This window comes from Zingiber officinale, chromosome 5A (genome assembly GCF_018446385.1).
Source record: "Zingiber officinale cultivar Zhangliang chromosome 5A, Zo_v1.1, whole genome shotgun sequence".
Classification (NCBI taxonomy): domain Eukaryota; kingdom Viridiplantae; phylum Streptophyta; class Magnoliopsida; order Zingiberales; family Zingiberaceae; genus Zingiber; species Zingiber officinale.
Genome location: NC_055994.1, coordinates 88,614,465 through 88,758,643, shown reverse-complemented (window position 1 = coordinate 88,758,643; position 144,179 = coordinate 88,614,465). Strand labels below are relative to the sequence as shown.

Genomic DNA, 144,179 nt, shown 5'->3' with positions numbered 1-144,179 from the left:
TAAGTATTCACCACCTCGATCTGATCGAAGTACCTTAATACTCTTGCCAAGCTGGTTTTGTACTTCATTCTTGAATTCTTTGAACTTTTCAAAGGATTCAGACTTATGTGTCATCAAGTACACATAACCGTATCTACTGAAATCATCAGTAAATGTGATGAAGTACCTATAACCGCCTCTAGCAGCAACATTGAAAGGGCTACATACATCACTATGTATGAGTCCTAACAAATCAGTTGCTCTCTCGCTATGCCCACTAAAGGGCGTCTTGGTCATCTTGCCTCGTAGGCATGACTCGCATATCTCATATGATTCTAAATCAAATGAGTCCAGTAAAGCATCCTTATGGAGCTGGGATAAGTGCTTGTCATTTATATGAGCTAAGCGACAGTGCCAGAGGTAGGTTTGGTTCATGTCATTTGACTTGAACCTCTTGGTACTAATGTTATAGATAGGGCTCTCAAGGTCTAGAATATAGAGTCCGTTTATTAGTGGTGCACTACAATAGAACATATCTTTTAAATAAACAGAACAACATTTGTCTTTTATTATAAAAGAGTATCCTTTCTTGTCTAAACAAGAAACTGAAACTATGTTCTTAGTAAGAGCAGGCACATAACAACAATTATCTAAATTTAGTACAAGCCCAGAGGGCAGAGATAGCTGATAAGTTCCTACAGCAACAGCAGCAACCCGTGCTCCATTGCCTACTCGTAGGTCCACCTCGCCCTTTGCCAATGCTATGCTATTTCTCAGCGCATATCAAGACAAATGTGAGAAGCACATCCAGATCTAATACCCATGATGTAGAAATAGATAGATTGACTTCTATAACATATATACCTGAAGTGGAAGTCTCACTTCGCTTCTTCTTAAGATCTTCCAAGTATACCTTGCAGTTCCTCTTCCAGTGCCCGGTCTGACCGCAGTGGAAGCAAGTAGCATCTTTGGCGACCCCTCCTTTAGGCTTCAGTGCCTTGCCTTTGCCCTTGGCTTGTGACTTTCCTTTGCCTTTGGGCTTGCCTTTGCCCTTATGCTTCTGGACCATCAGAATGGGCTTAACCTTCTTAAGGTTAATCTCAGCAGTTCGTAACATACTAAGTAGCTCGGGCAGTGGCTTGTCAATCTCGTTCATGTTATAGTTCAGAACGAATTGACTATAGCTATCCGGCAAGGATTGCAAGATTAAGTCAGTGGCCAGCTCTTGGCCAAGTGGGAACCCCAGTCTTTGTAGGTTCTCTATGTACCCAATCATCTTGAGTACATAAGGACCTCGCATGAGATTGACATCCCATCGAATGAATCGGTTTTAGATCTCAAATCTCTCATGCCTCGCTTGTCCCTGATATAGTTGGCGAAGATGCTCAACCATATCGTAAGCGCCCATCAACTCATGTTGCTTCTGAAGCTCTGAGTTCATGGTCGCGAGCATTAGACAGGACACATCTAATGCGTCGTCTTGATGCTTCTTGTAAGCATCTTTGTCGGCTCGCGGGGCATTGGCAGGAGGAGCCTCCGGAATGGGCTGCTCCAGAACGTACAGTTTACGTTCCTGGGTGAGAACTATTCTCAGGTTCCTGTACCAGTCCAGGAAGTTTGCTCCGTTGAGCTTGTCCTTCTCAAGGACAGATCGCAGGGAGAAGGAATTCGTGTTTGACGTCATGGTTATCTACAACAGAAAATTTGCAGAAATAAATATCATATTCTTTAAAAATCATTTAATTAGGCCTTTAATTAAATGATGCTCCCACTGAATTCTATAATTCTTGTGGGACAAGATCCACATCATACTAACCCTTGAGTTAGCTTTGGCTAATACGCCCAAGGCTTAGTATGATCGGTAGATAACGATTACCAATTACATCTCTATGCAACTCTTGTTTATAAAATCAATATCCGCATTTATATTAAAACTCGAGTTAGCTTTGGCTAATACGCCCGAGAGTTAATATAGATGTGATTTTGACCTATCATTCCAACTATTGGAAGAATGCCTATAGTTGACTCGATCCAACCGAGTAACTAGGAATACTCAATCTAATTGAGTTTGTATTCACCCATGCGTTGATAGGCGGGACCAAGATTGTCCCTCCATACCCTACCAAGATAATATGTATTGCTCTGCTTTGGCAGATTCAACAATACATGTGATCGAGGTAGTGATAGGTATCACGGCACGGTTAGGCATTTAGAGTTGGTTCGATCGAGATCTAATCTAATCGAAAATGGATGCATCTTGTGCACGACTTAGATCTAATCTAATCGCAAGGGTGCATCATGTGCACGACTTAGATCTAATCTAATCGTAAGACACTAATTAATTAACTACTTATTAAATATGCATCATGTAACAACCACCCTTTCTTACTACTACTCTCTAAGGGAGATTGTTACCTAACTATAACTTCCCTCCTAGTGGCACTGACTCTATAATTAGAGTCAGGTAGATTTTATCACAGTTCAGAGGGATTCCCACCGAAAAATTCGGCAGAGTCTCCCCTGTACCGGTGACCAAATCCACAATACATAAAAGATATACACAGCCACATGCGGCTGGATCACAATATTCTTCACAACCATGCATTAATAAATCATATTCTAATCAAAAACTAAACTAGCAATAAGAATTAAACTCAAAACTCTCAGAACAAAGCATAACAAGCTACAATGCACTTCAAACTCAAGCATAAACTCATGATTTCATAATGGAAATAAGGAAAATGAACTAGACATAAACTCTAAATGAATAAGTCTTGCTAGTCCCCTCTGGATCCCTCCATAGTTCAGCCACCACACACATCCATCATCACCACCACCCTGTCGCCTCCCTTCATATCTTAGCTTTTCCTTTATCTGCAGTAGGAGGAAAGAAAACAAGATCTATAAGCGAAAACGCTTAGTAAGTACTAATCTATCTCACAAAACTCGAAATGCATAAATGAAATGCATAAGTGCTGAAACTGAAATAATAAAGCTATCTGCATGTGCTCATGGTATACAGAAAATGAACGGAATACAAATCATACTCAGTATCAAGCAGGATAACAAGAAACTAACAATGTAAACTTAGAATCAAAGAAACTAACCATTCTTATTTATTCTAAGCTTGGAACTTATTTCATTTCTTGTATCCTTGTGTTAGAAATTAATCTTTTAATTTCTATCTTTTACTTTCTTCTTCTTTCTTTCTTCCTTCTTACTTAACTTTTCTTTTCTTTCTTCCTTCTTACTTAACTTTTCTTTTCTTTGGTTTTCTTTTCTTGGGTTTTCTTTTCTTGGGTTTTCTTTTCTTGGGCCCAGGCTTAGTACCATCTCATGCGCGTTCCCTAATAGGTTGGGGTTGCGAGCCACCAATCCTAAAAGAGCAGACCTCGGTCTACCAGGGCCAAGACCTCGGAAATGGTCACCTGGATTTGTTTAACGACAAGCTCTTGGATGTCGGGTACTAGCCTCTTGCTTTACTTACTTGTTATCTCTTTTTAACTAGACTTTAGTCTTTTTCTTGACTCATACTTCTCATACTCTTTTATTAGAGTTTATTAGAGTCCTGTAAATGTATTTAACAGGTATAAGATTACAATTAACTAAGCATGCTATATACAAATACACTAGGGAAATCAGTTTGAACCCTCTAGCATGTTATAAACCAAATCAAGGAGAGTGACTTTGAACTTACTAATCATGTCATATAATAGAGCAAAGGAAGGTGATTTTAGGCTTTCTAAACATGCTGTAAGAATAGTTTTAACTACTAGGCATGCAATGGAATCAAGTTAAGCATACTGTGAAGATCAAGCTGTGAAAGTTAAACACATTCAACTACTGCTCCTGCTTAAATCTATAGCAAAGAAATAGTACATGAAGTCCGATCATGCATGTTCAATAGCAAAGGGAAAAACTAAACAATACCACTCAAGTTTTACTAATAGAAAAATTAGCAATCTGCTCATTGGAATAAAACTCTACTGCTGTGAAAAGAAGTTTTCATGCCCGGTTGCTGGAAATAAACAAGTTTAGGGCTGCATATCAAAAGAATACCACTCCTACTTAGTAACCCAGCAAGAAGAAGAGTCTAAAGCTGATCTGAAATCTAGGGGCTATTCTTGTTCGGATCTTAGCAAGAAATCTGCAGCTGAAATGCTAAACTAAGCCACGAAAGTATCTAACTAATTCATGCTCATTGCTTGGCAACAAAACTAAACTCCAAGAATACATATACACAATCCGGAAATGGCATCTCCACAAAGCATGGAAGAATTGAAGAATTCAACCTACCTAGCACTACACGGCACATAACATCTCATGTTCATTGTGACAGCAAGGAGAGAAAATTGAGCAACGACACTAACCATGGCAATTCTACACAACCAGGAACAAAACTTAAGAAATCTCCTCCTTCTATTTCCCCAACCCTTCTCTTACGGCAGTATCATCAAACAAAAACCCCAATCTCTTCTCAAAGAGCTCACGGCAGAAATCAAAAGACTTCAAAATCCATACAACTTCAATTCCGAAAGCAAAAAAAATCGAAGCAAAACTCGAAACAACTCCTACCGCAGGTGAGTAGTACTTACCCTTGATTGCTTGGACTTACAACCGAGAAGAAAGATTGCTAGGGTTTCGGGAAAAGCTTGAGATCTCGGTGATCCTTTTGTGCCCGCGTGCTCCCCTCGACAATACGACCCTAAGGAGGTGAAGAAAACCCCTCGGAAAGCTTTGGCCGGCCGCCGGAGGAAGAGCCCTAAGCCGGCTTTCTTCGTTTCCGCCGCGAGAGGAGAAGAACCGCGCCGTCGCGAGGGAGAAGGGGAGAAACAAATTTCGCGAGAAATTGTTTTGGGTTTTGGAAAATCAAAACCTAAGTACCTTTAATATATAAGGGTTTTATTCCAAACTATACTATATCCTTATTTAACTCTATTTGAGATTAACATAAATCTCTTATCCCAGCTGGTCAAGCCGGTTTGGCTTGGTTTGGTCCGACCCAAGGTCGCGGGTTCGAACCTCTTCTCCAACACTTTTTGCTTAAACTTCTTTGGTTTTGCAAAAATACTAAACGACCTCCAAAAATTACGTAAAAATACTCTAAAAATTCCTAAAAAATCTCTAGAATATTTTAACAGTATTTTCAAACATTTTTATGGACGTTTGAAACTCAGAATAGGGAAAATTAGGTCGTTACAATCCCCCATACCTTATAAACAGTTCGTCCTCGAACTTAGAATAGCTCTGGATACTTCTGTCTCATACTGTCCTCCCGCTCCCAAGTGATTTCCTCGTGCTTCTGGTTCTGCCAGACGACCTTCACTAGTGGTACTTCTTTATTTCTCAATCTCTTGACCGCTCTGTCCACTATCTGTGTAGGTCTGCTCTCATAACTAAGATCCTCTTGGATCTGCACTGACTGAGGCTGAATCACTTGGCTCGGGTCATGGAGACACTTCTTTAGCATAGAGACATGAAACACATTGTGTATTGCTGACATGTCTTGTGGTAAGTCCAGCCTGTAAGCTACTTTCCCAATCCTCTCTATGATCAGGTAAGGTCCTACATAGCGAGGACTTAATTTGCCCTTCTTGCCAAATCTCATCACTCCCTTCATAGGAGCGACCTTGAGGAAAACTGAATCTCCTACTTAGAATTCCAATGGCCTACGGCGTGTGTCAGCATAACTCTTCTGTCTGCTCTGGGCAGTCTCAATTCTCTGTCTGATTTTCTGGATTGCTTGAGTAGTCTCATCTATCACCTCTGTCTGAATGCCCAACTCTGCTTCTATCTCTTTTCTCTCTCCTGCTTCTTGCCAGCATATGGGTGATCTGCATTTCCTGCCATATTGTGCTTCATAAGGTGTCATCTTGATGGTGGCCTGATAGCTATTGTTGTAAGCGAATTCAGCTAAGCGCAAATACTTGCACCAACTTCCTTTGAAATCTAGCGCACAAGCTCTGAGCATGTCTTCTAAAATCTGATTCACTCGCTCTGTCTGTCCATCAGTCTGTGGATGGAAAGCTGTGCTGAACTTGAGTTTGGTGCCTAGTGCATTCTGGACGCACTCCCAAAAGTGTGAGGTGAAACGCCCATCTCTATCAGAAATGATAGATTTAGGAACCCCATGAAGTCTGACTACCTCTTTAACATATAGCTGGGCCAACTGCTCTATGGAGTGGGACACCTTGATGGTTAGGAAGTGAGCAGACTTGGTCAATCGGTCTACTATTACCCATATCGCATCATATCCACTGGTGGTTCTTGGAAGACCTGTTATGAAGTCCATGGAAATGTCTTCCCATTTCCATTCTGGTATTGGAAGAGGCTGAAGAACTCCTCCTGGTCTCTGGTGTTCTGCTTTGACTCTCTGGCATGTCAAGCAGGTACTGACATACTTAGCTACATCTCTTTTGAGTCCTGACCACCAAAACCTCTGTTTCACATCTTGGTACATCTTGGAAGAACCAGGATGCATGGAATATGGTGTTGTGAGCTTCCTCTAAGATCTTCTTTCTCGCCTCATCATTGGGCACGCAAATGCGACTCCCGATAAAGAATTCACCGTTACTCTAAACTCGAAATGCTTTCTTTGTATCCCCGCTGATCTTCCGGATATCCGGATCTTCACTTTGCTTTCTCTGTATCTCCACAAGCAATGTGGACTCTAAGGTCAATGCAGAGAGTCCTTCGATAATTTCAAGTCCAAAATCGACAACTCCAGTGGCATGGCTAGTGATGACAAAGACATCGGTGATGCACTAGATTTTCTGCCGAGTGCATCCGCCACTTTGTTAGCTTTGCCTCGGTGGTAGAGAATTTCACAATGTAATCTTTGACCAATTCCAGCCACCTACGCTCATGTTTAAGTCCTTCGAGTGAAGAAGTACTTAAGACTCAATGATCTGTGAAAATTCTACACTGGACTCCATACAAATAATGTCGCCAGAGTTTAAGTGCAAAAACTACAGCTGCCAGCTCGAGATCATGAGTAGGGTAGTTCTTCTCATAGTCTTTGAGTTGTCTGGAAGCATAAGCTATGACCTTTCCTTCTTGCATGAGTACAGCTCCTAAACCTATCTTGGAAGCATCGCTGTAGATGTCGAAACTCTTGTCGCTCTGTGGAACAGTCAGGAGCACCGATCGTCTCTTCTTTAGCTCTTGGAAGCTCTGCTCACATTTATCTGACCATTCGAATCTCTTGTTCTTTCTGGTGAAGGCTGTTAGCGGAGAAGCTATCCTAGAAAAATCCTCCACGAACTTCCTGTAGTACCCTGCTAGACCAAGGAAGCTTCTGATCTCTCTGACGTTCTTGGGTCTACTCCAGTTGTTGACCGCTTCCACTTTAGCTGGATCCACCTGAATGCCTTCCTTAGAAATTGTGTGACCTAAAAACGCCACCTGATTTAACCAGAACTCGCACTTGGAGAATTTAGCATAAAGCTGCTTCTGCTGAAGAGTCCGCAAGTGCGTGTCATGCTCCTCTGGGGTCCTTGAATAGACCAGAATGTCATCGATGAATACAATGACAAATTTGTCAAGATATTCTCTGAACACTCTGTTCATTAGGTCCATGAAGACCGCAGGTGCATTGGTCACTCCAAATGGCATAACTACAAACTCGTAGTGTCCATATCTGGTTCTGAATGCCGTTCTGGGTATATCTCTTTCTTTCACCTTCAGCTGATGGTACCCAGAGCGCAAGTCTATCTTTGAGAACACCGTCGCTCCTCTTAACTGATCAAATAAGTCATCGATCCTGGGAAGAGGGTACTTGTTCTTGATTGTCGCTTGATTCAAAGCTCTGTAGTCTATGCACATCCGCATTGTCCCATCTTTCTTCTTGACAAACAACACAGGAGCTCCCCAAGGTGAGTGACTAGGGCGAATGAAGCCTTTGTCCAGTAACTCCTGTAGTTGCTCTTGTAACTCCTTCAGCTCTGCTGGAGACATGCGATACGGAGCTTTCGAAATTGGACCGGTTCCAGGAACCAATTCAATCTCAAATTCCACCTCTCTGTTGGGAGGTAGTCCAGGTAGCTCTTCTGGAAATACTTCTGGATACTCGCATACTACCCGGACCTCCTCCTGCTTGGGTCCCTTCTGCTCTGCTGCCTTTACTATGTATGCAAGAAAGCCTGCACACCCTTTGGTTAACATCTGGTGTGCTGCTAGAGATGAGAGGAGCTTCTGGGTCTTCTTCCTTGGCACTCCTGTGAACTCAAAAGTTGACTCACCTTCTAGACTAAAAATTACTTTCTTTCTGCGGCAGTCCACTGAGGCACTGTACTTGCTGAGGAAATCCATACCAAAAATGATATCGAAATCCTGCATGGAGAGGACTATTAGATTTACATATAGCTCTCGGTCTGCAATTCTAACCAGTACAGCTCGAAGCCACTGATTAGATTCCATGACTTCCCCAGAAGGTAGGGTTGTCAGGAACTTGGAGTTCATACTTTCTGTAGGTACTTGTAAACTACTTGCAAAAGGTATCGATACAAAAGAATGGGTCGCCCCAGTGTCAAATAGTACAGTAGCTATGTGCTGGAAAATAACTACTTGACCTGTTACGACCGTGGAGGCACTAGCAGCTTCTTCTTTGGTGAGGGAGAATACTCTGGCACCATCAAAGGCTGGGACTGGTGGGGCTTCTAACCTTCCTTGACTGATATAGGGTCCCTCCAATGCTGCTCCCATGTGGTGCAACTGTGCAGGTTGGCCTCCATATTGCAATGGTTGTGGCTGAGGTGCTTTGAATTTATTAGGACACTCTTTAGCCATGTGTCCTTCCCGACCACATGAGTAACATCTACCCAAAAGGCAGGCTCCTGGGTGTGTTCTCCCACATTTGGGACGGGAGGAACTTGGTCCGCTTGTTTGCCGGTCCTCCTTCGCCACCTCCGTGTTCCACCGCCTTTTACCTTTGCCTTCCAGCTCGCTTACTTGACCGACTCGCTTCCTTGCCTTGTCCTCCGCCTTCACCGGCTTATGTTGTGCTCAGTGCCTTGATGTTGTTCATGTAATGTTCAGCAATTAATGCTTCTCGATCAATTCTTCGCCATGGGCGATGAGCTCCACCGCCACATTCTGCTATCGTGGTCTCGATTCGAGCATCACCGACTCGCCCTTCTCACTCACTAGCTCGACAGACGAGCTAACTGTGAACTTCTTGGCCGCTTCCTCCACCGATGTGTCACCTTGCTTGAACTCTATAAACTCCTCGTAGTGCTTGTTGGTGATCCGCAGTGAAAGAACTCTTCATAAAACTCGACTGAAAATCAGCCCACTCATCCGATCACCTGCTCTCTTGGTCTTTATCCTCTCCCACCACATACGAGCATCTCCAGACAGGCAGAAGAGGCGCACTTGACCTTCTCGACTTCGCCAGCCAAGAAGCTCCATAGTGCTCTCTAGTGTTTTAAATCTAGCTTGACTTGCTTATCACCCGGAAGGGCCCTCCCCATTGTGGCTCCAATTTGCTCACGTCCCCAACTGACTTAACCTTCTTCTCGACCAGGTCCCGACTTGAGGAGGAGGAGGAATCGCTCATTTATTGTCACTTGATACACTTCCTCTATCAATTTGCCTCGAGCCGAGCAACCACTGATAGTAATTAGGTTGGGCTTTCGGCAGTCGTTCTTCAGGTTCCTCAGTGTGAGTAGCACGGGACGTCCTCTTCTTGCCATCTAATTATGAAAGGTAACGGCTTGATATCTTACTTTAACCCTTCTAATCATACTTAAATATGAATAAATAAAAGGAAACTAAATCTTCTATCTTACTTTAGTACTAAAAAGGAAAGTACTCTATACTGCAGTAAAAATAAGGAAAGCAGAAATAAGAAAGGAATTAAATACTTTCTTACTTGGAGACGGCGAGGATGATGCTGATGTGTGTGTGATGCTGGAGAATGGAACACTGCTCTGATACCAACTGTAAGGAGATTGTTACCTAACTATAACTTCCTCCTAGTGGCACCGACTCTATAATTAGAGTCGTAGATTTTATCACAGTTCAGAGGGATTCCCACCGAAAATTCGGCAGAGTCTCCCCTGCACCGGTGACCAAATCCACAATACATAAAAGATATACACAGCCACATGCGGCTGGATCACAATATTCTTCACAACCACGCATTAATAAATCATATTCTAATCAAAAACTAAACTAGCAATAAGAATTAAACTCAAAACTCTCAGAACAAAGCATAACAAGCTACAATGCACTTCAAACTCAAGCATAAACTCATGATTTCATAATGGAAATAAGGAAAATGAACTAGACATAAACTCTAAATGAATAAGTCTTGCTAGTCCCCTCTGGATCCCTCCATAGTTCAGCCACCACACACATCCATCATCACCACCACCCTATCGCCTCCCTTCATATCTTAGCTTTTCCTTTATCTGCAGTAGGAGGAAAGAAAACAAGATCTATAAGCGAAAACGCTTAGTAAGTACTAATCTATCTCACAAAACTCGAAATGCATAAATGAAATGCATAAGTGCTGAAACTGAAATAATAAAGCTATCTGCATGTGCTCATGGTATACAGAAAATGAACGGAATACAAATCATACTCAGTATCAAGCAGGATAACAAGAAACTAACAATGTAAACTTAGAATCAAAGAAACTAACCATTCTTATTTATTCTAAGCTTGGAACTTATTTCATTTCTTGTATCCTTGTGTTAGAAATTAATCTTTTAATTTCTATCTTTTACTTTCTTCTTCTTTCTTTCTTCCTTCTTACTTAACTTTTCTTTTCTTTCTTCCTTCTTACTTAACTTTTCTTTTCTTTGGTTTTCTTTTCTTGGGTTTTCTTTTCTTGGGCCCAGGCTTAGTACCATCTCATGCGCGTTCCCTAATAGGTTGGGGTTGCGAGCTACCAATCCTAAAAGAGCAGACCTCGGTCTACCAGGGCCAAGACCTCGGAAATGGTCACCTGGATTTGTTTAACGACAAGCTCTTGGATGTCGGGTACTAGCCTCTTGCTTTACTTACTTGTTATCTCTTTTTAACTAGACTTTAGTCTTTTTCTTGACTCATACTTCTCATACTCTTTTATTAGAGTTTATTAGAGTCCTGTAAATGTATTTAACAGGTATAAGATTACAATTAACTAAGCATGCTATATACAAATACACTAGGGAAATCAGTTTGAACCCTCTAGCATGTTATAAACCAAATCAAGGAGAGTGACTTTGAACTTACTAATCATGCCATATAATAGAGCAAAGGAAGGTGATTTTAGGCTTTCTAAACATGCTGTAAGAATAGTTTTAACTACTAGGCATGCAATGGAATCAAGTTAAGCATACTGTGAAGATCAAGCTGTGAAAGTTAAACACATTCAACTACTGCTCCTGCTTAAATCTATAGCAAAGAAATAGTACATGAAGTCCGATCATGCATGTTCAATAGCAAAGGGAAAACTAAACAATACCACTCAAGTTTTACTAATAGAAAAATTAGCAATCTGCTCATTGGAATAAAACTCTACTGCTGTGAAAAGAAGTTTTCATGCCCGGTTGCTGGAAATAAACAAGTTTAGGGCTGCATATCAAAAGAATACCACTCCTACTTAGTAACCCAGCAAGAAGAAGAGTCTAAAGCTGATCTGAAATCTAGGGGCTATTCTTGTTCGGATCTTAGCAAGAAATCTGCAGCTGAAATGCTAAACTAAGCCACGAAAGTATCTAACTAATTCATGCTCATTGCTTGGCAATAAAACTAAACTCCAAGAATACATATACACAATCCGGAAATGGCATCTCCACAAAGCATGGAAGAATTGAAGAATTCAACCTACCTAGCACTACACGGCACATAACATCTCATGTTCATTGTGACAGCAAGGAGAGAAAATTGAGCAACGACACTAACCATGGCAATTCCACACAACCAGGAACAAAACTTAAGAAATCTCCTCCTTCTATTTCCCCAACCCTTCTCTTACGGCAGTATCATCAAACAAAAACCCCAATCCCTTCTCAAAGAGCTCACGGCAGAAATCAAAAGACTTCAAAATCCATACAACTTCAATTCCGAAAGCAAAAAAAATCGAAGCAAAACTCGAAACAACTCCTACCGCAGGTGAGTAGTACTTACCCTTGATTGCTTGGACTTACAACCGAGAAGAAAGATTGCTAGGGTTTCGGGAAAAGCTTGAGATCTCGGTGATCCTTTTGTGCCCGCGTGCTCCCCTCGACAATACGACCCTAAGGAGGTGAAGAAAACCCCTCGGAAAGCTTTGGCCGGCCGCCGGAGGAAGAGCCCTAAGCCGGCTTTCTTCGTTTCCGCCGCGAGAGGAGAAGAACCGCGCCGTCGCGAGGGAGAAGGGGAGAAACAAATTTCGCGAGAAATTGTTTTGGGTTTTGGAAAATCAAAACCTAATTACCTTTAATATATAAGGGTTTTATTCCAAACTATACTATATCCTTATTTAACTCTATTTGAGATTAACATAAATCTCTTATCCCAGCTGGTCAAGCCGGTTTGGCTTGGTTTGGTCCGACCCGAGGTCGCGGGTTCGAACCTCTTCTCCAACACTTTTTGCTTAAACTTCTTTGGTTTTGCAAAAATACTAAACGACCTCCAAAAATTACGTAAAAATACTCTAAAAATTCCTAAAAATCTCTAGAATATTTTAACAGTATTTTCAAACATTTTTATGGACGTTTGAAACTCAGAATAGGGAAAATTGGGTCGTTACACATCACATACACAAGCAATTAATTAATCTATTTGTGATTTAGTCATGGCCCTACTACGATCTTCTCAAGCCAATGAGAAGATCGATTGGTCAACCTAGGGTTAACAGCTTCCTCAAGCTCCTCCCTTTGACCACCTTGTGTTGCTCGTGCCCGTCTCGGAACTCCGTCTCGTGTGGACCCTCCACCGCTCCAATTTGTACATTACAATTTGAAACTCGAGTTACATTCGAGTCTAAATCTAATTTACAACAAGAAAATAAGAGAAGGCACGACGCGCAGGTCGCGAATATAATACAACACTCGCAAACACATAACGGCACGCAGGCCGTATTATGAATTACAACACAACCAATCATATTGGGTTTTTGGGCCATGACTATCACAAAATTTATATATAATTCAAAATTATATATTTTCATAATTTTCTATAATTTTAAAATTAATTTTAAAAATTTTTACGAGTAAAATTTCCCGGCGGTCCCGTTTAGCGGTTTCAAGCAATCGCTGAACGGATCCCTGGGGCCCAGGGGCAGCGCCCTACCCGCGATCTAACCATCGCGAGGGTTCCTTTGCGATCCAACAGCTTGAACCCACTGTCCCAAAACGATTTGGGCCGAGACATTGCCGCTTCGGAAAAATCCTGCGGGTTCGCTTTAGCGATTTCGGTGCAACCGCTGAGCAAATCCTTGCGGGTTAGGGCAAGACCCTACCCACGATCTAATCATCGTGAGTTGCTCCTTTGCGATCTAATGGCACCCGACCCCGCTGTCCCAAACGGATTTGGGGCAAAACGAAGCCGTTTAAAAGAAAACTTTCCGGTAGCCGAAGCCTACAAGTGCCGAGACACTTGTGCTTCGCTTCTACGGAAAAAACTCAATTTTTACAGAAAATCACAGAAGGTATATTTTTCATAAAAATACAAACGAACTCGTACAAGTCTTTGAACCTGGCTCTGATACCACTGTTGGGTTCGTCGGGCCGCGAAAACCGCTTTTTCGCGTCGCGGAAACCCCGAGTCACCCAAAGCCATGGATCTCGTGCAAAGATTCGTAAACAAAACTTTTCGAAAAACTTTTTCTTGTACGAGTTTGTATGAACTTTAGATCTACACTAGATGAGAGTTATACCTTCGAAGCGAAGCCCTTCGCGTTCCCGCTCGTCCAAGAAGTTGCCGGATCTCTAGACCGTCAAGTGTCGGTCCTCTAGAAGTATCCACACGAACAATTCTTGATGGAGAAAACCTAAACAAAGGTGTGCTAGCACCTTGATAGGTCACGGCAAGGAAGAGGAGTGAGAGCAAGGAGAGAACCCCAAGGAAGAAGGAGTTACCCCACTTGAATGAAAAATCAATTCCCACACAAAAACAAAGTGGCCGGCCACTTTCAAAAACCCACAAATTAATTGCATTAATTACAATTAATATGAAACCATTAAGAGAGTGGCTTTGTAACTTCCATGAGGTGGCACCCATGATGATGTGGAACATCATTATTGGTCCACCTAATGCCAACTCACCAATGAGGTGGCAAAAGGTCAAGTCAAAATTGACCTTTGGTCTTCCTTCTCAAGTCAAGTCAAACTTGACTCAATCTCTACCATGGTTGATCTAATCTAACCATTTGATTCGAGCCAACTTAATATAATGAATCTAATTCATTAAATTAAATTGATTCAATGAGTCAAAATCTAAATTAGACTCATTTAACACATGAATCAACTTGAGTCGAACTCAAGTTAGCCCAATTAGGATTACTCTTAATCCAATTTGATTCATCAAATGAATCTAATCCTCTTGGTTCATCATATGAACCTAATCTCCACCTAATTGTCCTAAGTGTGTGACCCTATAGGTTCTTGTAACGTTGGCAATGCCCTAAACCCATTTAGGAGCATAAGTAATGAGCGGTATCTAGCAACACATCATTACTACCCAAGTTACAAGAATGTCGAGATCCGACATCACCTTGTGACTACTAATTGTGACTCCTCACAATATATGACATTGTCCTTCTCTCCTAGACATCTAGATTGATCAATATGAGGCATAGACCGTGTCATCCTCTAATCAATCTAAATCTTGAACTCCAAGTAGACTCACTCGATCAAATGAGCTCAACATCTAATGTTGACTCATTTGGGCATGGCCATGCACTTAGTGGTCTCACTCTATCAAGAATACCGATGTCGCTCCCATCATATGGGAGGGATAGATTCCATCTACATCACTCACATCCCTCCGCATAATTTGTTACATACCCAGTAATCGCCTTTATAGTCCACCCAGTTACGGGTGACGTTTGACGAAACTAAAGTACATAACTCCTTATGTAGGGATCCATGGTGACTTCAGGTCTAAGGACTAATAGTCATACTAATAGCCACATGAGAAAGTATATGACACTCATATAACGATCCATGATACTTTCTCATGGCGGGTCATTCAGTATACATTCTCTAATGCATACCCATGTGTCAGCTTGATATCTCTATATCCATGACTTGTGAGATCAAGTCATCGAGCTGACCTACATGCTAGTCTTATTGTATTAACATTGTCCCTGAATGCTAATACTCGACTAGGAATGATTTAGAGTAGTGTTCCCTATATCATCTCACTATCGATTCAACTAATCGATTGATATAGGTATGAACCTTCTACTTAAGGACGCTATTATACTTAGTCTATTTGGCACTAATATAAATAAGTATAATAACCAAACAAAAGCCTTTATTAATATACAAGAATATGATATACATGAGTCCATATAATTATCAAATGATTGGCTCTAGGGCTCTAACTAACACTCCAGTCCTATAAGCATAAAGACCTTGGTCTTACAAGGGCCCAGACCTCGGAATTGGTCACCTGGATTTGTTTAACGACAACCTCCACTACAAAAAAACATAACTTTGGGGACAAAAGTTTGGAACGAAAATAATTCATCCCAAAATTGGGACAAATTTAGGGTCAAAAATAAATTTCGACCCAAATAACCAACAAAACTTACAACAAACAAAATTCGTTTCAAGTTTGCAACATAAAAAAATTCGTTGCTAAATTCGTCCCCAAATCTGGAACGAATTAAAAATTTATCCCAAATTTAGGGACAAATCCTGGATTCGTCCCAGATTTGGGAACGAATCGAGAATTCGTCCCAAATTTTGGGACGAATCCAGGATTTGTCCCAAATTCTGGGACGAATCCAGGATTCGTCCCAAAACTGAAAATATTTTTAAATAAATAAAATCAAACACCTAAAGCCTAAATATGAACCTAGAGACATCGGAATTTGATGAAACAAGTTTCTATGTGTCCGTATCATTGAGCTGATCCTAAATACGTCATCATCCATAATTTTTAATTAATATTTTTAGTGATTTGAATTTTTAACACCCAATTAGGTCAAATTGGGATTAAAAAAATTCAAAAATATATATATTTGGTAAAAAATATTTTCATTGATAGATTTACGATCAAGATAATGATACGAGCACATAGAAACTTGTTTCATCAAATTCCGATGTCTCTAGGTCCGTATTTAAGGCGTCCAATTTTGTTTTTTATTTTATAATAAATAAATTTTTGGGACGAATCTCTAGATTCGTCCCAAAATTTGGGATGAATCTAGAGATTCGTCCCAAACTTTGGGACGAATTCCTGGATTCGTCCCAGAATTTGGGACGAATCCAGGATTCGTCCCAAAACTAAAAATAATTTTAAATAAATAAAACCAAACACCTAAGGCCTAAATATGGACCTACAGACATCGGAATTTGATGAAACAAGTTTCTATACGTCTGTATCGTTGAGCTGATCATAAATACGTCATCATCCATATTTTTTAATTAATATTTTCAGTGATTTGAATTTTTAACACCCAATTAGGTCAAATTGGGATTAAAAAATTCCAAAAATATATATATTTGGTAAAAAATAATTTTATTGATAGATTTACAATCAGAATAATGATACGAGCACATAGAAACTTGTTTCATCAAATTCCAATGTCTCTAGGTCCGTATTTAAGGCGTCCAATTTTGTTTTTTTATTTTTTAATAAATAAATTTTTGGGACAAATACAGAGATTCGTCCCAAACTTTGGGACGAATTCCTGGATTCGTCCCAAAATTTGGGACGAATTCAGGATTCGTCCCAAAACTGAAAATAATTTTAAATAAATAAAATCAAACACCTAAGGCCTAAATATGGACGTAGAGACATCGGAATTTGATGAAACAAGTTTCTATGCGTCCGTATCGTTGAGCTGATCGTAAATATGTCATCATCCATAATTTTTAATTAATATTTTCAACGATTTGAATTTTTAACACCCAATTAGGTCAAATTGGGATTAAAAAATTCCAAAATATATATATTTGGTAAAAAAATTTTTTTTGATAGATTTACGATCAGGATAATGATACGAGCACATAGAAACTTGTTTCATCAAATTTCGATGTCTCTAGGTTCGTATTTAAGGCATCCAATTTTATTTTTTTATTTTTTAATAAATAAAATTTTGGGACAAATTCCTGGATTCGTCCCAAATTTGGGACGAATTCAGGATTCGTCCCAAAACTGAAAATAATTTTAAATAAATAAAATCAAACACCTAAGGCCTAAATATGGACCTAGAGACATCGGAATTTGATGAAACAAGTTTCTATGCATCCGTATTGTTGAGCTGATCCTAAATACGTCATCATCCATAATTTTTAATTAATATTTTCAATGATTTGATTTTTTAACACCCAATTAGGTCAAATTGGGATTAAAAAATTCTAAAAATAAATATATTTGGTAAAAAATAGTTTTATTGATAGATTTACGATCAGGATAATGATACGAGCACATAGAAACTTGTTTCATCAAATTCTGATATCTCTAGGTATATATTTTTTAAAACATATATAGGTTGATACTAACAAAAAAGGTGTTTGTATTGAACGGTTGTAAATTAGTGTCCGAAAGCTTAAATATGGACGTAGAGACATCGGAATTTGATGAAATAAGTTTCTATGCGTCCGTATCGTTGAGCTGATCGTAAATACGTCATCATCCATAATTTTAATTAATATTTTCAGTGATTTGAATTTTTAACACCCAATTAGGTTAAATTAGGATTAAAAAATTCCAAAAATATATATATTTGGTAAAAAATATTTTTATTGATAGATTTACGATCAGGATAATGATACGAGCACATAGAAACTTGTTTCATCAAATTCCGATGTCTCTAGGTTCGTATTTAAGGCGTCCAATTTTGTTTTTTTTTTATTTTTTAATAAATAAAATTTTGGGACGAATCTCTAGATTCGTCCCAAAATTTGGGACGAATCCAGAGATTTGTCCCAAACTTTGGGATGAATTCCTGGATTCGTCCCAAAATTTGGGACGACTTCAGCATTCGTCCCAAAACTGAAAATAATTTTAAATAAATAAAATCAAACACCTAAGGCCTAAATATGGACCTAGAGACATCGGAATTTGATGAAACAAGTTTCTATGCCTCCGTATTGTTGAGCTGATCCTAAATAAGTCATCATCCATAATTTTTAATTAATATTTTCAGTGATTTGAATTTTTAACACCCAATTAGGTCAAATTGGGATTAAAAAATTCTAAAAATAAATATATTTGGTAAAAAATATTTTTATTGATAGATTTACGATCAGGATAATGATACGAGCATATAGAAACTTGTTTCATCAAATTCCGATGTCTCTAGGTATATATTTTTTAAAACATATATAGGTCGATACTAACAAAAAATGTGTTTGTAGTAAACGGTTGTAAATTAGTGTCCGAAAGTTTAAATATGGACGTAGAGACATCAGAATTTGATGAAACAAGTTTCTATGATCAGGATAGATTTATGATCAGGATAATGATACGAGCACATAGAAACTTGTTTCATCAAATTCTGATGTCTCTAGGTATATATTTTTTAAAACATATATAGGTTGATACTAACAAAAAAGGTGTTTGTAGTGAACGGTTGTAAATTAGTGTCCGAAAGCTTAAATATGGACCTAGAGACATCGAAATTTGATGAAACAAGTTTCTATGCGTCTGTATCATTGAGCTGATCGTAATACGTCATCATCCATAATTTTTAATTAATATTTTCAGCGATTTGAATTTTTAACACCCAATTAGGTTAAATTGGGATTAAAAAACTCCAAAAATATATATATTTGGTAAAAAATATTTTTATTGATAGATTTACGATCAGGATAATGATACGAGCACATAGAAACTTGTTTCATCAAATTCTGATGTCTCTAGGTCCGTATTTAAGGCGTCCAATTTTATTTTTTTATTTTTTAATAAATAAAATTTTGGGACGAATCTAGAGATTCGTCCCAAAACTGAAAATAATTTTAAATAAATAAAATTAAACACCTAAGACCTAAATATGGACCTAGAGACTTCGAAATTTGATGAAACAAGTTTCTATGCGTCTGTATCATTGAGCTGATCGTAATACGTCATCATCCATAATTTTTAATTAATATTTTCAGCGATTTGAATTTTTAACACCCAATTAGGTCAAATTGGGATTAAAAAACTCCAAAAATATATATATTTGGTAAAAAATATTTTTATTGATAGATTTACGATCAGGATAATGATACGAGCACATAGAAACTTGTTTCATCAAATTCTGATGTCTCTAGGTCCGTATTTAAGGCGTCCAATTTTATTTTTTTATTTTTTAATAAATAAAATTTTGGGACGAATCCAGAGATTCGTCCCAAAATTGAAAATAATTTTAAATAAATAAAATTAAACACCTAAGACCTAAATATGAACCTAGAGATATCGGAATTTGATGAAACAAGTTTCTATGCGTCTGTATCGTTGAGCTAATCCTAAATACGTCATTATCCATACTTTTTAATTAATATTTTTAGTGATTTGAATTTTTAACACCCAATTAGGTCAAATTGGGATTAAAAAATTTCAAATATATATATATTTGGTAAAAAATATTTTTATTGATAGATTTACAATCAGGATAATGATACGAGCACATAGAAACTTGTTTCATCAAATTCTGATGTCTCCAGGTCCGTATTTAAGTCGTCCAATTTTATTTTTTTATTTTTTTATAAATAAAATTTTGGGACGAATCTCTGGATTCATCCCAAACTTTGGGACGAATCCAATTTTATTTACTTATTTTTTAATAAATAAATTTGGGACGAATCCAGGATTCGTCCCAAAACTGAAAATAATTTTAAATAAATAAAATCAAACACCTAAGGCCTAAATATGGACCTAGAGACATCGGAATTTGATGAAACAAGTTTCTATACATCCGTATCATTGAGCTGATCCTAAATACGTCATCATCCATAATTTTTAATTAATATTTTCAGTGATTTGAATTTTTAACACCCAATTAGGTCAAATTGGGATTAAAAAATTCTAAAAATAAATATATTTGGTAAAAAATATTTTCATTGATAGATTTATGATCAGGATAATGATACAAGCACATAGAAACTTGTTTCATCAAATTCCGATGTCTCTAGGTATATATTTTTTAAAACATATATAGGTTGATACTAACATAAAAGGTGTTTGTAGTGAACGGTTGTAAATTAGTGTCTGAAAGTTTAAATATGGACGTAGAGACATCAGAATTTGATTAAACAAGTTTCTATGCGTCCGTATCGTTGAGCTGATCGTAAATACGTCATAGCCATAATTTTTAATTAATATTTTCAGCGATTTGAATTTTTAACACCCAATTAGGTCAAACTGGGATTAAAAAAATTCTAAATATATATATATTTGGTAAAAAATATTTTTATTGATAGATTTACGATCAGGATAATGATACGAGCACATAGAAACTTGTTTCATCAAATTCCGATGTCTCTAGGTTCGTATTTAAGGCGTCCAATTTTGTTTTTTTATTTTTTAATAAATAAAATTTTGGGACGAATCCAGAGATTCGTCCCAAACTTTGGGACGAATTCCTGGATTCGTCCAAAAATTTGGGACGAATTCAGGATTCGTCCCAAAACTGAAAATAATTTTAAATAAATAAAATCAAACACCTAAGGCCTAAATATGGACCTAGAGACATCGGAATTTGATGAAACAAGTTTCTATGGGTCTGTATCATTGAGCTGATCCTAAATACGTCATTATACATAATTTTTAATTAATATTTTTAGTGATTTGAAATTTTAACTCCCAATTAGGTCAATTTGGGATTAAAAAATTCCAAAAATATATATATTTGGTAAAAAATATTTTTATTGATAGATTTACCATCAGGATAATGATACGAGCACATAGAAACTTGTTTCATCAAATTCCGATGTCTCTAGGTCCGTATTTATTCCTTTTGATTTTGTTCCTCTTTTATTTAAAAAAAAATAAATTCTGGGACAAATTTCTGAATTCGTCCCAGATTTTGGGATGAATCCAGTATTTGTCCCAAAATTTGGGACGAATCCATGGATTCGTCCCAATTTTAGGGATGAAATTGGGAACAAAAAATGTTTGTTCCTAAAAACCCTAGATCTAACCATCTACCCGATTCTTTTTCCCTTCCCTCATTTCTTTCCTCTCTCCCCCGTTCCCCTTCCTAGCTGCGATTTCCAGGATTTCGGCCGCATCTCCGACCGGCGACGGCGTGATCTCTGACTATCGGCGGTGGAAGGTTTTCGTTTGGTAAGCCCTCTGCTCTCTGCTCTCTCTCTGTCGGCGTCGCAACAGCATCGGCCCCCCGCCGCCGCCGCGCCGCCTCCACTCGGCATAAAAGCCCCCGGGTAGGCAAGCGAGGCGACGAAGACCGTAAAGGAGAGTCTTTTCATGCTCAAAATCCAATTTTAGCAGCTATATACGCCGATAGTCATATGATTTGTGATGTTTATCTATGTTGATATTATATCGTTGATGACCTTTATACATATTGATTAAATTTAAGTTTAAAATTTATCTTAATTGATAATGTTATTTGATTTTGTCGTGATCTCAGTGTAGTTGAAGGCAACTGTATTTGTCGACCTCTTTTCGGTATTCTTAAGTTCATTATTATGCATTTAATAATTTGTATATAAAGTTAGCTTTAAATAATTAATTATATTATAGTTGATTAATTGCGTTCCTTCTTTTTGATTAGCTGTTGTTTTTGTTTTGTCTTCAATGATAAGATTTATCTATAGTAACTTTTAATAATGTTTAACTGAATAGTTGAATTCAGGTAAAATGCAGAATGAGCGAAGTTGGATGTATAACAAAAATTTGCCTAATCGTCAGGGGTTAACTCCTGAGTTTATCACTGGACTGAGGCAATTTTTAAATTTTGCATCTACTCAAATTATGTATATGGATGACAAGAAGATAAGGTGCGCGTGTAGAAAATGTCACAATGGAAAATTTTTACCTACCGATAAAGTTGAAGAACATCTTTGTAGATTTGGTTTTACTCCGAATTATTATAATTGGACAAGTCATGGCGAACCGTTCATATCTGATGAGGATTATGGACGGAATTTTCAAGCCTCTGCTAGTGGGGATCAGAGTTATTATAAACAATTCAATCCATATCAGAGGATGGTAATTGATGCAAGTTGTCAGAATTATATTCCCGAGACGCTTGGTGCAAGTTCTAGTTTTCCTCCAACAAGTGAACAAATGTTTGCCACTAATACATTGCCGTTGGAGGAGCCTGATGTACCAGGTCTGGATGAAATATATTACAAATTTCAAGAAGTATTGAGTGCTGCAAATGAACCATTATATTCCGGTTGTGACAGTCAGACTAAATTATCTCTCACATCCAGATTATTAAATATAAAGGCAGATCATAATATGTCACAAGATTGTTTTAATGATATTGTTCAAGCGTTTGACGATACATTGCCACGTGATCACAATTTGCCTCTTGATTTTTATAGTATGAAAAAACTGGTGAAAGATTTAGGTCTTCCAGTTGAAAGAATTGATGTTTGCAGAGATGGTTGTATGTTATATTGGGGAGATGATGCAGATGTAGAGGTTTGTAAATTCTGTAATCAAGATAGGTATAAGACAACCAGAAGGAGTCAACAACGACGTAAAGCACACAGCCAGTTGTTTTATTTACCTTTAACTCCTAGGTTACAAAGATTGTATGCATCAAAGGCAACTGCGGAACACATGACTTGACATGCAACTCATCAAACAGAAGAGGGTTTAATGTGTCATCCATCAGATGCAGATGCGTGGAAAAATTTTGATAGAACATATCCAGATTTTGCAAAGGAGACTAGAAATATTAGATTATGTCTTTGTGCTGATGGATTTGCTCTGTTTGGTAAATCAGGAAGAAATTATTCTTGTTGGCCAGTTATCTTAAGGCCGTATAATCTTCCACCTGGGATGTGCATGAAAACACCTTATATGTTTTTAACATTGGTTGTACCAGGTCCGCAAAATCCAAAGAAGTTAATAGATATTTATATGCAACCTCTGATAGCAGAACTTAAACAACTATGGGATGAAGGTGTTCCTACATACGATGTTCATTCTAACCAGATGTTTATACTGAAGGCTGCTCTTCTTTGGACCATAAATGACTTTCCAGCTTATGGTATGCTATCAGGTTGGAGTACTGGGATCTTGGGATGCCCAATATGTATGGAGAGATCAAAGTCATTCAGATTGAAACACGGAAAGAAACCAAGTTATTTTGATTGTCATAGGCAATTCTTACCCACAAATCATAAGTTCAGAAAGAATAAAGATGAATTCACAAAAAATAGGATCGAAAGAACACTTCCGCCATTGAGATTGACAGGTCAAGATATTTGGTACAGAGTGCATCACTTTCCCTCTGTTATTGAACAACCATATGGTACAACATATGAATATGGGAGTACACATAAATGGACTAAACGAAGTATATTTTGGGATTTACCGTATTGGTTTAGTCATTTGATACATCATAATCTCGATGTAATGCATATTGAGAAGAATGTTTTTGATAATCTGATAAATACTATGATGGATATCACTGGAAAAACAAAAGACAATCTCAATGCAAGAAAAGATATGCGACTCATATGTAAAAGACCCACTCTTGATGTTGATGAAAATAGTAGAGGACCAAAGCCAAAGGCAATTTATACATTAAATAAGGATCAAAGACGTGTCCTATGTGAATGGTTGAAATCTTTGAAATTTCCAGATGGGTATGTCTCTAATCTTGGAAGATGTGTCGATATGAAAGAATGGAAGTTAATCGGTATGAAAAGTCATGATTGTCATATCATAATGCAAAGACTGATTCCTATTGCTTTTAAGGAACTCTTACCACAATTTGTTTGGGGAGCGATTACGGAGTTAAGTATTTTCCTACATGATATTTGCTCAACAGTTTTGAGACGTTCACACATGGAGAAGTTAGAGAGAGATATTCCAATTATTTTGTGCAATTTGGAAAGGATATTTCCACCCTCTTTTTTTGACTCCATGGAGCATCTTTTGATTCACTTGCCATATGAGGCCAAAGTTGGAGGACCCGTCCATTTTCGGTGGATGTATCCATTTGAAAGGTAGAGTGTCTTATTTGTATAATTCGACTATTTGAATGCAAAAAAAAAAAATACTTCTACTCCTGGATCATTTATATATATATATTTAATATAATTTTATATATCTTCAACAGATTCTTATATCATTTGAAGAAAAAGGTGAAAAATAAAGCACGAGTTGAAGCCTCTATTGTTAATGCATACATTGTGGAGGAAGTCACCACTTTTGCATCATATTATTTTAAACCTCATGTTCAATGCAAAAGGTGAAGAGCGGGCAGAAATGATGAGGGTCCTATTGATCCAAATGTTACCTCATTTTCAATTTTTAACTACCTTGGTCGACCAAGTGGACCATGTAAACAAAGATACTTAACTGGTAAAAAATGGCGGGCAGCCCAAACATATATTTTACTAAATTGTCCAGAAGTATCATCATATTATGAGTAAGTATATATTTTTATTTTTATTTTTTTATTTTTTTCAATTGTTTGTGTAACAATATGTTTTTTTGAGTAGGATATTTACCAACTTATATTCTGAATTATCGACACAAGAGTTCGATCGATTTTGTGAAGAAGAATTTGCTGCATGGTTCAAATCATATGTAAGTAAAAAATCTATATTTTGTTGATACATATGCATACTTTTAACAATTTGTGTTTTGACCTTAGGTTCAAGCTAATCAAGCTCACCTTGAGCAAGAATGGCTTATCCATCTGTCATGGGGTCCAAATTCATGCGTACGCACTTGGCCAGCATATTTCATAAATGGATATAATTTTCATACTCAAGACTATGGAATGGGCAAGAATACTATGAATAGTGGGTGCGTATCGTCATCCAATGAAGGAGGTGCAAGCAGTGATTTTTATGGTTTGTTGGATGAAATTATAGAAGTAGAATACCCAGGACCACAAATGCAAGTTATATTATTTATGTGTCGCTGGTTTGACCCTGTTAGAGGGATGAAAGTGCATCCACATTATAATTTAGTTGAAATAAATCATAAGAGATTTTATAAGAGATATGAACCATTTGTGTTGGCACAACAAGCAATTCAAGTATTCTATTCTTCATATCCGAGTTTGAAACGCGATAATATTGATTGGTGGGCTGTTTGTAAAACTAAAGCACGAAAAAAAATTGAGGCACGTTGGGAAAACATTGCATATCAACAAGAGGAAGTTTCAAACACCTTTCAGACTGAGGAATATATTATTCCAACTTTACGAGATCCCAACGGTGTAGTAATCAACGTAGATAGAAGTGAAATTGATGATGATGAGGAGGAGGAGGAGGAGGAAGGAGAGGAGGAGGAAGAGGAGGAGGAGGAAGAGGAAGAGGAAGAGGAGGAGGAAGAGGAAAAGGAGGAGGAGGATGATAATGACAATGATGACTTTGATTTTTGATGATGGGTAAGTTTTGTTAGCTTATTTAAAGAAATTTCCCATATTTTTTTGTATATACTGTCTCTTTTATAATTTGATTTACTTTATCTGTTAACACATTGTATTTGTTCCTACAGTTTATCAGAGGTCACATTTCATAAATTTCCCCTCCACCCTTTTCCATAATATTTATATAAAAATGGTAAGTTTTTAATTATCCTTTGTTATGTATCAGATCTGTAATTAACTTTATTAAATTATTGAAATTTCCAACATATATTTCGACGTGGTGGACGTAGACGGCGACCACAGGACCAGACACATCCATCACCTGCCAGTGAACCTATGCCACCCCCTACTCAGGCAGGCTCATCCCATGTGTCTTCTCCACCGGCATCATATTCCCCTGCCAGTGTACCTATGCCACCCCTTCATCAGCCGGGCCCATCTCATGTACCTTCTGCACCGGTTTCATATTCACCGCCACAAGTACCTTACCCAGAGCAGTTACCTGTCCACTCAGATCCTCTCGACTCAGCAAGAAACTCATTTGCTGAGTTTAGGAATGATAGAGCTCCTTTAGTCCCCATCGGTGATTCGTAAGTACTATAAAATATTTTATTTGTTAGACCTTTCTTAATTATTTAACATCGTTATTTTGTAATTTAATGCAGCTTTGAAAATCTGGTACAAGTTGTTCGAGAAATAAATAGAATCGTGAACAACCATTGGGGAGGGGATTCTTTAACATATTCAAGCACTCTATCAGCCACAAAACAACTTTGGTGGAGCGAGTTCAAAGTATATTTTCTTGAGTTTACTTCAATTTTACAGTGATTATATAATAAAATAAATTTCTATTTCAGCGCTTAAATAATTGGGACCCGAATGACGAAATGGAGTTACGAAGAATATTTAAAAAGAAATGTGACGATCACATTAGACATGTATTAAGCCACGCAAAGAGTCGGGGGAAAAAAGCCAAATTTCATCACTGAAGAAAATTGGGAGAGGATCACTATATTTTGGGCAATGGAGGAAAGTAAACAAAGGAGTGACCTTAATAGAATGAATCAATCTCACAATTCTGGTGACTCAAGTGCTATATATGCGGGAGGCTCCATTAACATAGATGAGTATAGACGAAGAATGATAATTGTTTCACTCTTTCATAAATTTTTAATATATATCAAATTATTTCATTATTTGAAATAATGTTTTTTTAGACCAAGGAGACAGGGAAGGAGCCTTCTTTCATTGATACTTTCACTCGCACTTTAAAAAAAAAAAGATAACACATGGAGTGGGGCGAGAGCAAAAGCAGTCAAGGTAATATTTATTTTACCTTAATATATGGTTTAAATTTAATTAGTTACCTACCATTATTGTCTTAATATTATATGTGTTTCTATTATATCTAATCAATATCGTATGTGTTTTACAAAACAAGAAAAATATGATCAACTCGAGCTAGCTCAAACATGCTCACAAGCTGGTATCAATAGTCAGGGGTCTGAGGAGTCTGTTGGCAATAATTTGAGTTTATGGTTAGAGGCCAGTGGAGGACCAAAAGGGGGAAGAATATTGGGGATGGGTTCCTTGAGTAGAACCCAAAGATTAGTTGGAACTTCTTCCTTCACATCAGCACTTACGACCCAAATAAATACCTTGACTGATGAGGTTAGCCATCTGAAGGAAATAATATCGCAAAGAGACCAAGAAAGGGTGCACAGAGACCAAGAACGGGCTAATTTGGAGAAAGATATTAGAGATATGCGCCGACAACAAGAATTAATCATGAAACACCTTCAGTTGAGCTCCGCTCAAAGTCAAAATCCTCCCAATGACAACGATGATGATGCCTACGATGATAACGATGATGATGCCTACGATGATAACGATGATGGCGGTGATGATTTTTGATGATTTTAATAATGTATGATGAATTTTTTTTCTCATGTTTACTGCTTTACACATTAATCAATGGTTTTTTAACTTTTCAACTCTGCCATTTGTAGGTTAAGTCTGTTGTCTTCTTGCACTGTTCCACTGTCAATGTATGAGATGACTTATCTTTGACGTAGACTAATCTATATGATTATTAGTTGTGTACCAGTAACAAATTTAAAGCATAACTAGGCAATATGAATGGAGTCTTTAATACTCTGACTTTATTTTTGTCCTGATTTGATAATGTTGTTTGTGCAGGTCTCAATTTGGTGTGATCTCACTGTAGTTGAAGACAGCTGTATTTGTTCACCTCTTTTCGATATTCCTAAGTTCATTAATATGCATTTACTGATCTATATATACAGTTAGCTTTAAATAATTATGTTATAGTTGTTTAATTATATAAAGTTAACTTTAAATAATTATGTTAAAGTTAGCTTTAAATAGTTGTTTAATTGTGTTCCTTCTTTTTGATAAGCTGCTCTTTCTTGTTTTGTCTTCAATGATAATGATGCATAAAAGTTCTGAATTTGATCTATGTACAGTCTCAAAACTATATAGATACATAAAAGTTCTATATTTCATCTAGAATTACATCACACTATTCTAAAATTCTTTACTAGATAACGATGCATCCTCCTACCTTAATATTTTGCAAAGAGTTGTTAAAAATGTGCTAAAGTTATTCATATGAAATTGTCAACTAGTTAACACAATAAAAGGAACAATTATTTTAAACATCCTTTAGTTTACATTAAATACCAACCAAAGATAAAACTATAAATTCAGTAAATTAAAATGAAAAATAAAGTTAACTAAGTGAGAAAATTTGAACCCTAATACCATACTTCACAAGATCTCTCTCTCTCTCTCTCTCTATATGATGTGCCAATTATATTAGGTTGTATCATAGTTACGATACATGTACTTAGTTTCAAAATAATTCTTATAATTTTATTTATCGTTGCTATGACATGGATGATTCATATCGTTGGTAAATATGACTTTTATTAGAATTAGGGCTTTTATTAGAATGTTTAAGGAATTTCACATTTATGTTTTGTTTTCAATTATTCTTTTTACATGGCTATATCGTATAATATTTACAATCTGTCTTGTTACACATAATCTAGTTTATTTGTTTGTTGTTATGTAGGCAAAGGAGATTTGATGGGGATCAAAGATTTTGTGGCACACGAATATGACTATATGTATTCTTAGTGTTGTTAGATGGATGATGGACTTGGGTTGTTGAACTTGTAAACTTTGTTGAACAAGATGGATCTTGTAAACTTTGTTAAAATCTTTATATTTCTTGAATTATGAGTTGATGTGTTGAATGTTAAATTAGGATGTGTTGATGTTAAATTAGGATGTGTTGAATGCATATTGTTTTTATGTATTTGGATTGTATTACAGAAATAAATTGAAGCTGGAAAAAAATATTTGATATAGGGACGAATTTGGCAACGAAAATGATTTGTCCCAATTCTATCGTAATTTGGGATAAAATTATTTTCGTCCTAGAATTCGTCCCAGATTTTGGGACGGATCCACAAAATTCGTCCCAAAATTCGTCCCAGAATCTGGGACAAATTCTGGGACGAATCTACAAAATTTGTCCCAAAATTCGTCCTAGATTTTGGGACGAATTTTGGGACGAAAATTTATCTTATGATTATCAAAGAATTTGGCAAGTTTTTGTTGCCAAATTCGTTGCCAATTTTGCAACAAATTTATTTTTCGTTGCAAACTTAGGAACAAAAATGGCAACAAAAAATCTGCGACGAATTCTGGGACAAATCACAAAATTCGTCCCAAATTTCGTCCCAGATTTTGGGACGAATTTTGGGACAAAAATTTATCTTATGATTATCAAAGAATTTGGCAAGTTTTTGTTGCCAAATTCGTTGCCAATTTTGCAACAAATTTATTATTCGTTGCAAACTTAGGAACAAAAATGGCAACAAAATAAATTTTGTCACCGAATTTGTCCCCAAATTCGTTGCAATATTAGGGACAAACTTGGCAACAAAATATAATTTGTCACCGAATTCGTCCCCAAATTTGTTGCAAAAATAGAGACAAATTTCGCGGAAAATTTATGTGAATTCGTCCCCAAATTCGTTCCTAAGTTTGCAACAAAAATAATTTTCGTTGCCAATTTGTATACTTTTTTGCAACAAATTTGGGGACGAAAATTTTATTCGTCGCCAAATTCGTCCCCAAATTCGTTCCTAAATTTGCAACAATCCATAATTCGTTCCAAAAGTTGGCATCAACCATTTTGGGACGAAAAAATTTTCGTCCCAATTTTTGTCCCTAAAATTTTTGCAACGATTTTTTTTTTTTAAATTCGTCCCCAATTTTGTCCCATAATGTCTTATTTTTTGTAGTGCTCGGAAGTCGAGTACTAGCCTCTTACTTTAATTTACCTATTATCTTTTCTAATTAGACCTTGGTCTTTTTCTTACTTGTAGTTACCCATAATCCTCAAAAGTTTTAATAGGGCACATAATCATTCCACTAAAATACATGGCTATTGATCTTATTAAAATAACAAAAACAACTAACTATATGCTTTAGATTAAAGAGCTATTAAAAGCTAACTAACACATATATGCATATGTATCAAAACAAGAAACTAGAAATTGAATTAAGAACTAATACTGCTCGTGAATTTCTCATGCTTATAAACAGCAAAACAAAGGAAACTGTTCATGATCAAGAAAACCAAGAAACTAACACTACATACTTTAGATAAAGGTTGTTCTTGCCTTTTTGAGTAGCAAGGAAAATGCCAAATCCATTCTAATTAAAGAAAGGGTTGTTCTTGCCCTTTGAGTTGCAAGGAAAATGCTAATCCCATTCCAACTAGATAAATGTTGTTCTTGCCCTTAAAACAGCAACAAGAGATCTATCCAAACATACTAGTGCACCAAAATGTATATGCTCATTAAGTAGTAAGGCAAGCTAAACCGTGCATGCTCTAGTTAATGGCTGTTCATGTTCATGGAGGTAGCAAAGCAAATCCAAAAAAAACTGCATACTAATTAATGAAGTTGTTTACTCACTCTGGTTTGAAATCTGGATAATACGTAAAACTGAAATCTTTAAACATGCTATATCAGAACTCTACACTAATTCCTTATGGAAACATGCACTGTTCGGAAATCCAAATGAATTCACAAGAAATCTTACTTCAATCCATAAACCTAACTACCCATGCCATGTCCAACAGGACAAGGACTCAACACCTACAATCAAAAGTTCAAGCAACCTTACTATCCTTTCAAATTTTCGAAACCCAGTATGAATCGTGCATTCCCTTCTAAGACAGATCCGATGTCGTGCATTCCCTTCCCGAAACCCGAGATCAATCTTCAAAGGCAGTCACTGACAAATCACTTAATTAATATCTCAATCCAAGAGTAGTACCACTCAACCTTATCGTCATGTCAGACTAAGTCCACCTGTAGGGTTTAACATGACAATCCTTATGAGCTCCCCTTGGGGACATTATCAACCTAGATTACTAGGACACAATTTTCTTCTATAATCAACAACACACACTATAAGTAATATCATTTCCCAACTTATCGGGCCTTTTGATTTATCGAGCTAAATCTCACCCTTTGATAAGTCAAAGAAATAAATACAAAATATATGTGCTTGTTATTATATTAGAATTAAGAGCACACACTTCCATAATAACTAAGGTCTTGTTCTTTTATTAAGTCAGTATAAAAAGAACTTACCTTAAATGATCCTGCTCAATACACTCAGAGTGTACTAGTGTAATTTATCAGTCAAGATAAACTAAGACCTAATTACACTACAACTATTTCAATGGTTTGTTCCTTTCCATCTTAGTCGCGAGCTACTGTTTATAATTTATAAAGAACCGATAACATGATCTTCTGTGTGTAACAACACACACCATGTTATCTACAATATAAAGTAATTGAACAACTACACTTAGCATAAACGTAAATATTGTTGGGACCAATTATGTAGCTAGAGAGGGGGGGGGGGGGGTGAATAGCTCGGCGCGATCCTGTTAGGATGTATACTAAAAGTCTAGCTTTTGGTATAAACATTTATCTAGAAATAAGAATCACATTGGTCAAATATCTACATTTATGATAAATGTAGTTGTTCAATTAATTTATATTGTAGATAACATGGTGTGTGGTGTCACACACAGAGGATCATGTTATCAGTAACTTATAAATTATAAACAGTAGCTCACGACCAAGATGGAAAGGAACAAACCATTGGAAGGTCGTAATGTAATTAGGTATTAGTTTATCTTAACTATATAATTACACTAGTACACTTAGAGTGTATTGAGTGGACATTCATTATCTTAAACACAGGGAGACTAATACACTCATAATAAGAAGGAGCCCAAAAATGTAATTTGGGATTAGTGCGGTAGTTCAATAATAATTCTCTAGTGGAATGAATTATTATTGATAAAATTAAGTTGTGTGTTCGGGGCGAACACGGGATGCTTAATTTTATCGGGAGATCAAAACCAATTCCTCCTCTCGGTCCCTATCGTAACCTCTTAATTATAGAGTACTATACCCACCTTCTTACCCATCCTATAGGGGTCGGCCAAGCTAGCTTGGAGACCAAGCTAGGGCCGGCCATGGCTTGGTTCATGGGTGAATTCATGTGGCCGACCCTAGCTTGAACTCAAGCTTAGGTGGTCGACCCTATTAAAATAAAAAGGAATTTTAATTTTAAAATTTTTCTTATGTGGATACCATGATTTAAAATAGAGTTTAAAAATTTAAATCTTTCCTTTTATAAGATTCTACAAAAGATTAAGAGAAGAGCTAAATCTCTTTCCTTATTTGTAGATTAAAAGGTTGATTTTAATTTTGGTAAAAACTTTCCTTTTAATCATGTTCATGATTTAAAAGAAAGTTTAAAAAATTAAAAATTCTCTTTTATTAGTTTCTATAAAAGATTAAGAAAAGATTTAATATCTTTCCTTATTTGTAGATTGAAAGGAGATTTTAATTTTTAGAGATAACTTTCCTTTTTGGAAATTATCCACATGTTTAAAAGAAAGATTTTAATTTATAAAATTTCCTTTTTATTAACCAATCATGAAGGGATAAAAATTATTGGAGAAATTTTTATAAATTTCCGGAAACAAATTAGGAAGTTTTAATTCTTGTTTTAATTAAAAATTTCCTTGATTTAGGGATTGTAGGTGGCCGACCATTGATATTAAGAAAAGAAAATTATTTTTAATTAAATAATTTTTTGTTTTTCATGGCAAAGGAATTAAGGAAGTTTTTATTAAAATTTTCTTATTTGCCAAGATCAAGGATTATAAAAGAGGGGGTAGAGGTGCCTTCATGGCGAACGACTCTATTCTTTTTCTTCCTCTCTTTTCTTCCTAGGTGTTGCCGGCCCCTAGAGTTTCCCCTTCCCCTTCTCTCTTCTCCTTCTTGTGGCCGAGACTTCATCACCTCTTGGAGACATAGAAGTGGCCGGATCTAGCTTGGAGAAAAGGAGAGAAAGGAGGCTTGTTTCTAGCATCCCTTGGAGCTTGGTTGGTGGAAAAAGTTCTTCATCCTTTGGAAGTTTTTGCTTGGCTGAAACTTAAAGGAAGGAAGAAGAAGGTGCCTTGGTGGTTTTTATCTCGGAAGATCATTGCCTACACAATGTCCGAGGTTAGAAGAGGAATACGGTAGAAGATCAAGAGGTCATTGAAAGTTCACAAAGAAAGGTATAACTAGTAATTATTTTTCGCATCATACTAGTTTTATTTCTTTGTAAAAATACCAAATACAAGAGGCATATGATTCTAGATTTCGAATTAGTTTTCGATGTTGTGTTCTTTTGTTCTTTTCGAACTTGTGCTTCGATTATTCTTTTTGGTTAACCTAGAGTCATTTAAGGAAATTAAATATTAACTTTCCTTAAAAAGCTTTGCCTAGGTGGTGGTGGTTGCTCCCATATCCAAGAAGGTCATGTGCCTCGCCATGCAGTCTTGGAAGTCAAATTTGGAAATTAATATTTAATCTACTTTGTGACCTAGGTGATTTGGATTGAACGTGTTAAGTTTCGCAGGAGATCCAAATCTAAACCTGTGAGATACAACAAAATGAAATAACCTATAATGATTTATGGGAATTTTTAGGTATTTTTCTGGAATTATTTGGAGGTTGTATGGAGGAGTTTAAGGGGATAAAATGTTTAAGTCTAAAGAGGTAATGGTAATCACCATTGAAGGGACTTAATAGGGAATTAAGGAAACCCTACTTATATAAGTAGGGCAATAGTGCCCTAACCTCACTGTGCCACTTTCCTTCGTTTTCGCCGACGCCTCGCCATTTCACCCGATTGCGCCGATGGGCTCAGCAGCGACGACCGCCCGCGACTAATCGCCGGCGTTGGGATTGCGAGACCAGTCTCCGGTCTCCTCCACGCCTGATCGGAGATATCATCGGTGGCATCTTTCGTTGAAACGCAGCCCCTCGCAAAGGATATGCGGCCGGGTGAGGGGATATGTACTCGGTAGACACCGGAGTTGGGTTGTCTGCTGCAGAGCTAGATTGTGGCGAGTACTGGTACTCCAGATGACTATTCTATCTTCCTGAGGCCTAGAGCTGAGCCGTGTTCGTCGGATACTTCTTCTCCGTCGGGTGTTCCTTCGCCGATGGTGAGGGTTTGCACCATTGAGGTAAGTTGAGGTGAGGATTTATTCAATTAGGATTTTGGTAGCTATGGAAGTTGTGATGTGTGGCCAGAGGTGAGGATGAATGGATTGTGATTTGGTTTTTGGCAGTGACTTGCTGTGAGGGGCTCAGACACTACATCCAGCAGCTGGTTGTCAACCGGGAAGCAATAGGTAAGGTTTCTACCACTATAGATGATAGAGTTGCAGGTCTAAATGTTGGTTTCGGATTGGATTTGATACGGAGTATGCACTGATGGGGGGTGTTTGTGATGTGTATAGCCCTGTAAAAGCTTGGTTGGGCGATCTGTGGCAGTATACTCCACTGGTGAGCAATTTGTCAGCAACTTCATTGTCGAACAAAGGGTTAACAGAAGGAATTATTGCTCTAAGGTAAGATCTTGGAATATAGATACATGTTGTAGATTTGACTATAATTGCTCGGTAGTGATTGGAAGTTAAATCATGATTGGTAATTCTTATTGTGATAGTTTAGACTAAGGTTTTGTATTGGTGCAAGTAAATCAGAAAATGGGGATGAACGAGTTCTGACTAACTACCTATTATGTATAATAAGTTGGTTATTCAATTGCATATGAATTTAGCTAAAATGGATATGCTAACACAGGACTTTGATCGAGGCGGGAGTCGTGACGAAATTGACGTCGGATTCAACTCACATTTAGAGGCGGGTACTTCTTGACTTGCTTTTTAGATATCAATCTTAGTGCATGAGTTAGTTTCATATATGTAGTATTTATCTTGACTCCACTCGTCTTATTTCTTGTGCTTGATACTTTATCCACTCAATCTTTGAGATACTCGTTTCTATATCTATACAGTCTCTCATTGCTATTTAGGATATTTAGCAGATACCGGACACCAGATAGTAGATATTAGATACTGGATAGATAGATGTCAGATACCATGTTTACTTGCTTTGACTGCTATCTATTCATAATTCTTATTGAGCATGCTGGCTTCATGTAGTATAACTGATTTCTGTTATATATTTATGGTGACTATTGCATTGTTTGCATCACGTCATTGCATGCATCGCCGATGACCTTGGCTCCCTCGTGGTTGAGACGGTCATTCGCTTGGGCCGCACGCTCGGCCACTCATGGGTAGTGGTAGATGGAGTGTGCCGCTTGTCCTGTCGTGCCCCCCACTCGCACACTCATGGGTAGTGGTAGCTGGAGTCGCGGGCAGTAGGGACCCCCGTCGCAGACGTAGCTATTCAGCTACTATGCAACTGTCCATCCGGTCACTCGAGAGTGGTGGCGGCCTTTGGGTGGTACAGCTGTCATCGATCTGGCCTCTCGACCATACAGGGGTCGTGGTGCAGAGAGGTGGGCGGGGTGACCATCCGTGCATACGCTATTTTCTGTTATATTTGCTTATGATGATATATGCTTACTTATACACTACAACAAAAACCCTCATAGACATCGGTTTTCCACCGGTGTCTATTACATTTTCGACCGATGTCTATGAAGCCGATGTAAAAGGTCTGCCATTTTAGACATCGGGTTAAAACCGGTGTAGTATCACTTAATGACACCGGTGTTCGAATCAGTTATTAACCGGTGTAGTATCACTTAACGACACCGTTTCATCAACGGTGTAAAACTGATGTAATATTATATGTTAATAACACCAGTTTTGGCAGCGGTATACGACTGATGTAATATTAGTTAATAACACCGGTTTTGCAGCGGTGGAAAATCGATGTAATATCATTATTTTTTAACAACACAAATTTAATTTCCGAAACCGACAGTAACAAAAAAAATACACAAATTACACAAATATTATTCATTCAACAGTATCCATAAAATACACAAATATTCACAAATTACATAAATAATCTTCTTACAACAGTATCCATAAAATACACAAACATTCTTTTTACATCAAAAACTAATAGATATCAGAATCAAGGTAGAACATTCTTTTAACAACACATCAAGGTAGAACCGCACTTCAAATGTAATCTAGCATGCATTCAACCCACTCGAACCGCACTTCATCAATTTCAACTCTGGAGTACTTGAGAATTGTAAACTGTAAAAACACATAAATAATATATTAGTAAATCAAGACCAAAAATCATAGTTGAAAAAGCAGTAAGAGCACTAGGTAACAAGATGAGTAATTGGAATGCTTAAAAAGAGAAACGTTCATCAATTATCTCAACCACAAATAAATAGAAAGAAGAATCATAGATGTAAGATACTGATATAGTCCAACACCGGCACAAATTCAAAGAAGAAATTACCTATCTTTGTAAGCTGAAGTCAAATTTGCATGGGCTTCAGGCATAGTTGGTCTGATATTCACAGCACGTATATAATCCTGAATTGCTTCAGTAACTCTACCAATCTCCTTAAATGTGTTCCCTCTATTGACAAGACCATCAGCAGCAGTCTGCGAAGAACTAGCAGAAAGCAGCAATTCTCATGATTGAATATCCACACAGGAAGCAAAGGTTGAACTAGCAGTGTAGCTATATAGGTGCTGCCTAGTATCTACCAAATTAACAAAATTAGCCGAAGTATCTTGCCAATATAAACAGACAAAAATCTCATGATTGAATAAGGAAGAAATAAAAGCGAGAAGTGATTTTTACAAAAATTCCACATAGTAAACTGGAATTCATATCCCTAAGAAAAGTTTGATCCAATATTTTAAACTGTATTTGTCAAAGCCAATGCAGATGCTTCCCCACTAAAATGAGAGGTAGTTGCACTAAATGGTCAATGACCATCCATCACTGATGATCCTTCTCACTTCAATCTTATAGCAGTCTAGATGGCATTCTAACTGTATCCTGTTAAAACATAAACGTGCTGTAGCCAACTGTTTGACAAAAAACCAAGCATGATTGCGAGGGCGTGATGGCAATGAACATGTTGTTAGTACATGATTGCAATGAAAAAGGGCGCAGATATAATAGTACTCTACCTGTTGCTTGTATATAATAGCCAAGTTGTTGAAGGGCGCAGATATCCCTGTTGTAACTGCTAAAGTTGCCTTATAGAATGATGCAGGAACACTCATCATGTTGCTGTATGAAGATAAGTTTCATTAAGGAACAAAAATAAACTATCCGCACAGTTGCCATCAAACATTTCTAAAGCTTACCAATCCATGTATATGCTGCCAAGGCTTGACAATGCTTGTGGATGGTTAGGTTGTAAAGCAAAGCATGACTTGGGAAAAATTATTAAAATGAAGTTATTCAACAAGGAAAAAAAACTTAAGAGAATAAAAATATCCAAATTAAAAAGTCACCCTATAATGTCCAGCGTCTTTGAGAGCATGTCCAGCGTCTTTGAGAGCATTCCCCTTTTAATGTGCAAGAAAGTCGATCATTAACTAACCTGGCTCACCATCAAGAAGGATACCACATTTTGACATATTAGACCATTATCAACTTACCAGATTATTGTAAGCTTCAATGAAGGTAGAATCACAATTGATAGCTTGCTTGTAATGCAGAATTGCCATGTCAAGTTGACTTTGTTCATAATAGATGCCAGCAAGGTTTCCTGCATCCAGATATCCCCAATGCATAGTTGACATAATAAACTCTCTTCAGAGCATAGTTTGCAGCAAAGTTATCCACAAAATCAAAAAGAGATTAACAGTCCAGTGGAAAAATAGGAGTTATTGAATCGCGTAGCATATTCCAGTGAAAGTATTCTGCAACAGTAATGTTATGAAAAACCTGAAATAAATAGAAAATGATTAAGAGTTCACACAAACAAGAACTGCACATAGTAAATAAACTTCTCTTCTTTTGTATGCAAGTCAACAACAAATCATCATGTACTTCAAAAATAAGTAAGATATTAGTTAAAATAGAAATAATTAGAAGAAAAAATAGACATGTTTCATATAGCAGCCAATTAATACATTTTGACAGGGAGAAACAACATCAAACCCTTAGTTGCAACTATTAAGGAGACCTAAAGACAAACAGTGTAAAAGCCTTCACACAAAAAGTAGAAGTGTGGATACCAAATATGTAATTTCTTCATTCATATCAAACCCAACAAAGAATCATTGGATCACTGTCATCTTTGGGAAGCAATCTGTTAAAGTAAAATAAATCGCTCAATTATGGACAATGAGTTCCTGTATTTTATAAGCATGAACCATTCTCTGGTCTTGGTGTTATTTCAGCTTGGTGAACCTTCTGCAACATTAGTTCCAAGAAGCTCTATGTGCACCCCTAATGGAGATAGGCCAGTATTTGCAGATTGTTGGTACAACTGCACATTGGAAAATATTTCAGGGGAAGATAAGAAGCAGCGTCTTAAGAAGGTATGACACATAATGTATACAGATGAATTTAAATTGAACATATAAATTTAATCAACTTGTATATTTGATGATAGCAGATAATAATGTGTACAGATGATCCATTATTCTGAGAGCGAAAAACATTATAAACTTCATCCTCTTATCTTACATGTGCCTCAATAACCAACACATTTCTTCTTATTTCTGTTTCGGAGGTGGTTTATGAAATCTCATGCATTCAACAATTTAGGAATCAATCTCTCCTGAAGCATTAATTAATTACATTAACTGCAAATATTACTCTACAGAGATTACCATTGCACGGCCATTGCTTCCTTATTCTATACATGATGGTTTGCCTTTTTTCCTCAAAATTATCCAGGTCTGAAACCCATCTCTTCCAGGAGTAGCGCCATGCTCCTGCTAGATACAAGTTGGACTAACTTACAAATAAATGAAAAATATAGTATACAACAACTCTACTCAATAACATATATTGAGAAGCAGAACTCGAGGTCCTATTTGCCCAAAGATTGCTATAGCAACAATAAATGTTAAATGATGATGCTCAAGATTTATTACCACGGCCCCTGAATCTAGATCTTAGTATTATTGAGCTTATAAGTTTGCTATAAGCTTGCAATACAATTACCAAAACCTAAGCTCCCTTCAAGACATAAGAACAATAGAGAATGCCAATAGATTGAAGAGTAATTAGTATGAGCACGCAATGACTGAGACAACATACAGAAACTCATTATTAAATCAAGAGATTATGAGATATAATGGGCAAACAACCTTCTTATAAATGGAGGATAGCAACAAGGGTGACTTAGCTATGTGCCACTGTGATGATAACCTACATTGATAGTGACAAAGGAAGAAGAGGAGAGATAAGTGATCATGGGCTTCTTTCGATCAAGGTTTTGTAAACGATCGTGGCAAAAGGCTACTATTCAAATGGGTGAACAGGAGGAGGGCGTGCTTGCTTAGCTCGCAAGAGAAGAGAAAAGAGATGAGCCCGCTTGTAAGGAGCATTCAGGAGTTCAGGGAAAATAAGGAGTGAGTTTTGATGCACAAAACTCTAATTTATCGTTGAACCAGTCAACAGGACCATTTAAGGATATCTAGATAATGTTGAACCAGTCAATTTAAGGATGACCCAAAGTGGAAGATTACAGCACCTTCCTCTGGGTAGATCCTACTTGTGGTATCTAGATAATGTTGATTCCAACCATGAGAGTTAAAATGTTAATATGGAACTTAAGATCTTACAACCCAAACAGACCTAAGCAATCTAGAGTTTAAGTAGGATATGAATTAGGCTAGAATCTTGTGAACTTGTGATTCAATCCTATATTTCCTCATGGTTGCTACATAGGATCTCAATCCCAATAGCCTTGACCAGATGGAATAACTTCGCTTTCTACTACAAGTACATAACATTCTTCAAGTCATATCATTTAAGAAAAAGTTTCAATTGTATGAGATTATTTAGCTCCAAACTAAAAGGAGACAATTTTAACTTGTTCCTTTGTCATCCATCATATATTATTCAACCATCCTAGATAAATGCAGCTAGTTACTCTCAAATTTTTTGACTAGTTCATAGTCTTGCTAATATTCACACTGCAGTACAAGCTAAAATCTTTATTTTCCATTAAAAAACAAGCAAGCATAGACTTCTCACAACCATGTTTTTTAGGGAACATATGTCATTGAAAATTGTAGGAATTGCATAGCAACAAAGGATGATTAAGAAAGTAGAAGACCAAGTACCTCATGCCGAGGGAGAGCGCATCATGGAGGCGCCGATGAACAGTAAGGAGATGATCGCTGATCTAAGTGACTCTCAATCGGTCAGCCTAAGTTGATAGCAAGACCTCAAGACAATCTATCTTGTCTTTGGCGAATTAGAGATATAATTAATCTCGAAAGCTATAGAATTAAGACAGAAAACTGAAACAGGAAGCTAGAAGCCAGACAAACAAAACATACGAAAACAAAAAAAGGCAAAGGCATGAGCTTTTAGTGGTAACCTGTAGCTTGTTATTATCCGCCCTCAGTTGCTCTAAAGTTCTCCGCTAGTTTTCCATTTCCTGCACCATTTTATATAACAAATAACCCGTGAATTCGAAGGAAGAAGCAAATGATCAAAGGATCATCATAAAGATAAATTGGAAGGGATTGTTTTTTTTTCTTAACAAAAACAGTGAAGATCAGAGGCTTGAATATGCATATGCATCAGTATGTTGAAGATGATGTGGATGGAGCTGTTCTTACTTGTATGAATATTTGGGCACTCTAGAAACAGACACAAGATGCTTCCTCTTGGTTCCTTCAGTCCATAAGGAAGGACGATCTTCTTCAAAGTCATTGTGCTTCGGTGACTCCTGATCCATGGTAGAGTCTGATTGTATTGAAGAAGCATCAACTCCATTGGCACGCATGGGGACAGTTGATGCTCTCCTTGAGCTGGTGATCCTTATCTGAGCACGCTGCTTCTGGAATCTGATACAAAGCAGAGCACCTATAGCTAGGAAGATTCCAATCAGTACTCTTGCTGTCACTCCTAAAATCAGTACCCATGATGGCACACCATTCATCTCCCCAATACACCGCTAATAGCAGCTGTCGGAGGTCCACTCCATAATATCTCCTGCAAGAAAACCCCTTTTATCTCATCGAATAGAACCAATTGAAAATCTTTTAAGCATGAAAAACAAAACTATGTCGTGTCACGAACACGACTATTCTAATCTGAATCACCGGTGCATAAAGGTCAATATCAGTTGGCTAAAGACAAGAAGCAAAAGTAGATTGCTGTGACACGGATGCCAAATGGATGTTCAAACAAAACGATCTTGGCCACTGAAATATATAAAAGTTAAACCCCAATCAGGATCATCCATAGAAAAATGTGGAACTGGACCAACAAAGAATCTTTGAATCTTCATTCAACCTCGAGATAGAAAAATACATAGCAGCCTTACAAACGAAACCTACGATTAGAGAAGATGGCGATGTTTCACTTCATACCTAAAATTACAAAATTATGTCCTCTTTCTAGTATCATACATGAGGACATAACACACTTGAAAACCAAAATCTAAGAAATCATGAGAAGAAGTAGACAAAAGATCAAACAGAAAGGAACAAAGCAGGGGAGTAGAAAAGGAGCTTCATTGAGCAGGGGAGTAGGAAAGTAGTAATTTTTCCTATGAAAAACAAAATGAACCGGCAACGCCATCTTCCATAGAGGGCACGAGAATGGACCAGCCAAAAAAAAAAGTTTTGCCCAATAATCACAAAACCAAAGATCGAGCTTCAAGAAACCCTCGAATCCTTGCGTGGATTGAGACAAAAGCAACCTCGAGACAAAGGTGAAATGACTAATTCATAAAGAAGATCCACCGAAGCGAAGCGATCTAACTTGTCTGGGCGAAACGAGCACACCACAATGACGGATCGAGCAGAGGAATCGTAGAGCTATGCCACAGATCTCATCTAAGGTTCTCTCCGCTCCCTCATTTGCTTTCCTCTTCGTCGATGCGGGCGAGGTCTTCTCCAGATGGGATGATGGTGGGCACCTACCCGTCGTTCGGCCTATCCCATCGAATGAGAGGGTCAACATTGCTCCAGTGTCTTTGTGACCGGCGAAGGGGAGGTTGGTGCAAAGCAGATGGCGTTGGTTGCCCCAGCTACGAGTGGGGAAAATAAAGTTATGCAGCTTCCAGGACGACAACGGTGTGGTTGGATGAACGAGCAGGGCTCCGTGTGTTGATCCTGATCGAGAGAGGAAGGTGCGATCTAGGAAGGGGAAGAGGGAGATGAAGCTGAGGGCGTGGAGGAAAGTGGTGGTGATGGCGCGATATAGGTTTAGGTTTGGAGGGAAGAGTGAATTGTTGTAAATTTTGGCTAAGTATTGGTGGAAAAATTATATTATTTTATTTTGGTTCATAGACATCGGGTTTTAAAAACCGCTGTTAAAATCGGTGTCTATTAACAAAAAAAAGGCGCTCATAGACATCGGCTAAAAAAATCGATGTCTATGAGTGAAAATCTGCGCTCATAGGCATCGATTTTTGGAAAAACCGGTGTAAAATACTCAAAGACATCGATTTTTGCTTAAAAATGTTGTTGTTCCACCGATGTCTATGAGGATTTTTCTTGTAGTGATACTGTTCTGTTATCTCATACTTGTTGTATATATGCTTGGACACTGATTACTCTGACAGTATACCTTACATGTGATCTGGGTAGTTGTGAGCAGTACTATAGCAGTTTATATTACCTCAGACCTTATACTAGCCTAGGTTATGGAATCAGGTATGGATATGTACTTTGATTACACAGTAGTATCTGCTATTTATCTTTCCGAGACTGTATCCTGTTGTATTCCTGGCTATTTATGTTACTCATGCACTATCTATTTCCTTACCCGCTGAGTCTTTATACTCACCACCCTGTACATTGGTAATTTCACCAGATAGCAGATAGTGATGCTAGTACACTTGGAGGGATCCCGACTGCCAGTCCCACGTTGCTTCTGAGGACGGATTTTCGGTTTTTTTTAGATTTCTAGTTGTGAGTTGAACTTTTGAATTTGGTATTGTAATAACCCTTCTTGGGACTTGATGTTATTCTGTGATTTGTTTTGTTTTGTCGAGGAGTCAAGTCGGGCCGACCCGCGGTGAGTTCTTTTGGTATTTTGGTACTTGTTATTTCGTTTACCGCTGTGTTTGATTTACCAGCCGAGTGGGCTGCTTATTATCTACGTGGTTGTGTTTGTTTCTAGCCATGTTGGCTATATTTGCATGTGTATATCTGCTGGCTATGTATATTGGTTTATATGTCACTACTACAGGGGAGGTACTGTCCGATTTTCGTCGGACAACCTTACTCTCGGGGTGTGACAAGACTCATCTTCAATCTCAGGCTTGTTCTTTGTTCTTTCCTTGGATGAACCTGCAACAAGGCTACACCTTTCTCGGTCCCGACGTTAGTTTGCTCGTGTAATTCTAATTAGTAAAACAGTTCATCTAATTTTAATTTAGATAAATTTTTTGAAATCTTGTAGGCATCCACAATGGATGCCCAGAAGGTGTTATGTGGAAAGATATTTAATACATACCTTATTAGATCGCGGTTTTCCATTTGATGGCCTATCGCGTGGAGTCCGTTGGGGATGTCCTTGATCCTCGTGTGAAGTTGACTCGTCATTTCTCCTTCCTGCATTTTAATATTAAATAACTTATTTAAGAGGAGGTCGTGTTTTGTTACCTTAGCGTCGCTAGTTCCTTCGTGTAGCTCGATCAATTTGTCCCATAGCTCTTTCACGTTTTGATGTGGTCCTACCCGGTTCAACTCTTCCTTTGTCAGTCTGCATTATAGGGTGTTGAGGGCTTTGAAGTCCGTTGACAATTTTTTCTTCATGTCCGGAGTCCACTGTTCCGGGTCTAGTGGAATTCCGGAGTTGTCGACCGACACCTTGTAGCCTCTGGTGACGTTGAACTATTGGTCGAAGTCTGTCTTCAGGTAGACTTCCATTCGCTTCTTCCAGTACGGAAAATCATCCCCATTGAATAGGGGACGACGTACTATGCTAAAACCTTCAATTTGAGACATTTTTTAACCTACACACAAGTAAAGAAATAGACAAGGAAAATCCCAAGACTTGGTCTTGGATTAGTAGTGCGAAAAGAAATAAAAATAATATAAAAGCTGAATTGGTGTTGCACCAATTCGAATAACTTGCAACGAAAAATATTTCCAAAAAAGTAACAATACCAGTTTGGAATATAACAAAAAACTGAAAATCGAAAAAAATGAAAAAGGTTTCACCCCCTTGTCTGATTGGTGGTTGCACCAAATTAGAGCGGTACCTGCTCTGATACCACTTGTTGGATCGAAGAGTTTTGCTAGAGGGGGGGGGGAGGGGGTGAATAGTGAAAAAAAATGTAGAGCACACAGCGGAAAAGTAAAGGCAAAAGAATAAAGCAACGCTAACAAGAGTCGTTTTTTACTTGTTTCGGAGCCTTTGTCGACTCCTACTCCAAGGCCCGCACTCGTTGAGTGTTTTCGTTGGGTAATCTACTAGCAATTTGAATATTTGATTACAAAAAGTTAGGTACAGAATTGCTAGAAAGAAAATACCGACAATAGACAATAAGACAGAAAAACAGAGCTTTGTTGGAGAGCCTTCGCAATGTCGTAGAAGCACAGAAGAGCGTGAGTTGTTCGTTGTTCTTTAGCTCCAGCCTTTACCCTCCTTATATAGGAGGTTCGGGGCGCTTGGATCCTTTCGGTCGCCCTGAATATGGCGTAGCCGAGCCAACCAGGGCACTCTACGTAGCGAAGTGACGTTGTGGATAAAACTTACATTCTGGGAGCCCAGACTCCATTTTCCAGCAACTTCATTTCCCTGCAAGAAAATGTTAGTCCGAAGCATAAATGCAAAATATCCTGTAAAACAGAGTGTTAGCACAATTTATGATCAAAACAGGATAGTAATTAGATTCCGTCTCCTCGAGACCGGAATCTAGTCACGACCTCAACTTAAATATCCGAAATGGATCTAAGTCAGATCGGCGCCTAATGTTCCTTTCCCGGGAACGCGTCCTCACAGTCACTCCCCTCCAGTGACTTACCTCCCAAACGTCCGGTCAGCCCTTCGACCCGTCCGGGCTTCGTGCCAGCTACCTGGTCAGCCCGTCGACTTAGCTGGACTTCGTGCCAAACGTTCGGTCAGCCCATCGACCCGTTTGGACTTCGTGCCAGCTATCCGATCGGCCCGTTGATTTAGCTGGGTTTCGTGCCAGACATCAGGTCAACCTGTCGACCTGTCTGGGCTTCTCCTGCACACTCGGTCAGAGTGTTAGATAACAATGAGACTAACTTAACCTATTTTGTCATTCATCAAAACTTGAGTTAGACCATTAGTGATAACCGCACCAACAGGGAGTATGACCTTAGCTCGGGAGGAGGAGAACCGAAATAATGCCGCTCAAGGAGAGATTGGAATGGTCGCTGGTGGGTTGACTGGTGGTGACTCAAATTGAGCGAGGAAGTGCATGCCCAACACATAGAAATACATGCTGTTGGATACAGCAAGGAAAAATCCGAGGGGCCTAAGATCAGTTTCGGCCTCGGAGACCTAGAGGGAGTGGAGATCCCTCATGATGATGCCCTGATCATCCGAGCCGTAATAGCTAATTATACTATTCACTGAACATTTGTTGATATAGGAAGCTCAGTGAATATTATATTCAAGAAGGCATTTGACTAGCTATAGGTTGACCGAAGCGAAATGTAGTCAATGATAACCCCACTCTACGGATTCACAGGCAATGAAGTATTTTGGATCGGCTAGATTCGGCTGGTCATTTCACTCGGAGAGGAGCCGCTCAAGAGGACAATGACCACAAACTTCATTGTAGTTGATGCGTCATTCGCCTACAATGTTATATTAGGCTGACCTTCCCTTAACGAGTTCTGGGTGGTAGTGCCCATTATCGCCTGATCGATCGTATGCTAAGAGTTTTATAAGCCTAAGTACCCTTAAGCTCGCCGGACTTTTCCCGGTCGAGCGCACACAGGAAACCTTATGTTCGATCGACTTTCACCCGACCGATCGTATGCAAAGAGTTTTATAAGGTTGAGTACCCTTAAACTTGCCCGGGCTTTGCCCGATTGAGTGCACACAGGAAACCTTACGTTCGATCGACCTTCACCTGACCGATCATATGCTAAGAGTTTTATAAGGCTGAGTACCCTTAAGTTTGCATGGGCTTTGCTCGGTCGAGCGCCCACAGGAAACCTTATGTTTAATCGGCCTTCTCCCGACTGATTGTATGCTAAGAGTTTTATAAGGCTTAGTACCCTTAAGCTCGCTCTGGCTTTGCCCGGTCGAGCATATACAAGAAGCCTTATGTTCGATCGGGTTTATAACCTGTCAGCCCCATCTGAGCATCCCACTCAGGGCATGCTTCCAGGACTTTGATGCGGGGTGATCAACGAAATCAGGTAACAAACATCACCCTATCCTAACCTTGACCGTCACTTCACCTTAACTTCAATATCCATATCATCACCTGAACCCGCTCACCATAACCCATATCACTAGCCTCCCCTTCAAGTCTAGTCGAAAGAGGTATAGCCGATTGATTGGACTCCAGTTCTAGTCTTGTTTACTCCTCCTTTAAGACTATAAATGCCGCTTCTTTTCCAAGACCATCGGAAGTGTAGTCGATTCATTCATCATTTACAATACTCTATCAACCTTGGAAAAGGGGTGGCTTAATTTTTTACAAGAGTTAACTTTCCAATTCTCCCTTTAAAAGAGGATGATCCAACAGTCGCAACCGTATATCTTCATCCCCTTTATTCAACTAAAATCTGCTACATGAATGTCAAACTCCGAGGTTGATGAGCTACAACAACTTCATCAATGGTTAGATCATATGGCCCGACTGCTTGCTCAGAAGGACATAGCCCTCACAGAGGCACTGCAGGAGAAGGACTTTCAATGTTCTCTTTGAAGGGAAATTGAAGAACATTGGCTGGTCGCTAAGTCTGGAGTCCGCGTTGAAAATAAAAACCTATTCGGATCTAGAGAGTCAAACCCAAGCCATGATCTTTTAAAAAGGAAAATATGAATCTTCCTTGTCCCTTGCAATCGAAGAAGCAAAAGCTAAGGATCAGTAGATCACGCAACAACAACAAAACCTGAAGTTAAGCCAAGATGAATTGACACAAGCTCTGATCACGATTGCGAAAGAAAAGGAGAAAATGAAGCATACATAACATTTTTACCCTGGGTGTTGAGCTCATGACGGGAATTAGAAAAGAAGTTCACCCATCCCCGAAATTCTTATATTTCTACTAATCATGAATGAAGGAAAATTTTGAGTGGTGATCAACTGTACTTCAGCAGGCTAATCTTCTCATGTGTCAATGAAATTCAAATTTAAGCACCTCCTAGTTTTATTCCTGCTCACTTATTAGAAAAGATGAAGACGGAGAAAGCTCATCCGATAAAAGAAGCAAGGGCATCGATGAAGGTGGAGCATCAAACTACAAGTCTGACATGATAAGTGAGGTATGACTCTTACCTCCTGATCAATTGTATAATGCAATACAAATATTATCTAGATCTTTATACAAATTATGAACCAAATATATTAATTTGAAAAAGGATAACATTGAATTGAAAGTAAACTTAGCTAATATATGCTCGTTAGAACATTTTCACAGAATTCAAATTGAACATGTCAAATTAAAAGAAAAAGTAGAATGTTTAGAAAAGTATTATGCATATGGAAAGTCAAACTTTACTTATAGTTTAAACTTTAGAAATTATAAAAGACTTAACTGGAATTTAAAAATTCATGTGTCAAATTGTAAAAATTGATAAAAATTTGATTCTAAAAAAATACTTGATAAATTCAATAGGTAGAAACTTATTTTGGCTTCCAAAATCTACCTTAACATGTTAGATTTTTTTAAATTAGAAATTTGAATTGTTTTAATTGATAGACAATTTTTGATAAAAAGTAATTATTTCATACACCTTCTATTCAAATTTTCTATTATTTTTTTTTTTGTAAAAAATAAAAATATTATCTGCAAATAGATTTTTTTTTAAATTTTTTGAAAGTTGTATTATTTTTTATAAATATTTTAACAAAAATATAATTTTTTAAATTAAAATTATATTAAAAATTTATTTTTGAAATTTTATTTTTTTCGTGGACAAACATTATATTTTGTATGTTCAGAAAAATTACCAAGATTTTTTGAAGTCTAAAAATATTTTTAAATATTAAAATTTGAAAATACACATCTTTGTCTTAAAATATTTATTTTGATAATGAACTAAAAATAGCATGTTCATGCAAATTTTGTACTAATCTAAATACTTATCTTTGACATTAACAAAAAAATTTATTATTTTTCAAAACTGAAACATAATTTTTAAATTATTTTTTTAAAATTAGAAATAAGTCTTTAAAATTAATTTCATTGCAAATTCATTTTGGAAACATTACATAACTTTAGGATGTTTGTGTATGATCCCTAGACAAATTTTTAAATTTTTTTATTTTTTTTTATTTTTTTATGTGATCAAAGGAGGAGAATAATGAGATATTAAGTTTAGGGGAGATTTTATTTCAAATTGCTATATATAAATTTGTTTTCTACAATTAAAATAAATATATTATTGTGATTATTTTTTTACTATTTGTTTTATCCTAACTTAATTTGGATTGATGTATATCAAAAAGGGAGAGATTGTAAATACTCGGGTTAGTTTTGATGTGGTCAACCAAGTTAAGTTAGGTCCTGTGATTTTGATGCCTTATGTCAGAGTGTGTAGGGACTTAGGAACACAAGAAGTTGAACGGAAGATGCAGCGGACGAGAAAGATGACACGGGAATCGAGTTGACGGGCTCGGTGCATCCGATGGACGAGAAGTTATGGAAAAGTACACTGGTGGATGAGAAGGACGTGAGCAGCACTTCTGAGGGAAGAGAGGCCGAGGAGGAAACCTTCTCGAGGAGAAGATCCAAGTTGGGTTCGGATGAGCTTAACTCTTAACGGCTAGAGTTTCACCCAACGAAGTGCGAGGAAGAGTTAACCGATTGGAGGTTAACTGGATTCCATAAAGGAGCCTAGAGGTGCCCTGAAGGAGAATGGAGGCACCTTGAGGGAGTTTGGAGGCACCCTCGTGCCTCCCTTAGAGGCACCCTCGCGCCTCCCTTAGAGGCACCCTTATAAAGCTTGGAGGCACCCTCACGCCTCCCTTGGAGGCGCCCTCATGCCTCCCTTAGAGGTGCCTCTAATGAACATTAGCCATAGGGGTGTAAAAAATGAATCCGACCTGACGACCCAATTAAAAAAAAAATTAGGTTCGGGTTAGAAATTTTTGGGTTGGGTCAGGTTCGGATTGGAGGGTTCGGGTTGAAAATTTTTTGGTCGGGTTCGAGTTGAATTCGAGTTGGCCCGAATTTAGTGTTTGTGGATTTTTTAGGATTAAATCAAATTTTATTTTAAAAATTAAGATATTTTTATATATATTAATATCAATGTTAGTATGATAACAATGGAGTATTGAGATAAAAGTAAAGGATTATAAGGAAATAACAAAAAAAAAACTTAAATTGGATTTTTTTTTTTTTTTTTTGGATTTTTTAGGTTATATGGGTCAAGTTTGGGTTGGTCGAGTTCGGGTTCGAGTTTAGGGGTTCAGGTTGAAATCGGGTTCGAGTCGGGCTCAGGTTGAGATTTAAAAAATAAAATTTGACTCAACTCGAATCCGACTTGACCCACCTGAATTGCCACAGTTAATTAGTGTTGGATCGTAGACGTTCAATAGAGGGGGGGGGGGTCAGGGGTGAATATCGATTATAAAAAATTTGTCGATAAGAGTAAGCACGGCGGAAAGTAAAACAATGCAATGCTAACACAAGAACCAATTTTACTTGGTTCGGAGCCTTTGGCGACTCCTACTCCAAGGCCCACACACGAGGGTGCTTTCGATGGGCAATTCACTAGCAGTTCGAAAGATATTACAAACTAAGTACAGAAAATGCTAATGAAAGAATTAAAGCAATACCGACAAAAATAAGAGACTTAAAAAGAGAAGCGGCGCATTTGTCGGAGCTTTGCAGCGTCGCAGGAGCACAGGAGAGCGAGTTCTTCAATTCAGAGTTGTTGTACTGAGCTTCGCCTTTGACCCTCCTTATATAGGAGGCTCAGCGTGCCCCGGATCCCTTCCGGGCGCCCTGGTGTGACGTGGCAGACCCAACCAGCGAGCTCCACATGTCAAAGCCACGAAATGGATAATATTTGCCTCCAAGCGCCCGGACCCTTCCGGGTGCCTGGACCACCTTTCTCCAGAAAATCCTTCTCCTGTAAGACAAGGTTAGTCTGAGGCAAATATATAATGTGTAACCTGCAAAACAAAGTGTTAGCACAGTTTATAAGTTCAACAAAAAGAGTATGACTTAGATTCTGTCTTTCCGAGACCGGAATCTAGTCACGATTTCGACTTAGATATCCGAAATGGATATAAGCCGGATCGACGCCTAATGTTCCCTTCCTGGGAACGCGTCCTCACAGTCACTCCCTTCCAGTGACTTACCTTTACTCACCTTCCAGACGTCCGGTCAGCCCTTCGACTCGTCTAGACTTCTCGCTAGCTATCCGGTCAGCCCTTCAACCTAGCTGGACTTCGTGTCAAATGTCCGGTCAGCCCGTCAACCCATTTGGCCTTTGTGCCAAGCGTCCGGTCAGCTCGTCGACTCGCTTGGACTTCGTGCTAGACATCCGGTCAGCCCGTCGACCTGTCTGGACTTCGCCTGCACACTCGGTCAGAGTGTTAGATAACGACAAACCTAATTTAACCTAATTTGTCATTTATCAAAACCTGAGTTAGACCGTTAGTGCTAACCGCACCAACAATTTCCTCCTTTTTGATGGAATGACAACCTGGTTAAGTTAGTGAAAAATATGCAAGTAACAAAACCAGCATGTTTTTTTTTAGGGTGTAAGTTAGTTTTTAATTTTGACATTTTTGTTTCTCTAACTTAACCATCTATCGCTCCCCCTTTGGCATTTATCAAACAAGGGCATAAGTCAAGGAATCAAAAATACGGAATACAGACAAAGTAAAAATTGTAAAAAATGATGTCAAGTTATTTTGGGGGAGTTTTAAATTTCACCATATAGTACTTTAACTTTTGTAACATAACTAAGTTTTGAAAAAATATCTAATTTAAAAACATAACTTTGTATATTTTGAGTAATTTTTGAAGATAGATTTTGCAAAATTAGATGAATTTGCCAACTCAAAGAGAAAGTTTTTAAAAGCTAATTTTCAAACATAAGTTTTTAAGTTCCAAATTTCAAGAAATTAAATTTTCAAAATAAGTTCCAACTTGGAACGCTTTATAAACATGAGTTTTCAAAATCAAAGTTTCAAGATCAAGGTGTAGATTTTTCAAAATAAGTTTCAACTTTGAAACGCTTTTCAAACCTGAGTTTTCAAAACCAAAATTTCAAAACCAAGGTTTAAATTTTCAAAATAAGTTTCAACTTTGAAACAAGGAGTTTTCAAAACCAAAATTTCAAAATTAAGTTTGAAAAATCTACTTTTCAAAACTAATTAAAACTAAGTTTGCAAAAGATTCAATTTTTAAAAACTTTGGTTTATAAAATACAATTTAAAAGCTTAGTTTTATAAAAGCTAGTTTTTTAAAAAAATAGATTTTATTAGATTTCCAAGGATCAGATTTTAAAAAAGTTTTTAAGAGGAGTCATTACTTTTAAATCGGAGAAAATAATTTTGGTACTGAGTATAAAGATAAGTTGATTTAATCCTCCCCTTAAACCTGACATTCAAAATAGAGCTTTTGGAAATATTTGCTAAGAATATTTAATATAATATTTTCAAATTATTATTTTTTAAATAAATTGAGGTAGAATTTTCTAAAGAGATTTTAAAGAAAAAAATAACACTTAAGGAGATTAAAAAATAAACCTCCCCCTGAATTTGATACTCCTTTAATTTATTACTCTCCCTTAATTTATTAATCTTCCTTATTAAGTTAACACTAAGGTTTGGGCATTTTAATGTTCAAAGCCTTAACACCTTTTTATTTAATATCTCTATATACTTGGTATAATTGTTTATTTAAGTTAAATTAATCAATTATTCTAAAATTAATTAATTTTAAATTCAGGTCATTAAACTCTGATTTAAGATTAAATAAGATAACTTATTATTAATTCAATAACAATTTATCATTATCAATAATTTATCGATTAAATTTTAGATGATTCAATAATTTAATACTTCATAAAATAATCTAAATTTGGTATTAATTTATTGAGTTGATTTAATGAAAGTGCTAGTTAGCATTAATTTGACGTTAAATTTATTAAAGTTATTAAACATAGTTAAGGTTCAATTTGAATCAATCGTTAATAATGATAAATTATGAGTTAATTATATTTTGATTAACAATAAAATTAAGATATATTGAGTTAAATTAAGGTTAAGCATTAATTAACTGTTTAACATAAGGTCACATCTAATTTAGATCACAGTTAATTTTTGAAGTCCGTACTTCCATATTAAATTTATGATCTTAAGTTAATCAAATTTTAATTATTTGTTAATAATGTCATTAGGGTTTAGATTTAGTTCAAATATTTTAATATAATTTGAATTTAGGGTATAGGGTTTATTATTATATAATTTTATTTTATTTTATCTTTAAGTTTGCTTTTTGAATTACAATGACTTTTTAAATTAATTTTTAAGAAAAACTTAGTTTTTAAGTTGAAAGATTTAAGTTAAAATAATATTTTTTTTTAAGTAAGAATGATTTTTAATATAATTTTTTTTTAAAACGATTTAAGTCAAATTTTCATTGTAAATTTTAAATTAAGTTTAAATTTTAAGTTTTAAATTTAAATTAAGTTTAACTTTAAATTAATGTTTTAATTTAATTTAAAATTAAGTTTAGCTTTAATTTTAAAGTTTTTAGTTTAAGTTTTAATTAGCTTAAGTGTCTTAATTTTAAAAAGACTTTAAAATGATTTTAAATGATTAAAAGAATTTTTTTAAAAGGATTTTTTTTACATACTTTTTTTTTAAATGAATTTTTAAAATAGTTTTTTAAAGAATTTTCAAATTAGTTTTTTAAAGAATTTTTAAAGTAATTTTTAAAGTAATTTTTAAAGTAATTTTTAAAATAGTTTTTAAAGAATTTTTAAAATAATTTTTAAAGAATTTTTAAAATAGTTTTTTTAAAGAAAAAATAGTTTTTAAAGAATTTATAAATAATTTTTAAAATAGTTTTTTAAAGAAAAAATAGGTTTTAAAGAATTTTTAAAATAATATTTAAAGAATTTTTAAAATAATTTTTAAATTAATTTTTAAAGAAATTTTAAAACAGTATTTCAAATAATTTTTAAAATAGTTTTTAAAGAATTTTTAAAATAATTTTCAAAGTAATTTTTAAAATAGTTTTTAAAATAGTTTTCAAAGAATTTTTAAAATAATTTAAAGATAATTTTTTAAATGATTTTTAAAAGTTTTTAAAAGAATTTTTATAATGATTTTTAAAAGTTTTTAAAATAATTTTTAAAATGATTTTCAAAGGTTTATTTAAAAGAAATTTTAAATGATTTTTAAAAGTTTTTAAAATAATTTTTAAAATGATTTTAAAAAGTTTTTAAAATAATTTTTATAAGAATTTTTTAAAATGATTTTAAAAAGTTTTTAAAAGAATTTTTAAAAGAATTTTTTAAAATGATTAAAGGATGTTTTTAAAATAATTTTTTAAAATGATTTTTAAAAGTTTTAAAAAGAATTTTTAAAATGATTTTTTAATGTTTTTAAAATAATTTTTAAAGGAATTTTGTAAACGATTTTTAAAAGAAATTTTAAAATAATTTTTATAATAATTTTTTAAATGATTTTAAAATAATTTTTAAAAGAATGTTGTAAACGATTTTTAAATAAAATGAGTTTTAAGAGTTTTTAAAATAACTTTGAAAAGAATTTTTTAAAATAATTTTTAAAAGTTTTTAAAACGATTTTTGATATTTTAAAATAATTTTTTAAATGATTTTTAAAAGTTTTTAAAATAATTTTTAAAAGAATTCTTTAAATGATTTTTAAAATTTTTAAATGAATTTTTAAAATGATTTTTGAAATGTTTTTAAAATAATTAAAAGAATTTTTAAAATGAGTTGTAAAAGTTTTTAAAATAATTTTTAAAAGAAATTTTAAAATGATTTTTAAAAGTTTTTAAAATAATTAAAAAAAATTTTAAAATGAGTTTTAAAAGTTTTTAAAATATTTTTTTAAAGAATTTTTAAAATGTGTTTTAAAAGTTTTTAAAATAATCAAAAGATTTTAATGAGTTTTAAAAGTTTTTAAAAGAATTTTTAAAACGAATTTTAAAAGTTTTTAAAAGAATTTTTAAAATGATTTTATATTTTTTTTAAAAATAATTTTTAAAAATATTTTAAAATGAGTTTTAAAAGTTTTTAAAATAATTTTTAAAAGAATTTTTTAAAATGATTTTTAATTTTTTTTAAAAGAATTTTTAAAATGATTTTTAAAAGTGTTTAAAAGAATTTTTAAAATGATTTTAAAAAGTTTTTAAAATAATTTTTAATGGTTTTTAATATACTTTGTAAATATCTTTTAGAAGAATTTTTAAATAATTTTTTAAAAGTTTTTTTTTGAGAAAGTTTTTTAAGTTAAAAAAAATTAAATTAGAAAGAATTTTTGAAAAAGTTTTTTTAAAAGTTAAAATAAAATTTAAGTTTAATTTAATTTTAATTTTAATTGTAATTTAATTTAATTTTAATTGTAATTTTAATTTTAATTGTAATTTGATTTAATTTTAATTGTAATTTGATTTAATTTTAATTTTAATCTTAATTTTAATCTTAAATTTTAATTCAAAATTTAATTTTGATCCTCAGTCATCTCACCCAATCTGTGTTTTCAATTAGGGAATCCTATAATTTTGTGAGATGAATTAGGTTCAATTTTAGGGTTTGTTTTTAACTTGTGTTAGATTCAGGTTTAGCTTTGAGTTCAACATAGGTGTTCTCTAAATAAACTTCTGGGCTATGGTGAGTCACTTGGACATCATTAGAGTAACCATGCTTTCGAGATATTCCAAATAGTCCTATCCACTGGACTTAATACAAAACCTTGATCTAACTGGTTAGGATCCTTAAAGGATAGTTTCGGTCAGTTCCACTTAGCCAAATGCACAAGGTCGAAGCCATATCTTCCTATACATGCATAGACTAAGCTTCCCTAACGTACTATCATCCAAAACTTCACCAGTACCATTTTTCAAGTTAAACTTGAACCCTTTTTAACTAGTCCTAATTACCCTGTCGGGTAGGTTGGTTAGGGTTACTCTGCCGGGTAGGTTACTTTTGGAGGTGCCAGCTATTCTGGAGCCTCCCCCTGAATTATTGGCTTTCCTTTTGAGATTTTTGTATGATTGAAGTTAGTTTTAGTTAAGATTTAATGTTTAATTTGTAATTTAAATTTAAGTTTTTAATTTTGAATTAATTAAATTGGTCAAATTATCTTTCTTTAAACGAGTATATTTAATATTTAAATTTTCTTTCAATTTTAATTTTATTAAGTTAATTGAATTATCTTTCTTTAATAGATTATTGTTAATGTTTAAATTTTTATTAATTTTTAAATTTGAATTAATTAAATTATTTGAATTATATTTCCTTAAAGGTTTATCTTTTATCATTTCATTAATTGTTAATTTTAATTTTTCTAGATTATCTTTGTTTAATATGTTATCTTTAACATTTAATTTTAAGTTTGTTAAATTTATTTTTTATTTTATCAGAGTGTTTGATTTTATTCTTATATTTTCTTTATCTTTTAAGTTGATATAATTAGTGGAATTTATTAAATAAGTCTTATATTTAAAATTTATTTTTTTGTTAATTAAATTATCTTGAGTTTGGATAGGATTTTCCAGATTGATATTGTCTAGATTATTAAACAATTTATTAATTGTGTCTAGATTAATATTGACCTTATTATCATTATTATTTGAACTTTCAGATTTGTTTAGGTTTAAATTTGAATTTTTAGGGTTATTAATTATTTTCAGATTTTCTGAATTTTCTAAATTAATTAGATTTATTTTTTTAGAAAATATCCTAGGGGTATTTTTGCAAGTATTGCTAGCTACACTATTTTTACAGATATTTTCAGAAATATTCAAATTAACATGTATATTCTTTAAACTACTATTAGCAGGGGTATTTTGGTAAATATTACTCACCTTAACCGCATCCCCTAATTCAGTAGGCTTTTCGATTGGATTTGACCCGAGTTTGGATTCAATTTTTACTTGATCCTTGAGCTCCATCGGCTCCTCGTGAAGTTTGATCAACTGGGTCCAAAGCTCATGTGCATCTTTGTACTTTTCTAGTCTGCATAAAACAATGTTAGGTAAAACATTAAAAATAATTTTACTTACATTTGTGTTTAGTTCTGAGTTCTGAGAGGGTTTTCTCAATATCAGCCAATAATCAAAGTTTAGACTTCCTAAGAAACATTCCATTCTTCGCCTCCAGTAGTTGAAATCTTAATCGTACGGTGGTGGTTCGTTCGGGTTCCATTCTTCTTGAAGAGGCATTGGTTTTGCACACATGGAAACAGAGAAAAAGTCCCAAGACTTGGTCTTGGATTAGCAGTGTTGGAGAAAAAGTATAATTTTTCACTATATATATATATTTTAAAAAAATAATAAAATATTATTAAAATATTAATAAAATATATTATCTCAATTTTTTAAAAATGTAATATTTTGTCGATACTAAATAATAGTGTAAAGATGACGATGTATTTTTCAAAAGTAATTTTGGAGGGAAAAAACGAAAGACGTAAGATTTTATTTTAAAGACAAACAGTATCTAAAAAAACACCCCCTTTGCCTGATTGGTGGTTGTACCAAATCAGAGCGGTACCCGCTCTGATACCACTTGTTGGATCGTAGACGTTCGATAGAGGGGGGGGTGAATATCGATTATAAAAAATTTGTCGATAAGAGTAAGCGCAGCGGAAAAGTAAAACAATGCAATGCTAACATAAGAACCAATTTTACTTGGTTCGGAGCCTTTGGCGACTCCTACTCCAAGGCCCGCACACGAGGGTGCTTTCGATGGGCAATTCACTAGCAGTTTAAAAGATATTACAAACTAAGTACAGAAAATGCTAATGAAAGAATTAAAGCAATACCGACAAAAATAAGAGACTTAAAAAGAGAAGCAGCGCGTTTGTCGGAGTTTTGCAGCGTCACAGGAGCACAGGAGAGTGAGTTCTTCAATTCAGAGTTGTTGTACTGAGCTTCGCCTTTGACCCTCCTTATATAGGAGGCTCGGGGCGCCCCGGATCCCTTCCGGGGGCCCTGGTGTGACGTGGCAGACCCAACCAGCAAACTCCATGTGTCAAAGTCGCGAAATGGATAATATTTGCCTCCGGGTGCTTGGATCCCTTCCGGGCGCCCGGACCTCCTTTCTCCAGAAAATCCTTCTCCTGCAAGACAAGGTTAGTCCGAGGCAAATATATAATGTGTAACCTGCAAAACAAAGTGTTAGCACAGTTTATAAGTTCAACAAAAAGAGTATGACTTAGATTCCATTTTTTCGAGACCGGAATCTAGTCACGATCTTGACTTAGATATCCGAAATGGATCTAAGCCGGATCGACGCCTAATGTTCCCTTCCCGGGAACGCATCCTCACAGTCACTCCCTTCCAGTGACTTACCTTTACTCACCTGCCAGACGTCCGTGTTGGGACTAAAAAGTAGCTAGAGGGGGGGTGAATAGCTCTTCGCGTGCTCGTCGTCGGTGTTGCTCGTTTCTTCAGAGATATGCAGCGGAAATATAAGAAACAAAAGCATACAACGCTAACAAGGATGGTTTACTTGGTATCCACCTCACAAGAGGTGACTAGTCCAAGGATCCACACCTACTCACGTACCCTCCACTATGAATAACACTCCTTTATGGTAACTACCAAAGGCAGAGAAGCCCTACAACACTCTCAATACAAGAACAAGAAAGGGAAATACAAGATAAGCAAAAGCTTACAAGATGTACAATAAAAACCCTAACCCTAACTTCTTCTTCTTGTTTTTGATCCGCCTCTTGACTTGGAAGAGCCTCCAAGAATCTTCAAGAACTAGCGATCTGGAGCTTGGAGAGAGCTATGGAGGTGCTGGAGAGGATCGGAGATGAATCGGTGAAGTTCTACCGAAGTTGTCGAACGCCTGCAGCTATAAACTGTTGGTCCCTTTGGAGGCCGGCAAGAGGGGAGGGGTGAATTGCCCTACAAAATAAAACTCGAACCTTTCTCGGATTTCAACTATATAATGAACACTTGTAATAAATAAATAAAAGAGACTAAGTAAAGAAAAGCAGACACCAGAGTTTTACTTGGTTTGCAATCAGGGGATTGCTAATCCAAGGAATGTAAGCGCACTATCTGATTCTCCTCTGGGCGGAGTAGCCTCTTTACAACGTTGACAGCACAAATGAAAAGAACAGAATTGAAAGCACAGAAGGAATTGATTACAAGTTCATTGTTCTGAAGCTTCTGGACCAAGGCTATATTTATAGCCTTGGTCGGGGCGCCTGGAAGGGTTCCGGGCGCCTTGGGGGGGATAAAACTTATCCCCCAACGTTCAGATCGAGTCAAAACTCGATCTGATCGATTTTACTTCTTAGGGCGCCCTGGAGGGTTCCGGGCGCCCTGGGCTGCTCAGGGCGCCCCAGACTGCTCAGGGCGCCCTGAGCCCCGAAGTCAACATAGTTGACTTTTTCATCTCCGGTTCAGCTCGTCTCGGTCCGGGTCTTGTTCGCTCCGGCTCCGCTAGCTTGGGAATAGGGCTCACCCGAACCCAAGTTCCGGCCTTCTCCTCGAGCAGCCTTCCTTCCCGGTTTCTCGTCCCTCGAACGCCGTGCACGTTCTTCTCGTCCACCGGTGTACTCTTCCGCGGTCACCTCGTCCCTCGGACGCACCAAGCCCGTCGGCTGTCTCCCCGTGCCGTCCTTCTCGCTAGCCGCGTCTTCCGCTCGACTTCCTGTGTTCCTAAGCTCCTGCACACTTAGACACAAGGGTTAAACAAACGCAGGACCTAACTTAGCTTGTTTGATCACATCAAAACACCTTGGGGTTCCAACATAAACGACGCCAACGGTCGGATCCCGATCGATTGGATTGCTCCCAATCGATCGGGGAGGCTTTGGATCGATCAACTGCTCTATCCAGAGCGCCTCTGTGCTTTCTGGAATAGCCTGGATCGATCGGCTGATCGATCTAAGGCTTATCGCGCACAAACAGCAGCTCCCAATCGATCCACTGATCGATTGGGACCTCTGGATCGATCCACCGATCGATCCAAAGGGGTTCTGTTCACGGGGACTCACCCGATCGATCGACCGATCGATTGGGCATGATCCAATCGATCGGCTGATCCATCCAGATCTGCTGGATCGATCCAGATCTGCTGGATCAATCCGCTGATCAATCTAGATCGGCTGGATCAATCCGCTGATCAATCCAGATCTTAGTTTTTGCCCAAAAGCAAATCCAAAGCCCCCTAAACCAACATCCAGTCAACCATGACTTATTGGTACATAAAACCTAGCATCCGGTCACCCTTGACCAGCTAGGACTCTCTCACCAAGTGTCTGGTCAATCCCTTTGACCCACTTGGACTTTTCTCCATCTCCCTTGACATACTTGGACTTTTCCTCATCGTGCCAAGTATCCGGTCAATCCCTTTGACCTACTTGGACTTCCACCAGATGTCTGGTCAACCTTGACCCATCTGTATTTCCCCGTGCCTGGTTTCACTCACCAGGACTTCCCTTCTGCCTAGCTTCACTCACTAGGACTTCTCTTCTGCCTGGCTTCACTCACCAGGTCTTTCACCTAGCTTCACTCACTAGGATTTTCACTTCTGCCTGGCTTCACTCACCAGGTCTTTCACCTAGCTTCACTCACTAGGATTTTCTATCTGCCTAGCTTCACTCACTTGGTCTTTCACCTGGCTTCACTCACCAAGATTTTCCTTCTGCCTAACATCCCAGTTAGGATTTCTCAGTCAAGTATCTGGTCAACCTTGACCTACTTGACTCTTCTTCAATCAACCTGATCAGACCCTGATCAGAGGGAACTTACACCAAACAATCTCCCCAAATGAACAACTGCACCTGCACTTGTCCATATCATCGAAGTCTTGTATTGTCAAACATTGAAACCCAAACCAAGACTCAAGCTTGGTCAACCAGGTCAACCTTGACCTGAGGGATATTGCACCAACAATCTCTCCCTTTTTGATGTTTGACAATACCACATGTAAGTTAGACTAATCCCATAGCCTAAACCTCCTTCATGCCACTAGGTAATGAAGGCATAAGTTAAACCCTTCATTCTCCTCCTAAGAGGGCAAACTCCCTCTAGGTAATGAAGTCCTAGCTTAAACCCTTCATTCTCCCCCTATTGGCACACATCAACAACATGCCCCATCCTTGGGCACACATCAACAAATTCACTTGTTGAAAACTCTCCCCTTTGAGACTCTCCCCCTGAAGAATTGCTCATCGTTGTTCACAACTTCACTCATTGTGATCAACACGACAATGAAAGTCTCATACCCTTCATTATCCTTAACCCTACATTCTCCCATTAATGTAGTCAAATGCCCATCCTAGAGCATTCTAACTTAAACCACTTGAACAATGAGGATATCCACTCCCCATTAAAGTTCAAATGCTCAACCTTGAGCATTTTCTGAAAAGAAGGTTAACCACCTTCCAAGGTTCATGAAAAAATAGTGTTCATGTCTTTAAAGAGTCCCTCCCCCTAAAGACATGGTGGTAACTTCTGTCATTGCACCAACAATGACTTGGAATCCCTAAGCTTTTAGGAAGCCCCAAATTTAGAAGTTTAGAGGTTCAAATGTTCAAAATTTGAATCAAACCTCAACCTAAACTTCAATTTAGTCTTCCTTAACCAATCCTTCCTTGTTTTTAACATGAAAACACCCTTTTTATGTATACACATGTATTTTGAGGGGTTAGGAATGGTTACCTAGACTAAAATAGGTTCAAAATGCTGAAAATAAACTTTCCCAGCCAAAATCAGCATCTTCGATCGATTGGAGTTGGGTTCCAATCGATTGAACCCTGCTGAATCGATCCACTGATCGATTCAGTCTTCTTGGATTGATCGGCTGATCGATCCAGCGAGCTTCTGCTCGCGAGAAATGCCTTCTCAATCGATCGGTTGATCGATTGAGGCACTCCAATCGATCCACTGATCGATTGAAGGCCTGAAATTGCTGAAATTCAATTTCAGCCAATTTCAGAAACCCCTAGAAAATTCTACAAAATTTCAAAAATCATAAAAATTTGTGTATACATTATTTAGGGTATAATTTATCATGGAAAAATAGTTTTCTATGAAAATATATCATATTTTCAAAGATTGACACAAACTTGAGAACTTGCAAAAACTTTAGTGTTTTCTTCAAATTTGTGTTTAACTATTCAATGGTGATTACTATCAAAAGATAGCCTTCACCAAGTTTTTCCAAAATTATTTTAAAAACATTTTCAAAACCAATATCCCACCATGTTCCTTGGGCTTAATGCACATGACTTGTACATTAGCTTTCCCAATGATGGGAAAACACATAACTATATGTTTTGATGAACTTAAAACTCAAAGAAATGCACTAAATCAACATGTTCAGTTTTGTTCATCATCTTAACATTTCACTTGTATCTATTGTGCACAAAACACATACAAGTCATCTTATAGGTTTTTGTGAGATGTAAATTTTGGTTTTGCCCTAATCTAGGGATCATGCATATCTATTTAAGCATTTTGAGTGGTAAACATCCACCAAGGATGTTACTTGTTGATTCCACTTGTTTATAAATGTCATTTGTCCTTAATTTTAAGGAAATAAGCATAATGCATGATAATGTTATGACATACATCAAAATGAAATAGCTTTCAAAAGAAAAATTCCTATAACTACATGATGTATGTATGTCATGACATGGTATTTTTGTAATTTTTTTTTTCATAGGAAGTCATGAATGCAAAATACAAAACTAAATATGATGTCATGACATATGATGAGCAAACAATCATGGCAAGATTTAGCATAAATAAAATACCTAGATTATCTATCTAAGTATCCTTCAACTTAGCTAATCCTAAAACTTAAACCCTAGATTGCCCAAAGTGCTTCAAGAAAGTGCCAAAACCTAAATTAGCATTTCTAATTCTCTTGATTAATTAATGCCAATTGAAATTAAGTATATTCCTCAAGTGTTGGCATATTTCATTTTTCCACAAGAGTAGCACTTTAAATTAAGGCTCAAATTGCCTTTAATTTCCTAAGAGCATACCAAAATCCCAACTTGGTAGTTCTTATGATTTTCCAATATGCGCCCTTTTAAATTAAAACCACAACTTCTCAAATTTGACACATTTTACTCTTTCAAAGAGTAAATCATAAATCCATTTCATTTTTCAAAGGTTGATAAAAACCTTGAAAATGCTCCTTGAGTGTCAATTTCTTCAAAGTTGGGTTAACTACCCTTCTTCTTAGAGTTGACACTCTCTAACCCATCTATGGGGTAGAGAAGATGCTCCTAGGAACCCAAAACCTATTGGTACTCCTTGGATGCTCTAAGTATTCACTAGGGATAACTTCCCTAGATACCTTCCTAGTGACCTTGTTTGGCTTCTTAGAAGCCTTGGTCACCTTTTCTAGGTCAACTCTAGGGATTGCTTCCCTTGTGACCTTGTTTGTGACTTTCTTAGACTTCTTATAAGTCTTAGTCACGTTTGTTGTTGCAAAGATACTTTTAGGGATGACCTCCCTAGTATTCTTTACTTGACTACTAGACCTAGGGTTTGTTCCATAACTCTATGGAACTCTATGATAAGTAGGTACATCCCTTTTGGTTTTAGGTTTGTATCCCAAACCTCTATGACCCTTGGATGACCCTTGTTGTCCTAAACCTAGATTTTGACTCTTGGACCCTTGCGTCATATTTGTTATTTTTTGAAGAGTCCTCTCTAATTTGTCAAGTCTTGACCTCAAGACTTGATTTTCCTTCCATAATTCTTCACCCTTAGGTTTTTCACTAAAACCTTGATTTTTCTTCTTCTTAGGCAAATACCTAGAATCCTTAGGGTTCTTGCCTAAATTCCTATCTACCTTTCTAGGCCTAGGTTGAGAGGTTTTAGCATGATAAGCTACATGATTTTCCTTAATTTTATCATGCCTTCTATTTTCATGGTAAATAGCATTAAAATGATATAGATTAGAACTAGCATGCTCTTTACCATAATTTAAAGGAGTAGGCTCAATAAAGGTTACCTTTCTTTTTTACCTTGGAGGCTCCCCCTTGAATTGAGCTTCCTCTAAGAGCCTTGACCACCTTCTTCTTCCCCTTAGGGCATTGACTTCGGTAATGCCCCTTTTGGTTGCACAAGAAGCACACAATGTGCTCCTTGCTCTCCTTTGTTCCGGGGATGGTTTCCTTGGGCTTCTCTTTGCTCTTTTGTGCCACTTGGCCCTTCTTCTTGGCCAATTTAGGGCATTTACTTTTGTAATGCCCTTTTTCCCTACATTCAAAGCATATAATATGGTTTTTATTATTAATTGAAATTGTTATACCTTTGCTTGTAGGGGTGGCATCTTCTCCTTTTGATTCAGAGGTAGAAGCTTCCTCTTGATCCGAAGATGATACTCCTCCATTTGATTTTGCTTGACTTGTGGAGGTGGAAGCTTCATCATCCTCTTCTTCTTTTGACCCGGATGTAGAAGCTTCTCCTTCTACTTGATCCGGTGTCACCAAAAGTTGCTCCCCCTCAATCCTAGAGGTGGAGATTTCTTCATCTTCATCTTGTACATGGAACAAGGAGTATGCTCCCTCCTTGCCCTCTTCATTGCATCCCTTTGAAGATGAAGCTTCTTCTTGGACTTCTTCTTCGGAAGTTGAGCATCTCTCAACTTCGGAGTCCTCCTCTTGGTCTTGATCCAATGAGTCGCCCTCTTTGGATTCCTCTTGATTCAGTACAGTGGAGGGGATCTCATGGATTGATGTCAATTTGCTCCAAAGCTCCTTGGCATCCTTGAACTCTCCAATTTTTCCAAGAATGTGGCTAGGCAATAGATTGACCAAAAGCTTGGTCACTTTATCATTGGCCTCACATCTTGGGATTTGCTCTTGGCTCCAATTGCTTTTCTTGAGGACTTTGCCCTTTGAATTTCTTGGAGCCTCGAAGCCTTCCATTAGAGCAAACCATTGCTCTATCTCCACCATTAAGAAGTTTTTGATCCTTGATTTCCAAAGATCGAAGCTAGTAGATGTGTACGGTGGAGCCACCCTTGTGTCAAATCCAAGTCCATCTTAGAATTGCATCTTGAAGTTGAGCTTCTTGAATTCTTTGACTTTGATGAATTTGCTCCAACTTCTTCACCCTCTAGCTTTGCTTGTTTTGTTTGCCCCTTCCGGCGATGATTCCGGTGAAGAGAGGCCTCGCTCTGATACCACTTGTTGGGACCGAAAAGTAGCTAGAGGGGGGGGTGAATATATCTTCGCATGCTCGTCGTCGGCGTTGCTCGTTTCTTCAGAGATATGCAACAGAAATATAAGAAACAAAAGCATACAACGCTAACAAGGATGGTTTACTTGGTATCTACCTCACAAGAGGTGACTAGTCCAAGGATCCACACCTACTCACACACCCTCCACTATGAATAACACTCCTTTATGGTAACTACCAAAGGCGGAGAAGCCCTACAACACTCTCAATACAAGAAGAAGAAAGGGAAATACAAGATAAGCAAAAGCTTACAAGATGTACAATAAAAACCCTAACCCTAACTTCTTCTTCTTGTTTTTGATCCGCCTCTTGACTTGGAAGAGCCTCCAAGAATCTTCAAGAACTGACGATCTAGAGCTTGGAGAGAGCTATGGAGGTGCTGGAGAGGATCAGAGATGAATCGGTGAAGTTCTACCGAAGTTGTCGAACGCCTGCAGCTATAAACGACGCCAACGGTCGGATCCCGATCAATTGGATTGCTCCCAATCGATCGGGGAGACTTTGGATCGATCAACTGCTCGATCCAGAGCGCCTCTGTGCTTTCTGGAATAGCCTGGATCGATCGGCTGATCGATCCAAGGCTTATCGCGCACAAACAGCAGCTCCCAATCGATCCACTGATCGATTGAGACCTCTGGATCGATCCACCGATCGATCCAAAGGGGTTCTATTCACGGGGACTCACCCGATCGATCGATCGATCGATTGGGCATGATCCAATCGATCGGCTGATCGATCCAGATCTGCTGGATCAATCCGCTGATCAATCCAGATCTGCTGGATCAATCCGTTGATCAATCCAGATCTTGGTTTTTGCCCAAAAGCAAGTCCAAAGCCCCCTAAACCAACATCCAGTCAACCATGACTTGTTGGTACATAAAACCTAGCATCCGGTCACCCTTGACCAGCTAGGACTCTCTCACCAAGTATCTGGTCAATCCCTTTGACCCACTTGGACTTTTCTCCATCGTGCCAAGTATCTGGTCACTCCCTTGACATACTTGGACTTTTCCTCATCGTGCCAAGTATCCGGTCAATCCCTTTGACCTACTTGGACTTCCACCAGATGTCTGGTCAACCTTGACCCATCTGGATTTTCCCGTGCCTAGCTTCACTCACCAGGACTTCCCTTCTGCCTAGCTTCACTCACTAGGACTTCTCTTCTGCTTGGCTTCACTCACCAGGTCTTTCACCTAGCTTCACTCACTAGGATTTTCACTTCTGCCTGGCTTCACTCACCAGGTCTTTCACCTAGCTTCACTCACTAGGATTTTCTATCTGCTTAGCTTCACTCACTAGGTCTTTCACCTGGCTTCACTCACCAGGATTTTCCTTCTGACTAACATCCCAGTTAGGACTTCTCAGTCAAGTATTTGGTCAACCTTGACCTACTTGACTCTTCTTCAATCAACCTGATCAGACCCTGATCAGAGGGAACTTGCACCAAACAATCTCCCCAAATGAACAACTGCACCTGCACTTGTCCATATCATCGAAGTCTTGTATTGTCAAACATTGAAACCCAAACCAAGACTCAAGCTTGGTCAACCTTGACCTGAGGGATATTGCACCAACAATCCGGTCAGCTCTTCGACCCGTCTAGACTTCTCGCCAGCTATCCGGTCAGCCCTTCGACCTAGCTGAACTTCGTGCCAAATGTCCGGTCAGCCCGTCGACCCATTTGGACTTCGTGCCAAGCGTCCAGTCAGCCCGTCGACCCGCTTGGACTTCGTGCTAGACATCCGGTCAGCTCGTCGACCTGTCTGGATTTCGCCTGCACACTCGGTCAGAGTGTTAGATAACGACAAACCTAACTTAACCTAATTTGTCATTCATCAAAACCTGAGTTAGACCGTTAGTGCTAACCACACCAACAATTAGTCGTTAGGCTATCGTTGAGAAGAGGATAAATTCTATCCTCTTAGGAGGCGCCCTATATTCCTTTGGAGGTGTCTCCAAGCAACAATAACTTTTTTCAGGGGCTATAAATTGTAACACCCCAAATTTCATTGTTTGGAGTTCTAAAAGTGCTTATAAATATTTATAAATGCTTTAGGAACATTCTAGAGATTTTTAGGAATTTTTAAAGTATTTTTATGAAATTTTCGGAGTTCGTTTGGTATTTTTACCAAAAGAAAGAAGTTTTGCAAAATAATAAAGAGGTTCGGTCGAGGTTCGAAGCCGCGACCTCCGACCCGATCGAAGACTTAAGCGAAGCACGATAGCCAAGAGCTTAAGCAGGTGTTTCGTGATCAAAGTGATGGCGAAAATAAATTTAAGTAATAACTGAAACCGAGAATACCCATTGGTATAAAAAGGAATCGGGTTATTTCCTTACGACCAAAACCCTCTCATCCTCTCCTCTCTCGCGTGCGACGGCGCTGCTCGGGCGAAAACGAAGCCGAAGCTAGGGCTTCGTCTCCGGCGGCCGGCCAAGGGGTAATTCCGTGAGCTCTTCACAGATTCGAGACCCTCTCGTCGAGGAGAACCCGTAGGCACGAAGAAGAGTCTGAGATTTCAAGCCCTCTGAAACCCTAGAAGCTTCTCTTCTCGGCTGTAAGTTCAAGAGCACATAGGTAAGTGCTCTCGCCTATAGTAGGAGTAGTTTTCGGATCCTTGTTTCCTTCTTTAGTTTGAGTTTTTCAACAGACAATTAATAGAAGTCTAATTCCAGCAAGTTTAGATCTTCGTTTGCTATTTATGGGGTACGAACAACCCCTTACCCTTAGCACGTTAGTTGAGTTTTCTTGCTTCTTGATTGTGCATGTTAGTATTTCAGTTTTTAGTTTTGTTATTGATTTAGGGAGCATGAACAGCTTGTGTTTTAAGTATACCATGTTGGTTTGCTCTGTTACTGCAATGAATAAGAACAACTTTATTTGAACCATGCCGTTTAGACCTTTTCTTCTTTCCAATTAGCACGGACAACCTTACCTACGCTCCAGCATGCAGTTTTAGATGTTCCCTTAGCATCCCAGTTTGCTTGTTTTTAGTTCGTGTTGAGTTATTGAGCATGAACAGATCACATATTTGAGTAGTTATAAGTAAGAAAAGACCAAGGATTTAATTTAATCCCAAATTCTAGAATTTGAGATCAAACATACACCAAGTGCTTGAAGAAATGCCGAGACACTTTATTTTAGGAGTATTTAAAGATAATATGTATTTTATTTGAAAAGGCTAGTACCCGACTTTCGAGGTTGTCGTTAAATAAATCCAGGTGACCAATTCCGAGGTCTTGGCCCTAGTAAGACCAAGGTCTTTACCCTCGCAGGACTGGTGGCTCGCTACCTCAGTTTCTATTAGGGAGCGCGCAATGGTACTAAGGTTGGGCCCAAGAGATTATTATTTTGAAGTATAAGAGTATAAGTTTTGGGAACAAATGAAATAAGCTTCACATAGGTTTAAAAACCAGCAAGTTTAGCTCTTTTATTCTAGCTTGCTGTTTAGACTTTCTTACTGCTATTTGCAAGCATGAGCAGCCTTACATGTTTAGCATTTCAGTCTGTTTTGATTCCTCTGTTAGCTTGACAGGTATGACCAGCCGGTCCTTTAGCTTTGCAGTATTGATTTATTTGATTTCGGTTCCTTTGCTATTAGATGAGCATGAGCAACTTTTCTTTTAAAGCATTCAGTTTCTAGATTCCTTTTTGTACACATGCATATCCGAGTTTTGCGAGTTATATAGCGCTTACTAAGCATCCGCTTATAATTGCATTTCCTCTTACTGCAGATAAAGGAAAAGGAAAGCTACAGCGAAGGAAGGCGACAAGGAGGTGTGAGATGGATGTGTGATGTCTGGACTATGGAAGCCTTGGGACCTTGCTAAAGAATTTATTAAGATTAATTCCTTATTTAAGTTGATAAGAAAATTTTGGAATCAGATTTTCTATTTCGTGCTGCTAGGGGATTTATTGATGGGTTAACTATTTTCCTTATTGTTAGCTAAGGTTGCCTGGAAATTTTAATATGATATAGTCATTACACTTGAATTGCATGCATTAGTTGCTGTAAGTTACATGTTCTGTTCTTATTTTTCGGATCAGTTAAAGGGGGTTAAGTGTTACTATCTTTAGAGTAAGCAATATCAGTTAAGTAGAATGAGTAGTTAAGTAGCGTCTACCTTTAGAGAGTAATAGTAAGAAGGGTGGTCGTTACATAAATATACATCTGGAGTTAGGAATTATTCATTAATCATTGTATTTCAACTTCCTAATTATTTCTAAACTTTTAAAGATCGTAAGAGGATACTTTGTCTTCACGAAGGAGATCTTTAATGAGGTTTTCAATTATCTTAGATTAATAACCATCGAGACGGTAACCAAGTAAAATTCTTTTATCGTTTATGCTTTTTGTATTTAATTTATATTGTGTTTTTGCTTTATTTAAAAGAGATTATTCTATTTTTTTTAGGATTATTTATCTCCTTTTAGTCTATCTAAGTGGACCTACATATAGTATACCCTCTCTCTCTCTCTCTATATATATATAGTAATTTAATTTTTTTTTAGTTGCACTATGTATCTGATCTATGTCGATTAATCTGGAGTGACTGATCTGATCTTATGAAAATTTTTTATTGAGAGTAAATCGAAAAGTACTTGTAGTGAGTAGCCTATCTATCCAATATTCTTAGGTCATATCACCCATTAAAGATAATTTATCTGTGAATTCATTGGAGCTAGAACTTGATCCGTAGATGCCTGGGAAACCAAGAAAATATTTGTTGTTGCACTATTACCCTGAGGGTATTATGTATTTTTTAGTTAGCACTAGGTATCTAATTTACATCGACTAATTTTAAGGTGACTAGCTTAATCTCATGAAAATTTTCTATGGACCATTAGGATAAATCAAGAAGTACTTGCAGCGGACGACTTATTAACCCAATGTTATCAACCGTCTATTAAAAAAAAAAATTTCCGTTAATACATCGAAATCGAGACTCTATTCTTAAATGTCTTGAAAACTAAGAGGCGCATGCACCATTGGCCGAGACATTATATATTTAAATAAAAAAATGATGAATCATGAAATACTGAACCTAGGATGATTGATCTGGTCCCATGGAAGCTTACCATCAACGGTTAAGATAAATCAAGAAGCGTTTATGATGAATGACCCAGAAGTCTAATCATCTTATAGTTGTACGCTTCATTTGAATTTTTTTTTTACAAATATAATATAATTGAGAATCAAACTACGAAGAACTTAATGATAATTTAACATCCTCTTGTATCGTAGTCCCTAGAGCATTATATATTTAGATAATATTACACAAGGTGGAATAAAAGTCTGGCCGATTTAGGTTCAATCCGCGAGTGAACTTGACCCATTAAGCATGTTAAGAATTAAAATCCACAAATACTGTAATGAAAAAGAAACGAAGAGATTTCCTCTCCTTCTCTGGCTCTCTCTGATAAGGGTGGAAAAGAGAACCCGTGGGGTGTTGCGGAGTCAGGGGTGGAGAAAACCCTAGATCGTGAAGGTCGAGGCGACAAGAGGTTGGTTTCTTCGCAATTCCTTCCTTTTCGATGGGGAGCTGGGAGGAAGTTCGTTTTCAGGCGATTTGGTTCGTTTTTGTGGTTAGCCGTGCATGGATTGGTGCTTGGTTCTAGAATGCTGTACAGAGAAATTTCCCTTTTGTTAGATCTGTCAAGGAGGAATGTAGGCTGGAGGGGTTGTTTTTTTTTTTTAGGTGATTTTGTTCGTTGTTATGGTTAGTGGTAGAAGGGTCGGTGCTTGGTTCTAAGATTCTGCGCAGATTTCTCTTATTTCCCTTCATTCGATCCCTCCAGAAGTAGTTTTACTGAGTTCTGGTTGATTTTCTTACCGGTCCATCTCGATCCCCATCGACTTCAGATCTTTGAAATCTATGGAACCTCGCTTATTTGTAGCCATGTTAGATTCCAGGTATATTGAAGGTCTAGGTTTTCTCTCGTTGTTATAAAAACGCCGGGGATGAACAGCTGATAATGGTTATATTTATTTTATTTTTTATTGGATTGAATATTATTTTAGAGGAAATATCGTGCTTGAAAAAGAGTGAGAGAGACATGTGATTTAATATTAAAAAAGATATGTGTTTTAATATAATCATTTACATACTTCAAAAAAAAAATTCCTTTGGTCAACTTGTTGGTAGTTTTTTGGATTTCTTATTAGAGTGTCCTTGACCATACTGGTTTTCACCATTTCCAAATGTTGGATATAAAAGATACGGTTGTAGTAGGGGATGATCAGAAGTGTAGATAATCTTCATTAGATGCGATTGTTATGAAGTTTTGAAACTGGAAAAAAGTTGAAAACTTGAAATGGTGTTTAAAGTTGGCGGGATCATTGGGAGGGTTGCGGTTGTGCCTCCGAGAATGTGTTCTGCTTGTTTGGGAAGATTTCTGTTGGTGTTCAAAATTGGTTTCATTTATCTATTCCACAAGTTTGGTGGTTCTTTTCAGACTTATGGAGGAGGCTTTGGATGCCTCGTTTTGTTGTGGACAGGGAGGATTGTTTCAGTGGTGGTGTTGGCGGTGGTTAAGGTGGTAGTGGTGGTGGTGATTGTGCATATCAACAAGAGCCATTTAATTTGAAGGTCTGAAGATGAGCAAAGGCAGCCGTAGCCCACCTAGAGATCGCAGAATCCGCACCGAACGTACCTCATATCGTGATGCTCCATATAGGAGGGATTTCCCTCGTGCTTCAAGGTTTCTTATTGCTTAGAATCTTTCATTTTTGATCCTTGTATAATGTACTCTGGAACTTAGAGCATTTGATAATCATAATTAACCTTTCATTGTTTTTGTTTTTTCATATTGTGTTGTCAGTACTTCATATACATCATTCAGTTTTACATCTGATCTGCTTTATCTTATGCTTTTCTTGATAGTTATAATACTAAAGTGATAGTCAAGTTGGTTATTATTATACTTAATATGTGCCTGCATTGGAGATGTACACTCAGACACCAACATTCTGAGTGGATACACCATAACCCATTGATCATGTGTAAAAATTGTTAGAAATAGCAGTGTCCAACACTTGGATCCACACCTGTGTTGGTTTTTATACTCATACCTGTATCCAAGTAACATAGGTGTGTAAAATGGGAAGGAAAAAGGGCAGAAGTCCATGAGTCTCTGACTATAGAAACCATTAAAACAATTCTTTCATTAGAGCTGAATTTACAGTTATGACTATTTTCATTTGTGATCATTTTGGGATTGGCGCTGGTTTTTGTGTGAGTGAGTTAATGCACACCTGAAGCATAAGGATGTTTTGGTGTATATATTAGGTGCCTGCCTTAGTATTGTGCTGATGACTTTTGCATGTTGATATGCCAATAACTGTTTTTTTTTCTCTGAAAATGTGTTTGTATCATCAAAGTGTAGATGATTTTGAAATATCTATGTAGTGATTGGAAAATAGTGTAATCTTAGAAGTCTGCAATGAAATGTAGGTGAAAATGGTATTTTTAGAACTTCTTTTAATTAATTATTGCTCAAGATGTATTTGATATTTGTCGATTTCTCCTTTTCTGTGCTTTATTACAGGTATGATTTGTGCAAGAACTGCAAACGACCTGGGCATTACGCAAGAGAATGTCCAAATGCAGCTGTCTGTAATAGTTGTGGCCTCCCAGGGTAATATTCAAATGTTCATCCCTGCATTTTTTTCTTGCTTGATCTCATCTTGTCACCATTTACTACTTGAATTGCCTGCTTCACCTTTATAGGTTCTTCTATACTACACTATACTATGATATAAAGAGCAAGACAAAGGATTGAAACAGTTTATATTGAAGAACCTTATGCGGTAATTTGAACTAAGATAATTGTGCTAAGCTAATGTTTATGGGGAAAAAATATGCTAAGTTATGTTGTGATAATGGAATATCATGATGGCAAAAGGCGTTTCGCTCGCCCCCAACGCCTTCGTCAGCCCTTCCAGGCCAACACGGAAGAGGTGGGATTATGGAATCTCATGGTACTATATATAGTTGTTCAAGTCATCATCCCATCATCACTGAGGCCCATCGTCACTGAGGCATGTTTGTCCCAACTAGTTTGGTGGGTGTTGTGATCCGATTGACAAAGGCGGAGAGTGATCGCCTGTGCAGAGAGCCCAGAAAAGGTGTGGCTCCAAGTAAGCTTCTACCTTGCTCCTTGTAAGATGCAGGAGGCAGAAATGTATTGGAAAAATATACACCAAAGCAGTGAAATCTAACTGAGCCAATATAAGATGCTTGAAATGCAATAAGTATAAAATCTAAACAAGAAGATGCCTTTTGGTAGAATTTACTGAGATCTTCGTAAGAACAGTGTAGTTAAGTAAGCCAAAATGGGTGAGTTCCTCATCTTGGAGTCAAATTCCATCATTGGGACAAAAGTATAAAGTGAACAATATCTCAATGTTGTCCAGATATAATAATCTTATATCATCTCTTTTTTTCCCCCCAAATTTAATCATTTATTGTAGCTAGCTAATCATTGTCCTATATATAATTAACTTCATATTTTAGATATATTTTGGCATGCAAAATAGAACAGGATTGATTTACTATGATCATTTTTGTGAGAATATATCATATCAAAATCAATCTGTGTTCCACTGTGAATCTTGTTTATGTTTTGGAGCTATGCTTAATACCTTTTAGATATTAGAATTGTTTATTTTTTTTTATCATTTCTAGTAACTTTATTTTAGCATTCGTAGCTCAATTATTGTAACTGTTAGCTTTTAAATGATCCATCACTTCAATCCAAGGAATAATATGATCGGACGTTTTGTTTGTATTCTGGAAAGTTTAAAATACCGTGAATTTGCATCTCTTCAGACATATTGCATCAGAATGCACAACAAAGTCATTGTGCTGGAATTGCAAAGAACCTGGACATTTGGCAAGCAATTGTCCCAACGAGGGCATCTGCCACACCTGCGGCAAGGCCGGCCACCTTGCTAGGGACTGTTCCATGTCACAGCTGCCTCCTGGTGACCTGAGACTCTGTAACAATTGCTACAAACAGGGGCATCTCGCCGCAGACTGCACGAACGAGAAAGCATGCAACAATTGCAGGAAGACAGGGCACCTCGCTCGTGATTGCACAAACGAGCCAGTCTGCAATCTCTGCAATGTCGCAGGGCATGTAGCTAGGCAATGCCCAAAGTCAGGAACGCTTGGTACCTTTGGAGGTGGCTTTGGCGCCGGTGGCTTTGGTGGTGGGTTTCGTGGTGGGTACCAAGATGTCATCTGTCGGAACTGCAATCAGGTTGGGCATATGAGTCGGGACTGCATGGGTGCTCTGATGATCTGCCATAACTGTGGCGGAAGGGGGCATATGGCCTACGAGTGCCCATCAAGTAGGTTCATGGACCGTGGGTTCCGAAGGTACTGAATGCCATCTGCTTTTCCATCTGCCAACTGATCTTTTTAATGCCATATTTTCAGTATTGTATTCTCTACATATTTGATACTTAGTCCATTTAAGACCATTTAAGAAACTTGAACTTCCAGGCCGTAGTGAGGGCTCGTATTTCTTGTCTTTGGTGATAATTATTGGATGCACTGTATCAGATATCTTTTTCATATTTGATGTGCCGTTCGCAGACGTTTAGACCTATAACATATTCATGCAGACGGTTTTGATATTCCGTCCAATCTCCGTGCCTGAATCATGCCCGATTCAGGGGGCATCCAAAAGTGAGTCAGTCGTGGATAGAGTTGTGCACGAGGAGTTAGATAGCATAACATCTTCCTTCATGCAAAGTCGATAAATTGCAGGTATATTTAATTATTTTTTCAAAAAAGAAATTAGGTACATTTATGTAAAATTTTGAATCTCACACTAACGCATTTGTAAAAGTAAAATTTGAAATGAGAAAATTCTAAAATTATTAAAGACAGCAATTGTGCCTGAGCAATGTGTATTGAAAATTTTGGTTTGCCCTCAGAATTTATTTAGTTTTTTAAAAGTTTAACCGGATGATATAGTCCACCCAGTTCTGCAAAGATCACACAGGACACAATAGAATCTCACTTCTACGATTAGTTGCAATATGAAGCGAGAGATCTGCTGGTTTGGAGTTTGCAACTTGCAAGTAACACACAGGTCAATACATTGCAAGAGAATCATAAGCCTAATCGAACTTCCGATTGTCCTTAAAACCATTGGTTTGTCCTTTTTCATTGTAGTTCGTCGACGACGTCTTTAACTGTTGTCGCAACCAATCAGGCAGAGAAATACCAGACAAATTAATAACATCTAAGCAGTGCAAATGCAACGATGTAGAGAAATACCAGACAAATTAATAACATCTAAGCAGTGCAAATGCAAAGATGTTAATGGTTAACCGAAAATTTTAAAAGTTTGGGAAGTACCTTTGCTAGGAGTGCCTTGTGATATCTGTATCCCTGCAATCATAGAAAGAAAGAAGGTGGTTGTGGCATCAACCTTGGTTACCTTTTATTTGAGGATACTAACTCATTTGAACAAGATTCACTGACCTTGTCTGTGCCGTAAATATAGTCACAGTAGGTAAATACAGAAGCAAAATTGCTTTGGCTCTGCCGACCTACATGGTGATGATAATCATGATATTCGGCTCCTCCGTAGAAGGGAACTAATTTGGTGGGAGTCCAAGGGAAGTCATATCTGTTCATAGAGGCATTCAGCAAAAATAAAATGTAGTATCTGCCTTCAATATAGCTCATAAAAGTGAAAAACAGATGGAATCAAACGAGAAGGTCAAATATTACTTATCAGCGGCTTCATAAAATCGATCAATTTTAAGCGACACAAAGTAAAAAAAGAAAACAAAAAAGGCTGTTATGTGAGAGAAGAGTGAAGGATGTAAGAATTGGCTGGTTAGAAACAAATTGATAATTTAATGCATAAATAAATATCCATGAATGATGTAAGAATGCGAATATAAAACTTCTTATAATATGCTCTAATAGCTTCTTAATTATTGATTGCATATGACCGAAATTGGAAGGTTTACCTAGATTAGAACAGACTTGTAATCTTCTGTCATTTTGAGCTTATTTTCATTACACAGATTATTTTCAAAAACTAATCTTAATCATTGATCCCATCTGAAAGTTGAGTAGATGGGTCGCTGATGAGGTGGCAAGAATATTGACAGAGGAAAAACTTCGAGCTGAGAGCTACGGACCTAGAGCTAAGAGCCGTGGACCTACGTACACTACAAGCAGAGCCAACAGGAACGTTAGAGTGAGAACTAGGGAGAGGGTTCCTAGCACAAATACTCCGACGTTCAAGTTAGAACGATATCCGAGCGAAAATGGAGAAGAAAATGAATAGTAGAATAATAATGTGGATGTGTGTGTGCGTGCGCGTACCTGACCAACGGAGAGAATCCCTTTTTATATTGCATCTCATAACCTCTGCAATAATGAGGCGTCATGAAATATCAGGTGATAAAATATGTCGGGTAGTGGAAGATCTATGACAGTCTTCTCCTAAGCAGAGGAAGGTTTCGTTGTGCATATATGTCCAAGTAGGGGAATATTTCCTGGTGAGTAGCCGTTATTCTCTGATAAGTGGTTGCAATTCCCTGACAAAGTTATATCCTAGAGGAAGTCCGACCGGCTATAGTGTGGGTCGGGTTTGTGTTGGAAGTCATGCCCATGTAAAGTGAGGAACTGAGTCCCGGAGATTTGAGTGGCTCTAGTACCGGTTGGGATTATGTTAGGAATCATGCCCATGAGAAGTGAGGAACTAAACCCAAAAATCGACTGGTTCTAGGGTCGGTTGAGTTTATGTCGGGAGTTATACCTATAAGAAGTAGGGAACTAAGCCCCAAAGGTCCGATTGACTCTAAGGCCGATCGGGTTTATGTTGAGAGTTATGCCCATGAGAAGTGGGGAACTAAGCCCTAGAGGTCTAACCGGTTATAGTGTCGGTTGGGTTTACGTTGGGAATCATGCCTATGAGAGGTGGGGAATTGAGCCCCGGAGATCCGACTGACTCTGGTGCCGGTCAGATTTATGTTGGGAGTTATACCCATTAGAAGTGGGAAACTGAGCCCTTAAGATCCAACCAGTTTTAGGACCGATTGAGCTTATGTTGGGATGGGAGCCATGCCCATGAGAAGTGAGAAACTGAGCTCCGGAGGTCCAACCGACTATAGGGTCGATCGAATTTATGTTGGGAGACATGCCCATGAGAAGTGGGGAACTGAGCCCTGGAGATCCGATTGTCTTTAGGACCGATCAGATTTATATTGGGAACCCTGCCTATGAGGAGTAGGGAGCTAAGTCCCATTGAAAGTAGTCCTTTCGGATACATACACCTTGACTTTGATTGTCATATTATCTTGACTTTGATTTCCACATTATCTTAACTGTCGACCCTACATTACCTTTGGGGTCACTCACAATACGCTGTATCACAAGCCTCCCCTTTAAGATAGTCGAAGGAGGTTTATTGCCAACTGACTAGACTCAAGTTCTTTTGTCATTTAATCATCCGGTCGGCTAGCGACTCTAACCATCGTCACTCAATATTAATGTTAACGTTATCTTCCTAAAAAATGCCCGTCAGGCGCTTTAAATGCAAGATAAGACATCAGTGATACACATGAGGGTGTATTAGCGAAATGATTGGATTGTCTTGTTCATCATAAATATCGTTTTATGGGCAATCCGCCACGTGTTCCACCAATTCCCCTTTCGTAGTTGCAACAACTGATGCATGTCTTTTCGTACGAATCAACGGTGATTCACCCCTTCTGATATGACGATTGCAACCAATTAAGCCGTTTTGATCGGGTGGTTCAGGCTTTAAAGATGCCTCAGAGCTCTTGTTAAAAACCCTAAGCTTTTTAGGAGGCAATCCATTCGTGCCTTGTCTTCTTCAGTTTTCCTCTCAAGTGACTTCTACTGATTATGCATCCTTTCCCATGATCTTCCTAGTAAGTGTTTTTTTCAATCTTTCTGTGTCTCTCCTTTGTTTATCCATGGCCCAAGAAATCCTTACCCCTTGGTACATATCAACTCGTTTTGATTTCGATAACTGCGACCTTGAAACGGTTCGTCTAGCTCTGGAGATCCCCAAAAACCTATGCATTTTTATTCTTGACCCTCAAAACCATCTTCACCATCCTTTGTTGGGCTATGTCGCCTTCTTCAAAGATTAGCTTCAATCAGGTCTGCACTTCCTTATCCCATACTTTCTATCTGAAATAAGCCAATACTTCCGCATCTCGCTGTAACAACTTGCTCCCAACGCCTTCTGATCGATGTGTGGAATGACTATCCTATTCTATTTGTATGATATTCCCTTAGTCCCTCGTACATTCCACTATTTTATTTTTCTAAAAAAATCAGAGCCTAGGGTTTTCTTATTTCAATCTTGTCCCAAGACAATTTTCTTCAAGAAAATGCCTTCGTCTAATAAGGGATGGACATTCTATTTCTTTTTCTTTTTTAATCAAAGTGTTTAATTCTGTGTCTTAGTCGACCAGTTGACAAGCGGACCTTTCCCCCTCTCCCGAGTTAGGAGACCACCACCATGAACTTGAATTTGTTTCTGCTTCGGGGAAGTTGGCCGACCTGCAATTCAACATCGCCCAGCTATTGCACAAGTGGCTCCTCTACATGTTTTGACTGAGTCTAGTCTGAGTGACGATTCCCTTCTCTTTTGGTAAGAATCAATAACTTAGTTTTATGATATTGTTAATTGAGGTCCTTTCTATTTTGTGCAGCAAGGACCATGTTCAAAGCTTTGGCTTCCGAGTCGTTACGATTGGAAGAGGCCAAACTAGATCAGCGAGGCCAAGCCCTTTTGGTTGAGCGAGAAGATCAACTGGCCAGCCTCGTTGGAGAGGCTTCCAGCAACCAAGCGGGTGGTACTGGTACGATCTCGAGTGTGGGAGAAAAATTACCTCTGGCCTTCTCACAGGACTGAAGGAAGTTCCTCCCCTTGAATTTGAAACATGACTGAGGGTTAAGTGTAAAAGATGTTGTTTCGACATTGCTAAGAAACCATCTTCTGAGCGGATGCCCTCGACCATCATGCATTCCCCATGACCCACACCAGCTAGGGAAGGCACTATGCCCTTGTATCCAGAGCAGATTCCTTCGATTCTACCCTCTCATAGCCTGATCCAAGGGGAAATAGTTTCCTCGCCCGATGGATCTCCCATTTTCCCAACTTTTTAGCGCCGTGCTCTCGTCCAACCGACCTACTTGCGGGGGCTTCCTTCCAGCCTAGTTCGTCCTATTAGTTGAAGAGACGATTTCAATTCTTTGCTGTCTTCAACGTGCCATCCGTCCAAGGGGTGGCTTCATCTTCAGATCCTCCGCTAGCCTATGGGCAGGTACAATTGAAAGATTTACTAATAGAGGCCTAAGAGGATGCAGTGATCCGAGTGGAATGTCGTATGACAATGGGATTGGCGGATGGGTTTGCTTAGGACCTAATTGCGGTAAATTTCAATTGACTTATCCTTTTAACTAGAATACTGCTAATAATGCTTTCTTTTAGTTTTGGGTGCTTGGGATGAATGTATCCCAAACCTTGGTGAGCGTGGGGAGTACAAACGAGGTGTTGAAGGGTTGGATAGTAGAATTATAAATATCTTCTACCCTCGCCTAAATCCAGTCTTGGCTGCATAACAAAGGGCTCAAACACAAGCTGACCCCCTGAGCGAGCTGGAACAAAAAGTGCAGGAGGCCTAGGAGCTAGCTAGCGCTGAGGCAGTAAAAGCGCAAAAAATGGAGGCTTTCTTGAAGACCAATAAAGCCAAGCTCCAGTCGAAAAAGGCAAGGAGGGCTCGGATGATGGCCGATTGGGATGAAAAAACTGCTGAAGCTCAGGGCCTCTCCCACAAGTTAAAGGAGCTGGAGACTGTTGGTGCAGTTGGCACAAATGATCAAACCTAAGTTTTGATGAATAAAAAATAGGTTAAAGTTAGATGTCTTGTGTAATCTAACCTTCCTACCAAGTGTGCAGGACTTGATTGGTCTGACACCAGGTTGAAATCTAGTTAGGTCTGAAGGACTTGATAGTTGGTGTAGAAGTCCAGATAGGTCAAGGAGTGACCCCATATATGGCAGAAAGTCCAGCTAGGTCCGCAACATCTGATAGCTAGCCGAAGTTCAATTGGGTTTGCAGACCTGACAACTGACAAGAAGACCTGGTGGATCATAAGTGAGTCAAACGATTCTGCATGGTAAGGTAAATCACTAAAGGAGAGTGTTCCACTTAGGACGAGTCCTATTTGGGGGCTTTAGGTGTAGTTCCAATTTAAGTCTATTTTGGAAACCTAAATTGAAACCCTGACTAGATCCTGATCTCGGATAGACAAGATATAATTAATATTACTTATTTTTATTGTGCTAACTTCGTCTTGCTAGATATACTTTGTTTTGTTGGACTAAAACATTTTGCAGGGTAATAGGAGTAGATAATGTCTCAGGTGAACAGTACCCGAGGGGCCTTCCATGTGAAGGAAGGCGCCTTTAGCTAGGCGAAGGAAGGTGCCTTGAGTTGGGCGATGGAAGGCGCCTTAGAGAGGCTTGAAGGCACCTTCAGTCGGATAAGGCAGAAGGCTTCGTCGACCATAAGAGATGATTTTTTTAGAATAAAACTTGGTGTTGAAGGCACCTTCAACCCTCTTTAAAAGGACTACTAGACCAAGGCTTCAATGCAACTTTTTCACAACTCTTCAACAATCTTTTGCGTGACCGTTTGACGATCCAACTGCTCCAACTTCATTCTACTGCTCTACTATGAAGCTTCTGCACTTGACTATTGCTAAGAAGTCGTCCAACACCGAGCTCGATCTGATAATCTACAAGTGTTGGGTAACAAAGTTTTCTTTGTATACTTAATTATTGCACAAAGGAAAGTGTAGCTTGTTACACGCCTTCTATCTTTACTATTGTACTCGATTCCCTCTTCTGAGAGTTCTGAAAGAGGATTATAGTGGATTGCCCATCGATACAATTTGAGAGCTTGGAGTAGGAGTTACTGAGGGCCCCAAACCAAGTAACCTACCGAGTTTTCTGTTTTACCGTCATACTTAGTTTTTTCGCTGCGTACTTGTTTTCAAAATTGGAAAAATAGAGTTTTCAAAACCACGTGATTCACCCTCCTCTCAAGTTCGCAACAATCCTACAACTAGTATTAGAGCTCTATTAGCTTTGAATTGGTGCAACCATCAATCAAGCAGGGGGTTTATTTTTCTATTTTTTTCTGCTTTAATTTCCTAGAGTTTTATCTACTGTTCTTCCTTCTCCTACACTTCTTTCCCCAATACCAAGTCTTGGTATTTGTTTAGTTTTTTTCTCAGTTATCACATGACCCAAAGCGAAGGATATAGTACAGTTAGTCCCCCGCTCTTCAACGGAGACGACTTCTCATACTAGAAGAAGCAGATGGAAGTGTACATCAAGACTGACATCAACCAATGGCTCTCGATTCAACAAGGATACAAGGAGCCAATGGATGAAGCTACAAAAACACCTCTCGACCTTGAGAATTGGAACCCAAAGATGAAGAAGGTGTTAATTGAGTTCAAAGTCATAAACACACTTCAGTGCGGACTCACGAAAGAAGAACTGAACCGCGTCAGCCCACACTAGAACACAAAGGAACTGTGAGACAAACTCATTGAGTTACATGAAGGAATGACTGATGCCAAGGTAACAAAATGTGACCTTTTGTTAAATAAGTTATTTAATATCAAAATGTAGGAAGGAAAGATGGCTAACCAACTACATGTGAGGATCAAGGATATCCTCAACGAACTCCACACGATCAACCACCAGATGGAAAACTGAGACATTATCAAGTATGTCCTAAACTCATTTTCTCAGAATATGTTATGAGCATCTATTGTAGATGCCTATAAAATTTCCAAGAGCCTCTCAAAATTAAAACTAGACAAGTTATTTTGCGAATTAGAACTACACTAGTAAACTAACTCTAAACTGGCTAAGAAAGGAATCACTCTTCTTGCAGGTTCATCCAAATAATCCAAGTCCAAAACAAAATCTAAACTAGAAGTTGGATCTGACTTAGGCTCAGATACTGGAGAACTCTTAGTGAACTTGGTAAGAAAAATATTCACTAGAAAAAAGAAGGATTTCTCCAAGAAGGATATGTAGAAGATAAAGTCTACATCCAATAGCAATAAGGCCAATGTCACATACTATGGGTATAACAAGAAAAGATACTACAAGCATGAGTGTCCAAAAATAAAGGAGGACAAACCCAATACAACGAGAAGAAAGAAGACACTCAAAGCGACTTGGGACGAGTCATCTTCGGAAGAATCGAACCAGAGAAATGTAACTACCTCGCGTTGATGGTATCTGGACCAAAATCAGAAAGCGAGGTGGATCAAGATGACAAGTTCGAATATAATTCAAGTCATGAGTCCGTACTCGTTTTTGAAGGTCTCAATGAGGTAAATTTTAACTTGTCTACTACATTCTTTAAAATTATAGCATGTCAGAATAGAAAATTAGTAAAATCAGAAACTTAAATTAATCAACTCCTTAATGAAAATCAAAATCTAAAAGAACAACTAAAATCAAGCTCAACAACAACAACTAAACTAGTTCAATTTGGAAATCCAACTTGCAAAACTTGAGGAGTAAAATTACAAATTGAAAAGTGAAGCTGTTGAATTAAGAGAACTTTTAGAAAAATTCACAACAAAATCTAAGTACCTAGATATGATACTTGAATCACAACGAGCTGTGTACAATAAATTCGGACTTGGATACAAGTCCAGCTCAACAAATAAAATATTCATATCACTAAAGCTTGTCTAACCAAGCAAGTAGGACTCAATCAATATTATATACCTAAAAATAAAATCTACTACTTAACACCAAATCAAAATAAACTAAGTAATTCAAACTCAAACCTAAAAAACAAAAGTCAAAAGTACTAATTCAAATTCAAACCTAAAATATAAAACTAAATCAAATTCCCATCAAAAACCTAAATTTAAATCAAATAACTACAAATCCAATTTAAACTCAAACTATAATCAAATTTATTACAACTATAAAACAAATCAACATAAACCTAAAACTTAAAATAAAACCAAGTTTAATAATTCAAGGGGAGGCACCAAACTAATTGACACCTCTAAAATAATAATGTACTCGGTTGGATAATTAGGACTAGATAAAATTTGGGCTAATTTAACTTGACAAATAGTATTAGAGAAGTTTGTGATGATAATAAGTTAAGGAAGACTTGTCTATGCATATCTAGGAAGAATTATATGTATTCGACCTGATGCATTTGGCTTAGTGGTGTTAGTGTGTGCACTTATGTGCCAAGACACTCCTTATGTATTTTGTGGATAATTATTTAAGAAAGGCAAGAATTTATCATTAATTATTTACTTTTCTGTACGTATATGATTAATGATAAAGTCTCATAGATTAATGGGTATATTAATCTGAAAATAGTCCTTGATCGGATAGATATCTAGAGGGGACATGGATATCTAGATCAACGCTGAGTATGACTAGGTCGAGATAGACCAGAGGGATGGATATCCAAGTTGTACTTGGGGGTGCCTTGAGTTTAGAGGTACACTGGACACGATCCGCTCAAGAGGAGACCACATATTAAGCATCATTGGTTATTCCTCTTATGAACGAGTGTAACTGATCTTTTGACTTGAGACCTTCATTTATTCTATGCGTGGAGTTATGTGCTTTGATGCCGTTAAAAGCAGTCTTTAATCGGATTGTGATTAATACGGTAGTTGGGTGTATGACAAAGCGTAGAGAGAATAGTGTTGAGTCAATAGAGGATTCATCGCTCTCTTGGATTAGGAGTTAACATCCTGGCCGCTTGATAGAGATATTAGTGACTCAAAATCCATGGCCATGGGAGGAATGATTTATCATTCAAGAGGAGTCTATTATATTTTGGAAATCAAGTAAAACAATTAATTAAGTAATGATGCATAATGTATCAAATTAATTGGGATGTAGGCTTAGATGAAGAGATTGAATTACACAGTAATCAGTTCATAGTGGTTTACAGTTTATGACTGATATTAATTTTATCGCGTTGGGTGGCTAAAAACTGTTGCTAAACGGTTACCTTAGTCTGTGTATGGATTTACACTGCCTTCATGTATAAAACCTAGAGGGTCGCATGCATAGCACGTAGACATGAACAAGAGTATCGGAAGCTAGTCGAGATCAAGATCAAATATGAATTTATTTGATACAAAGAAGAGAGAATTCGAATAGCCATAATCATGATGATTAATGGAGAATTCGAATAGTCATCATAATGATAATTAATGAAGAATTTGAAGAGTCATCATAATGAAGGTCATAAATGAAGAATTTATGGAGCCTATAACTCTTCATCTTCCTTATTAATGAAGATCATAAATGATGAATTAATTGAAGGCTTAACTCTTCGTATTCTTTGGAAGCTATAAATAGCCATCCTCGGAAAGATTCAAGGTAAGGATTTCATTCTCTCCATTTCTCCTTCGTCAACTTGGTCTTCCACCGGAAGAGATCGGTAGTGCTTCCAAGACTTTGTCGATCCAAGTGGCTAGCACCTAACGGATCGTATCAAGTTTGTGATCTAGTGCGCGTGGATATCGCTAGAGGAGTCACACCTGGGGCTCTTATCTGTCTATCTGTCTGTGATATCATTCACACCTATCGAGGACTCGAGGTATGTTTTATATTATTTTTGTGTAAAACTATATGTACCACGAAAGATCCATGATTCAATATATGTCTTCCGCTGTGCTCCGAACCCAACAGTGCTATCAGAGCTATTCGTGGTTGGATCATATAGTACGAAGCAGATTCTTCAAAATTTATTTGAGGAATCAGTGTTTCGAGAGATTTCAAAGAAATCTTAATTTCTTTATTTCAAGTTATATGCCGTAGCATTTCATAATAGAAATTAATTTTATCTAAAAACATGTGAAGTAATTCATGTTGTAATTTAGATATAAATTCCTTGTGGCATAAGTAGATTAACATGCTAAAAATCTCCAAGACCTATTTGTCTTAAAAGACTATAAGGATTAATGGAGATAAATCCCGTAATGAGATTGTGCAAATGCACAAGTAGTTAATTATGGTGAGACATTTTAATAATTACAAAAATCCCTTAAATATATTACAGTCAATATTTGTTAAATGCCCTCCACTAATAACTATGATGATAGTTAGAGTTTTTACATAAGTCGGTACAGCTCAGCTATGGGCTTGTGTCAAAACATCTATAATTTATCATAATTATTAGTGGGTCAACTTAACTCAAATTCGTTGACTTGTTTAGCTCAGTTAAGGTTAACTGATTTGAGGGGCGAGAGTTGAGAATATAAGGCTCGACAAGAATATACCGAAAGTCACATAGATTTGTGGTTGGCAAGTTAAGGCCTACTTGATGAATGTAGCATGTAGGTACAACTCAGCTGTGTGCATTCTATATAATTCAGGGTTTCGGTCCTATTAGGAATTATTACCAACTAATTTCCGATTCTGACAGTGAGGGCTGTTGGACTTGAATAAAATAATAGGAGTTATAAAAGACCTTTATTAAATAATTCCACAAATACTAAAACTCTGCTTTAAATTTTAGATGGCAAACACAAGTACCTTATCGCTGCGAAGCATTCTCGAGAAAGAGAATATCCTCCTCGGTTCCAACTACCTAGATTGGTATAGGAAACTAAAAATCGTCTTAAGACATGAGAGAAAAATTTATGTGCTTGAAGACAAACCACTGCAGGAGCCTACACCCGATGCTTCAGAGGAAGATCAGTCATATTATTCACAGTATATGGAAGATGCACTGGATGTGCAATGCATTATGTTGTCTTCTATGTCTCCCGAGTTGCAGAGACAGCATGAGAACATGAGTGCTAGGGAGATTGATCAGTACTTGCGTAAGCTCTTACAAGAGAGTGCGAGAGTAGAGAGGTATGAAACCTCTCGAGCACTATTTCGTACCATGTTGGAGGAAGGAAACCAAGTTGGGTCTCATGTACTCAAGATGATTGGGTACATAGAGAGGCTCAAGAGCTTAGGTTCCAAGTTGGACCAAGACTTGGCTGTTGACCTAATCTTGTCGTCACTACCTCCATCATTTTCTCAGTTTGTGTTGAACTTCAACATGAATAGTATGGACAAGAGTTTGACTGATCTGATGGTAATGTTGAAAACCGCTGAGAAGGATATGAAGGTAAATCTTTCACTGCATGCAATGATGGTCAGAAAGACCAACAAGCGCCCTGGCACCGAGAAGTTTAATCCTAAGGCTAATGTAGTGAAGAATCCTAAATATCAAGCTCAAAAGAAGTTTAAGAAAGGGATGCAGGTACCCCAATCTGATGAGAAGGAGGCCATGTGCTTCCATTGTGGCAAGAAAGGTCACTGGAAGAAAAACTGTTATATTTTCATGAAGAAGAATGCCAGTGGAGTGGATGCTTCAGGTATCTTTATGATAGAGTGCAATCTTTCTGTTTCTTCATTATGGGTCATAGATTCTGGAAGTAGTTCTCACATTTGTGCGAACATGCAGGGTCTAAGTGACTGCAGACGGTTGTCCAAGGGCGAAATGGACCTACGAGTAGCTAATGGAGCGAGAGTTGTTGCGTTAGCTGTAGGAACCTATTCAATAAATTTGCCTAGCGGACTTGTTTTGAATTTAGAAAACTGTTATTTTGTTCCTAGTTTCTCAAAGAATATCATTTCGGTGTCAAGTTTAGACACCAAGGGATTTGTATTTCAATTCAAGGACAAGTTATGTTCCTTTTATTTGAATAATGTATTCTATGGGAATAGTTCATTGAATAATGGTCTTTATGTTCTTAACTTAGATGAACCGATCTATTGTATTGAAAGTAAGAAACAGAAATTACATGACTAAAACTTAACATATCTCTGGCACTGTAGACTTGGTCATATAACCCAGAAACGCATCGCTAGATTACTCAATAATGGGTATTTGGACTCTTTTGAATTAGAGCCCATAGATACATGCGAAGTATGTTTACAAGGAAAAATGACCAAGAAGCCTTTCACCAAGATAGGTGAACGGGCAAAGGAACCACTAGAACTCATACATAGTGATGTTTGTGGGCCATTGCAAGTTCAGGCTAGAGGAGCGTATACCTACTTCGTGACTTTTACTGACGATTTAAGTAGATATGGATATGTCTACTTAATGAGACATAAGTCTGAAACTCTAGATAAGTTTAAGGAGTTCAAGAATGAAGTAGAAAATCAACGCGGCAAGAAGATTAAGACCCTTCGGAGTGATCGAGGTGGCGAGTATCTAAGTCAAGAGTTCATTGATTACCTAAAAGAGTGTGGGATAATTTCCCAACTTACACCTCCTAGAACACCAGAGTGGAATGGTGTTTCGGAAAGGAGAAATCGCACACTCATGGATATGATTAGATCAATGATGAGTCATGCAAGTCTTCCAATGTCATTTTGGGGCTATGCTTTAGAAACAGCAGCATACACACTTAACCGAGTTCCAACCAAGACAGTAGATAAGACTCCTTATGAATTATGGTTTGGAAAGAAACCAAATTTATCTTATCTTAAGATATGAGGTTGTGATGCTTACGTGAAGAATGAAAATTCTAATAAGCTTGCAGCAAGATCCATAAAATGCACGTTTGTAGGTTATCCCAAAGCTACAATGGGATATTATTTTTATCTCCCAAGTGAGCACAAAGTTATTGTTGCTCGATATACTACTTTCTTGGAAAAGGAATTTATTTCTAAAGAAAATAGTGGGAGTAAAGTAAGTCTTGAAGAAATTATATACTCTACAAACAGGTTGGAAGATGAACAGTTGGACAATAAAACAGTGCCACAAGCACAAGTGTCTCCTTCATCCGGGACTGCTCAAGAAACGCGAGATCAACGTAAGTCTACAAGAATACATTGAGAGCCAAACAGATATGGCTGGCTGGTAACCCAAGATGAGGAAGTGCTATTCATCGAAGATGATGAACCGTCGACTTACGAGGAAGCAGTTGCTTCAAATGATTCTGAGAAATGGCTGGAAGCCATGAAATCTGAAATGGACTCCATGTACACCAACCAAGTTTGGGAGTTGGTTGATGTGCCAGTTGGGGTAAAACTCATAGGGTGCAAATGGATCTTCAAGAAAAAGATTGACATGGATGAGAACATAAGTACCTATAAAGCTAGGCTTGTGGCAAAGGGTTTCAATCAACGTCTTGGAATTGACTATGATGAAACATTTTCACCTGTTGCAATGCTTAAGTCCATTAGAATTTTACTAGCTATAGCAGCTTACAAGGACTACGAGATTTGGCAAATGGATGTTAAAACTGCTTTCCTAAATGGAAAGTTACAGGAGGAAGTATATATAGTACAACCTCCCGATTTTATAAAATCCGAGAATGCCAATAAAGTATGTAAGCTCAAGAAGTCCATTTATGGACTAAAGCAAGCATCTCGGAGTTGGAATATGCGATTTGACGAAGCCATTAAAGATTTTTCTTTCGTCAAGAATCCAGAAGAACCTTGCGTTTACAAGAAGGTTAGTGGGAGTAAGATTACATTCCTAGTGTTGTACGTTGATGATATACTTCTTATAGGAAATGACATCCCTAGCCTAGAATCTACCAATGCTTGGTTAGGAGAGTGTTTCTCAATGAAAGATCTTGGAGATGCAACCTATGTCTTAGGTATTAGAATATACCGAGATAGACAAAGCAGGTTACTAGGGTTGAGTCAAGGTGTATACATTGATAAAATGCTGAATAGATTCGATATGCAGGACTCCAAAAGAGGATATTTACCAGTGTCACATGGTGTGCATTTTCCAAAGCTATGTGTCCAGGAACACAAGAGGAAAGAAGTAGAATGGACAAGATACCTTATGCTTCGGCTATAGGGTCCATAATGTATGCTATGATATGCACACGACCAGATGTATCGTATGCATTAAGCATGACAAGTAGATATCAGTCAGATCCTGGAGAGGGTCATTGGACTGTGGTAAAGACTATCCTCAAATATCTTAGAAGAACAAAGAATATGTTCTTAGTTTTCGGAGGAGATGAGGAATTAGTCGTCAGAAGATATACTGACGCAAGTTTTCAGACAGATCAGGATGATCTGAAATCGCAGCAAGGATATGTGTTTTGTCTGAATGGTGCAGCTGTTTGCTGGAGGAGTTCCAAGCAGGAGACAGTTGCAGATTCAACAGCTGAGTCCGAGTACATAGCAGCTTCAGAGGCAGCAAAGGAAGCTGTGTGGATCAGGAACTTCGTAGTGGAGCTTGAAGTGGTTCCTAGCATTGTAGATCCAGTTGTGTTATACTATGACAATGATGTGGCTATAGCACAGGCAAAGGAGCCAAGGTCTCACCAACGATCCAAGCATGTACTAAGGAAGTATCACCTCCTTAGGGAGATTGTTCAGAGGGGTGATGTGTTGGTTGTTGATACAGTCTGACCTGGATGTTGTTTTGCTGTTGACACTGATTTAAGTTTGTATCAGATATTTAACTCAGATTAATTACTAATCTAGGTTGACTTGGTTGACCTGATTCGGGAAAAAGTCCAAGTATGGAGACTTGGCACTGGAGAAGTCCAAGCAGGGAGCTTGGCACGAGTGGAAAGTCCTAACTGGGATGTTAGGCAGTTGGAAAGTCCTGGCGAGTGAAGCCAGGCAGTGGGAAAGTCCTAACTGGGATGTTAGGCAGTTGCAAGTCCTGGTGAGTGAAGCCAGGCAAGGGAAAATCCAGATGGATCAAGGGTGATCGGACATCTGGTGTTGAAAAGTCCAAGAAGGAAGCTTGGCATGCGAAGTCGAGAGGGCTCTGTGGCTCGTTCTCTAGGACCGATGAAGTCGGAGAGCTAGGAGGCTCGTTCCTCGACTAGGTCGAGAGGGCTCACCCGGATGAGTCAAGAAGTCGGATCGGTCGGCAGACCGATCCGGAAACTTGACACTGGATCGGTCCGCGGACCGATCGGTGGCTCTTATACCGATCGGTGCCGACCGATCGAGGTGAATCGATGGCTGCGAGCGTTTCGATCGATGCGGGGCCGATCGAAATCGATCGATAGCCCACCGTGATTTTATCGATCGGCTGCGGACCGATCGAAATCAACCGAGCTCATCGAGATTTCATTGATCGTGCGGGGACCGATTAGATTAGTTCTTGATCGGTCCGCATCGATCCGCGCACCTTCGAAAGCGACGCTGATCGGTCCGGGACCGATCAGATAGTTCTGATCGGTCCGCATCGATCGAGATGATCCAGAATCATGGATCGGCTCGCACCGATCCACGATGACTTGTTTTGCATGCGTTTTCTCTTATTGTTTCTGATTCGCAATTGCTTTTACCTATTTCGTTTCTAACCATCTGCTGTAAGCTTTTTCGAAGTTACAGGTTACAGATTACTTGATGTTGGATGAATTCAAATTGAGGATCATTAGTAGAAGGCGACGAAAAAGCTTTTGCTGTGTCTCGCTGCAGACAAACCAGTTTTGGTAGCAACGTCTCGTTTGCGATCTGCTGGCAGCCGTTTGGTCGAAATCAGCTTGACTTGTGCTGATAGGTTCAAGCTCAGAGGTACCAGTGGAAACGAGGATGCCATTGGTGGGAGCTGAGACAATCAGACAAGGAAGAAGCGTGATTGGCGACGTCGTGGACGGTTGCAGGGATTTGCAGGGATTTGCTGCAGGTTTGGCAGAGATCCGTTACAGAGCAGAGAGGCATATGAAGCTGGAGAGGAGAGACTCTCGCAACAATGCTTTTGGTGCTCTTGCTGTGAAAAACACTGTGGAGAAAAACTCTCTGGAAGATTGAAGCAGTGTGCTTGTTCTTCGCTGATTGTGGCTGTGAGCTTCTTTTTGATCATTTCACTTGAGCCACTACTGTAAGTCTTGTGCTTAATTTCTTACTGCTGTTAAAGACTTTGTGGAGAGGTTACTCCACCGAGAAGGAGAATCCTTTAGCCGGATAGCTTCCGGGGTGTGATCTACCGAAAGATCAAGAGGATTCGTCCACCTTACGGACACGCCGAGGAGTAGGGGCAAGTTATCCCCGAACCTCGTAAATCTCTGAGTTAGTGTGCTGTGCTTTCTTGTTTTAGTTTTCTAATTCCGCTGTGCTAACAAAGTTCTTGAAGTAATTTGTGTTTAGTGTTTTCAAAGAGGCTATTCACCCCTCTAGCCATCTAAGGTCCCAACAAGTGGTATCGGAGCTCTTTTCATTACGACTTAACAACCCAAAGAGCTAAACAATGGCCATGAAGGAGGGACTCACCAACCGTCCACCTTATTTCGATGGAGTAGATTTTCAATCGAAAAGCCGCATGGAGTATTACCTCAAGACTGATATCTCCATGTGGTTCTCGGTCAAGGAGGATTCTCACCTCCAAAGGACGAAGAAGGTAAGGAACTTGACTCATCGAGATGGTCAACCGAGCAAACTCGCAAGGGACAAGCCGATGCCAAGGCGGTTGTCACTTTGCAATGTGGGATAGCCAAGGATCAACTTGTCAAGGTTGGTCCTTTCACAAATGCGAAGGATCTATGGAACAAGCTCATCGAGCTCCAAGAAGGGACTCGAGACTCTCGGATCGCCAAGAGGGATTTGTTCCTAAACCAACTACAGAACCTTGTCATGAAGGAAAATGAAACTGTAAGTGAGATACATGGAAGGTTCAAGGAGATCATCAATGGTCTCCATTCGGTGGATGAACGAGTAGAAAACCGTGACCTCGTAAGGTATGCTCTAAAAGCTTTTCCTAGGAATGCCTTGTGGTCATCCATGGTGGATGCCTACAAGGTATCCAAGGATCTTTCCATTGTTAAACTAGATGAATTTTTCTGTGAGATGGAACTTCATGAGCTTGCTAACAAAGGTCAAAAAGAGAAGGGTATTGCTTTATTTGCAGGACCAAAGAGCAAGGATGGAAGAAGGAAGAAGGAAAAGAAGAAAGAAAAGGAGATTTCCTCATCCACCTCTTCTTCCGAATCCGATGATGAAAGTGGATCATCATCAAGCGAGATGGCGAACTTCGTAAGGAGGATTATGAGAAGAGGCCGAAGATACAAAGGAAAAGGTAAAACTAATGATCAAAATTTTGATAAATCTAATGTTACATGTTATGAGTGTAGCAAGAAAGGACACATTCGAAGCGAGTGTCCGAAACTAAAGAGGAAGGAGGAACGAGCCAAAAGGAAGGAGGAAAGAGCCAAGAAGAAGAAGGCTCTCAAGGCCACTTGGGATGAGTCCTCATCAAGCTCATCGGAGGAAGAAGAGAAGATGGAAAAGAGCACTCGGCAATTGGCACTCATGGCAATGGAAGAGTCAGAATCCGAGAGTGATGACTCAAGCGCTTCAACCACGGCTTCATCATCTTCGGATGATGAAGAGGTAACCTCTTCTCATATAGAAAAGTGTTATAAAACTATCACTCACTTATCTACATTGCTTAAAAAGTCAAAAACAGAAAATAAATCGTTGAAAGAAGAAGTAAAAACCTTAAGGACCCTTAGGGAAGATGAGGTCGATGACCTACATCTAGAAGTCCTTGAGGATGAGAACAAGGCCTTAAAGGGTGAGGTTGAGAAACTCAAGAAAATGCTTGAGAAATTCTCAACTAGCTCTAAGACTCTAGACATGATTCTAAATGCCCAAAGGGCAGTTTACAACAAAGCCGGGTTAAGGTATCAACCCAAGGAGTCGAGTTTCATTTCTCTAATGTCTAGAACTCAAAATAGTAGATCACATGTTTCTAGAGTTCATGGAACTAGGAAAGGTATGACCAAGGCATGGGTTCCTAGGTCTTTCGTTGTAGAAGCATTAGGTCCCAAGATTTGGGTACCTAAAACCTCTATTTTTCGTGTATTGTAGGCATTGGTCGAGGGGAGCATCTATCAACTTGGTTTGTTGATAGTGGATGCTCCAAGCACATGACTGAGAAAAAATCACTGTTTACTACCATTCAAAACAAAAGTAGAGGTAATGTGTCTTTTGGTAATAATGGTAGCCTTAAGGTTGTAGGAATTGGAGACATTCATATATCCGAATGTCTTCATATCAAGAATGTCCTTCTAGTCAAGGGATGACTTTTAATCTCTAAGTGTCAGTCAGTTGTGTGATACGGGTTACACAATTGAATTTCATTCAAGTCAATGTTTGGTTAAACACATTGACACACTTGACACGGTACTAGTAGGCACAAGGGTTGACAATATTTATCAAGTATCATTTAAAAGTGCTACTAATGCTTTGATTAAGTGTTTCATGTCGAAAGAAGAAGAGTCTTGGTTATGGCATAGAAGATTGGCACATGTAAACATGAAGAACATCCGAAGTTGGCCAACCAAGGATTAGTGCGAGGCTTACCAAGCATCAAGTTCCACAAGACCAAACTATGTGATGCATGTCAAAAGGGTAAGCAAACAAAAGCTATCCATAAAGGTAAAAGCAATGTAAGTACATCTACTGCTTTAGATTTATTGCACATGGACCTATTTGATTGCGATAGTGTAATATCATTGAATGGAAGTAGATATTGTTTGGTAATTGTTGATGATTTTACTAGATACACATGGACTTTCTTTTTGAAACATAAGGACCAAACTATAGATATTTTTATTTCCTTTTGTAGAAGAACTGAAAATGAAAAATCGACAACAATTAAAACCATTAGAAGTGATCATGGTGGGAAATTTCAAAATCATAGGTTTTAGAGTTTTGTCAAGAAAAGGGATATAGGCATGAGTTCTCTACTCCAAGGACCCCACAGCAAAATGGGGTTGTGGAGAGAAAGAACCGAGTCCTACAAGAGGCTGCACGAAGCATGCTTCATGAGTACTCACTACCGAGCTACTTATGGGCTGAAGCTGTGAATACAGCTTGCTATGTGCAAAATCGAGTTTTAATACATAGGTTTTTAGGAAAGACTCCCCATGAACTTTGGTTTGGGAAACCGCCTACAATTAAACATCTTAGGGTGTTTGGTTGTAAAGTGTTTATCTTAAACACCAAGGACCATCTTGGGAAGTTCACGGCTAAGGCTGATCAAGGGATACTGGTCGGGTACTCTCTTACCAGCAAAGCCTATCGAGTCTACAATGAGAGGACTAAATTGATTGAAGAGTCCTCAGACGTAGCATTTGAAGAAATCCCTAAATCAAATGATCAATCAAGGGATGTAGGAGAAATTCAATTCGAACTTAGAAATCTAAGTTTGAATGATCAAAACATTGGAAGAGTCAAAGTTGACTCTGAAGATGATGAACAAAGGCAACAAAGAATTCAATCTGATCCTTTGCCAGATATTGAGTCCTTGCCTGTGCCTAGTGAGACCATTCATGAGGCACCATCAACACCAAGACAATCTAGGATAGCCTCTAGTCATCCCCAAGACCAAATTGTGGGAGACATTCAACAAGGGGTTAGGACTAGGTCATTCTTCAGAAATGAGTCTAATGAAGTCGCGTTGATTTCAGAGATTGAACCGAAATTAGTTGATGAGGCATTGCACGATCCTGATTGGATCATAGCTATGCAAGACGAATTAGGTCAATTTGAAAGGAGCCAAGTGTGGGACTTAGTTCCTAGACCTAAGAAGACCACCATTATTGGAACTAAATGGGTCTTCAAAAATAAGTTAAATCAAAAGGGAGAAGTTGTAAGAAACAAGGCAAGACTTGTAGCCAAGGGCTATAGTCAAGTCGAAGGTCTCGATTATGATGAGACTTATGCTCCCGTGGCACGATTAGAGTCCATTCGTTTGATGCTAGCTTTTGCTGCACATAGAGGTTTCAAACTCTATCAAATGGATGTTAAATCTGCCTTCTTAAATGGCTTCATTAAAGAAGAGGTCTATGTTGAACAACCCCCGGGGTTTGTGAGTACCGAAGCTCCAAACCACGTATACAAGCTCAAGAAAGCTCTTTATGGGCTTAAACAAGCACCTCGAGCTTGGTACGAAAGGTTGTCAACATATTTACTAGAAAAGGGTTTTGTGAGAGGCCAAATAGACCCAACACTATTTCTGCGTAGAGATGGTGAAAATATTTTTGTAGCCCAAGTATATGTCGATGACATAATTTGTGGCTCAAATAACAAGGGCTATTTGAATGAATTTATCACTCACATGGAAAGTGAGTTTGAAATGAGTCTTGTGGGAGAATTGACATTCTTCCTTGGACTAGAAATCAAACAAACTAGAGATGACATTTATGTCCATCAAGCAAAATACACTCAAGAGATGCTTAAGAAATTCAAAATGAGTGATTCTAAGGAAGTATCCACTCCTATGGCGACGAGCACTCGTCTTGACAATGATGAGAGTGGAAAATCAGTTGATCTAACGCAATATAGAAGCATGATCGGTAGTCTTCTATATCTCACAGCTAGTCGACCGGACATACTCTTTGCTGTGGGCATGTGCGCTAGGTATCAAGTCTGTGCCAAGGAATCTCACTTAATTGCAGTTAAGAGAATTCTGAGATACCTTAAAGGCACAATTAGAGTAGGTCTTTGGTACCCTCGCACTGAATCATTTGACTTGATAGGTTATACCGACTCCGATTATGCTGGGTGCAAATTGGATCGGAAAAGTACGAGTGGAGGTTGCCAATTTTTAGGTTCATGTTTAGTTAGTTGGTCAAGTCGGAAGCAACATTGTGTTGCTCTCTCCACGACCGAGGCTGAATATATTGCCATGGGAGAGAGTGTATCACAGTTATTGTGGATGATACACACCCTAGAGGATTATGGACTCTCCTATAAGGGTGTACAAGTGCTATGCGACAACATTAGCACAATCAACCTAACTAAAAATCCAGTCCATCATTCGAGGACCAAACACATTGAAGTGCGTCATCACTTCATAAGAGATCACGTAGCTAGGGGAGACATTGTGCTCACATATGTTGAGTCAAAGTCAAACCTAGCCGATATCTTCACAAAACCCCTTCCGGAGAATGAATTTAGTCATTTAAGGAAGGAGTTGGGAATGTGTTTGGCTCCTTAGGTCATTAGAACTTCACCATGATCAATAAGGACTATTAAAATGACAAGAGTAATTGGGAAACTGATTTGGGCAATTTGGGGACATCTCACACAAACGATAAGGTTTAACAAATTGTTTTTGTTTGCTAGAAATGGGGTGAGATGCTAGGAACAACCAATTTATTCAAAATGTATTATGCATCCCTTGAATAAGTAGGTTGAAGAGACATAAATTGAGTATGGGGAAGGTCATTACATAATTCATGTGTATTTGACTCCTAGATCTTACTCATATATTCCAACCAAGGAATCTTGGTTGGACTTTTGCCTAGAAATTTTTCTAATCATGGTTGATGGTTGATGGTTGATGTGTTGATTGGTATTGTTGTTTGGTTCATGTCATGACTTTTGATTGATAAAACGATAGGTTATTAAAGGAAATAATAATAAATTAGATATATTTTGACAAACTTGAAACTAAACATAACAAGAATCAAGAATTTCAGCTTTCATGCCTTGATTGCAAATTAGGACAAGTTGTCTATTTTGACAAACTTGAAATTTGTCTGAAATCTCAGTGCTTGTAGTCGAATTTGAAAGTCACAAATTATAAACAAATTCACACCATAAGAGCCCATCGTTAGGACATAGTTATGCTTGTAGATTCTCAGGGTTCTAGATATTGATTTTGAAAGTTTTACTGGAGAAACTTCTACGAACTATCAAACATATCTAAGGATTTCGGTTACTGAAATCACTGAAAATTTCAGTATCAGACACTGATCGGGCTACAGCCCGATCAGGAGAATATGGATCGGTCGACAGACCGATCCAAAAACTTCCCAATCTTTCTGTCTGTAATCTGATCGGTCCAGGGACCGATCAGGTTATTTTTGTGCGGCTCACTGATCGGTCCAGGGACCGATCAGGATAATCTGATACGCATAAGGCTCTTCTGATCGGTCCATAGACCGATCAGTGGTTCCATTGGTTAAGGCTGTGACTTAGGGGCTTACTGTTCGATCTCTGATCGGTCTACGGACCGATCAGGAAGTTCCCTGATCGGTCTGGTGACCGATCAGGGGCTTCGCTGAATGCTACTGATCACCTTCTGATCGGTCCACAGACCGGTCAGGAGGTTCCCTGATCGGTCTGGTGACCGATCAGGGGCGTCGGATACCTTCTGATCGGACAACCGTCCGATCATTTCTTCACTGTACACCCATCTTAACCCTTAAAACCTCCCGATCCCCTCTTTCCCTCATTCACGCGAACCCTAGCCGACTCTTCCCACCAGCCCACCCTTTCTCTTCTCCTTGCACGCCGAAGCTCCAGCCCTCGGAAGCCTTAGCCGAGAGTTCCATGGCTCCAAGGTAACTCCTACCTCTATAGAACTTGGCATTGTGTTTTCATTTCTCATCTTCTGTTGTTGTGTTTGTCTCGGTTCTTATTTGTTGGTGGCTCCGGTGCTCACTCATTGCCTCATTTTACCCCATTGTATCCCCTTAGAAAGAAACCCACTGATGGTGAGGGAACCTCTAAGGAACCAACCAAGACATCCAAATCCAAAACTCCTGCTGCTTCTTCCCGACCCCAACCAGCTAGTTCCAGTAGATTCCCAAACCGCCAGTCTGAGCAAGCTTTTCAACAAAGGACTTTTAAATTACTCCCTTGTAGGTCCGTGGATAGAAAATTCATGGACGAATTTTGCCCACAAGTGTCCGAAATCATAGCATACTACAAACTCGATTCACTAGTCTACTTGGAAAGAGATATCAACTATGACCTGGTCTCTGAGTTCTATAATAACCTTCATGAGACTAGTGATCAAGGTTTTAAAACAAGAGTTGCTAAGCGGACTCTTGATTTCAGTATCTCATCTTTCTTTGAGTATCTCGATTGTCGGAGGTGTTCCGGTGATGTTTTCTCGATATTTCCTGACTTACCAGAACAATTACTTCCACCGTTTGATATCTCACCTGACGACATATATGAGTACTTCTTCAGACAGCCTAGACAAGGGCTAGATGAGCTAGATGTTGACTTCCCTACTTTTGCAGCCTTGAGATTATCTCCTCAAGATTACATTCTTTTTAAAATTGTCACGAACTGCCTTCTACCTATCACATCTAAACCATTATCAGAGATTCGACCGTATCATTGTCTGATGCTTTACGGGTTGCGTAGGCGTCTTGATTTTGATATCATGTCGAGCATCTACTCCTCGATCATATCTTATTCTCAGCCTAGCGGTTTCACTATTTATATGCCTTATGGGCATATAATTACTGATTGGCTTGAGACCCTTCAGATTGATGTCTCTAAGGGTAGAATAATCAAAATGGTCAGGCAGGATTGTCGACTTGGGAAACGGGCTTTTTCCAAGTCTGGAATCATAGGGCGAAATGGGGATGTTCAGTGGAAGGATGGGAGAGCCTTAGGTGAGTTACCACGGGGCCCTCCACGACAGGTTGCAGCTGCTCCTCCTGCTGACATTGGCGAGGCGGATCCTGATCTGCGCTGGCAGATCGCCGAGCTGGAGAGCCGCTTTGATCGACACGAGGAGATGGTGACTGCTGAGTTCGATGGACTACGCTTACGGATTGACCAGCGCTACGATGACCTGCGCGGGCATATTGACCAGCGCTTCGATGATATGCGCAGTCATCAGGTGGTGACGCAGCAGTTGCTACTCGGATGGATGGCACGATACCCGCCTCCGCAGTCTTACCCAGGCTATCCATCCTCCAGCGTGCCGTCTCAGGATTTCACCCTTCCTGCCGATGATGATGATGCTCCTCATGTTGAGGACGTTGATTGATGTAGTCTGTGTGTCCCCTAGTCTGTATGTATGCTATGTGTTAGTCTGACCTGGATATTTGTACTTCTGATGCTACTCATATATTTATGCTCCTCGGTTTTATATTTACTTGCTCTCTATTATGCTTCATTGTCTCTGTTTTCTTTTATTATGCTGTTCCTATGCCATGATTGGATTGTATCTTTTGTCTATCTTATTGTCATATTGAAACCTTAGAGGGAACTCTAGGTTGGTTATGAGAAGGCAGGATGGATTAAGGGGGAGCCTTTTCGGTGTTTGATAAAGGGGGAGAGGATACCTAAGTTTAGAAATGTATGAAAGCTTAATTTTAGGGGAGAGGATAACGGGAAGGATCTTGATTCCCGTCATTGACTTGGTGGTGTATCCGTCTTAGGGGGAGGATTCCGATTTCCCTAAAATTATGGGTAAATGAGCACTTCTGATCTAAACTTAAATCGTGTTGTCAAACAACAAAAAGGGGGAGATTGTTGATACAGTCTGACCTGGATGTTGTTTTGCTGTTGACACTGATTTAAGTTTGTATCAGATATTTAACTCAGATTAATTACTAATCTAGGTTGACTTGGTTGACCTGATTCGGGAAAAAGTCCAAGTATGGAGACTTGGCACTGGAGAAGTCCAAGCAGGGAGCTTGGCACGAGTGGAAAGTCCTAACTGGGATGTTAGGCAGTTGGAAAGTCCGGGTGAAGCCGGGCGGTGGGAAAGTCCTAACCGGGATGTTAGGGAGTTGAAGTCTGGTGAGTGAAGCCAGGCAAGGAAAATCCAGATGGATCAAGGGTGATCGGACATCCGTGTTGAAAAGTCTAAGAAGGAAGCTTGGCATGCGAAGTCGAGAGGGCTCGGTAGCTCGTTCTGGACCGGATGAAGTCGGAGAGAGCTAGGGAGCTCGTTCCTCCGGACTAGGTCGGAGAGGCCGATCCAGTCAGAAGCTGGATCGGTCGGCACCGATCCAGGAAACCTGGACACCGGATGGTGCAGACCGATCGGTGGCTTATACTGATCGGCCGTCGACCGATCAGAATTGTCGATGGCTATCGAGCGTTTGCGATCGGTCGCAGACCGATCGAATCGATCGAGAGCCCATCGTGATTTTACCGACGGTGCGGACCGATCGAAATCAATCGCAGCTCATCGAGATTTCATTGATCGGCGGGACCGATCGATTAGTTCTTGATCGGTCCGCAGACCGAAGAGCTGCGCTTCGAGGCCTGATCGGTCCGGGACCGATCAGATTAGTTCCTGATCGGTCCGCAGACCGATCAGAGATGATCCAGAAATCATGGATCGGTCTGCAGACCGATCCACAGTATGACTTGTTTTGCATGCGTTTTCTCTTATTGTTTCTGATTCGCAATTGCTTTTACCTATTTCGTTTCTAACCATCTGCTGTAAGCTTTTTCGAAGTTACAGGTTACAGATTACTTGATGTTGGATGAATTCAAATTGAGGATCATTAGTAGAAGGCGACGAAAAAGCTTTTGCTGTGTCTCGCTGCAGACAAACCAGTTTTGGTAGCAACGTCTCGTTTGCGATCTGCTGGCAGCCGTTTGGTCGAAATCAGCTTGACTTGTGCTGATAGGTTCAAGCTCAGAGGTACCAGTGGAAACGAGGATGCCATTGGTGGGAGCTGAGACAATCAGACAAGGAAGAAGCGTGATTGGCGACGTCGTGGACGGTTGCAGGGATTTGCTGCAGGTTTGGCAGAGATCCGTTACAGAGCAGAGAGGCATATGAAGGTGGAGAGGAGAGGCTCTCGTGACAATGCTTTTTGTGCTCTTGCTGTGAAAAACACTGTGGAGAAAAACTCTCTGGAAGATTGAAGCAGTGTGCTTGTTCTTCGCTGATTGTGGCTGTGAGCTTCTTTTTGATCATTTCACTTGAGCCACTACTGTAAGTCTTGTGCTTAATTTCTTACTGCTGTTAAAGACTTTGTGGAGAGGTTACTCCACCGAGAAGGAGAATCCTTTAGCCGGATAGCTTCCGGGGTGTGATCTACCGAAAGATCAAGAGGATTCGTCCACCTTACGGACACGCCGAGGAGTAGGGGCAAGTTATCCCCGAACCTCGTAAATCTCTGAGTTAGTGTGCTGTGCTTTCTTGTTTTAGTTTTCTAATTCCGCTGTGCTAACAAAGTTCTTGAAGTAATTTGTGTTTAGTGTTTTTCAAAGAGGCTATTCACCCCCCTCTAGCCATCTAAGGTCCCAACATTGGTTAGCAGAGTAGATACCAGCGAGAATATCGCAGACCCACTCACAAAGGCCTTACCTCTACAGAAACATGAGACCCATGTGAGGAGACTAGGACTGAGAGTCCGTAGTGTTTGGCAATAGTGCAAGTGGGAGATTGTTAGTGTGTGCACTTATGTGCCAAGACACTCCTTATGTATTTTGTGGATAATTATTTAAAAAAGGCAAGAATTTATCATTAATTATTTACTTTTCTGTACGTATATGATTAATGATAAAGTCCCACAGATTAATGGGTATATTAATCTGAAAACAGTCCTTGATCGGATAGATATCTAGAGGGGACATGGATATCTAAATCAACACTGAGTATGACTAGGTCGAGATAGACCGGAGGGATGGATATCCAAGTTGTACTTGGGGGTGCCTTGAGTTTAGAGGTACACTGGACACGATCCGCTCAAGAGGAAACCACATATTAAGCATCATTGGTTATTCCTCTTATGAACGAGTGTAACTGATCTTTTGACTTGAGACCTTCATTTATTCTATGCGTGGAGTTATGTGCTTTGATGCCGTTAAAAACAGTCTTTAATCGGATTGTGATTAATACAGTAGTTGGGTGTATGACAAAGCGTAGAGAGAATAGTGTTGAGTCAATAAAGGATTCATCGCTCTCTTGGATTAGGAGTTAACATCCTGGCCGCTTGATAGAGATATTAGTGACTCAAAATCCATGACCATGGGAGGAATGATTTATCATTCAAGAGGAGTCTATTATATCTTGGAAATCAAGTAAAACAATTAATTTGGTAATGATGCATAATGTATCAAATTAATTGGGATGTAGGCTTAGATGAAGAGATTGAATTACACAGTAATCGGTTCATAGTGGTTTACAGTTTATGACTGATATTAATTTTATCGCGTTGGGTGGCTAGACGATTACCTTAGTCTGTGTATGGATTTACACTGCCTTCGTGTATAAAACCTAGAGGGTCGCACGCATAGCACGTAGACATGAACAAGAGTATCGGAAGCTAGTCGAGATCAAGATCAAATATGGATTTATTTGATACAAAGAAGAGAGAATTCGAATAGCCATAATCATGATGATTAATGGAGAATTCGAATAGTCATCATAATGATAATTAATGGAGAATTTGAAGAGTCATCATAATGAAGGTCATAAATGAAGAATTTATGCAGCCTATAACTCTTCATCTTCCTTATTAATGAAGATCATAAATGATGAATTAATTGAAGGCTTAACTCTTCGTATTCCTTGGAAGCTATAAATAGCCATCCTCGGAAAGATTCAAGGTAAGGATTTCATTCTCTCCATTTCTCCTTCGTCAACTTGGTCTTCCACCGGAAGAGATCGGTAGTGCTTCCAAGACTTTGTCGATCCAAGTGGCTAGCACCTAACGGATCGTATCAAGTTCGTGATCTAGTGCGTGTGGATACCGCTAGAGGAGTCACACGTGGGGCTCTTATCTGTCTATCTGTCTGTGATATCATTCACACCTATCGAGGACTCGAGGTATGTTTTATATTATTTTTGTGTAAAACTATATGTACCACGAAAGATCCATGATTCAATATATGTCTTCCGCTGTGCTCCAAACCCAACAAGTGGAACTAACTGAATCTACCCCTTACCAATCTAAATTGGTTAGACCAAAGTTTTATATTAAGTTCTTTGGGCAGAACTATTTTAAAAAATCTCAAAGCACGTGATTATTCTAATGATGTCTGTGTGACTCACTACAGCCTAGAAATTTATTCAAATAATGTCTTTTTGATTATTCCAAAACTAAACTTGAATCCAACACATGTTAAACCAATCCTTAAAAATCAAACTTATCTCCTAAAACGATAAAATACCTTTGTCTAAAAACTTAGACTGGGTGAGATGATTAGATTAAAATTAAATTAAAAGTAAAATTAAATTAAATTAAAAATAAATTAAATTAAAATTAAAATTAAATTAAACTTAAAATAAAATTAAAATTTAAACTTAAAAAAATATTAAAATCAAATTAAAATTTAAACTTAACTTAAAAAATATTAAAATTTAAATTAAATTAAAATTTAAACTTAACTTAATAAGTATTAAAATTAAATCAAACTAAAATTTAAACTTAAACTTAACTTAAAAAATATTAAAATTGAAATCAAATTAAAATTAATATTTAATTTTAAAAAATATTAAAATTAAAATGAAACTAAAATTTAAACTTAAACTAAAGTCCAATTAAAAATTAAAAATTAAAAATTAAAAATTAAAAATTAACAACTTAAATAAAAAAAATCATGGTATCAAAGGCGCCTCCCTTCGATTCTATTGGAGGCTCCCTGAGAAGGGCGGCAAAACTCCCGCCCAATCTAGTGAAGGCTCCTTTAACACGTTTGAAGACGCCCTCTATAGCTCATGGAAGTAGGGATGGCAATGGGGCGGGGCGGGGGCGGGTTTGCCATTCCCATCCCCGCCCCGTTCTCATTTTTTCGGGTTCGGGGATTCCCCGAACCCGAATCCACGGGTTCGGGGATTCCCCATCCCCGCCCCATTTCCAAAAGAAAGCATGATTTCGCATCCCAACTTACTGAACTTTAAACTACCAATATAATTATATACTCATCCTAGCTTACTGAACTTTAAACTACCAATATTCACGTTTATTAGATCTACTTTAGTTTTTAAACTTGAGTACTTGACTCGAGATAAAATTGATAATATGATAATATGATATAATTAAATTATGATTCGATATAAAAATCATTTTTCGGGGCGGGTTCGGGGATGGGGATAGTATTCCCATACCCGCCCCATCCCCGCCCAATCCCCGAAAAATCGGGGATCCCCATCCCCATTTCGGGTTTTCCCCGCGGGGCCCCAAACCCGCGGGGAAAATTGCCATCCCTACATGGAAGGTGTCTTCCATTCGTCTGAAGATGCCTTCAACTCGGATTTTAACAACAAATAGAGATTTTCTCTATTCTTGAAATCTGAGTCGGGAAGGCGCCTTCCAGTAGTTTTTTACACCTCTTTCTCCTCTATTCACCTCCCAAACAATTAACATGCCTCCTAGGTACACTCTAATTCAATCTATCTAGTTATTTCTTTAATTTTGTATGTTTTTCTTGAATATTTGCATGTATATATTACTTTAGGAAGCGACAGAACATTATTCCATCCCAGATCAGTCAAGTAGTGCCCCCTCTGCCGATGTCATATTCTCTACTGAGTGTCTTAGGCTAGATTTCCTAGATCGTACATATGTTGCATGAAAATCTAGATACCTAAATAAGATATTTTTTTCCGTTATTATACCCATATTATAGAAGTTATAGACTATTATAAGTTAGATAAATTAGTTTATTGTAGTCATTCAGTAAACTTAAACTTATGTGCCTAATTTTATAAAAACTTAGTTAAGATAAATTACTTGACATATTCCACCATAGTAGATGGTAAGGACTTTAGGTTCCCACCTACTCTACTGTATGATAGTTTAGGATTTAGACGGTATGCATGTCCATTTTTGTGTTATCATAGTAGGGATTTATCATTTGGTAAATCCTATTTTAATATTACATTGGATACTATCCATATGTATTTTATGGGGAGGAGAGAGTACCCACTGTGACTGACTTCAGGTCTCTCTCTCAGGGTTCAACACTATGTCTTGTATAGAGTTTTACCACCTGCATTTTGTCGATTATATCTCGCGATGTTGCGATGACGCAACCCTCTCATTCTTTCCTCCTTTATACACTATGCCAATGACTAGACATCAACATTAGATTACATATGTTTCAAAATATCATTCATACATCTAGTCTCATCACTAGGAGACAGGTTCATATGCCTTACTATCACATTTTGACTTTTATATTTTCGACCATAGGGAAAGATATGACCCAGAGTACACTTACTTCCCTTAGCGCATATGATGAGATTGGTCAGCGTCAACTTGCATTAGTGCATATAGAGGTTACCACTCTGGGGGAGGGGGTGGGGGGCTAGCTTGGAGAGTGAGTCCTCAACCAGCCTTTCCGAACGAGGCCAATGAGGATATCCCACCAGTCATTTCGGTCGAGGTCAACGAGGTGGCTGTAGCCATGGGGGAGGAGATGCCAGCATTTACAATTGACCAGCTCTTTGCACCTCTTCCGACCCCGACCTCGACCCAGCCCGCAACCTCTCTTTCCGTAGAGGATTGCGTTGCTAGACTTGAGGAGTCTTCTGCATATATTCGACAGTTAGTCTCGAAGGGATTCACCTCTCTCCGGAGGGAGATGACCACTGGAATTAGGCAGCTATACTTACAGATGTAGGCCATTCTTTAGGCTTTACAAGTGACTGACCAGGCCCCACCTCCACCTGACTAGATATGATTTTGTTCAATGCACTTGTATATATTGTTTGTTTGCTTGACTTGATTTATCTATTCAATTACTTATTGACTACTTTGGATAATCTAATAAATTCCTTTTTGAAAATTTAGTTAAAGAGTATGATGTGTTTCTTCTTAAACAACTTCCAAATTTTAGGAAAATTCAATTTTCTCAAACTCCCATTTTTCTAGTGTTTCAAAATATATTTTTACCTTAGTCTAGGATGAACCTCTAGAAAGCATGATCCTATAAATCTAGGCAATGAGCATCTCACAAGCACACTAGATCTACATTAATTGTGTATTCAAAAACTTAGAATAGCATGAGATGCATAGACATCTTGCCTAGACTTTAGATACTTATATCAGTGCATGGACATAAGTCTGAGCGAAAAATATAAAAGTACATTGATCAAGTTAAGTAGTTCTTTTTAGCAAAAACCTAACTAGACAATTCACTTAACTTGACTAACTAATTAAATGTTGTTATCTTCTGGCAGTTAGTTAGTAACTGATGATTAGATATTTAAGGATAATTTTTAGATAAATATTATTTTTTTTAAAAAAATAATATCAGGTTAAGGGAGAGGATATTTGAAAATTTCTTTCCAAATATCTTATTTTGAAATTTTTTTTGATGGTTTAAAATTTTTTTTGAACCTTTATTGAAACTTATTTTACAAACTTACTTGGTTGTAATTTCCTTGAAGATATTTTGAAACATAATTTGAAAATTACTTTATACTTTAAAATAATTGTACAGCTCCTTCCAAAACTTGCTTTAAATTTATATTGAAAAATCCTTGAAAAATATATTTTCACAATGTTTCCTTAGCTAATTTCTTTGAAAATATTTTAGAAAAAGAATTTGAATATTTTTTAAAGTTGGTTTGAAAATTAAACTTTAAAAATTACTTTTAAAAAGTATTTTAAACTTTACTTTGAAAATTAACTTTTAAAAGTTGTTCTGAAAATTAAACTTTAAAAATTACTTTTAAAAGTTGTCTTGAAAAAATGGTTTGCAAAATTCTTATAAAGTTTATCTTTGTAAAATATTTTATTTTTTTTAAAAAAATTAATTTTCAAAATTTTAAAAACCTTTTTACAAATTTTAAAATCTTTCAAAATTTCATTAAATACTTTGAAAATTTTTCTTATTATTAACTCCTTCCTGAAATATACCTGTTAGTTTTTATGAAAAACTTTAACTTTACAAATTTTGTTGCTTGATATGCCTACTTGTTTTAATTTCTCTACATCCTCCATTTTATTTGCTTACACTTATTTATGTGTATAATTTTTTATGAATATCAAAGGAGGAGGGTAAAGGTTAAGTAAGAAAACCTAAAGGTAAAATTGAAAATTTAAAAATCTTAACCTTAAAATTCTCAAGAGAATAAAACAAAATTTGCTTATTTTTTTCTCTTGAATAATTTTTTTATTGCTATTCTTTTTCTATTATTTTTTCTAACTTTAATTTAGGTTATCATTGCATAAAAAAAGGAGAGATTATTGGTGCAGTTGATACATGATCAAACTTGAGTTTTGATGAATGACAAATAGGTTAAGTTAGATGTGTTATGTGATCTAACCTTCCTACTAAGTGTACAAGATTTGACTGGTCTGACACCAGACTAAAATCCAGGTAGGTCTAAAGGACCTGATAGTTGGTGTAAAAGTCCAGATAGGTCAAGGAGTGGCCCAATATCTAGCGGGAAGTCTGGTTAGGTCGCGGGACCTGATAGTTAGCCAAAGTCTAGTTGGGTTTGCAGACCTGACAATTGACAGGAACACCTAGTGGACTATGAGGGAGTCAAGAGATTCTATATGTTAAGTAAGGTAAGTCACTGGAAGAGAGTGTTCTAGTGAGGACGAGTCCTATTTGGGGACTTTAGGTGCAAGTCCAATTTAGGTCCATTTTAGTGACCTAAATTGAGACCCTAATTAGATCCTAGTCTCGGATAGATAGGATCTAAATTAATACTACTTATTTTTATTGTAATAACTTCATCTTGTAGGGTATACTTTATTTTATTGGACTAACACATTTTACAGGGCAATAGGAGCATAAAATGCCTTAGGTGAACAGTACCCGACGTACCTTCCATGCGAAAGAAGGCGCCTTGAGTTGGGTGATAGAAGGTGCCTTGGAGAGGCTTGAAGACACCTTTAGTTAGATAAGGTAGAAGGGTTCATCGATGGTACGAGCTGATTTTTCTGGGATAAAACTTGGTGTTGATAGTTCTAAGCATGAACAATACACAAATACGAAATCTGTAAAAACTCACAGTGATCTCCCGTATATCTTCAATCGGCGCTAGCAAGTCTTGCTGACAGAAAAACGATTACAGAATCAGAAAGTTCTTCATGGTTCACAAACCAAATTCCTCTTGTGAGATTGGACAAACCAATCTTGAATGTTCTTCTTTGGCCATCGTCGCCTCCGCTGTGCACACACTGATCACCTTCTTCCTCTCTTTCGGATTGCTCTTGGACAATTCATTATATAAGAAGAAAGCATCGGTTTGTAACTGATGCTTTGATGACATATAATGGAGGAAGATGAAGGTGAATGGGTACCCCTTCATCTTCCTAACGTTGCAACTAATGCAACGTCCAACATCTTCCACTCATCCAAGTCAATCTATAAAGGTTATCTAGTTACATAGACCATGTCAGCCACATAGACTACATGATGATCATGTCACAAGGCCAAAGCCAAACATTAATTGGTCACAAAGACTAAATAAGTCACATAGACTAAATGACGATCAAGTTACGAAGACCAGAACAAAATACTAATTAGTCACAAAGACTAAATAAGAACTAGTTAGTCACAAAGATCAAATAAGAATATCCAATTCATACCTTAGGAAAAATGGTTCGTGTGACAACAGGCACATTAAGCGATAGATGCTAAGAAGATTGTTACACCTTATATAGCCGCTCTTTAAGTAATGAATTAGAGACATCCTCATAATGACACATAGCCTCTCTGTCCTGATGACACATAGCCTTTATCCAGGAAACATCTAATCTCCCAGTGGCACACAACCATTATCTTGGAGATTTTCATATCTTTCTATTTATCTAAATTAAATAATCTCCATTTACATCAATATGAACATCTCTAATCCCTTATAATGACCATTTGTCAAGAGCATATTCCATATTCCATATTCACATTCATTTCTATACATAACAGAAATGGGTCAACCAGTGAATAATATCAAAAGATATAAATCTATTTAATCTTCCTTTTTAGCTAGAATCTATTCATTCCAATCAGTCGCTTTCCTAGTTATGCTCCATAGACCGAATCATCCATAGCCATAGGATACATGCTAAAGTAGCAGACACTGATTAAAATTTTAATTAAATAGCTAAATAGTCACTAAGGGCAAACACTGAGATTAACTTATAATCTCAAAGGTCTCACATAGTAGAGAAATAGGGATCCATTCTCCTACTACTTTTATTGTCGCATAGCACATGTGGTATGAATCACATGCTACGATGTTATTCTCTTTACCAAAAAGAGTGCATGTTTTTCTTAAATTTTAACACCGTATAGATTTCGATCTAGACATACCTAATGTGTAATCCTAAATCCAACATATGAATTCTAATCAGACTTTCAATAGGTTTAGTAAATGGTGGGTTCATTTACTTCAATCATTATTTAGCATAAATGATCTTATCTTGACACAATTATCAAAGTGATCTTAACTTATAGATATATCCTTGTCACAGCTACATAAACTGTCCCATAAGTCGGTCTTACCTCTATTTATACTTAACAAATAGAGATGATTATCCATATGAGTGAACCAATCTCAACCTGCCAACATGCTCATCGAGACTTTAATCCAAAATGTAACAATTTATACATTGAATAGATCATGACTTTTTACAACGTGTTACATTTTACAAAGTCACAAAGACTTTCCATTCTTTAAAATGGCTCTTTAGTCAATGGCTTAGTAAAAGGATCTGTAAGCATAGTACATGTAGAGATATACTCCAGAATTATCAATTTTTTATCAACAATATCCCTTACAAAATTATATTTAATTCAATATGCTTGCCTTTGTTGTGATATTTGGGATCCTTAGCTTGATTATCACAATACACTGTAACAGGACTCTCACTATCTTCAACAATCTTCAAATGCTTCATGAACCTTTTCAATCAGACATATTATTGCACAACTAATACGCAAGCCATATAGCTTTTATTGTCGACAAGGCTACATAAGCTTGCCTCTTACCATGAGATGACGCCACCATTTAGTAAGAAAGTATATCTAGATGTGGATTTTTTATCATCAAGATCTCCTTCCTAATCTATATCTTTACAGCCCTTCAAGTTCATCATAGATCCTTGGAAACATATACAATAATCTGTTATCCTTTTTGAAGTATTTTAATATTCTCTTCACCGCTTTCCAGTGTCTCGATCCTAGGTTTAACTAGAAATGACTAACTAAGCTAACATCATAACTTATATCAGGATGAATACATAACATAGTGTACATTAAACTACCAATAGCACTGACATATAATTTTTTCTTCATTACGACTATTTTCTTAGGAGTCTTGGGATACATACTTTTGCTTAAGACAGTACCTCTCGCTATAGGCATTTGTTCAATGTTGCAATATGACATATTGAAGTGTTGTAGCATCTTAGTGATATAAGTTTCTTGAGATAAACCCAAAAGCCTTTTTGATCAATCTCTAATGATCTTCACTCCTAAGATGTATTCTGTCTCCCATATCTATTATGTCAAATTGTGATGAAAGCCAAGATTTGATTTCTATCACACACTTTATGTCACTTCCAGCTATTAGCATATCATCAACATATAATGATAAAATGATAAACTTTCCTTTTTTCCTTTCTAAGGTAAATACAATGATCCTTATAATTGATCATTTCAAAATCATAAGACAAAATGACTTCATTAAATTTTATGTTCCATTGTCTTGACGTTTGCTTTAGCCCATATATAGACTTCTTAAGTCTACATACTCTATTCTCTTGGCCTTTAGCAACGTAACCTTCTGGTTGTACCATATAGATTTCTTCGTCAAGATTACCATTAAGGAAAGCCATTTTTATATCCATTTGATGTAATTCCATGTCAAATTGTGCTACTATAGCTAGGATGACACGTATTAACACAAACATCACAACTGGAGAGAATGTCTCTTTAAAATCAATACCCTCTAGTTGAGCATATCCTTTTGCAATTAATCGAGCTTTGTATCGATTAATTGATCCATCTGCTTTCCTTTTTTAAGAATCTACTTATTCCCAATAGCCCTTCAACCCGGAGGAAGATTGACTAAATTCCAAACTTGATTCTTTTTCATTGACTCCATTTCTTCATCCATTGCAACTTTTCATGCTTTTCTAACTGAGCATCTCAAAGCTTCCTCAACCATTTGAGGTTCCTTATGGTCAACTAGGAGAATCATCAATGCCTTATTCTCAATATCAAACTTTCTCTGAGGAATAATCTGACAACTACTTCTCTGTAGGTTAGACTGTTGAGAAACTGACTCATTCAGTGGTAAATTACTCTCACTAGGTTGACTAGATTCAAGCATCTCCTGATTTGTTATTAAAGGAACATTATCCTCCTGCTCTATCTCATATAGAGGAATTGTCTTATCAACTTCACCTCGTGTTGGGAACTCAATTTCAAAAAAAGTAGCATCTCTTGAATATATTTCGGAGATAGTTTCATCTAGTTGCTCACCTATGAAAACATAACCTTTAGAGATCTCATTATATCTAATAAAGATACATTTCTTACCCATAGGTCCCAGTTTTTCATACTTGTGAAAACTATCATGAATATATATAGCTGACCGACAACTCATACTTGTGCTATGACTTTCATTCCTATGCGCTGCTCTGGAAAAGCTCCTACGATGCTGTAATGCACCTCCGACAATCGACGATCAATTTCTCCTTACATTCTTTGTTGTCGGTAACCTTTTTTAGTTCACTTGTACTTCATTTTTGTATCATTCGAACTATTAGTGGATTGCCCAATGAAAGCACTTGACGAGTGCGGGCCTTAGAGTAGGAGTCATCGAAGACTCCGAACCAAGTAAAAAGTTACTTGTGTTAGCACATGCTTGTCTTTTTCTTTCTAATTTCTTTCTCTTTATCTTTTTATCTGCTACATCTTCAGTGATTTTCAAAAAAGTGACAAACGCTATTCACCCATCCCCTCTAGCGTCTTTATGATCCAACAAGAAGTTGGTATAAGTATAGAATGCTTTCAAGTGTGGTAAGGTTAGAGGTAATTTGCTATCCACGGGTGATCAAACTCCTTACGATTGACATCTTGAAGATAGTAAGCACCGAATACGAGTTTCTTGACGACTTTATAAGGTTAATCCCATTGGGGTGCTAGCTTGGTCAGATCTTCGATTGACTTTGTCCTTTTCCAGACTAAATCATCTTCTTGAAAGAAGCTAGGGATTACCCGCCAATCTAGCTCTATCATTTTCATTGTCTGTAAACTATTAGTCGAGCGATAGTTTTCTCCTTGGTATCATTGATAAGGTCCAGCTCGAGGAGGCTCCAATCGACATTATCCTGGTCATACAGTAATCACCGAGTGGATTCTTCGCCAACTTTAATGGGGACAACTACTTCATTGCCATAGATTAGGTGGAAACGAGTCAATCATGTGCTCTCCTAGGGAGTTGTGTGGTACGCCCATAGGATGCTCGGGAGCTCCTTGACCCAATCACCTCCCACATGATCGAGTTTAACTCTGAGCCCCCTAATAATCTCTCTATTTGTGACTTCAGTCTAGCTATTACTATGAAGATATGCTATGGAGGTGAATGCTTGGGTAATACCAAACCCTCGACACCATTCTTGAACTTTTTGCCCCTGAAATTGATGACTATTATCCGAAACTAGCTTGTGAGGGATCCCGAATTGGCATAAGATGTTAGTTCATAAGAATTTGATTATGGTCCACTTAGTGATTCTAGATAGGGCCTCATTTTCCACTCATTTGGAGAAGTAATCTATTGTAACAATTAAGAACCATTTTTGAGCCGAGGTGATGGGGAAAGGATCCATAATGTCCATCCCCCACTGGTTGAAGGGGCATGAAACTATCGATATCTTTAGTGGTTTGGTCGGGCGATGGAGTATATTTTGGTGCTTCTGGCAAGAGACACAAGTAGCTACCAACCGAGCTGCATCTGTCTACAGAGTAGACAAAAAATAATTGGCCAGTAGCACCTTGTGAGCTAACGTCCTTCCACCGATGTAGTTACCATAGCAACCTTGATGAATTTCTTACAGAATGTAATTGACTATGTCCGGTCTAATACATTTGAGTAAAGGCTGGGAGAATCCCATTTGTACAGCTGGTCTCCAATCAAGGTGAAGTGGCTAGATCTCCTTTTGACCTATTAAGACATCTCAGAGCCGACCAAAAAAACTCCTTGTTGTAGGTATAGGACGATTGGATCCCTCCAGTCGATCGACTCCCCCACATTAGCGTGCAAATCAATTTAGATTTCTAATAGACTTTATGCCACCGAGCGGTTTAGGACCCAAGTGGATAGCGAACTAACCATTTTAGACAACTCATCCGCCTTTTGGTTATTAGACCAGGGCATCTTGACCAGCGTGACCTCCACAAAGCTCTCCTTTAGTATTTTGTAGGCCTCTTTGTACATCTGTAACCTTTCATTGTTGATCTCAAAATTATCCGTCAATTATTAAGCCACAAGTTGAGAGTTTGAGTGGATAGTTATTCGAGAGGCTCCTATGTGTTTAACTGCTTGTAATTCGGCTAACAAAGCTTCATACTCGATCTCATTATTAGAGGCCCAAAAGTTTAGCCAGACGGATAATTTTAAGATGTCTTCTTGTGGAGATATGAGAAGAATACCTACACCACTACCTTGGTGTGTGGAAGACCCATTAACATAAATCTTCCATGTTCCTATGAGTTTTGGATAATAAATTTCGGTTAGGAAATCAGCTAGAACCTGAGCCTTAATGATCGTTCGGGGCTGGTACTATATATCATACTTGCTTAGCTCGGTCATCCACTTAATGCGCCAACCAAATGCCTCTGGGTTGATGAGAACCCTTCCTAGGGAGCTGTTAATGAGAATCGTTACCGGGTGTGCAAGGAAGTATGGCCTAAACGACGAGTAGTCAAGACCAATATGCAAACTAACTTCTCGAGCACAATGTATCGGGACTCAGTACCTTTCAATAGATGACTAAAAAAGTACACCGATTGCTATACATTGTTATGTTCTTTAACTAGGATAGTCCCTACACTCCTTGGTGGCCAACAAATAAAATCAGAGTGACAATCCAGATATGGGTTTAAAAAAAGAAGGCATGGCTTCCAAGTATTGCTTCAATTCTTTAAAAGCCTTACTGCACTCCTCGTCCCATTAGAATTTTGCCACTTGACGAAGTACTTTGAAGAATGGGAGGATCCAATCTGTTGACTGAGATATGAATCTAGAAAGTGTCGTGATCCGACCCATCAACTGCTGGGCCTCCTTGACGTTATGAGGGACTTGAATGTCCTTGAGTGCTTGTTCCTTCTCAGGGTTAGCATCAATTCCTTGCTTGGTGATGATATATCCAAGGAATTTTCCCCTTCCAGATCTGAACACACACTTCAGGGGATTCAACTTTAGCCCATATTGTCGCAAGGTGCTGTAAGTTTCCTCGATGTCCACAATGAGATCTTCAGCTCGAGCGGATTTGATGAGAATGTCGTCAACATATACTTCAAGATTTCTCTTGATCTGTTTTCGGAAGATCTTATCCATCTTCCTTTGATATGCTTCTCCTGCATTTTAGTCTGAATGACATAACTGTGTACAGAAAGTACCATTTGAGATGATGAAACTAACCTTATCTTGGTCTTCTCAGATGAGAGGGATTTGGTGATATCCCTGATAAGCATCTAGCATGAAGATCAGCTCACTCCCCAAAGAAGAGTCCACCATCTGGTTGATCCGGGGGAGTTGATAACAGTCTTTGGGATTTACTTTGTTAAGGTCACGAAAATTGATACAAATCGACCACTTGTTATCAGGTTTGAGTACCATGACTACATTGGCAAGCCACGAGGAAAATTGCACCTCCTGGACGCGTCCTACTTCCAGCAACTTGTAGACTTTCAAACAAACAATTTTATTTTAGTCGGCTAAGAAATCTTTTTTCTTCTGCTTGCACTGGCTATGAATCGGGAACAAGGTGGAGCTTATGCTCCATCATAGTCGGGGCCACCCTCGTTAGTTCCCAAGGAGACCAGGTGAAGACGTCTTGGTTCTGAGTTAAACAATCCATCAAACTCTTCTTAGTCTCTGGTGGGAGGTCGGGAGCTATCTTTGTAATGCTTTCTGGTCAGTCGAGATATATCTGTACTTCCTCCTATTGAACTGGCTCATCAACTAGAGGCAACGAGTCTTCCTAGATGGCGTGCACTCCTCCCTCCTGAATTTTCTAGGTCTTGCATGCCTCTATTTTTATTACATTAACATAACATTTCCACGTGGTCATCTGCCCCCACCTTACCAACTTGATCTTCCATTGGAAATTTTACTTTTTGGTGGAAGGTGGAGACAGTAGTGTAAAATTTGTGCAGGGTGGGCCTTCCCGGGATGACATTATAGGTGGACGGAGCATCCACCACTATAAATGTGCCCTTCGGGTTCTCACCAGGGGCTTGGTACCTAAAGAGATGACCAGTTTGATCTGGCCGATTGAATGTACCTCGTTTCCTATGAACCCATATAGGGTCGTGGTCATTGGCTGGAGCTCACTTACATCAAGCTACATCTTGTCGAAGGTTCTCTTGAAAAGTACTTTGACAGAGCTTTCAGTGTCAACAAAGACTCTGATCAATTGGCTTCTAGCGATTACAGCTTTGATGATGAGCGCATCATCATAAGAGAGCTCCACTCCCTCAAGGTCTTGAGGTCCAAAGCTAATTTGGGGTATGGCTGCTTGTTCTTGGCTTCAGCCGACTGCATGAATATCCAATCGGTGGCCATGAGCCTTCTTGGCTCTAGTTGAATCACCGTTAGTGGGGCCTCCAAAGATCATACCGATGTCTCTTACACGACATTTTCCAGATTCTCTTCTTCCTAGGTTTGTCGCGGCTCCTTATCTCGGTCATCCGATCAGTTGCTTTGGTTTTCCATTACTCAAGGTGTGTTAGCCAGGTGACCGGAGGTGCTGGGGTTAGGAGTTAATTGCTCCAGGAACTTAGGTGTGATTTGAGGAGGTGGTAGGCCCTACTTGGCTGTTCAGTGTGTTTCACGAGCGAGTTGCTAACAATCTCTTATGTCGTGGGTCTTAGACTGATGGTAAGTGCAATATCGAGGTACCCACTAGAGGGGTTCGTGAAAAGAGGTTCGAATGGCCTTGACGTGTTGTACCGCTCTCGCTTCCCGGGCCAGTGGAAGATTCAGTTGAGGTCTCTAGGGCGTACTAGAGGAGGTGGTGGTTTCCGATTGGCTTGGCCGGTCAGAGCTGCGACAGTCACCTCCTTCCGGGCAACCTAAACTTCCTTTATGTTAATGTATTTGACCACCTTCTTAGTAGATTGTTGAAATCCTTTCCAAGATTTCTGATGAGGGCTCAGAAGAATTCTCCTTTTAAAAGGCCTTGAGAGAAGATACTTATTAATATTTTAGAAGTGGCGGACAAAACATCTAGCGTCACTTGCTTGATGTATGCTCATAAGGATTCCTTGGTCCCTTGCTTGAGCGTGAATAGACTCAGGTTGATCTTTTGATACCTCCTACTACTAGCAAAGTGGTGCAGAAAGGTTTTTCTGAATTCCTTAAAACAAGTAATAGATTCGATTGGTAGTCGATCAAACAATCTCTGTGTCGAGCCTGATAGAGTCGTTAGAAACACTTACCATTTTATTATGTTGCTATACTGGTGCAGTAGAGTGGCATTTTCGAATCTTCGGAGGTGATCTTCAGGATCAGTGTTACCTCCATACTCCAACCGACAATGGTCGAAAATGCTTAGGTAGCTTTTCATCTAGTACCTCTTGAGAGTAAGGTACACTGGGTTGTTCAGGTGATTCCTAAGCGGTGGGAACCTTACCTTGCCTTGGGTCCCTCTGCGGTGAATTCTCTATCGGGGAGGCTTGTGATAGCTCAATTTTGGCGCAACCCTCAGCGAACGTTCGGAAAAAATGCTTGGGGGAACTCAAACTATCATTTTTTTGCTTGGATCTTTTCTTAGATACAAGAAGCTCTTCTAACGACGTCATGGGTACTCAGTGTGGGTGAGAATCAGCAATTTGTTTAGGTTTATGCCTTGGCATTCACAAATAGCTCGTATTCTTTCAGGGTCATGGCAACGTTGATTTTATCGGCTGTGTCTTTACGTTCTAGAGCAGGTGAATGTGTTTCCCACAAACGACGCCAAATTTGATCCCATTTGGAAGTTGAGTAGATGGACGACCGATGAAGTGATAGGAATGCTGATAGAGAAAAGCTTTGAGTTGGGAGCTGCAACCTAGATTTAGGAGTTGTGGACCTACACACACCATAAGGAGAGCCAACGAGAATATTAGAGTGAAAATCAGGGAGGGGGTCCCTAATGCAAGCACTCCGACGCTCAAGTTAGAACGATAGTCAAGAAAAAATGGAGAAGAAAATGAATAGTAGAATAGTAATGTGTATGCGTTTACATGCGCGTATACCTGACCAACGAATAGAACCCCTTTTTATACTATCTCTCATAATCTCCGTAGTAATGAGACGTCAAAAAATGTCAAATTTTAGAATATATCGGGTAGAGGAGGATGTATGATAGTCTTCTCCTAGGCAAATGAAGGTTCTGTTGTGCGTATATGTCTGAGCAGGGAAATATTCCCTAGTGAGTAGTCGTTTATTCTTTGATAGGTGGTTACGATTCCCTAATAAGAAGACTGTCTCCTAGAGGGAGTCCGACCAACTATAATGTCAGTCGGGTTTATGCTGAGAGCCGCGCCTATGATAAGTGGAGAACTAAGCCCCAGAGATCCGATTGGCACTAGTATCGATCAGGCTTATGTTGAGAGTTATGCCCATGAGAAGTGAGAAACTGAGTCCCGAAAATCCAATCGGCTCTATGGCCGGTCGGACTTATGTTGGGAGTCATGCTCATGAAAAGTGGGGAACAGAGTCCTGGAGGTTCGATCGGGTTGATACTGAGAGTCATGTCCATGAGAGATGGGGAACTGAGCCCCAGAGGTTCGACTAAATCTGGTTCTGGTTGGGTTTATGTTGGGAGCTATGCCCATGAAAAGTAAAAAACTGAGCCTCGGAGATCCGACCGAAGCTAAGGTCGGTCGTGCTTATGTTAGGAGACAAGCCCATGAGAAGTGGGGAATTGAGTCCCAGAGGTCCTACCGATTATATGGTCGGTCAGGTTTGTTGGGAGTTATACCAATGAGAAGTGTGAAACTGAGTCTCGGAGATCCGACCGATTCTAGGATCGATCGGATTTATGTTAAAAGTTATATCCATAAAAAATAGAGAGCTGAGCCTCATTAAAAATGATCTGTCCGAATATATACACCTTAACTTTGATGGTCGTATTATCTTAATTTTAATGATCACATCATCTTCACTATCAATCCTACGTCGCCGTATCAATCAACTTACAACACCATTCTTTATTTTCACATTATTCGCCCCCAGGCTTTGGTGCAACGACATAACATTTAGGTTGTCACTTAGGTATCCGTGGTTCGAGCCCCAGCTATAACAAATTTACAGGAATTTTTTCTATAAATGGGGCACGCAACTAAAGGATGTTGGGCTCCTGAGCTGCCCACTGCGAGCGCTTTCCGATTTACCGATTTACCCTAGTGACCGATGAAAAATTTCCATAGGACCGGACCAATCACTCCATACTCGACGTTACCAACTTAGTTAAACTTTTTTTTTTTTTTTAATTTCCGTACTGTTCATTGTCCCAAATTTATCCATCATAGTCTGCTCTATAAATCTCAAATAATTATTGATAAATGGACAGGTGGGGTGCAGCTTGAAGCAGTAGGGACTTCATCATTTCATATTTATTTTACGGATCTCAATTAATTCTATGCACTTCCCTTCCCCGTACCATTATCCTACTTTTTATAAAAAATTATTTCTAAAATTTAAATCCGTGATCTTTGAATCACGTAACAATAATTTACTGTTATGTCATAGCCCTTCGAATGGGAAGCAAAATTTTCAAAAAGCAAAAGTTCAAAGCGTGGAGAAAATGGATGGATGCGTATTCAGATGGGAAGCAAACTGGAGTCAAACAAGGCATTTGATAGACAGAGCAAAAAAACACAAACAAGGTAGCTAGAACGTATACGCAGACGTAACTAGAATACCGATGATAATTATGACGTGCTTGTTAAAGAAACTGAGAACGGAGATTAATTATTAATGAAGAAAGGGACTGGTATCTAAGAGCATCCGTAATGCTGTTAATGCATCAGCGTGGAGGTACTGTAGAAGCACTGTGAATCTACTGTGGCATTAACGCGTTCAATTCTTTGAACACGTTAATGCTACACATTGCAAAAAGTATATACATATATAATAAAATATTATCATTAATGCGTTAATGACATTGTAGTTGCTCTAATTAGAAGAGTAGTGAAAGACGTCACCTTTTGACATATGTTATCGTTGTGCTGTGAAATCTTATATTATAATCACACGGATGCAACGGATCAAAGAAAGGTAAGAAAATGTTGCAGATAATAATTATAAACGTAAGACGAAATTAAGATGTGGGACGAGGACCATACCCGCTGTGGGTCTCGATCGCTTCGAGCTGGCGGAGGACCATCCAGAGCCAGAAGATGATCGTGTGACAAGGGACGAGAGCGGGCCCTACAAAGGAGGGGATCCCAAGGAGGAGCACCTCAGCCCAATGCGCATAGGGTGCCGCAAAGCCGATCGGAGCTGTGAATTCATGGTGGACGCAGTGGATCTTCTCGTACCCCCATTCACTATGCAGTAGTCGGTGAATCCAGTAGTTGAAGTAGTCCTCCACCAGGAAGTAAACTAAGAGCTGCAAAGCCGCCTCCCAAAATGAGGGAAGGGGCAGTCCCGTCCCTATTCCCACAAACTACAAAATGCAATCGATCGTGAAACAGATCGAATCATGCAAAAAAAATTATATAGAAGAAAAGCGACAAAACTTGTTAAAGAACTGATAAAGAGGTTTTTTTTTTTCCTTTTTTTTTCCTGCGCCACAAAATAGAGCTAATTGATCGAGAAGGGACCTTGATGATGGGGTAGGACGCGAGTTGGAGCGGGCCGATGACGAGGGTGAACACCCGCATGACGCCCTTATAGCACTGGGAGAAGGATGTCGGCGGATGGCGAACCTTGGGCTGGATCTTGAACGCCGAGACGGAGGCGGGGAGGCCGAGCTCGATGAGGGCGAGTGGGAGCGGGGCGAGGGTGAAGATGGCGAAGAGGAAGATAATGTTGTGGCAGTAGAGGAGGTAGTCGGGCATCCGGGCAGAGTAGCGGAACCAGACGGCCTCGGAGAAGCTCAGGCTCCGCCCCAGCGCCGCTTCCGCCTCCACAAGCGTCGCATACGGAAGCATTTCCGGCGCTGCAGGAAGCGTCCGACTGAGAGCGAGGATCCCGATACCTGATGAAGATACTCCTCCGGATCGCCGGAAAAGTTATCGGATTCGGTGATCCGCCTCCGGCTCCGGTGTCACCGAAACGGCGGTCGTGAAACGGCGGTCGTGGGACTGCGGAAGAGAAAGGTGGAGAAGACGGGCGATGAGTTTTCTGCTCTTGAATTTAAAGAAGGCCGCGGGTGCCGTTTAGAAATCAAATAAATTTATGAAAAAAAAAACATATGCATTAATTAGAAATAAAAAAAATTTAAGTTTTTTTATGAAAAGGATTATCCTAAATAGTTCATTCAAGGACAATCTATTAATGCAATTTAAAGTCTTTTTTTTTCCCTTGTAAAAGTGAGGTAGGATGGGGTTTCAATCATTCCAAATTTGGCAATTTAACAAATTATATATATAGATTTTTAAATTGATGAAAAGGTATATACTATTTTGATATTTACCAAAGATGTATATTTTTAATTTTTAAATGTACTCTTTGTTCTACCTCCTTATAAATCTGACTTTTTCTATAATTTTTCTTTCTCTACTATTTTTCTCTCTCTACTATTTCTCTCTCTCTTCTCTTTTTTCTCTTTTACTCTTTTTTTTTTTTGGTATGCATGTATAACGTATGCTTGATATGCAAATCATATCATACCAACAATATTTAAGATTTAGTTAATTTTTTAATAACATTTTAATATATTTGGAGAAGTTAAAATAAACAATGAATAATATATTTAAACTCTTTACAACATCAGAAATTCAAAAGAATTAAAATAAGTGCAATCAGAACTCTCTAGGTCTATTAATGAGTTTCAGTCAAAATCCACTTATGGAGCTAGAGATCTCAGATTGTACTCATTTCAGTTCTTATGAATTTTTAAGGTTGCAAGGAGTTCAAATATGTTCTCTATTATTTATTTTGGCTTCTCAAAAGTGTTAAAATATAATAAGGAAGAATTGATAAAAATCTTCATATTGTGTTTGATATGATTCTTCCTTATTTCATCTTAATACATTCGAAAAACCAAAATTAATAATAGATAGCATATCTGAACTCCAGAAATCCATAAAAATTGAAATGAATGTAATCTGAGAGCTCTAGGTCCATTAGTGGATTTTGACTGAAACTCATTAATGGACCTAGAGAGCTCTGATTGCACAATTTCAGTTCCTGCGAATTTCTGATATTACAAAGAGTTCAAATATATTATCCATTATTTATTTTGACTTCTCAGAGGTATTAAAATATAATAAGGAAGAATAGATAAAAATTTTCATATTGGACTTGATATGATTCCATATCAAGTCTACGTTGGGCCTGATATGATACATATCAGACCCAACAACATAATGAAACATGATATCTTAGCTTACTTATAGTCAGTTATTCTGTGAAAGTATGAACTTTGCAATATCAACTTGAATGAATTCTCTTGTACTCCCATGCATTTACAATTACAGATGAATTGTTGATACTGTCAAAATTAAAGTTTAGTATTCATGACAATGATATGGCACTAGTGGACCATTGGCCACTTGTCTTCTTCTCAATTTGATAGGTCGATTATGAAAAATCGAATTTGAAACTTCTTGGTGCAATTTCCCTAGGTTAATGTTTACCAATTTGACTAAGCTTGAGTTGACTCAAATTTGAGTCTTGATATTAAGTTTTGATGTTTGATAATAAATGGAGATTGTAGGTGCAATTATCTATTTGGGAAGATTGGTCTAGGTTTGACTAGTTTGATGTGAAGAAGAGTCAAGTAGGTTAAGATTGACTGGATACTTGATAGGGAAATCCTAATTGAAAGTTAGGCAAGGACAAGTTCAATGGAACAGTTGGCAGAAGAAGAAAATCCAAGTGGATCAGTGTTGACCGAACACTTGGTGTGGAAAGTCCTGGTGAGTGAAGCCAGGTGAAAGTCCTGGTGAGTGAAGGTAGGCAGATAAGAAATCCTAGTGAGTGAAGCTAGGCAGATGAAAAGTCCTGATGAGTAAAGCCAGACAGTTGGAAAATCATAGTGAGTGAAGCCAGGTGAAAATCCCTAGTGAATGAAGCTAGGCAGAAGGAAAATCCTGGTAAGTGAAGCCAGGTAAAAGTCCTAGTGAGTGAAGCTAGCAGTGAGGAAGTCCTGTGGAGTGAAACTAGGCATGTGAAAATCTAGGTGGATCAAGGTTGATCGGACACTTAGTGATTGAAAGTCCAAATAGGTTAAAGGATTGACCGGATATTTGGTACAAGGAGAAAAGTCCAAGTGGGTCAAAGGATTAACCAGACACTTGGTGAAAAAGTCTCAACAAGTCAAGGTTGACCAGATGTTAGGCAATGAGAAGTCCCAACAGGTCACGATTGACCAGATGTTGGGAAAGTGAACCTTAGTCTTGGATGGAAGAAGTTAGTGTTGGTAATCGATTAGAGTAATCGATTACCAAGATCTTAATTGATTAAGTTGATCGATTAAGAAGTTTGACGCGACGAAACAGAAGCATGCCTAATCGATTTGGTTAGTCGATTAGGCATGCGTAATTGATTAGTGTAATTGATTAAGTCCTGCTTAAGCAATCAGGGTGATCGCTTAAGATGGATTTCACAAGTGCACAGAGAGTTTGGTATATAAGCGATTAAGCAGGGAGGCTTAATTGCTTACGGACTATTCTCGAGCGAACGGAAGGCTCCCTAATTGATTAGGTTAATCGATTACGCTTGAAAAACTAGTCGTTATTAGCCCGATAAAAGACTTTGGCGTACACTATTTTCCTCTAGCGCTTACGTCTCTCCTCTTCCACTCTCTTCACCAATCTCAGATCTATACACCAGTGTTAGAGTGTATACTAAAAGCCTAGCTTTTGTAAATATTTATTTTAAAATAAAGAATCACTTTTGGTTAAAAAATATCTACAAGTGCAGTTGTTCAATTAATTTATATCGTAGATAACATAGTGTGTAGTGTCACACACAGAAGATCATGTTATTAGTTCTTTATAAATTATAAACAGTTGTTCATGACTAAGATGGAAAGGAACAAACCGTTGGAATAGTCATAGTGTAATTAGGTATTAGTTTATCTTGATTAATAAATTATACTAGTACACTCTAAGTGTATTGAGTAGGACCAATTAAGACATGTTCTTTTTATACTGACTTAATAAAAGAACGAGACCTTAGTTATTATGGAAGTGTGTGCTCTTAATCCTAATATAATAACAAGCACATATATTTAGAATTTATTTCTTTGACTTATCAAAGGGTGAGATTTAGCTCGATAAATCAATAGGCCCGATAAGTTGGGAAATGATATTACTTATAGTGTGTGTTGTTGATTATAGAAAGAAACTGTGTCCTAGTTATCTAGGTTGAGAATGCCCCCAAGAGGAGCTCATAAGGATTGTCATGTTAAACCCTGCAGGTGAACTTAGTCCGACATGATGATAAAGTTGAGTGGTACTACTCTCAGATCTAGATGTTAATTAAATGAGTTGTCAGTAACTCATTAAATTAATGGACATTCGATATCTTAAATACAGGGAGACTAAGACTAACACACTCATGATAAGAAGGAGCCCATAATGTAATTTGGGATTATTGCGGTAGTGCAATAATAACTCTCTAGTGGAATGAGTTATTATTGATGAACTTGAGTTGTATGTTCGGGGCGAACACGGGATACTCAAGCTCGCCGGAAGGCCAAAACCAATTTCTCCTCTAGGTCCCTGTCATAGCCTCATTAATGCCTCAAGTCCATCCAAATAAAAGTCCATCTTGGTGTCCAAGAAGAGGGCCGACCCAAGACTTGGTGACCAAGCAAGGGCCAACCACCATCTCCTCAAGAGGGTCGGCCCTATGCTTGGTGCCCAAGTAATGAGGGGCCAACCACTATAATCTAAATAAGGAGGGGTGTTTTGAATTTTTAAAAATCTTCTCTTTGTATAAAACTACAAGTTTTAAAAGAGAGATTTTAAAATTTAAAACTTTCGTTATTTGAATTAGGCCACATGGTTTAAAAGAGAGTTTTAAAAGTTTTTAAAACTTTCCTTATTTAACCATCCTCATGGTTTTTAAAAGAGAGTTTTAAATTTAAAACTTTTTTTTGTAACCATGTTAAAAAAGGAAATTTTAGAAGAGAAGTTTTAAATTTTAAAACTTGGTTTTAAATTTTAAAACTTTCCTTTTTTAACATCCACTTTAGGAAAGAGAGCTTGTAAAATTTTATAAGAGGATTTCTTCTTTTATAAAATTTTATAAAAATTATTTTTTCCCCTTGATGATGTGGCTTACCACCCTTGCTTGGTGCCCAAGCAAGGGGCCAGCCAATCAAACCAATCAATCTATGATTGATGATTGAATCAATCAAGAGGAAAGAAAAGGAAAAATAAAAAGGGAAAAGGAAAAACAAGAGGAAGATTTTAATTTTTGTAAAAGTCTTTCCTTATTTGCATTGGGCAAGTAATATAAAAGAAGGCGAGGAGAGACCTCATGAGACATTAATTCTTATTCTCTTGCTTGTGCTCCCTCTTGTGGCCGACCCTCTCCCCTCTCCCTTTCCCCTTGCTCTCTTGTGCTCCTTGGTGGTGGTGGTGGCCGAATTCTAGAGGAGGAGGAAGAAGGCTTTGGGTGGTGTTCATCTTGGAGGATCATCGCCCACACGACGTCCAAGGCGAGGCGAGGAATACGGCAGAAGATCTCGAGGTTATTAGCTTACAAAGAAAATGTATAACTAGTAATTTTCTTCCGCATCATGCTAGTTATTTTTCTTTGTAAGAATTCCAAACATAAGAGGCAATAGATTCTAGTTTTCGAATTTATTTTTCGAGTTTGTGTTTTTTTTGTTTTTCAAATTTGTGATTCGATTGTTCTTTTTGGTTAAACCTAGAGTTATATAAGGAAATTAAATATTAGTTTTCCTTAAAAGGCTTTGTCTAGGCGGTGGTGGATGCTCCCATACCCAAGAAGGTCATGTGCCTCGTCATGCAGTCCTGGAAGTCAATTTTAGAAATTAATATTTAATTGAATTTATAACATAGGTGGATTTGGATCAATAGTGTTAAGTTTCGCTTGCGATCCAAGTCTAAACCATTAAGAACAGATAAGTTAAATTTGGAATCAATAATATTAAGTTCCATTTGCGATTCCTAATTTAATTTCTAAAGAACATAATAGATTGTTTAGGAAAGGTTCGACGCTTGTACAAAAATTTTTGTACAGTGGAACCGATACGATCTTCCTAGGACCAACCAACAACCAGTTCTTGGAGACTTAGAGAGAAGTGTTGTTGCACTTCCAAATTGTTTAAGAGGTGTCTATAAGCAAGAAGTAAGAAGCTAGGGTTTCATTTGTTGTAAATCTTGTACGATTTCATATTGTATTAGCTTCTTTTTGTTCTTATTCTTGTATTTATATATAGAGAGATTGTACGAGGTTTTTCCACCTCTGGAGTGTTTCTGAGAAAGAGTGTTTTATAATGGATGTGTGAGCAAGAGTCGGATTCTTGGATTAGTCACCTCGTTTGAGGTGGATACCAAGTAAATCCTATTTGTTAGCATTAGAGGAGTGTGTGATCTTCTCCAACTGAAGGGGCACAATCTTATTTAATGGACTAAGTATCAAGTAATGGTGTACACTTAGGCACATTTAATAGTATCCTCCCCATCGGAGTCACTACTATTATTTGTGTAACCGAAGGAAAACCAACTATTAATTTTATTTGTCATAAAGTTAGGTTGACAAGAATAAAATTAATGGGTAAAACCTCCTCTTTCAAATGTCTAATTTTGTATACGTCCACACTATCATGGCATACAAAATTCACGGTGATTTGAGGTATTGGTTAATTTAAATAGTATTATTTGAGGAATCAATATTATTTTAAATTTAGAGTCCTGACCAAAATTACTTTTGTGATTCTTAGGATGACTTTCAACCCACTGGCCATCATACTAAAAGAGAACAAACTTACTGGTCCTAAGTATATAGATTGGAAAAGAAATCTGGACATTGTTTTAACTACTGAGAGCTATAAGTTTGTACTGATTGAGGCTTGCCCTAATGCGCTTAATGGTGAATCTACCCAAGAGGAGATTGAGTATCGTAAGAAATGGGTAAAAGCAGATGAGATGGTGCGATGTTACATTTTGTCTTCAATGTCAAATGTATTGCAACATCAGCATCAAGATTTACCAACAACTTATGATATAATGAACAATCTCAAGGATCTCTTTGGTCACCAGGATCGGGCCTCTAGGCAAGAAGCTATGAGGAAATTAATGACAGCTACTATGACAGAGGGTACTCCCGTGAGGGACCATATCCTAAAGATGATGACTTATCTGAACGAAATACAAATCCTTGGAAGAGAAATTGATGGGGAAACCCAGATCGATATGATTCTCCAAACGCTACCCAGAAGTTTTGAGCAATTCCGCCTGAACTATAATATGAATAAAAGGATGTATTAATTGGCGGAACTACTGATAGCACTTCAGGCAGTAGAAGGGTTATTTCATCATAATTCTCAAATTCACTATGCTAAAAATGATTATACTTCTAAACTGAAAGGAAAGAAGAAGAAGAAATAGATTGCCTCAGCAAAGAAGGTGAATAAACCTCAGAGTATAGGACCAAAAGTTGGAATGAAGAAGCCAAAGGGCAAGTGCTTCATTTGCAAGCAGTCAGGACATTGGAAGGCAGACTGTCCTCGTAGGAAAGAGAACAATAAAGGTATATCTCATGCTCTAGTAGTTGAAACATGTTTAGCGGTGTTATCTACCAGCACCTGGTGTGTAGATACGGGAGCCATTGATCATATCTGCAATTCTTTACAGGGGTTCCAGGAAACCCGACGACTATTTGAAGGAGAGATAACCATCTACATGGGCAATGCTACTAAGGTGACGGCTGTTGCAGTGGGGGACGTCTACTTATCTTTTGATAGGAATAGAAGTTTGGTTTTAAGAAATTATCTTTATGTACCCAATTTTAGAAAGAATTTAATTTCAGTTTCTAAACTGTTTTTGGATGGATATTCTATTTTTTTTCAATAACAATGTGGTTATAAAGAGAAATAGGGTTATTATCTGTTCTGGTGCATTGGTTAGCAATTTATATACTTTAAATCCAATTTCTTCCACAAAGCAACAAATGGAAATTAATAACACATCTTCTAATTCCAATAAGAGAAACGAACCTTCGGAGATGAACCAAACGTATTTTTGGCATCTAAGGCTTAGTCATATTAACTTAAGTAGGATTCAGAGACTCATAGGCGATGGACTCTTGGGTCCATTGGAGTTGAAAAATTTTTCAACCTGTGAATCTTGCTTGGAAGGTAAGATGACCAAGAGACCTTTTAAGGCCAAGGGGTATAGATCCAAAGATGCGTTAGAACTGGTTCATTCTAATTTGTGTGGTCCTATGTATATCCAGGCAAGAGGTGGTTTTGAATATTTTATCTCTTTTATAGATGATTATTCAAGATACGGATACATTTACCTGATGCGCCGCAAGTCTGAGTACTTTGATAAGTTCAAAGAGTTCAAGGCTGATGTGGAGAAATGTCTTGGTAAAAGTATCAAGACACTACGATCTGATCGTGGTGGCGAATACCTCTTAGAAGACTTTAGGAATTACTTATCAGAGGTCGGGATTCAATCCCAATTGTCTGCACTTGGTACACCCCAACAGAATGATGTGGCAGAACGAAGGAATAGGACTCTTATGGAGATGGTTAGATCGATGATGAGTTATTCAGAATTACCAAATTCATTTTCGGGATACGCTTTGTAAACGGCAGCGCACATTCTGAACTTAGTACCTTCTAAATCAGTATCCTCTACTCCCACAGAATTGTAGAATGGGCGAAAGCCCAGTCTAAGACATATTCGGATTTGGGGTAGTCCAGCATATGTGCTGAAACCAGATGCTGATAAGTTAGAATCTCGTATAGAAGTTCGCGTGTTTGTGGGTTATCCTAGAGAAACGAAAGGTGGTTTATTTTATAGTCCTAAAGACCAGAAGGTCATTGTTAGCACCAATGTCCAGTTTTTTGAAGAAGACTATATAATAGATCACAAGCCCAGCAGTAAAATTGTTCGAGAAGAACTTAGAGAGAACACGTCTACTTTAGTACCAACAGTACAAGATGAAGTACCACAAGAAACTGCAACACGTGTCACACATGATAACAACTACTAACAGTGCCTCGTCGTAGTGGGAGGGTTGTGAGGCAACCTGAGAGATTTATGTTTTTGGGAGAGTCTTCGGACTTGATCCCGGGTAAACATGAACTTGATCCCCGGACATATGACGAAGCACTCCAAGATAAAAATATAGTATCTTGGCAAAAGGCGATGAACTCTGAAATAGAATCTATGTATTCTAATAAGGTCTGGAAGTATGTAGAACCACCAGATAGTGTTAAAGCCGTTGAGTGCAAGTGGATCTACAAAAAAAAAAAGAGGGACAGACGGGAAGGTAGAAACCTTCAAAGCAAGGCTTATTGCGAAAGGGTACACTCAGAAAGAGGGAATCGATTATGAGGAGACCTTTTCACCGGTAGCTATGCTTAAGTCTATCCGGATACTCTTATCCATTGCTACTCATATGAATTATGAGATTTGACAAATGGATGTCAAGACAGCTTTCCTTAACGGAAGTCTTGAAGAAAACATCCATATGAAGCAACCAGAAGGGTTCATTGAAAAAGGCAAAGAACATCAAGTGTGTAAGCTCAATCGGTCTATTTATGGACTGAAGCAAGCTTCAAGATCTTAGAACATCCGATTTAATGAAGTAATCCAGTCATATGAATTTATTCAGTGTCCGGATGAGTCTTGTGTATACAAGAAGTGTAACGAAAACGTGGTGGTATTTCTTGTATTATACGTAGATGATATTTTATTAATTGGAAACAATGTCAAAGTGTTATCGGACGTAAGGGTATGGTTGCCCAAACAATTTGATATGAAGGACTTAGGAGAATGTGCACACATTCTTGGGATCAAAGTGATAAGAGATCGCAAGAAAAGTATGTTGTGCCTGTCTCAATCTTCATATATAGATACAATCCTTGCTCGTTTTAGCATGCAGAACTCCAAGAAAGGTTTCTTACCTTTTAGACATGGAGTAGCTTTATTAAAGAGATGTCTCCAAAGACATTAAAGGAGATAGAAGACATGAAGGCAGTTCCTTATGCTTCGGCTGTGGGAAGCTTAATGTATGCAATGCTGTGTACGAGATCTGATATCTATTTTGTCGTGGGCATGGTTAGCAGATATCAGAGTAACCCTGGACAAGGACATTGGACTGCTGTAAAGCATATATTGAAGTACCTGAGAAAGACCAGAGATTATATGCTAGTTTACCAAGCAGACGATATGCTCCCTGTGGGGTTACACGGATTCAGACTTCCAATCATATAGGGACAATAGTAAGCCTATATCAGACTATGTGTTTACTTTAGGAGGTGGAGCCATTGCATGGAGGAGTGTTAAGCAGAAATGTATTTCAGACTTAACCATGGAACTTGAGTATGTGGCAGCCTCTGAGGCAGCCAAAGAAGCTGTATGGCTCAGGAACTTTCTAATGGACTTAGATGTGATTCCTGGTTTACCCAAAATGATCACAATTTATTGTGATAATAACGGTGCAGTTGCAAACTCGAAGGAACCACGAGCCCATAAGGCAAGTAAACATATAGAGCGCAAGTACCACCTGATACGAGACATCGTCAAAAGAGGAGAAATCGTCGTCGCCAAGATTGCATCAACAAATAACCTGACAGATCCTTTCACTAAGGCCTTTTTGGCGAAAGCTTTTGATCGTCATGTGGAGGGGATGAGAATCAGATGTATGGCAACAGATATGACAGCTTAGTCTTTTAGTATAAGTGGGAGATTGTTAGAGTGTATACTAAAAGCCTAGCTTTTGTAAACATTTATTTTGAAATAAAGAATCACTTTTGGTCAAAAATATCTTCATTTGTAGTTCAATTAATTTATATAATAGATAACATGGTGTGTGGTGTCACACACAGAAGATCATGTTATCAATTCTTTATAAATTATAAACAGTTGCTCACGACTAAGATGGAAAGGAACAAACCGTTGGAATAGTCGTAGTGTAATTAGGTATTAGTTTATATTGACTAATAAATTACACTAGTACACTCTAAGTGTATTGAGTAGGACCAATTAAGACATGTTCTTTTTATACTGACTTAATAAAAGAACGAGACCTTAGTTATTATGGAAGTGTGTGCTCTTAATCCTAATATAAAAACAAGCACATATATTTAGTATTTATTTCTTTGACTTATCAAAGGGTGAGATTTAGCTCGATAAATCAATATGCCCAATAAGTTGGGAAATGATATTACGTATAGTGTGTGTTGTTGATTATAGAAGGAAACTGTGTCCTAGTTATCTAGGTTGAGAATGTCCTCAAGAGGAGCTCATAAGGATTGTCATGTTAAACCCTGCAGGTGGACTTAGTCCGACATGATGATAAAGTTGAGTGGTACTATTCTCGGATCTAGATGTTAATTAAACGAGTTGTCAGTAACTCATTAAATTAATGGACATTCAATATCTTAAATACAGGGAGACTAAGACTAACACACTCATGATAAGAAGGAGCCCATAATGTAATTTGGGATTAGTGCGGTAGTGCAATAATAACTCTCTAGTGGAATGAGTTATTATTGATGAACTTGAGTTGTATGTTCGGGGCGAACACGGGATACTCAAGCTCGCCGGAAGGCCAAAACCAATTTCTCCTCTAGGTCCCTGTCATAGCCTCATTAATGTCTCAAGTCCATCTAAATAAAAGTCCATCTTGGTGTCCAAGAAGGGGGCCGACCCAAGGCTTGGTGACCAAGCAAGGGCTGGCCACCATCTCCTCAAAAGGGCCGACCCTATGCTTGGTGCCCAAGCAATGAGGGGCTATCCACTATAATCTAAATAAGGAGGGGTGTTTTGAATTTTTAAAAATCTTCTCTTTGTAGAAAACTACAAGTTTTAAAAGAGAGATTTTAAAATTTAAAACTTTCCTTATTTGAATTAGGCCACATGGTTTAAAAGAGAGTTTTAAAAGTTTTTAAAACTTTCCTTATTTAACCATCCTCATGGTTTTTAAAAGAGAGTTTTAAATTTAAAACTTTCCTTTTTTGTAACCATGTTTAAAAAGGGAATTTTAGAAGAGAAGTTTTAAATTTTAAAACTTGGTTTTAAATTTTAAAACTTTCCTTTTTTTAACATCCACTTTAGGAAAGAGAGCTTGTAAAATTTTATAAGAGAATTTCTTCTTTTATAAAATTTTTAAAAAATTATTTTTTCCCCTTAATAATGTGGTCGGCCACCCTTGCTTGGTGCCCAAGCTAGGGGCCGACCAATCAAACCAATCAATCTATGATTGATGATTGAATCAATCAAGAGAAAAGAAAAGGAAAAATAAAAAGGAAAAAGGAAAAACAAGAGGAAGATTTTAATTTTTGTAAAAGTCTTTTTTTATTTGCCTTGGGCAAGTAATATAAAAGAAGGGGAGGAGAGGCCTCATGAGACATCAATTCTTATTCTCTTGCTTGTGCTCCCTCTTGTGGCCGACCCTCTCCCCTCTCTCTTTCCCCTTGCTCTCTTGTGCTCCTTGGTGGTGGTGGTGGCCGAATTCTAGAGGAGGAGGAAGAAGGCTTTGGGTGATGTTCATCTTGGAGGATCGTCGCCCACATGACGCCCAAGGCGAGGCGAGGAATATGATAGAAGATCTCGAGGTTATTAGCTTACAAAGAAAAGGTATAACTAGTAATTTTCTTCCGCATCATGCTAGTTATTTTTCTTTGTAAGAATTCCAAACACAAGAGGCAATAGATTCTAATTTTCGAATTTATTTTTCGAGTTTGTGTTTTTTTTTATTTTTCGAATTTGTGATTCGATTGTTATTTTTGGTTAAACCTAGAGTTATATAAGGAAATTAAATATTAGTTTTTCTTAAAATGCTTTGTCTAGGCGGTGGTGGATGCTCCCATACCCAAGAAGGTCATGTGCCTCGCCATGCAGTCCTGAAAGGCAATTTTAAAAATTAATATTTAATTAAATTTATAACATAGGTGGATTTGGATCAATAGTGTTAAGTTCCGCTTACGATCCAAGTCTAAACCATTAAGAACAGATAAGTTAAATTTGGAATCAATAATGTTAAGTTCCGTTTGTGATTCCTAATTTAATTTTTAAAGAATACAATAGGTTGTTTAGAAAAGGTTCGACGCTTGTACAAAAATTTTTGTACAGTGGAACCGGTACGATCTTTCTAGGACCAACCAACAACCAATTCTTGGAGACTTAGAGAGAAGTGTTGTTGCACTTCCAAATTGATCAAGAGATGTTACAAGCAAGAAGTAAGAAGCTAGGGTTTCATTTGTTGTAAATCTTGTACGATTTCATATTGTATTAGCTTCTTTTTGTTCTTATTCTTGTATTTCTATATTGAGAGATTGTACGAGGTTTTTCCACCTCTAGAGTGTTTATGAGAAAGAGTGTTTTATAGTGGATGTGTGAGCAAGAGCCGGATCATTGGATTAGTCACCTCGTTTGAGGTGGATACCAAGTAAATCCTATTTGTTAGCATTAGAGGAGCTTGCTTTGAGTATTTTCACTACAAAAGCTTATCAAAGATGAAGCGAGCGAGCTATTGACTCCCTCTCTAGCTCTGAAGTGTCCCAACAAGTGGTATCAGAGTAAGACCGCTCTTCACCGCACTCATCACCGAAAGGGCAACGAGCTAAAGGTTAAAGAAGTTGAAGCACTAAAGTCAACGAGTCAAATATTTCAAAAGCTCAACTTCAAATGGATTTTCAAGATGGACTCGGATACGACACAAGGATGCCTCCACCATTCACCATGAGCTTCGATTCTTGGAAATCAAGAATCAAAAACTTCTTAATGATGGAGATAGAGCAATGGTTTGTTCTAATGGAAGGCTCAAGCTCCAACAAATGATAAAGGCAAGCTTATCAAGAAGAGCAAATGGAGCGAGGAACAAGTCAAGAGAAGTGAGACTTATGACAAAGTGACCAAATTATTGGTCAATTTATTGCCAACCAATATCTTAAGTAAGATAGGAGAATTTGAAGATGCCAAAGAGCTTTAGAGTAAATTAGCAAAGATTCATAAAGATCCCTCCACTGTACCAAATTAAGAAAAATTCAAAGAGAGCAACTCATTAGATCAAGAGGAAGAGGAATTGGAAGTTGAGAGATGCTCAATATCCGAAGAAGAAGAAAGTAAAGAAGGTCCATCCTCTAGAGAGCATGAAGATAAAGGCAAAGAGTGTACTCCTTGTTTCATGTGCAAGAGGATGAAGATAAAGATGCCTCCGCCTCTAGGATTAAGGGGGAGCGTGGATCATCAATGTCGGATCAAGAAGAAGCCTCTTCATCTAGATCAAATGGAGAATCAAGTGTCATCCCTACAAATGAAGGTATAAAAATTTCAATGGTTAAGAATAAAGATAATATCATTTGTTTTGAGTGTAGAAAAAAAGGGCACTACAAGAGTAAGTGTCCCATATTGACCAAGAAGAAAAGTCAAGTGGCACCCAAAGCTAAGGCGAAGCCAAAGGAGGTCGGTCCCAGTGTACGAAAAGGTAAGGAACACATTGTGTGTTTCTTGTGTAAAAAAATGGACATTATCGAAGCCAATGTTCAAAGAGGAAGAAAGTGACCAAGATTAAAGGAGGAAGCACAAGTCAAGGGGAGCTCTCAAGAGCAAACCCAAGGTATCATTTATTGAACCAATTCCTCTAAATCATGATAAAATGCATGCTAATTCTAATTTATACCATTTTAATGCAATTTATCATGAAAATAGAAAATATGATAGAGTTAAAGAAAAATATGTAGCATATCATGCTAAGACTATCACACCTAAGGTTAGGAAGGTAGATAATAATTTGAGCAATAACTCTATGGATTTTAGATACATACCTAAGAAGAAGAAAACTCAAGGATTTAATGAGAAATCAAAATTTGAGGAATTAAGGGAAGAGAATCAAGTCTTGAGGTCAAGACTTGTAAATTGGAGAGGGCCCTAGAAAAATTGACAATTAGGGTCAAAAGGTCAAAGAAGTCAAATCTAGGTCAAAATAGGTAAGAACCATCCAATAGTAGGAGAGGCTTCTGTTACAAACCTAAAGCCAAGAAAAATGTGCCTTATTATCATAGAGTTTCATATAGATATGAGATTAACCCTAGGTCAAGTGGTCAAGTCAAGGACATAAGGGAAGTTGTACTTAGAGTTGACCATGAGTAGTCAAGCATGCCCAAGGTTTCTAAGAAGACTAGAAAGGTCATTAAGAATGTATCAAGAGAAGTCATCCCTAGTGAATACCTAGAACATCCAAAGAGCATAAATCGGTTTTAGGTTCCTAAGAGTGTGCTCTCTACACCCTAAATGGGTCCAGAGAGTGTCAACTTCAATTGAAAGGGTAGTTAACTCAACCTTAAAGAAATTGACACTTGGAGGATATTTTCAAGGTAGTTGTACTCCTTGAAAATGAGAAGATCTATGTGTTTACTCTTTGAAAGAGTAAAATGTGCCAAAATTTGAAGATTTGAGCTTAATTAAAATTGGTACAAATAGGAAGAATCAAAGAAAATGTCAAGTTAGGATTTTTAACATTTTTTTAAGGAGATGAGGGCAATCTAGGATTATTTTTAAAATTTAGCAAATAATTAGGGATATTTAGATAGATAATCTAGGTATATTACTTATGCTAAATTTCTATGATTGTTTACCCATCATATGTCATGACATCATATTTTGTATTCATTTTGTTATGAAAAATATAAAAATACCATATCATGTCATACATGAATCATGTAGCTAAAAGAATTTTTCTTTTGAAAAATATTTATTTTGATGTATGTCATAAATCATCATGCATTATTTTAAATTCCTTGTAATTAAGGATAATGACATTTATCAATAAGTGACATCCTAGGTGGATGATCAAATTCTACAATGCCTAAATAGATATGCATAATTCCTTAAATTAGGATAAAACTAATATCTACATCTCACAAGGACTATAATGTGACTTGTATGTGTTTTAGTACACAATAGATACAAGTGAGGTGTTAGGAGGATGAACAAGACTTAAGATGTTAATTTAGTATATCTTTTTGAGTTTTAATTTTATCAAAACACATGGTTATGTGTTATTCAATCATTGAGAAAGCTAATGTACAAGTTATGTACATTTATCTCAAGGAACATGGTTGGAAATTGGTTTAAAATTCATTTCAAAATGCTTTTAGAAAACCTTGGTTAAGACTATCTTTTGATAGGAATTACCATTGTATAGTTAGACACAAACTTGGAAGAAGCATTGAAGTTTTCAAAGGTTTCTAATCATGATAGTATATGCCTTAAATAATGTCTACATGAATTTTAATATTTTTTTTGAAATTTTATAGAATTATTTATATATTTTTGAAATTTGGTCAGGATCCATTCAAAAATTAGAAATGGTTATCGATTAGGTCAATTGATTACCACACTCAATAGATTAAGATAATTGATTAGGGTGCAATTATGCAACACAAAGGCTGGCGGAATTGATTAGTGCAATTGATTAAATGTCTTAATCTATTGATGTAATCGATTAACATTCGATAATCGATTGAATCCTAACTTCAATCGATTACGGATGGTCTTAAGCAATTAAGAGCTGTGTATAAGCGCTTAAGATCCTGATTTCTACTTAAATAAGTTTATTTAAGTTGATTAAGCTATGTTTAGTCTTGTTAACCATCCTTAATTCTAATAAATTCATTTATGAATATTTAAGGTAGTTTTCATGATGAAAACAATATTAGAATGGTTAAAAAAGACTAAGTTGAAGTTTAGGATGATGTTTACATTTAATTTGATTATTGAAGCTTAAAACTTCAAATTTGGGGTATCCTAAAGGTTTAGGAGCTTCAAGTCATTGTTGGTGCAAATGACAAAAGTATAGAGCATGTTTTGAGGGGGAGCTACTCCTTAAAGACATGATTTTTTTATAACAAAACAATGGAAGGTTTTAAACTTTTATTGTTATGTATGCTCTAGGATGAGCATTTAGGCACAATAAAAGGTATGAGACCTTTATTATGATGTTGCGAACAATATGTAAGAAACTCTTCAGGAGGAGAGTTTTTGATGTGTTCTAAAGGGAGAAAATGTAGGGTTTAAGTTAGGAAACTTTCATTACCCAAAGGGGGAGGTTATCCTCTTAGAAAGGGGGAAAATGAAGGAAGCCCTCATTCATTCTTTGGCATGAATAAGAAGTTGTGGCTATGAGATTAGCTTAACTTGAACGTATTGTCAAACATAAAAGGGGGAGATTGTTGGTGTAATTTCCCTAGGTTAAGGTTGACCAGTTTGACTAAGCTTGAGTTGACTCAAGTTTGAGTCTTGATGTTTGAGTTTCAATGTTTAACAATATATGAAGATTACAGGTGTAATTATCTATGTGAGAAGATTGGTCTAGGTTTGATCAGTTTGATGTGAAGAAGAGTCAAGTAGGTTAAGGTTAATTGGATACTTGATAGAGAAGTCTTAAATGGAAGTTAAGCAAGGGCAAGTCCAATAAGAAGGTTGGTAGAAGAAGAAAATCTAAGTGGGTTAGTGTTGATCGGACACTTGGTGTGGAAAGTCCTAGTGAGTGGAGACAGGTGAAAGTCCTAGTGAGTGAAGCTAGGAAGATGAGAAGTCCTAGTGAGTGAAGCTAGGCAGATGAGAATTTCTGGTGAGTGAAGCCAGGCAGTTGGAAAATCCTAATGAGTGAAGCCAAGTGAAAGCCCTATTGAGGTGAAGTTAGGTAGAAGAAAAATCCTGATGAGTGAAGTCAGGTGAAAGCCCTAGTGAGTGAAGCTGGGCAGTAAGAAAGTCCTCATGATTGAAGCCAGACATGTGGAAATTCAGGTGGATCAAGGTTGATTAGACACCTAGTGATTGGAAGTCCAAGTAGGTTAAAGGATTGATCGAATACTTGGCACAAGGAGAAAAGTCCAAGTGGGTCAAAAGATTGATCGAACACTTAGTGAAGAAGTCCTAGTAGGTCAAGGTTGACCAAATGTTAGGTAATGAAAAGTCTAAATAGGTCACGGTTGACTAGATGTTGGGAAAGTGAATCCTAGACTTGGCTGGAAGAAGTTAAGGTTGGTAATCGATTAGGGTAATCGATTGCCAAGACCTTAATCGATTAGGTTGATCGATTAAGGAGTTTTATACGAGGAAATAGAAGCATGCCTAATTGATTAGGTTAGTCGATTAGGCATGCATAATCGATTAGGTATGCGTAATCGATTAGTGTAATCAATTAAGTCATGCTTAAGCAATCAGGGTGATCGCTTAAGTTGGATTTCGTAAGTGCACAGAGAGTTTGGTAAGCAATTAAGCAGGGAAGCTTAATAGCTTACGGAATGTTCTCGAGCGAACAGAAGGCTCCCTAATCTATTAGGCTAATCGATTATGGAGGCATAATTAATTAGGTTAATTGATTACGCTTAAAAATTTAGCTGTTATAAGCTTGATAAAAGGCTTTGGCGTGCACTATTTTCCTCCAGCTCTTATGATTCTCCTCTTTGACTCTCTTCATCAAACTCAGATCTACACATCAGTTCTTGAAGACTTATAGAGAAGTGTTGTTGCACTTCGAAGTTGATCAAGAGGTGTTTACAAGAAAAAAGTAAGAAGTTAGGGTTTCATTTGTTGCAAATCTTGTATTATTTCATATTGTATTTGCTTCTTTTTATTCTTCTTCTTGTATTTCTGTATTGAGAGCTTATACGAGGTTTCTCCACTTCCGAAGTGTTTCTAAGAAGGAGTGTTTTATAGTGGATGTGTGAGAGAGGGTCGGATACTTAGATTAATCACCTCGTTTGAGGTGGATACCAAGTAAATCCTATTTGTTATCATTGGAGGAGCTTGTTTCGAGTATTTTTGCTGCAAAAGATTATTATCGACTAAGCGAGTGAGCTATTCACTTCCCTCTAGTTCTGAAGTGTCCCAACAAAACTCATCAACACTAAGCTGACCTCGCCAATCGTGAATTTTTTTTTTTCAACGTGTGAATTATTCAGAGGTGGAGGTGAGAAGCCTTGAATAGTTTAAGGGAGTCTAGACCTGATATGAAATCATATCAGGCCTAATATCAAGCCTAACATGGAAGTTTTTGACGATTCTTCTTTATTACATTTTAACACACCCGAGAAGCCGAAATAAGCAATAGATAGTATATTTAAACTATTTGCAATAGCAGAAATTCACAGGAATTGAAATGGATGCAATCGAAATTTTTTAAGTCCATTAGTGTGTTTCAGTCAAAATCCACTAATGGACTTAGAAATCTCAAATTGCACACATTTCAGTTTCTGTGATATGCCATTTAAGATTTAGATATTAGGTTATAATACCAAAAAAATTTTCTTAGGTGTCGAGCAAAGGCAACCCTCTTAGTCAAAACACTCGAGGCGTCCGGAACACTTTCGAGTGCCTCGAGCTGTGAGGGTCGCCTATCCTATATATATATATATATATATATATATATATATATATATATATATATATATATATATATATATATATATATATATACCCTGTGCACACCTAAAATTTGTTTCTTGGTTTGAATTTTTTTATACTTAATTCTATAACTCAATCCCTAAACCCTAAAAGTAAAACCATAAATGATATAACCACAAACTAAAAAAATAAACAAAAAAAAGAAAGAAAAAAAAATCTGCCATTGCAAAGTCACGGACGGTTGTGTAGGGTAAAAATGTCGTCGTCGTTGTGTGTGTGTGTGTGTGTGTGTGTGTGTGTGCGCGCGCGCAGTGATGTGCAGGTGGCCACCTTAGCAGGTGCCCATGGTTGTGCACGGTAAGGTTTGTAGGGTAATTAAGATTGTGTAGGATAATAGAATTATATATACACCTTACCCTGCGCAAGGTTTGCAGGGTAATTAAGGTGTGCAGGATAATAGAATTATATATACACCTTATCCTACGCAACCATAGGCACCTACTGAGGTGGCCAACTGCACATCACTGATTAAAATATATATGATGATGATTAGTGATCAAGATTAATCCACCTCAGCAGGTTTCCATGGTTGTGTGGGATAAGGTGGGTAGACTATTAAATCTGTGCAGATGTCCACCGCAACGTAACTTTTTTCTTTTTTTATTATTTATTTATTTTTTTAAGCTCTTGGTTATATCAATATAATTTTGACTTTATGATTTAGAGGTTGAGTTATAGTATTAAGCACAAAAAAAATTCAAATAAAAAAAATAGGTGTACACGGGGTGTGCAGCGTAAGGTGAGCATCATATCAAAACTCTATATATTCCTTTGAGTGGTCAGTCAGTAGGGTTGTGAGTGTCTTTAGAGTGACCACTCAATTTCAAGCAGATTTAGCTAAGTTTTCAGGACTAATATTCTAGTTCCTAATAGTATATTCCTAGTACTGCCTCATACATGAGGGGTTATAGGTAGGGTAATAACAGAAGTCGATTCTAATCATACGTTGCAGACTTGTCATCTACAAAGTTTGCATGTGCCTCATTTATCTATAGCTAGATAAAATCCACATAGAAAACAATGAACATTATTCGTTCATGTTTTTAAATTCCACTCATGGAGGAACTTAGATTGTTTAGGAGTAGAAGATAGGTTTTGGAACATCATGTCTATATCGGTTGGTGGGAACAAACTGTCTCATTGCTCTTCTAAGTTTTCAAATTCCTGTTTATATTTTCTAGTAGTCTTATTTGGAGTCAAGAAGGAATTTACTAGTCTGTAGTATGAGGGAGATATCTCTTTTAAATCATCTACTGAGACTGTGGAGTAGATAGAGGACGTATCTGATTATATTTCTACCAAGTGTAAGTTTGTATAGGCCAAGTAACTAACTTTGCTTCTCGAGTATAGATATTTTCCTTGGTCAGACATGTAGATGATAGATGTCCTTCATTGCATGCAAAACAAGTTATTTTTTTAGCATATGTTTTCTTTAGTTTGTATCATCTAACATGTTTTTCCTTGTTTAAATAAGGGGTTTTTGTTCTTTACTTATTCTTATCTAATAGGTTTTTTTTGGTCTTACCTTAGGTTTTTCTTGTATGACAAGTCTGGTGGATCGTCTTTTTACCTAAATTATTTTTGTTAGTTTACCCCATATTGTCAGGGAGTGTATATTTGACTACATAAATCATATTGTCAGTTTTTTAGTTGTTTCTATATATAAATATAAGTACATTTTTCTTTAAGTATCGAGATATATTGTATTCGTACCTATATGTGTTGGTGTAGTGGAGCCGACAAGAGGGGGAGGGTTGAATTGCCTAAAAAAAAAAAAATAAACTCTTTCTCGATCCTTTGATTAGTATCATAATTACAATAATAGTAATAAAACAGAACTAAACAACTTCAAAGAAAGACATAAGAAGGTCAAAAATTAACTTGGTTACAACCTACATGGTTATTAATCCAAGACAATGAAAGACACTAGAAGATCTCCTTCGTTGCAGGCGGAGAAATCTCTTACAGATATTAATAACTCAAGAAATAGACTAGAAAAGGGTACAAAAGTTGTTATTAAGTTGTTGAATATTTCCTACCTCCAGAAGCCTTTTTATAGCTCCTGGAAAATCCTATCTATTTGTGGAAGGCGCCTTCAAAATGGTTCAAGGCGTCTTCAAGTGGATAAAGTTTTATCCACAACTCAACGAAAACAAACGATTACTTGAGGCTGGTACTATTAACTGAAGGTGCCTTCAAAGACTTGAAAGTGCTTTCGTACTGTTCATGGAAGGCGCCTTCCAAGTCTTTGAATGCGCCTTCGTACTATTCATGCGAAAATGGTTAACTTCCCTTATTAACCATTTTTTGTTTGCTCGCTTGGGTGATACTCCAGCCGTCAGGAATTGAGTTCACCCGAACCCAACTTCAGCCTCCTCCTCAACAGCCTTCATCCTTGGCTTCTCGTCCCTCGGACCACCGTGCACGTCCTCGTCCGCCAGTGTACTCTTCTGCAGCATCTCGTTCTTCAGATGCACCGAGCCCGTCGACTCTCTTCTTGTTCCATCTTCCGCTAGTTGCATCTTTTGTTCGACTTCTTGTGTTCCTAAACTTCTGCACACTTAGACACAAGGATCAAACACACACAGGACCTAAATTAACTTGGTCGACCACATCAAAACTACTACGGGGTACTTACAATATGTTCTCATATACTACTTTCATGTCCGCCCATGCTTTATGTATTATTTTCTCCTTAGTCTCCTGGTAATTTACTAAATGGTCATTTTCCAACTTCAGGATTACAGTAATTTTCATAAATTGTTGTAAGGGCTAAGAAATCATTACAAAAAGGTTTGATCTAATTCTAACTAAAAAGTTAGAGTTATTCTAGATCTCTCATGGCTTCTTGCTGCCTGAGTTCTAGTCCTATATTAGCATCTCATGCTATTAAAAGTTAGTGGGCAGTATAACAGAAGTTTAAAAATATCATTTCCTTAGAATGCTATATGAGCTATTTCTTCTGGGAATTTTATTTTATAAGCTTTCAATGCAACTCTTGCTACATCACTTAAGTAATTTTCTTCGACTCACATCATGGCTTTGTCGATTTCTATGTCAAGTTCATATCTAGCTTAGTAGTCTCTCTGGACTGACACAATCCATTGTTCTAAGTGTTATACATTTGTGAGTCATCACATTCTGCTATATCGAGGAGTACAGATTATTTTTTCCAAAATATGTTATTTCAGGTGGTCGCCTTCTTCCGATGATCCTAAGTAATGATTATTATTTGTGTAGGGAGTTATTTTTATTCTAGGAGGATGGCCTTATCCATAATCCCTTATTCCCATTGAACTCTCAAGATATCTGACTGCTAATGGTGGAACTAGTGGTCTTGATGTGATTGAGGATTCACCCATATTCATGAGATTTACCTCATGAGGTTGTTTTGTAGCAATTATATTCTTTTGGTCATCAAAATATAATTCTCAATCATGTTCAAGTTTTTGTTGTTCTTTATCAAAATTTTCAAGTTTATCACTTCTTCTGGTGTGATATGAGTTGTCATTTCTACCGGAAGATATACATACTCATCTAAGTCATAAAAAAAACCTTATTGATAATCCTGTACTATATTAGGTGAATTGTTCTTTGATTTCTTCGATAGTCATTGAATTGAAATTTTCTTCTTCTTTTTCCTCGTTTTGTGATGTAGAAGGTTTATAGTTATTAAACCTAACAATCAGGCAGTCATTCCTATCTTTGTAGATTATTGAATCTGTTGACTGAAAAGTTTATGGTTGAGTATTTAGGTCTAGATTTCCAGTCTAGTCCTACTAAATTTTCTGACGAGAAGTTCTTTGGTTTTAGGAAATAAATTCCTCTGGTTGATAGAGCTTCAATAATATTATCTATTTATACCTTGAAACTATTATTTATTTGGGTCATTGTCTTTCTTAAAAAGATAATATCAATTTGGATGTTATGTTTTTGGAAATTGTTATGCATTTAGCTTGGACTATAATTTTAATATGTTTGATGAAATCTCAAATAGGTATATTAAAATTTGGGCTAAAATAAGTGATGCCCAGATTTCTATTCATGACTAATAATCCTTATGATTGTATTTTCATTGTTAGAGAATCGAGAATCAGAGAACTAAAAATACTTTCACTCCTATTCATTTTCTTGTTAGTCCTCTAAGTCCGAACACAATTAGTCCAATGTGGATATAATTGTATCTTCTTTGTGAGAGTGCTCTAAATCTTTAGTCATAAAGTTTAATCTTTCTTCTCCTTAGTCAAGAATTTGAAGAGATTCTGTCATATGATGTCTATAAAGTATCGTTGAGAAGGATAGGATCCCTTGATTATATAATCTTCTCAGATTAAGTGAATTTAATTGTTCATTTGAAAATGTTACTAGGTTTCTTTTTACATCAATTAGTTCTTTTAATTGATAAGTAGATGTACTATTTCATCGTCTAGTTATAATGTTATCTATCCATGAAGTCATATTTATTTTTTGTTTGTCCTCTCACTCTTCGTGAGGGGCCTGTAAAAAATTCAATTTGAGGGGGCGTTTGGTTCATTCCTAGGAATAGGAATCGGAATGGGAATCATTGTATTGTGGAATGGGAATGGGTATGAGTATGGATATCATTCTTAAAAGTAATGTTTGGTTAGTTGCATATTTTCTATCGGAATAAATCAAAATTTCCTTTTTTACCCTTAAAGGAAAATAAGAGAAAAAATTATATGTGAGAGAAAGATGAATGTGAGAGAAAAATATGATGAAAAAGAATGATATGAGAGAAAGTATGAAGAGAGAGAAAGTGTGATGACAATGAATGAAGAGAGAGAAAGTGTGATGAAAAAAATGAGAAAAGAGATTGTGATAGGAGAGAGCATGATGAGAGAAGATGAGAGAGAAAATATGATGTGAGAGAAAATATAATGGGTGAGGATGAAGAGAGAGAAAATGTAATGAGAAAAATGAGGAGAGAGAGTGTGATGAGAGAGATTAAGGAGAGAGAAAGTACAGTGAGAGAGAAAGTAAGATGAGAGAGAAAGTATGATGAGAAAAAAAAGAATAGTTAGTGTGATAGGAGAGATTGAGGAGAGAGAAATTATGATGAGAGAGAGTGTGTTGAGGAAAAAAAGGAGAGAGTGTGACAAGAGAGATTGAGGAGAGAGAAAATGTGATGAGAGTGAAAGTGTGATAAGAAAAAAAAAGAAAAGAGAGTGTGATGGGAGAGATTGAGGAGTGAGAAAGTATGATGAGAAAAAAAGAAGGAAGAGAGTGTGATGGAAGAGATTGAGGAGAAAGAAAGTGTAATGAAAAAAAAAGAGTGTGATAGGAGAGATTAAGGAGAGAGAAAGTGTGTGATAAAATGACGAGAGAGAAAATATGATGAGAGAGAACAAGGAAAGAGAAGTGATACGAAAGAATAAATAAATAAATATATTTTGATATTTGATATTAAGGGAGAAAATTTTAATTTTAGATCAAGGGTATTTTTGGAATAAGGGAATATTTTGATTGATGAGAATGGGGTAATGACTCATTGAAGGGGAGGTACATGGGAATGAGCTATTACCCAATTTCAAGGATTCATTCCCTTATTTGTATTCCTATTCCCATAATCCAAACATTAACAATGACAATCAATGATTCTC

The 144,179-nt window shown here is 37.7% G+C and overlaps 2 protein-coding genes and 1 long non-coding RNA gene across 5 annotated transcripts; 1 reads left to right on the top strand and 2 right to left on the bottom strand.

Annotated features, from left to right (window-relative positions):
• Positions 1–36,299: 36,299 nt before the first annotated feature.
• On the bottom strand, positions 36,300–37,962 carry LOC121982995. 3 transcript variants are annotated; one of them, XR_006112351.1, is made up of 3 exons: positions 37,434–37,962; positions 37,254–37,356; positions 36,300–36,353 (listed from the first exon to the last, which is right to left on the bottom strand). It is a non-coding gene; the product is annotated as an uncharacterized LOC121982995 (long non-coding RNA). The 3 variants fall into 3 exon arrangements; XR_006112350.1 differs by lacking the exon at positions 36,300–36,353 and adding an exon at positions 36,594–36,690; XR_006112349.1 differs by lacking the exon at positions 36,300–36,353 and adding an exon at positions 36,738–36,817.
• A 32,207-nt stretch (positions 37,963–70,169) lies between these two features.
• Positions 70,170–74,345, top strand: LOC121980900 (zinc finger protein GIS2-like). The gene is made up of 4 exons (XM_042533169.1): positions 70,170–70,324; positions 71,319–71,521; positions 72,368–72,457; positions 73,651–74,345. The coding sequence occupies exons 2-4, from the start codon at positions 71,418–71,420 to the stop codon at positions 74,207–74,209; spliced, it is 753 nt and encodes a 250-aa protein (XP_042389103.1). The 5' UTR covers positions 70,170–70,324; positions 71,319–71,417; the 3' UTR covers positions 74,210–74,345.
• Positions 74,346–74,748: 403 nt separating this feature from the next.
• On the bottom strand, positions 74,749–120,112 carry LOC121982993 (very-long-chain aldehyde decarbonylase GL1-10-like). Its single transcript, XM_042535988.1, has 5 exons — positions 119,584–120,112; positions 119,104–119,426; positions 75,319–75,466; positions 75,193–75,225; positions 74,749–75,026 (listed from the first exon to the last, which is right to left on the bottom strand). Exons 1-5 carry the CDS (start codon positions 119,911–119,913, stop codon positions 74,952–74,954), a joined length of 909 nt encoding a protein of 302 aa, XP_042391922.1. The 5' UTR covers positions 119,914–120,112; the 3' UTR covers positions 74,749–74,951.
• Positions 120,113–144,179: the final 24,067 nt, after the last annotated feature.

What these genes read in the sequence shown, in the direction of transcription:
- LOC121980900 (XM_042533169.1), top strand. Translation starts at nt 71,418, where the DNA reads ATGAGCAAAGGCAGCCGTAGCCCACCTAGAGATCGCAGAATCCGCACC. An exon ending in GATTTCCCTCGTGCTTCAAG is followed by an intron (nt 71,522 to 72,367) that starts GTTTCTTATTGC and finishes GCTTTATTACAG; the next exon opens with GTATGATTTGTGCAAGAACT. An exon ending in AATAGTTGTGGCCTCCCAGG is followed by an intron (nt 72,458 to 73,650) that starts GTAATATTCAAA and finishes GCATCTCTTCAG; the next exon opens with ACATATTGCATCAGAATGCA.
- LOC121982993 (XM_042535988.1), bottom strand. Translation starts at nt 119,913, where the DNA reads ATGCTTCCGTATGCGACGCTTGTGGAGGCGGAAGCGGCGCTGGGGCGG. An exon ending in GCGATCGAGACCCACAGCGG is followed by an intron (nt 75,467 to 119,103) that starts GTATGGTCCTCG and finishes CTCTATGAACAG; the next exon opens with ATATGACTTCCCTTGGACTC. An exon ending in ACAAGGCACTCCTAGCAAAG is followed by an intron (nt 75,027 to 75,192) that starts GTACTTCCCAAA and finishes TTGCGACAACAG; the next exon opens with TTAAAGACGTCGTCGACGAA.